The sequence below is a fragment of the Dipteris shenzhenensis genome, chromosome 19 (genome assembly GCF_047967505.1).
Source record: "Dipteris shenzhenensis isolate YYH24624 ecotype China chromosome 19, Dip_SZ_1.0, whole genome shotgun sequence".
NCBI lineage: Eukaryota > Viridiplantae > Streptophyta > Polypodiopsida > Gleicheniales > Dipteridaceae > Dipteris > Dipteris shenzhenensis.
In genome coordinates, this window is record NC_141614.1 from 55,009,663 (window position 1) to 55,153,841 (window position 144,179).

At 44.8% G+C, this 144,179-nt stretch overlaps 1 protein-coding gene across 4 annotated transcripts; it reads right to left on the minus strand.

Moving 5' to 3' along the window:
* Nucleotides 1–11,709: 11,709 nt before the first annotated feature.
* On the minus strand, nucleotides 11,710–106,092 carry LOC147890655 (Acyl-CoA N-acyltransferases (NAT) superfamily protein). Of its 4 annotated transcripts, none has more exons than XM_087390793.1 (5): nucleotides 105,601–106,090; nucleotides 67,386–67,541; nucleotides 56,155–56,259; nucleotides 41,838–41,958; nucleotides 11,710–11,928 (listed from the first exon to the last, which is right to left on the minus strand). In XM_087390793.1, the coding sequence occupies exons 1-5, from the start codon at nucleotides 105,949–105,951 to the stop codon at nucleotides 11,819–11,821; spliced, it is 843 nt and encodes a 280-aa protein (XP_087246919.1). In that variant the 5' UTR covers nucleotides 105,952–106,090; the 3' UTR covers nucleotides 11,710–11,818. The 4 variants fall into 4 exon arrangements, with proteins under 4 accessions (XP_087246919.1, XP_087246918.1, XP_087246920.1 ...); XM_087390792.1 differs by lacking the exon at nucleotides 11,710–11,928 and adding an exon at nucleotides 11,935–12,234 and having other exon boundaries at nucleotides 105,601–106,086; XM_087390794.1 differs by lacking the exons at nucleotides 11,710–11,928; nucleotides 56,155–56,259 and adding an exon at nucleotides 11,935–12,234 and having other exon boundaries at nucleotides 105,601–106,092.
* Between the last annotated feature and the right edge of the window lie 38,087 nt (nucleotides 106,093–144,179).

Below are 144,179 nucleotides of genomic sequence, written 5' to 3' on the forward strand. Positions count from 1 at the left end.
CACGGATGATATGTAGCAAGCAATCTGTCCTTCATCTGATCATTTAGGCTGAGTTTGGGGCATCCCCAATGTAGCTAGATGCAGCATTCCAGACTCTCACTTATCTCTACCGTGTACCATAGGGCAACACAGGCTACCTTGGTTGGCATTAGCATCTTCTATGGCACTAGCAACTCAAGGTGATCAAAGATGCTAGTATGTACACACATGCAAATGGTTTGAGAGATTGGGTTTCCATATAGATAGGCTGCCACCCTTCCAGTACAGCACTGATGCTCCGCTTGCCTCGTTTTTGAGCAACGAGCTCAACCTGATCATCCGAGAGGATCTCCTCAAGCTACACACAACTTGGCTAGCATAGACAACCGGGGTTACTGTGGCACTTCTTAGGCGTCGAGTAGGGGCTAGGAGGGCACGACAGACTACTCATCCATATAACAAACAACAATCCATTACAAGCTTCTTACCTACGTTGCCTAGTCCATCATTGGATGTACCTTGACATTCTCTTATGTACTCCATTGTATTATATTGGATCAGATTGCATCTCCACATGAGGGTGATGATGTCAAGATGGCTATATGACTATGATGACATGTATGATGATATCAATGACTATGTCTACACAGTTTTCTAGCATGGGTTAGGATGCTCACTTAGTAGCTCCACCCTTCTGCTCATTGTATCAGCTTTTTTATAAGTCTCATAGACCCATGGGTCTTTAGCAAACTTTAATCAACTTTCTTTCTTCTTTCTTTCTTTCTCTCTCGGGGCACGACTTTGGTCCACTCTCACATTTGATCTAATTCCATGACTAGGTTTGCATGGGTTCTATCTAATTGAGATGCAATGACACAAAGAGACACTATCACAACATATCAAAAAGTAGTAGGAGGTGATTGCGCCACAAGAGCCTAAGGTATATGGAGCACAACAACATATCATGGACTTCTATGCATTTGAGCCCACTCCAGGACATAGTGGGGTGGAAGAGGAGGAGCTTGATGACATGAGGGTAGTGTGAGTTAGCATGAGAGACAACATGACGCTATCGAGCGAGGGATGCAAAGACCACAAACAATGCAGAGAGTGACTAACCATGCATGATCGAGGTTCCGACGATCTTGGATCTCCCTAGATGAGATTATGATAGATGAGGCATCACTCTTGACATAGCCCATCACATACTGCGGTCAAGGAGATCATGTCCTTCACCATGCAAGAGACAACTCAATGGATGAGTATCTAGGATCCTTTTGTAGCCCACGAGAGAGCCACCATGGCACTAGGTTTTGGTTTTGAGTTTTAGTTTTCAGTTTTGAGTTTGACCTCTTGAGCTCTTTAGCTTAGCATAGCACTCAACAAGGGCCATAGTGCACCCTCTACTTCAGCCCATAGAGGCTTGTATGAGTTCCTTCTTTTGATATACTTTGTCCCATAGGCTCGTGAGGCCTTTCGAGGATGCTAATCTCTCTCTCTCTCTCTCTCTCTCTCTCTCTCTCTCTCTCTCTCCACTGTTCCATGAGTGCACATGATTAGATGACTACAACAGATGTAGATCCCAGCTATTATGATATGGGGGGTGATGAGCTTGTATGAGTCGGTCAGAGGGAGAGTACGTGCTCCTGGAGGCTTGTCAGACTAGATCGAGAGTACGATACGGGTGAAGTAGGGATGCCCCCTCTCACCAACTTTATTTGGGCTATATATTGATGAGATCACGACCTTCATTGATTGCTCGGGAGGCGAGGATCACGGTGGCTGGCTGACCTGATGATACAAATATATTGTATGCAGATCATATAGTCCTATCCTCTTCATCAATAGGGTTGCATAAACACTTAGATGCCCTAGAGGTGTTCTATAGAGAGAGGGAGCTGACGGTTTTAACCTTGGTAAAATCAAGGTTATATCTCCCGGCCAACAGTTCATCGACATAGTTTCACCTACAGAGGAGAGCCACTAGAGATTTTATAGTGTTACACTCTTCACAAGACCAGTCTTTACGATGATCCATGCATCTAGGGCATCACATGAGGGCAGGGGGCTCTCACCCGACTTGAGCAACAATGTTTTCAAGCGCATTTTTAGGACCCCCCGACAAAAGGATGGCTATTTGATATATTAGTGAGGCCTATAGCATGTACGCGGCACCCTTCTGGGGATGTGATTTGACAGGATTGAGTGGCAGCACTTTGAGAAACTATAGGTGATCATGGGGTCCAAGATGATTCGGAGCAAGCCCACAGCCCCCCACCAAATCATATAGGCAGAGTTCGCCATGACACCGCTTGAGATCGATGCCATCTTCCAAGAGGATACCTATCTCCACACAGTCTAGGCCTTTACCTAGAAAGAGGCTACCAAGAAGCAGAGTTTACCATGACACTGCTTGAGATCAATGCCATCTTCCAGGAAGTTACCTATCTCCACACAGGGTCTCAGCCTTACCTAGAGAGAGGATACTGAGAGTGGTGCTAGAGTCATCTCTGCACTGGTTGAGAGTGGTGCCAGCATGGTCTGGTATGCACACATCTCACAATGGTTTGATAGACAAGCATTCAGATGAATCGTCTCCCCCCCTTCCAATATAGCTTGGATGCCCCTGATCCTCTTGTCTCAGAGGATGAGATCAACCGTATCATACGGTTAGACCTGCTTCAGCTCTATATGTCATGAACATGGGGAGGGGGCCAGGATTTCCCCACCAAGGGCATATTTTATCGTGACCACTTCTTGAGAGTGTCATAAGACGAAGTGATCATCATGCCCCGGTATTTAGAGGGCAAGCGTGTTGAGAGTTCACGCTCAACATGATGTGATCATGTGTGCATAGCACCATCATGTGATCATATGTGCATAGCACTAACCTTATAGAGTGCTATAAAGGAAAGGGTTAGATCCCCTAACCCTAACTTTTAATGGGTTTGTATATATTCTATTTTTTCAACTAAGACTAGTGTACAGTTAGTTATTTGTGGTGTGCTCTCTAGCTGTGCCCTCTCTCCTCATCTCCACTCTTCTCCTCTCCCCTCTTCATATTTTGTCATGGTATCAGAGCTCCCTTGCCTTCCGCTGAGGCATTGCGATTCTTGAGAGAGATTGTGAGATTGAGAGTTCTCGAGTGTTCTTGTAAGAGTTCACTTCCGTAGAGAATTTCTATTCATTGGAAGGATTTCCGTCCATTCAACTCCATTGTGAGAGTTCTTTGATTGAAAGCGAGAGAGAGTGATCTTCTTCAAAGATTTTGTGAGAGAGATAGGAAGTGTCTTCTTCTTGCTTGTGAGAAACATCTACTGTGTGTTCTGTCCTTTGAGAGAGTTTAAAGGTTCTCTAAGGTTCAAATTGATGACGAGTTTCCTATAAGGTTTTCTGAGATCTAGACTAGCTTTCTCCATAGAGCAGCTGACGAAGGCCGGCTTCAACACAATCCATAGAGCAACTGACGAAGGCCGACTTCAACACAACAAGGTTCAGCCATCTTCAAGTGAAATCTCTATGAGCAACACCTTCATAGCACTTGAGGTCTAGCCGACCTCCTACAACAAGCATGGCTTTTAGGATTGTAGCAACGCTACGACAGCCATTGCTTTTGAAGCTTCACAAGCATGTCAGCGCATGTCACTGAGATAGAGAGTTTGAAGGACATCCGCAATGCTTGTGTTACCATCTGACTATCGACCTTTGTCTTTTGTTGCCTCCGAATCCTCACCTTGCTCCTCAAGTCTGTTCAGCAGTGAAGTCTGTGACCCCTGCAATCCCATCTGTGCCCCAACCATGACACCTTCCTCACACCTTTGTTTAAAAGCCTGAAAATCCACTACTCGTTGGTTGTAGCAAAGATGAACAACCAACGAGCCTAATCTACGCTCCAAGACATTGCAAGAGGCTCCTTCAACTTCAGCAAACGACTCAGTCGGCTCCATCATGACTTCGGCCCCCTATAGTAGCTACAGCTACTTCATCGACATGCAGCGTCTCCAACCGTCCAACAGCACCATTAAGACTTTGTTAGGAAACCGTGGATCCCGCTACGGAGACGCCGAAGGAAAGTTCTATAGAGGCAGCCCAACCTTCATCGCGATGCTCATAGGAGCTCCAATGACTACAGCCACCCACCGAAAGATTTCGACGAAATCTTCTGTAGATTCCGGTGGCCAATTCTCCGACCATGGCCTTCTCCTTATCTTCAAGGAGTTCACTCAAGCACACCATAGGGCTTGGTCAAGGACCAACCATGTGGCACCCTTATCTCCAAGTGCCACATCATCTCATCTGACACCTCAGCAACTACAATGTTAGTAGCTCTGTGAGGTTGCCAAGTCACTTGCCACATCATCAATGCCACATCATCTACCACATCACATGTGCCACATCATCTACCATGTCATTTGCCATGTCACCTGTGCCATGTCATCATTCTCACGTCATCTGCTGACATCATCATTTGTGCCACCTCAATAGTGCCACCTCAGCAGTGCTACCTCAGCTGTCCAGTCAGCACTGACCTCTGTAGGCACACACAGTGCTCCACAATCACTGCATGTGACCACTCCTGCCACCTCAGCACAGGCTCCACTGGTACACCTCTTGCTAGGCACAGTGCCACACAATGACACATCATCATTGAGCACCATTTGCACTCCTTTTGCCCCTCCAGCTAGATCAAGTCGTATCTCTTGATCCAGGAAAAATTTGAGGGCGCTCCAAAAAGAAACGTCGCAAAACCACTTCCTTCACGCACATTTGCCTCTACATCGATGCATCTGACCCAGCACTTAAAAAGAACAAAAGAAAAGGAATTATTTGATGTTCTTTCATCAATCGACAATTGGTATAGATCTAGATCAAAGTAGACTAGATCGCCATCAAGGGGATGCTTTGAATTTTCCCAAGTTGCCAATCTAAGCCATGCCCAAAATTCCCAACTAGTACTTACTCGGAGTCAGTCCATACGCGCACATACGGTTTCACATCATTACATTACCTGACACCTTACGTTCATCAGTTCAGTGAGTAGACTTCAGAGAGTACAAAGGCATTGTAGATTGTTTCAGTGGACAGATAGCACTTGATTTCACACACACATGCTACCATTGTAAAGCCTATTTGGTTATCTCATGGCATCGTGCACATCATTTTAGCCTTGTAGAGCCTCTTGGCTATTCTCGGCATCATTGCCACAAGCCTTGTAATACAGATCAGATTTTATATATTGCAGTTCTATCTTCACCGACGGTTCAGAGATTTCACCTGGCACAGTTAGTGTATTTGCAGTTGATTCATACAGAGATTTTCACGACACTTTTAAGTACATTTATTGCACCATTTCTACAATTAGCAACCTCAATCTGGAGGCATCTGCTAAGTTAGACAACTCCAATTATGGTACATGGAAATACCAAATAGAGACCATTCTTGTACTTCAAGACAGATGGGAGTATGTCTATGGGTCTACACCTAGACCATTGGACGATCCAGCCACAAGTAGCTCTACTCCATCTGTTGTCACAGCACCAGCAACGGGATCTACAATGGCATCTATAGCTACACAAACAGTTTTCGCACCAGTAGCAGATCCTGCCATTGCCCGAGCTCAGGCAGAATGAGATAAGAAAGACAAGTATTCCTATCATCTGATCAAGTAGAATGTGCAAGATGTCATGCTAGAACTCTCAACACAGTTAAGACTTCAAAAGAAGCATGGGATATGTTCGCACCTCTGTACAAGTCCAAGAACACATCCAGGATTCTCACATTGAGAAACCAGATCAACCAGAGTTTCTGCAACAGCAATGAAACCGGTCATGCTTATGTACTCTGCATAAAAGACTACAACAATCAACTTGCAGCAGCAGGAGAGACTATGAACCCCGCAGAAATGGTTCAAGTCATTCTGAATGGACTAGGAGAGGGATACGAGAATCTAGTCCAGAGTATTGCCATCCAACGACAAATTCTGACACTGGAAGAACTTCAGTCAATTCTACTTGGTGAAGAACTCAAAATTCAGCCAATTCAAGCACGTAAAGCTCATTCGAATGGTCAAGCATTCACAGCTTCAGACAGAAGCAGAGAAAAAGGCAGAGGCAGAGGTAGATCATACCAAAAAAGTGGTCATCATCAGTAACAACATCATCAACAAAATCAGAATCAGCATCAGCATCATCCTCAGCAACATCAAAATCAGCAAAGAGGAAATCATTCCAACGAGAAAGATTTCAAGGAAGAGGGAATGCATCCACCAATGTGTCAAATATTCAGTGCAACTACTATCACAAGTTTGGACACTATGAAAGAGATTGCCACAAGAAGCAGTACGACCAAGGCGGTCAATCAAGCAGTAATCGAGGGAATTCCCGAGGCAGAGGAAATCATTGTGGTGGACATTCTAGTCACAGTCATTTTGCAAATGAACATGGAAATATGTTTCTTGCAAGTGAGAAATTGCATTAGACTGATACAGTGTACTCAGACAAGTGTACTCAGACATTGACAGTGTACTCAGACATTGATTACAATCCCAAAGAGGATTTTAGCTATCAAGTCGACCAAGTGGAATAGGATCCTTGGTATATCGACAGCGGTGCATCATCTCACTTGACAAATCATCAGGAATGGTTCACATAAATGAAGCCATTAGAACGTCAGAAAAATGTCTACACAGCAGACAATACACCGAATCCGGTTCAAGGGACAGGTGTTATCCCTATGAACAATTTCACTGGTACGAAAGGATTGGTGAAAGATGTGCTCTATGTTTCGAAGCTCAGCAAGAACCTTTTGTCAGTAGGTCAAATGACGGAACAAAATTACAAAGTCATCTTCGACGGTGATGAATGCACTATCAGAGATAAATCCAAAAGATCTCAACTAGTAGCAAAAGGGGTCAAGGAAGGACGCTTATACATAATGCTAGCTATAGTACCAGATAAGCATGCCATGTCAACTTAACCGCCATAGATGCCACTATCTGCAAAATGGCACAAGAGATAGTCATGTCAACTTCAAGTACTTGTTAGATCTCAGGAATCAGAATATGACAATTGGGATTTCGAAGCTACAGTTTCTTGGAAAGGTTTGTGAAGCATGCTGTTTCGACAAACAAAAGCGAACCAACTTTGGCAGAAGTACCTCTCGTGCACAAGGTATTCTTGATTTGATACATACAGATGTATGGGGTTATGCCCAGACCTGCAACATCAATGGTTCACTTTACTACTTGACTTTCATTCGATGACTACAGCAGATATTGTTGGGTCTACTTTCTGAAAGAGAAATCTGAAGTGTTTTCCAGATTTCAAGAATTCAAAGCCATGGTAGAAAACCAGACAGGCAGAAAGATCAAGGTCATGAGATTAGATAGAGAAGGTGAATACATGTCTTCGGCATTCATGAACTTTTGCAGAAGTCATGGCATTCGAAGATAATTCACATATGCAGATACTCCTCAGCAAAATGCAAGAGCTGAAAGAAAGAATGGGACTTTAGCAGACAGTGCTAGAGCAATGCTTGTGAAAAGCATCTTCCGAATCAATATTGGGCAGAAGCAATAGCTACAGCAAACTACTTGCTTAATCGGCTTCCTACCAAACCGATACAAGGTATGACTCCTTATGAAGCATTCACTGGACACAAGCCACACATTGGGCATCTCCGCATATTTAGTTGCATAGCATATGCCCACATACATGATGATCATCGTAGGAAATTGGATGCGAAGTCATGCAAGTGCGTCATGGTTGGCTACAGTGAAGAAAGCAAAGCATACAAATTATATGATCCCATCAACTGCAAAGTCATTATCTCCAGAGATGTAATCTTTGATGAGGAATCAGAATGGAAAACCTCACCTAGACAAGAGATAGAAGCATCGACTTCACAGTCATCTACAGAATAGGTTGATGAAGAAGAGCAAGAATTGACAGCAACACCCTAAGCAGAGCCACAACAGCTCAGACGGTCTACTAGGGAAAGCAGACCTCCAACCAAATTGACATATGCTCAAAAAGGCAAAGCAATTCAGGTTGAAACCACCAATTATGCTCTTATGACTACCATCATGGCTACAGAAGAGCCAGTGTACTTCGAAGATGCAGTAGACAAGCCAGAATGGCAAACTGCTATGAATGAAGAAATGGATGCTTTGTATAAGAATAATACTTGGGAATTATGCGACCTTCCACCAGGAAAGAAGGCCATAGCAAACAAATGGGTATACAAAGTGAAGTATAATCCATATGGAAGTATTCAAAGATACAAAGCCAGACTAGTTGCAAAAGGATTTGCACAGCAATATGGTCAAGACTATGATCAGACTTATGCTCCAGTAGCAAAGATGGATTCCATACGGTTCTTGATATCCCTAGCGACACTCAGCAAATGGAATGTGTATCAGCTTGATGTCAAGAATGCATTTCTCAATGGTTATCTAGACGAGGAAGTCTACATGCAACAACTAGCAGGTTATGTTGAACTAGGAAAGGAGAATAAGGTTTGCCATCTCAAGAAAAGTCTCTACAGCTTAAAGCAAGTACCCAGAAGTTGGTACAGTGGACAAGTATTTTGCTGATCTAGGATACATGAAATCTAATGCAGATCACACTCTCTACTACAAAGTTCAAGGGAAAGACATTACTATTGCACTTTTGTACGTAGATGATCTGATTGTGACAAGAAGCAAGGATAGCTTTATCAGAAAATTGAAACAAGACTTATCTGCAGAGTTCGACATGAAAGATCTTGGACTCATGCACTATTGTCTTGGAATTGAGTTCTGGAGAGATTCAGATAGCACATTCATGAGTCAACTCAAGTATGTTGACATTCTCCTGAAGAAGTTTCATTGAAGAAGTTTCATATGGCAGATTGCAAGATTGCAACCACTCCCATGGAACAGAGTTTGAAACTTACTAAAGATTCAGAAAAGCCTACAGTCAATGACAAGTACTACAAGCAACTCATCGGATCTCTTATATATCTGACAATCACACAACCAGATATTTGTTGCAGTAAGCTCACTAGCACAGTTTATGGCAAATCCAAAACAGTCTCACTGAAATGCAGCCAAAAGAGTATGAGATACATCAGAGATACAAGACAGTTTGGGAGAGAATACAGAGGAAGTCATCAAAGTGTGATGCTAGAGCAAGAACTATTCCAACAATTATCATTTTTACAATGAGTGTAAAAGTTTCCTCATAGTGCCATATTCTTTTGCATAACCTTTGGCAACAAGTCTAGCTTTATACTTGTCGATTGTATCACCTTGATTCTATTTTACTCTAAAAACCCAATTGCACTCCACTGGACTTTTTCTTAACTAAAAGATCTAATAATGACCAAGTCTAATTCTTAATGAGAGCATTATATTCTTCATCCATGGCATGCTACCATTTAGGTACTTGAACTACTTTGAAAGACTCGGGTTCATGTATATCCAATACTTCTGTCATGAATGCAACATTAGTTTTGTAAGTCCATCTTTTTGGCTCTTTTATTTCGCAAGAAGATCTTGTAATATTTGCAATTCAACTTCCCGACATGTTAGTAGGAAATGACAATGGTGGTTGCACCTAAATCAAACCACCAAGTATTTCAACTTGATGATTTCTTTCAATTGTTTTTACTATATTGGCACATTGAAAAATAAGATCTTTGTGCTGAATTTCTTTCAATTGTTTTCTCTATAGCGGCATATTGAAAAATAAGATCTTTGTGCTGAATTTGCTCGTAAGGGTCATCCGAATAATGTTCATTATTATAATGAGCAAATTATCTATTTTGATCACCTTGATTTTAATGTTGATCGCCACGCCTATTATCTATATCCCATTCCTTCATGTTTCGAATGACCTAATATCCCACAATAATGACAATTGCATATCTTTCTAGGACTATAGTTTTGAATACCTCCCCTTTCAAAGTCTCCTCTTCCCTTGGGATTCCGTGTTTGCCTCTAACTGAGCTTATTGATAATTATTGAAATGCCTACCAATTTATCTCCTCTAGTTTGATTCTTAAATAATACCAAGGTAGCGTAAATTATCTCCTCTGGTTTGATTCTTAAATATGCCTAAATTTTTCATTTTTCTCTATGAAATTCCTCTAGCAAGAATGTTTATCATGGTGTTTAGTATGAGCGTTCAACCTTGTCTTAATTGTTCTTAGATAAGCATGTTTGACAATCCTTGAAGTTGAATACTGACTTCTAATATTGAATAAAGATTTTTTAATACACCTCAATGTGGCGATCTTCTTGAATAGATACTTAGTCAAAGAAGCTTCTTGAATCTTTGATGTTGAATGTCATTTTGAATCCATCCAACTTCAATTTGATTTTGATGAAGAAAGAAGTTTTGAATATGCTCTTTATGCTAAATAAATTGAAAGCTTGCATAACTATGAAATTTGAACTATTTTGGTGTCGAAACAAAGAAAATCAACCCAATTCAATGTTGATTCGTAAAAATTATTAGCAAGGCTTGTATATACTTGAAGAAACTTGTCAAGACTCGATGAAATCGGCCCCAAGTTCAATTCAAAGCTTGAGAAAAGAGGCTTGAGGAAATCGATCCAAGTTTCATTTCATCTCTAGATGGAGAGGCTCGAAAATTTTATAAACTTGAAGAACCTTGAAGAGGCTTTATCAAATTGACCCAAGTTTGATTTGGTTTGTGTTGGAAGAGGTATTGGTGTAGAGGCCAATAAATTACTCCTTATCCTCTATTAAAATAAGCCACCTAGAGGAATCAAATTGGCAAATCACCACAATAGATAGGATAGGCACATGGCATGATTTAGTGAAGAGGGTAAGATGCCACATGTTTTAATCTTATTCATCTTCTCCAAGTCATCCTTGTGACTATGTGGAATTGTGTACATCAATTATTGAGCCAAAGATACTTAAAAATGAACCAAAACTCAATCTTTTAGGAGTTTGTGACCTCATGGAGTGTTGGATTCAATATAGAGCTTTGCAAAGCCTTCAAAGGCTTATGAAATGCAAAATTTGAGCTAAATACAACTATAAAAATCCCATTTGAGATGAAAAAGAAAGCTTTACACTTTGTACTTAATGTTTTAAGCTTCTCACACTTTCCAAGCTTGCAGCAATGAGTGCAATTTTCAAGACAACGATAAATTGTATGACTCTTCCACACTTGAAATCCAAAAATTTTATGTTGCCCATCAAATGAAACCTTAAAAAGCTCAAAGAGCGCTTCTCCTCCACGTGTGGATACTCGGGCAACTTTTTGAGGTGCAATGAGGCCTTTATTCACTTCCCAAAGCTCACAAAGGAGCTCACACACTTCAAATTTGAGCTGAACAACAAACAAGTGGGTTTCACATATGAAGTGAACCATTTGGAGATGGTCCAATTGTATAGATATTGAGTCTAGAGCTCAAGCAGAACTTTAAACAGAACTTGTGTATAGAGAGAAGAATTCATAGTAAAAGACTTCAACATATATGCAAGAACTTACATCAAAGATGATAAAGTCCATATTATACATTATGCGAATGCAGACAACATTTCTTTGCAGATGTTGATCTTGGGCTCTAAGCCTTACCTTTCCTATAACGAATCCATGTGGGCATTGAAAGGGAGCCTGACATCCGTATAAGCTTCAATGAAGATACCTCAAATTGGAAGAGAGCTACTAGTCCTATGTCCCATCCTTCAGATCTATCATCTCTTAGAAATGGGCTCAAGATCTTGTTTCCCATGGACTCGACTTAGAGTGGGTTTCTCTTATGAAGAAAAAATCTATAATTTCTATTGTCGTGGCTTGTTCCAGCTACGAGTCTCATGAGTTTAGATTGGTTTAAGTGATCTCATAGAGAAGAGAGAAGTACAACGCTCATCAAGTAGTTTATTGCAAAGGCAAGATTTCCCTTCGGTGGATTTCATTATGAAGCAATGACCTGAGGACAATAAATAAACATACAACTACAAGATGTCATCACAAAGCAAATCCATGTTCCTAGATAAATATAAAGAAAAACAATATATTTAATTACAACCACTTGAACCGGGTGGGATGCTCATTAGGAGTTAGCACGTCTATGTAGATTTTGCAAGGTCAAGCCACAATAGGTGGCGTCGTGAACGACCCATTAATCTTGCCTCTGATGCCTTTTCTTCCGTTTCTATCATGAATCCACTTTTCTCATACAATCTTCTTGCGCTTTCATTTTCTACTATCACATGCGTGTATAGGTCACTAATACCTGTGGAAAAAGTCGAGCATACTCACATCTTGATCACAAAAGAAGGCAGGATTCTCTCTCTCTCTCTCTCTCTCTCTCTCTCTCTCTCTCTCCCCGCCACGATCTATGCCTGATCTGTTGCTAATTTGTCATGCTGAATTGTGGCTATCTGTTGCTGCTTCCCTGTTGCGCCACTCAGGCTACCGTTGCGCCACCACTAAGGATGCGGCTGCAATCTGTTGCTGCACCGTCTCTGATAGGAGCATTTGATGTGCTTATTCTGCTGGTTTCCACATGGACTAACACTACACTAGCACACCTAAATCGAACTGGAGCTGCTGGAGCTGATTCGAACTGAAGTTTTGAAACTATGCACCTATCACAGCAAACCCTATTTGACATTTGTGGATGCTGCTCAGACCACAGTGAAGAGTTGATATCTGTTTGGCAGGCCGAGATCCTTAGTGGAGTTGGTAGCTACTGCGCCAAACGTACTGCTGATAGATTTGGTGAATAGGTTGGGAGAATCTTTACTCCTACGACGTCCCTATGAGCATTCTGTCCCCCCATCCCACTTTCTACAGATCCTCGAACCGGAAGATATGGGAAGTAATGGTTAAATTGTAGAATGAAAATACCCTGCTAATCAAAGAGGTCGTTTAGTCGAAAGACATCATGAATAAGCTATCCCAGAAGATGCTAGCAATGGAAAGAAGAATGGAAATTGGCTATGCCAAGGTAGGCAACATGAAGCAGAATGCTAGACCAAACTGTGCCAGGTGGATAGATCAAATGCAGGCCCCACAAATGACAAACCCATAAAATATCGACACCATTGATGATTTGGTCAACAACAAATTGGATGAAATACCCTTCGCGCTGAGAGAATAAAACAAGCAGCAGGACAAGGCCCTCAACCTTCGAATCATGGGGTAGAAGACCACGAGGATGATGATATGGAAAATGTCCTCACCCACGTCTTCCAAAAGACAATGTACATCTCAGCAGTTAAATGGCAAGAGTAGGAAGAAAAGGAGACAAGCCAAGACAAATAATTGTAAAATTTCAGGACGCATAGTCCTGCTTTGAAGTGTTGAACCATAAGCATCACCTCAAGGGGCACTCATTATGGATAATACAAGGATCCAATACTCCTAAAAGCTCAAGGAACTTCCGGTAATCGCATACATGAAGGATGGGAAAGCTCTCATCAAGGAGGCGAACCGGGAGGAAGCACAAATAGGAACTCGGGACCCTTAGAATCAAAATATGGAACGTGGGAGGATGGATCTTCGCCAAGGTCATCGCACTAGAAGAGGAAATATCAGGAATAGATGTACTTACTACTTTTGGAGACATGGGAGCATAAAGGAAATGAAACTTCAGAAATGCAGGCCTTCCTGAAAACATCAATTTGGAACACCGCAAGACACATAGACGGGCCCCCAGTCACAGCTTATAGGCATGCACTGCTAGACATGGGCAGAATACATGATCTTGTCATCTACAATGGCCACGGAGCAGGGTCCAACGTAGTTGACTACCTCATGGGGTCTCCTGCCTTCAATTCACATCTTACTAACTTTCTGTCTCACCCCCACCTCCAGGAGCAGATAACAATTATTCGTTCTTTAGTATCTCCACTCCACTGCCCACACCACATACTACGCTATCACTTGCACACACCACCTACCATGACATACACTTTGACCACACACTCAAGCCCGCATACTCCGCTCACCTCGCCGACCTGCTTAGAGACATACATCACATACCGTTCTTAGAGGATCGAGCTGGCCTTGATCACACGATCCCTCCATGAGCCAGCCCTACACACTACTCGATCTACGCACCCTCCTAGTCTCAGTTCGGTCGGTATCCTACAATAGCTAGTATGACGAGGAGTGTAAGGCTTTAGGTTGACCACTCCGACTCAAAACCAAGCATCACCTTCTAGGAGAGACAGAGACAATACGTGAGTATCACCACCTAGTCGCCAGAAGAAGCAGGCCTTCACACGCCAGAATAATGAGGAAATACTAAGCATTTTGTTCAGTAACAACTCCAAAGACTTCTGGCGGAGGTTCCTCGAACGGAGAGTCTCATCCCCTCTCATGGACACCAAAACATGGCACTCCTACACGCTTCAATAGTACAAGACGCTACCACCAGGCCCTTCCCTATGCCCCAATCCACACGGGCCCGAGATGGGAAGATGCCTCAAAACCCTTGGTTTGACGACAAGTGCAAAGAGGCGCAAGCCCACCTCACACAAGAGGAGCCCTGGGTCCGTAGACACCATCTGAGGCTCACCGGATCTTCGGATGGCTGACCCACCACAAGAGACGAGCCTTCCTCACGCACAGGACGGATGAGATCATCGGATCATTTCGAGGCGGGGACCCAACCAATGGATGGGGGCTTCTCTCGCAAGGGAAGCTACCCGTTCCCATCACTGATCCGGGAGTGTGGCACACCTGTGCATGCTCCTTATATGATGCAGGCACCACTTGACATGTCCTCTATGCCCAGACCCACTACCTGTCACTTATTTACCACACAAAATGTACGAGTGCGCTTTGCCGGCTACACAACCGGAAGGCATAGGACCATGAGGGCCTACAGACTGAGCATTTTGCACATGGGCACGAGGTCTTAGCCACAGATGTTCAACCATGCTGTATCCCATGGCTTCTCACCAGCTTGGAGCACCACTCCTATTGTACCGATACACAAGGCAGGAGACCCCATGGACACTGGGAACTACCGCACCCTCATATGATTGGCCACACACTGGCCAAGATTTATGGATCGGTACTAGAGAGGGAGATCAGCAGTCATAGAGAGGCACAGGGACAGCGGGCACGAGGTAGGTAGGAGTCAGGAGGCAACACTGTACACTAGATCACACCCTAATCCAAAACCCTAATTCTGTTCTAGCTTGTATTTTTGCAGCCATCTCAGCCTTGCTCTTTTTCGTGCCAACCCTATTCATTTTCGCCTCTATCCTGCAGCCATTTTCCCTCCTTTGTGCCTATTCAGCTCCACCATAGCTTGCCTCTCCATAGCCGTCTGCTTTTGTGCTCATTTCGCCTCCTTTTCCCTGCTGTCTGCACCCGTTTTGAGCACCTCCTCCTGCCATCTTGTTGCTGCTGCATAGCCGCCCTGTAGCAGCACACTTCTGGCTACCTTTTCCAACTTTTCGAGGTGTTTACGACGCAGTTCCAGCCCTGCCAATGCTGCGTTTCGGAACATTTTCCAAGGGTTGTGTGCATTTCAGAGCACACTAGGCTAGCACGTGTGAAATTTCAAGCTATTTCAAAGCATCTTCAGTCACGTTCTTAGGGTTTCCAGGCCCGCTGCATCGGAGCTGTTCAGTCACACTTGTACATTATTGAGTGATTTGGAGGCCTCCCTGACCTATTTTGGAGCAGCTGCTTGCATTTGCCAGCTGTTTTAGGGTTGCTGTTGCAGAGCCGCCTCCTTCACACTCATTTTTGGGGCTGCTCTTTGCCTCTCATTCATCCCGGGGCTGCTCTAGGTCACTGCTTTGCATTTTGGAGCAGTCCTTTGCCTCTCTTTAGCCTCCTTCTTGAATATCGGCCTTGCTGTCCGCTTCCATCAAGCTCTTTGCCATCATGACTTCATTGTCCTCCAGCTCTTTGCTCGTGGAGAAATTCAAAGGGGAAGGTTTTCCCACATGGCAAATCAAGATGCAGCTGCTTCTTATGCTCGAAAGTGTTAGGGATGTTGTTGAGGATGATGAGTGAGTTGCTTGATCAGAAACACCAAAGGATTTGGAAACAACGGAATGCAAAGGCCATTGCCCTCATTGGTCTTTGCTTGGCCGACCTCTCATCCATCATGTGGACTTCAAGTCAACAGCTATGGAGATTTGGGATCCCCTTGAGACATTGTTTGGTAATAAAATCACCAACTCTTAAGTCTTTCTAAGGCTCATGTTTTATGATTTGAAAATGGGAGAGAGTGATGAGTTGAGTGATCATCTAGCAAGGTTTCAATCTCTTGTTCAACAACTTTCAAGTTTGAACAGCCCACCTGATGATCGAGATAAGATGGCTGCCCTTATGAAGAGTATGCATGGAATATACCGCTTTAAGCAAACTCTTTAAGTCCTTCGCCTTGCCACCACTAGGTTTGATGATATGGTGCCACTACTCATTGAGAAGGACCTGCACAATAAGGAAGCCTCTCCTGGTGTTCAAGCATTTGCTTCCACCAGCAAATGGAAGATCAACAAGAACATTATTGCAGGTTTTGCAGGAGGAAAGGACACATTGAAGCTCATTGCTTCAAGAAGAAGGAACATGAACAAGAGAAGCACCATGCCAATCTCCTTGCTGAAGAACAAGCTGAACTTAAAGAGCCCCCAGAGGAGATACATGCAGCTACAACAGAGGTTCACGGCTTCTCTCTTGAGGATGAGGACCCTTACGACCAGGGTATGGCTTTCTAGGCCCCCTATGCTATGTGTGTTTGTGTCGAGCCAATAAAGATTCTCAGCCTTGAGTTGTCCCTCTAAATTGAATGTATTTGGAGTAAGAGGTACTCCGCCCTGGGTTGTTCCCCAAAAATGAATGTATTGTCTTTTACTTTGGTTTGATGGTATTGACCACCTAGTTTATGTAAAGGGGGGGTGAGGAGTGATGGTTTTCCCTTGCCAATCGCAAGCTGACTAAGAAGCCACTATCGCACGGGAGGTGTTGGATAGTTGGACTTGCTCTTTGCAGTATTGTGGTGGAGGGGGGATTGGTCTACTCTTTGTGTGTTGGGTCTCATACTCTTTGCTCTGAAGGGGGGTGTTCGAGATATCATAGCCAAAGAGTGTGATGATGTGATGTGTTGGTGTGTAGTACTAGGAGTTCTAGTACTAGTTCATGTGTGGCGAGTCATGTGTGAGTACCACGTGTCACTCTAGGAGTTATCCCATATACACTTGGTACATGTGTGTGTGTATGCTCAGTCTATATAAGGCTTGTACTTCACTTATCATGATATACTTGATGAATGAATGAAAGCCTTAATGGATTCTACTATTTCTTCTCTCTCTCTCTCTCTCTCTCACACACACACACACACCATGTTTTCTAACAAGATCTCCTCCAACTCCACACATTTCGGACGTGGGGAGGGGACCAGGAGTTCCCCACCAAGATCTAGTTTTATCGCAACCATTTTTTGAGAGTGTCGGAGGAGGGATTCATCATTAGACCCCAGTATCTTGAGGACAAAGGAGTCTCACATGCACTGAGAATTGCCATTGGAAGATGCGGTTTCCTCCCATCAACTAAGGATTGAGGCAGGGAGAGCTGCAGGTATACCAAGAGAGTAAAGGATTTGCATGCTATGTACGCTGGGGGCGGTTGAGACAAAGGAGCATTTTCTCTATATTTGCCCAGCCTAATATGAGATACGAGGACGCTACCATTGTCTCTACTTGTAGGGGAGTGCAAGGGAGGTGTTCCAAGTTTACCTTGCTCAAATTCTTTGATCTAAAATTGGATAGAGGAGAATCCATCTCTTCACATTTGAACTCCATGAAGAGCATATTGACTCATGTATCTGGCATCAAGTTTAATCTTGATGATGACATTGTAATTGCTATCTTACTCAGAAGCCTAATTGAGGAATATGGCACTATTGTCACTACCCTCACCGATATACCAGAGATTAGTTTGGTGGAAACTCTTGGAAGAGGAAAGGAAAATCAAACAGAGGAATGACTACAAAGAACATGGGGCATATTTGGCCAAAAGCAACTTCAAGGGCAAGAGCAAGATGAAATGCAACTTTTGTGGAAAACCTGGACATTTTGAGAAAGAGTGCCATGCAAAGAAGAAATGTTCAGCAAACCTTGTGGAAGAAGCAAAGACAGAAGAAGAAGAAGAACCAAAGCATGTTAAAGCTCTCACTGCTTTCACCACCCAAGTCAATCTTGACAAGGGTGATGACCCATATGTTTTCTAAGTTGTTTGTGTGTGTAGTCAATAATGGTTCTCTACCATGGATAGTCCATCCTTAAATGATTGTTAGTCCTTTGTTTGAGATTTTACCTTGTTGGACCCATGGGTATTTCCTAGTCATTGTCCAATCCTCCAGTTGTAAACCAAGAGTCCTAGGAGTGAGTCACAGGTTGGAGCTATGTGTTGCCACATGATGGTGGGCAAGCCATGGAGCATCCCATGTACTACTACTGAGGGATGAGGTCATCAATTTGTGGGGGGGAATGAAGGACAAATTGATGTAATGGGGTGTACCTAGGGGTACAAGGGTTGTGTGTTGGTTAGTGTGACCAAGTTTGGTAGTAGAAGGTTCCATTAGGTGTGATTAAGAGATTCATGGGCTGGATTGAGAGATCAGTGGAGTGATTTGTGGATCTGGAGATGCTGTCCTTTGGGGCACATGCATTGTATCAGTTGCCCTTATAAGGGCCTCTCCTCTCTTGAATAAACACTCTCTTTGCTTCATGTATTGATCTCTTGATGTTGTTCCATCAGCTGCTACTAGTAGCCTGGTCTACAGTTTCACCACCTCAGCTGGCCCTAACCTCTGCTTACACAGCAGTTCTTCTAGCTTCTCTTTTCATGGATCTCACTTCCAGCTCATGCAGCAATCTCCATCTCTTCAAGCATGCTTTGTTGCCCATGTGGCACACTTGGCTTTCAAAACAGCCCTACAGAGGCTACCCTTTACATCCGCAAGAGTGGGACAGATTTGCTGATTTTAGTACTTTGTGTGGATGACATGATTGTGACTGGGACACATGCGGAGCAATTGCAGCTTTTAAGCTTGGACTTGCAGAAGTCATTTGCTATGGCTGGTCTTGGTCTTTTGCATTACTGTCTGGGCATTCAATTTGCTAGCAGTGAGGCCCCGGGGCATTTTGATGTTACCATCCAAGTATATTGGACAGCTTTTGCAGCATTTTCAGTTTGAGGATTGCAAGCCAGTATCCACACCATTAGAGCCTGGTTTTCATTTCTCTTCTGAGGATGGCAGTGGTGTATGTGATGTCACTCTCTATCAGCAGCAGGCAGTTGGTTGTTTGATTTCCTTAAGCCATACAAGACCTGATCTTCAGTATGTTGTCTCATAGTTGACCAGATATATGCACAGCCCCTCTACGCACCATTGGCACCCCATGAAGCATGTCTTCAGGTATCTCAAAGGCACTCACCATTTGGGCCTCCTTTATGAGACTGATTCTTCATTTGTTATGCATGGATTCACTGATAGCGATTGGGCTAGTTGTTCGAACACCTGTGTGTCACATAGTGGCAATTGTTTCATGCTTGGTACTTCATGCATCTCTTGGTTCAGCAAGAAGCACACTGCAATTGGTCCTTCTAGCTGTGAGGCTGAGTACAAAGCAGCTTTTATAGCTACAGTGGAGTGTGTTTGGCTCCGGAAGTTACTTGCAGATCTGCATGCATGTCAGACCGCCCCTACCATCATCTTTAATGATAGTCAAAGTGCTTTGGCTATTATACGGAATCCCATTTTCCATGCTCACACAAAGCATATTGAGGTTCACTATCACTATGTCAGAGAGAGATTATCAGCAAGTGATATTGAGTTGTCTTATGTTCCCACTGAACACAACTTGGCAGATCTTTTCACGAAGGCTCTACCTCGACCTAAGTTTAAAGCTTTTTGGCAACCTTTAAACTTAGTACCTCTTGTAACCTGATCTATTATACTCTGTACAGTCATAGATTGCTATATCCCTACAGGATGAACATGTGCAACCATGACATTAGATATTCAGGTATTCTGAGCCGTGTCCATAATACTTCAGCCCATACCATGGAGGGGGGTTTGTAGGCCATCTATGGGCTATTCATAGGTGCCACTCATTCCTTGGTATGTGCCTTGTATGCCTAGTTACAGTCAGTCAGGTCAGTTGGTACTGTTAGTACATGTACCACTTAGGACAGTTAGGACACTTAGTCCAATTAGGACATTAAGACCTAGGGTTTTGTTATGTTGGCTCTCTCTTGAGCCTCCACTCAAGTTTTTGTAGCAATTCATTACAGCATCTCGTTTTTTGTCTTCTCTCCTTCATTTTGAGCTTCCATTGCTTGCCATAGCCTACACCTAGCGCGCCCTTTGCTCAAGCCCAGTGAGGCTTGTATGAGTCTATTTTTTTACGCACTATGAATAATAGGCCCGCGAGGGCTCTCGTGGACGTTAGTACATCTCTCTCTCTCTCTCTCTCTCTCTCTCTCTCTCTCTCTATGGATTTGGGGTATGACGAGGAGATCATATGGGCCGTCATGGCACTTTACGAGAGAGTCTCAGGTAGAGTCCGGGTAGGGTCGAGGTGGACAGAGGAGATCATGAGCACTATTGGGGTCAAACAAGGGTGTCCTTTATCACCCACCTTGTTTGGCCACTACATTGATGAGCTTGAGACAATTATGTAGACACTGGGGGGAAATTGAAGCTCTCTAGCTGGCACGCTGATCCGGATATTTCTATATGCAGATGACGTGGCACTTTTGTTTTCATCAACAAATGGCCTCCAGAGATACCTTGATGCACTACAGTCCTTTGTGAGTCCCCTGATTTGAAGGTCAACCTTGGTAAAACCAAGGTCATGATCTTCAATACATCTCGAGCCGTTATGCACCATGAGCAGTTCACATTTGACGGGTCGCTTGTTGAGATTGTTTCGTCATATACATGCCTTGGGGTTATCTTCTCTAGACCTATCTTCACTATGAGACCCACGATGCAGGCCCACCTGACTAGGGGATACACTTCATTGGGCAGATTAGAGAGACAATGCTTCCGCTAACACTTTCAGGATCCGCAGACCAAGGGATTGCTGTTTGACTCCTTGATCCGTCCAGAGGGGATGTACGGTAGCCCTTGTTGGCAGCCGGATCTGTCAGATATAGAGTGGGCCCATGTGGAGCAACTACAGGTTCTCATGCTATCACGGATGATCCGCGGTAAGCCGTCCGTCCCTCATCAGATTATTCAAGCTGAGTTTGGGTCATCCCCACTACAATTGGATGCAATATTTCAGGTTATCATCCACCTATACCGGGACAGGGGGTACAGGGATTGCACTTCTGGGCGCAGCAGATTACCATGGCTAGCATTCTCCTCTTCTATGGCACTATCGGCAGCAGCAGGTGACTAGAGATGTTGGTATGCACGCACAGAGAGATGGTTTGAGTGACTGGGGTCAACTAGGTCATCCGCGAGGATCTTTTCCAGCTACACACATTCCGGACCTAGTTGGGACTGAGCGAGCTTCTAGTGAAGCTCAGCTTCTATAGGGATCATTGTTTACATACCACTAAGGAGGGTTTCGTTAACCTACCAGGATGTATATAGATCCACTTACTCCACTCACTAAGGATCTCTATTGGGCAGTTTCAGGTCTCTTCACATAGACTGCGCATTGAGAGTGGCAGGACAGAGGGTCTACCTCAGGAGAGGCGCATATGCACATTATGTGGCATACGGGAGGTCGAGTCGGAGGAGCATTTCATTTCAAGTTCCCAGTTTACTAAGAGATATGTGGACGCTTCTACTGCCTCTTTAGAGACAATTCTGGGGTGTTTTCCCGATTTCTTTCCTATCCAGACCAAAGATGCTTGGCGGCTTTCATCCATGATGCAATCAGGCAACGCAAGCGTCTACTTCGATCACGAAGACAGGAGCAAACCTCCTCCTTGCTAGACCCTTCTCAAAGCTCAATCATGGAGTTCTTCCAGCCAGAGCATGTGGACCCCCATACTATGAGGCTCCAACATGACCAAGATCCAAAGCCAACGACACGACAGCTCAGACAGAGGGTTGACGCATAGAATACACTTGGGGATATCCCCTCTCTGTTCAGAGTCGGGCCTTGACCAACAGGGGTCATTGTAGCCCTTGTTAGGCATAGAGCTATGACCAGGAGACGACACAGGACCACGCCCACGAGCAACCGATAGCACTCTATCGCCGACATCATGCTTCCGCTCTCTCATCCACCTAGATGATGATGATGATGATGATGATGATGTGTAGTCAATCACTCTAACATGACTATGTAGTACTTAGCACTAGCTTTTTGCATTTTTCATTGGTCTAGATGCTCGTTTAGTAGCTCCACCCTCACAGTTTGGTTGTATCAGGATTCTCACAGTCGCATAGACCCATCAGTCTTTCGAACACTTTAATAAACTTTCTTTCTTTCTTTCTCTCTCTCTCTCTCTCCCCGAAATGTTAACACGAGGCTATGCAAAAGCCCTTGAAAGTGCAATGACCATTTACATGGCAGGATCACCACCCAAAAAGGTTCTGACACACCTTAGTAAAATTTGTATGGCCTTGATGAAGAAAGTAGATAGCCACGAGACCACCGACATGAAATTGATGGCAGAGAAAGCACATATTGACAAGACACTCAATGAAGTCAAGAAACAAGGGGGCGTATGCAAGATGAATGGAGAAAGGAGAGAAACAAGAAGGATGAGTGGGAGAAGGAGAAGGTAGCGTGGGAAATTGAAAAGACCAGCCTCAATGACAAAATGGAAGCTATGGGAGCAGAATTACAGCAACTAAGAGACACGCAAGGAGCACCAGAAGGGGCATACAAGGCAATGGAAGAACTCAAATTTGAGAATGAGAAGCTCAAGAAGGAGATGGCAGCCTTGCAAACAACCATACAAGGAAAGCATGCTGAATTTACACAACAAATCACCAAAGGGAACATAGATATGTTAGAATGGAAGAATGTGGTTAAGACAAGTGCAGCAGCCCCCAAGAAAGAGATCATCTCCGAAGCTCTAGAGGAAGAAAAGAGAAGGAGCAGTAAGACTTTGAATGCCTTGGTTAGAGGCCTAACAGTCAGAGATACCCCTATGTCGGATGCCAAAACCTTGTTCACCAAGATGGGAGTCAACCTCACATGCGAGATTGCATGGAGAGTTGGCAAAGATGAGGCACCAACAAGACCCTTTATAATGAAACTCCAAACAGCAATGTACAGGTCCACCCTCGAGCATGGGGGAAACCTTGAAAGGGACAATTGGATGAGGACCTCACATTGCTACAGTAGGAGCATCGAAGAGAGGGAATTGTGCGTGTTATGGCAAGAGACGTAGGTAAATGGGCTGCCTACAGAGAACTATGACATCACAGAGCTTTCTAGACAAGGGGACACCCCTCCTTGGTGACTTTAATGCACGTACAACAAGCAGGTTGGCTTGCTAGATTTCGATGATGATTACCTCATTGTACCAGAGACGGATGCAGCAGAGTTGGGGATTGTGGTCAACAAATGCAGATACACCAGTGATAGCTTATAGGAGGCATCTACTCGAGTTGGGGGCTATCCACGACTTGATCATATATAATGGTCTCCGAAGATGGCCATCATCTGGTGGGCTCACTCGTTTCCCACATGGCTGGGGAGAAGCATAGTGGACTACCTACTGGGCCCACCAACCTTCGCCCTATGGATACACGATTTTATTGTACCTCCTCCACTCAGTCCCGACCACTCAGTCCCGACCACTCATACCTTGCTTTCTATATCTCGACCGCCATGCTAGTCATGAGGAGGACCCCCCCGCCACCCACTCATGTTTAGATCCATTTTGATCGCGCTCTTGATCCGATGTACGTGAGCCACTTGGCCTCAGAGCTTCCAGTCTTACTTGGAGATGATATGGACCTCCTCGTCCATGCCTCGGATACCCTTGTCTCAGTGATACAGGATGTTGCTGCCACGTCCTTTCCCACGACTCGATTTGCACGTGTCCCAGATAGGAAGATGCCCCAAAACCATTGGTTTGACAACAAGTGCAGAGAGATGAGAGCCCACCTCACACGTGAGCGAGCACTGGGACATTTGACTTTGCCAGAGGCACAACAGATCTCACACCGAGTGACATGACATAAGAAGCGGGCTTTCCTCATACACAAGATGAATGAGGTGATCGGATCCTTTCGTGGAGGAGATCCTACTACGGGCTTGGGGCTCCTGTCGGATGGGAAACCGCCCATCCCCATCATAGATCCAACAGTTTGGCGCACACATGCATCCTCCCTCTATGATGTCCCGAGGCAGGCACCACCTGATACACCACGTGTCAATTGTTTACTGCACAGAATGTATGAGCTGCCCTTCTTTGGCTTCATAACCGCACGTCACCAGATCATGACGGAGTACGCACTGAGCACTTTGCACATGGACAAGAGGTCTTGACCCCGGTTCTAGTACAACTGTTCAACCATGCCGTATGCCATGGCTTCCTGTCTACCTGGAGCACCACCACCATAGTACCAATACACAAGGCAGGTGATCCCATGGACACTGGGAACTACCGCACTCTTATGATTGGCCACACTCTGGCTAAGATATATGGGTCAGTACTAGAGAGGAAGATCAACCGCCACATAGAGGGTCACGCGCAACGGGCTCTTAGGCAAGCAAGCTTGTCGGAGACAGCACTCCACTCTGGATCACATCTTCACCTTGAGGGCTATCATTGAGGAGGCGAAGTCAAGTCATCAGAAAGTCTACACTTGCTTCGTAGACTTTCGTAAGGCATTTGACACTGTCCCACGCTCTTGCCTGATCAGCAGGTTATAGGAGCTACAACTCCAAGAGATCATTATCTAGGGGGTTATGAGTTTATATGAGTCTGTCAAAGGGAAAGTACCTGCCCCAAGAGGTCTATCAGACTAGGTGGAGAGCACTATCGAAGTGGAGGAAGGCTGCCCCCTCTCACCGACTCTCTTCGGACTCTATATTGATGAGATCACTTCCTCCGTAGATTGCCTCGGTGGAGAGGGTTCACTTCTGGCTGACCTCATGGTGCAAATATTGTTGTACGCAGATGACATAGTCCTCATATCATCCTCAACAAAGGGATTGCGCAAACATCTAGAGGCTCTGCAGATGTATTGCACAGAGAGACTTGAGAGTTAACCTTGGAAAAACCAAGGTTATGATCTTCAACACCTGGCGACGAGCAGTGTCCCGTCGCCATAGTTTCACATACCGACACGAGCCAGTGGAGATAGTGCAGTCTTACACATATTTGGGGGTAGTGTTCACCGGTCACGATGATCCATGCAGGTACGGCATGACTCACACGAGGACAGGGTGCTCTGACACGACTAGAGAGGCGATGCTTCTAGGCACACTTTCAGGACCCTCCGACGAAAGGTTGGCTTTTTGACATGCTGGTGAGACCGACTGCCATGTGTGCAGCACCTTTCTAGGGGAGTGACATTTCAATGACAGAGTGGAAGAGATTTGAGAGGCTACAGGTGATTATAGAATCCAGGATGATTCGGAGCAAGCCCTCAGTCCCCCATTAGATTATACAGGCACAGTTCACCATGACCCCTCTACAGGTTGATGCCATCTCTCAGACATTGACTTTCCTCCATAGAGTCTAGGCCTTAACCCAGCAGAGATTACCAAGGCTAGCATTGGAATCTTCCACGCGACTCGCAGAGAGCGGTGTTGATACAACATGGTACGCACGGGTATCCACATGGTTTGGTAGTCACGGCATTCAAATGGACACACTTCCCCCCTTTCAGTAAAGCATGGATGCACCACCCAAGATGATCCCACGAGATGAGATCAACCGTATCATACAGTTGGACCTCCTCTAGCTCCATACAGCAAGGGCTTGGGGGGGAGAGGAGCTCCCCACCAAGATCCAATTTAGCATGACCACTTCCTGAGGGTCTCGGAGCATGGTCTCGTCATCAGACCTCAGTACCTTGACGATAGGAGAGTCTCACATGCATTAAGGATCGCCATCGGCCAGTCGTGAGTCTTGTCACATCAGCTGAGGATTAAGGCAAGGAGAGCTGCAGGCATACCTAGAGAGCAGAGGATCTGCACATTATGTTGGATGGAGGGGATCGAGATAGAGGAGCACTTATGTGTCTGCCCAATCTACTATGAGATCTGAGGGTGATATCATTGCCTCTTTCAGGAGGGGCATGGCGTTGGTCCACTTACATGGTTGATCCATTTTCCCGATCAGGTTTGTGTTGGACCCTATCTGATTGAGATGCAAGGACAAACAGATATACTAATGCGATAGAGCAGAGAGCGGCAGGGATTGATGCCACAGGTCACCGAGATCGACAGAGCACAGACAGATTTCTATGCATCTGAGTCAAGGTGAGGCTAAGGGAGAGGAGCTTGATGAGATGAGAGCATCATGGATTAGCAGTGATAGTCCTCTACCACGATATCGCTAGACAAGAGAGACGCACTTCACATGCAACACGTCCCTGTCTCCTCCTCCTCCTCCTCTCTCTCTCTCTCTCTCTCTCTCTCTCTCTCTCTCTCTCTCTCTCTGTGTCTCTCTCTCTCGCTCTCTCCTCCCCCCCTCTCTCTCTGTTCCTCGCTCTCTCTCTCTCTCGCTCTCTCCTCCCCCCCTCTCTCTCTCTGTTCCTCGCTCTCTCTCTCTCTCTCTCTCTCTCCCTCCCTCCCTCGCTCTCTATCTTTATCTCTCTCTACAAAGATCGAGGAGACCACGCCCTCCACCGCATCCAGAGATAGCTTGACAAACACAGATACAAGAGCTCCTCACATCCCATCAGAGAGCCACCAGGTTACCATGATATATGGAACCTGGCCATGTACAAGGAGCATTAGCTCTACGCACCTGATACTCTCTTGATATTTTGCTACTCTACTATTTTGTTCACTAGCTTAGGACTTTAGCTTTTAGCAAGGCCTTAGTGAGCCCTTTGCTTCAGCTCTTAGTGGCTTGTATGAGTTACCTTTTGGTTTTGCACTTTGTCTCATAGGCCCGCGAGGCCTCCTGCAAACGTTAATACATCTCTCTCTCTCTCTCTCTCTCTCTCTCTCTCTCTCTCTCTCTCCATGCTGCGCCCACCTCCCCGCCATGCTGCTTCTCCCCTCCATGTTGCCTCTCCACGTCACGCTGCTCCTCCACGCCTCTCTACTCCCCGCCATGCTGTCTCCGCCTAGCTCCGCCCTGCTCGCCGTGAGCTGCTTGCTGCTCGCTGCGCCCACCTCCCCGCCACGCTTATGCTTGCTGCCTACGTTGCTACGCCCACCTCCCCGCCACACTTGCTGCATTTCCCCCCCCCCCCCTCCCCCATGCTGCTGCTGTCGCGGGCGTCATCCAGGCTGCACCACCCAGGTTGGTGCTCCGAGAGCCATCCAGGCTGCACCTCTCCATCATAGGAGCCGTCCACCATCGAAGGAGCCTCCAGGCTGCTGCTGCGGGAGCCCCCCCCCCCTCTCAATTGTTGTAGGACTGCTGTCGGGATACAAGGGGCAGCTTAGCCCTGGAGCTTCAAGGCAGCCCCGCGGGCTGCTCAGCCTCGCCATAAGGGGACCCTGAAAGCAGCTGTGTGTAATGAAGGTGGGAAAAGGACGGGTTTTATGTGGGAAATAGGTGGGAAAATAGGAAGGGAATTGTGGGGAATGAGGGGGACTATATAAGTCAACCCCAAAAGATTTGTAAGGTACGTATTGATTTGACATCTAATCTACATCACTTCTGCTCCTCCTCTCTTGTGCACTTCCTCTACCTAGTTCACTCTACCCTCCCCCCCCCCATTTCACTCATTCTCACCCTGCCCTCCGTGGCCTTCCTCTCCTTCCCCGTTCCCCCTTCACTACATTGGTATCAGAGCCCAAGCTCCTGGCACCTCTCAAGCAAGCCACATATTGAAGAAAACGAAGCATTATCAGTTCAGCCTGCTACTACCCCCCTCACGTTTCCGTTACCTGTGTCATCTTCTCTCTCCTCCATCCCTTGAGATTCTACTGCCCACACCCACCACTCAATTCTCTTCGCCGATTCCCTTCTCTACATTGCGCTTCTGCTGTCCACGCCCACCACTCGACTCCTCCCCGTCATCTTTTCTTGTGGTCTCGTAACCGCTACAGGTCAACACCGCGAGCCTGCCTGGTGGTCTCCACACAAGGGTCTTCTCAGCGAAAAGATTGACCTGTAAAGAGGGACGTCGACGACAAACAGATTTGTGGGCGTCGAATCTCTATTTGCGGCCCTGCGTTCGCTAAGCCACCACGCAGCAAGAAGGAGCGACCACCGTCCGCCACATCACCTCCCTCGCTGGCCGCCGTTGCACCTCCCTCTGCCGTCGCGCCTCTCTTCGCCGCCGTTTCCTTAATCGCACCTTAGATTGATTTTTTTTAATCTTTATTTTCCTAAGGTTACTAGAAGGTAAGGCAACCGGGTTGGTTTGGGTTGGTTGGAATCTCACCTAACCACAGGTAGGTCCGCCTACCTAGGTTAGGTCACTCTAACCTAGTGTCCTAACTGTCCTAGCTGCCCTATTGGCCTTAGTTGAGACTACCCTAGGTGTCTTAGTTGTCCTAAGCTTCCCCAAAAAAAAAAAAAAAAAACCTCTTTTAGGGTACTCCTACAACCCTATTCTGGGCCTTTCTTAGCCACCTTCATGGCTCATTTTGAGCCCCGTTTCCAGCCTCTTCACCGAGCTTTCTTCGAACCTCTTCAACGACTGCATTTGAGCCTCTTTACTGACACCTCTCCAGCCTCTACATCGAGCCTTCGACACTTGGCACATTTTCCTCGTGTCACTCATGGCACCCAGGCATGCACCCCAGTCGGATGAGTCATCTCAGCATGGTGACGATGTTGCTCAGCAGGAGCAGATGCCGTTCACAGAGGGTGCATCTCCTTCACAGCCAGTTTCTGCTATGCCTACCGACACATAGTTTCTAGATGCATTGGCCTCGATGCTTCAGGGGGCTTTTCAACAGATGGGTCAGCAGTTGGGGCAGCAGCTCACCACTGCTATGGCTATGCACGATACAGCTATCACCCAGATGGGTCAGCACATTGGGCAGCAGATCACTACTGCCATCACTATGCATGATAAGGGCAAGCAGCCCGCACCCCAGCACGGGGATCAGTCGGATAGCCAAGGTGATTTTTCTGACCCGCGCAGGGGGTTTATGGCTGATGCCCGTCGCACTTATGATTCTGGTTCTATGCATGCACCCCAGCATGAGTATTATGTTGATATGGGTGATGCCTTGCCCGTGCCGCCGAGCACTTCATTGTTTGATTCCAGGCCGCCATTTGGCTCGCAGATTTCATTGGCTGACTAATGCACCAGCCACCTTCCAGGCACTCATGAACAAGATTTTACACCCCCTTCTTTTCAAATGTGTGCTGGTATTTTTTGATGATATTCTCATTTACAGTAAGGATGCACAGGAACACATAGGCCATGTCCGACAAGTGCTAGAAATCTTGAGGATGCATCAGCTTTATGCCAAGGCCAGCAAGTGCACATTTATGGCAGATGAGGTTGAATATCTTGGACATGTTGTAAGTAGGCATGGAATCAGGGTAGACCCAACTAAGGTGAAATGCATTAAGGAGTGGCCGCAACCACATAATACCACGCAGCTCAGGGGTTTTTTGGGTCTTGCTTCTTTTTACAGGAGGTTCATCAGACACTTTGCCAGAAGGGCTGCCCCTCTCACTGATTTGCTGAAAAAGGATGCCTTCCAATGGTCAGAAGCAGCACAACTCAGTTTTGAGAATCTCAAGGATGCCCTTAGTAATGCACCTGTATTGGTGTGCCCTGATTTCTCACGGTCTTTCATTGTTGAGACGGATGCCAGTGGCAAAGGTTTAGGGGCTGTCCTAAGACAGGAGCATGGGGTGATTGCTTTTAAGAGCAGGAAGTTTAATGCCAGGGAAATGAATTATCATGTCTACGATCAAGAGATGCTGGCAATCTTGCATGCTTTTGCAAAATGGCACCACTACCTGTACGGTAGCAAGATTAAGGTCAAAACGGATCACAGGACACTCAAGTACTTTTTAACGCAGCCTAATTTATCCATGAAGCAGAAGAGATGGTTGGCTGCAGTTCAGTCCTATGACTTTGACATTGAGTATAGAAAAGAAAAAGAGAATGTGGTTGCTGATGCCTTGTCCAGGATGTGGTCATGCAAACTGTCTGCCATTTCCACACTTCATCAGGAGTGGATACTTGGGATTCAGGAGGAATACATGCAAAATTCTGATGCAGCCCCTATCTTTGTGGAGTTACAGAGTCCGTCCAGCCAAGAACATGTTCGATTTCAGCTCCGCAATGGACTGTTATGGTGCAAGGATAGAATTTATCTTGTACCAGACTCCAAGTACAGGTTGTTGGTCTTACAAGAAATGCACTCATCTCCTATGTCAGGGCATACGGGTATCACCAAAACATATGAGAAGGTCAAAGAAAGCTTTATGTGGGATGGCTTGTGGCGAGATGTGGTTAAGTATGTCAGTGAATGTTTGCCCTGCCAACAAAATAAAGTGGACAGCCGGTTACCCGCAGGCCTTCTGCAACCGCTACCCATTCCTGAAGGCAAATGGACTCACATTGCCATGGATTTCATTACACGCTTGCCTTCTACAAATAAGGGTTGGGATAGCATATTCGTAGTGGTTGACAGGATGACCAAGCAGGCCCATTTCATACCGACTAGGACTCGGTACTCCGCTTCACAGGTTGCCTGGCAATTCATTGAGAATGTGTTCAAGCACCATGGTTTTCCTCAAGAGATTGTCAGTGACAGGGATGCTAAGTTTATGGGTCACTTTTGGCAGGAGTCATTCATTGCAGTAGGTACTTCCCTTGAGCCTAGTACTGCTTATCATCCCCAAACGGATGGACAATTAGAGAGGGTGAACAAATGGCTGGAGGAATATTTAAGGCATTACTGTCATGACACACAGAAGTCTTGGGACAAATGGTTAGCATTGGCTGAATTTTGTTACAACAGCACCAAACACCTCTCTATCGGCATGAGTCCATTCGAGGCAATGTATGGATGCAAAGTGGGAATGCCTTCTAAGGTTGCAGACTTGGCTGTGAAAAATCAGCAAGCAAGAAATGACTTGGAGAGTATGGATGCCCTTCTGCAGTTGGCTAAGAAGAATATGCAGGATGCCCAAGCCAAGCAGAAGAAGTATGCGAATGAACAAAGAGGTACTTATCTTTTGAAGAAGGGGATTATGTGCATTTACGTCTCCATAAGAATCGATATGCCTTGCTGAAAGGTAATACCAACACAAAGCTTGCCCACAGGTATTATGGTCCCTACAAAATCATCCGCAGAGTTGGGAAGGTAGCATATCAGTTGGAACTACCCATGACCTCCAGGATCCATAATGTTTTCCATGTATCCTTGCTGAAACCACATGTAGGACAGCATGTCCAGGTTCTTCCTCAGTTGCCGCCTATGGATGAAGAGGGCCACATCATTTATGTGCCAGAGCAAATCAAAGGCTTCAGAGATCATGTGCTCAGGAACAAGGCTTACATAGAATACCTCATCAAATGGAAAGGTTTATCTGAAGATGAGAATTATTGGCAACCCAAGAGCATTGTGCAGGACTACCCCTACCTCCTACAAAGCTGATCGGGTTCTGCTGTATTTTTCCATTTTAGGCAGCCTCATGGAAATTTTGAGGGCAAAATTCTTTGGGAAGGGATGGCTGTAATGAAGGTGGGAAAAGGATGGGTTTTATATGGGAAATAGGTGGGAAAATAGGAAGGGAATTGTGGGGAATGAGGGGGACTATATAAGTCAACCCCAAAAGATTTGTAAGGTACGTATTGATTTGACATCTAATCTACATCACTTCTGCTCCTCCTCTCCTGTGCACTTCCTCTACCTAGTTCACACTACCCTCCCCCCCCCCTTTTCACTCATTCTCACCCTGCCCTCCGTGGCCTTCCTCTCCTTCCCCGTTCCCCCTTCACTACACTGTGCGCTGCTTGTGAAGCAGCCTTGAGCTGCTAGGCATCAAAGCTGACCTTGGTGGCCAGCCCCCTCAATACCTCAAGGCCCGCCTACCACCTCTCAAGCCTTCGCAATCTGCACCGTACCTTACCTGCAACAAGATTAGCAGACAGGACCAAGAAAGGCTGCAATATGGGGACAAAGGAGAGCTCACCAGACCAGAAAACAAGAGGAGATAAGGACCGGAAGTATAGCCTCATCTGGACGAAAGCAAAGAAAATAGAAGACCCGAGCGCCAAGGCCTGCATATCAACACTCAAGGAAATACGTAAGATGCAAGACACAGAAATTGAAGGCCTACGCAAGAAGCTGAGAGAGGCTAGAGAAGAGGAGCTTTCAAACCTCCGAGCCCAAATGCAAGATGAAATGAAGAAATGGCAAGAGGAGATGCAAAACAAATAGACATGTGAGAAAGGTAAAATGATGCAGGACATGACTCGTGCTCTAGATGAAAAAACAGTAATTTGACCTCAAAAATTAAGACACTGGGAACTCATGTTGCTGCCCTCCAAAGTGAGAATGACAAACTGAAGGCAAGTGCACATTGGGAAGAAGGGGAGTTTCAGCCACCTCTTAACGAGGACCTGAACACCATTAAAGAACAACTGCAGCAGCTCACAAATGCAAGGGGGACATCAGAGGAAGGATGCAAGACCATTGAGATGCTGAAATCAGAGAATGAACGACTAAAAAAGGAAATGGCAGAAAGCAAATATGCTTGCAGGGAACGATGTACTAAAGAAAGACACAACACAAAAGAAAAGGGAGATCATTTCTGAAACAATTGAGGAAGAAAAACGACGGGACAGCAAGAGTTTAAATGTGCTGGTCAGAGGCCTAACAATAGGTGATAGCCCCATGGCAAACACCAAAATCCTCTTTGACAAAATGGGAGTAAACCTCACTTGTGAATCAGCCTCGAAAGTGGGTAAAACAAATGCACCAACGAGGCCTTTGGTGGTAAAGCTGCAAACAGCCACAGATAGATCCACCCTTATGAGTACACGGCCAGCACTGAAGGGGACTAGGATCTTTCTAGATGAAGATCTCACACTCCTACAGCAGGAGCACAGAAGGGAAGGAATGGTACGGGTGATGGCTGCAAGGCAAGAGGGGAAATGGGTAGTTTACAGAGATGGTAGGGTGATCATTCGAGAGAGGGTAGAAAAAGAAGCACGAGATGCACCAGGAGGAGAAGGGGACAGCACATGACGGTGTCTGAATGATGGGGCGAGTATGCAAAACAAATTGAGGATGGCAGTGTGGAATTGTAATGGCACCCTATGGTCCGACCCAGAGGGGTTCTTGGAGACATACCATAACAGAGATGTGATCTTCTATACTGAGACACATGATAGCCCAGAGAGAGGGGTACCCACAGTGATAGGATACACATGGGTGTCTGCCCACCCACAGGAGGGAACTGAGGAGGGATAGTGGGGTACGAGGATCCGTAGGTGTGGCTGTCCTTTTCAGATCACACATGAGGCCACTCCGCTCTATGATACGAAGGGAGGAGCATGCACGACACATGTGGATCAGGATAGAGTTACCAGACACACAGCCAACCTTCATTGCAGTATGCTATTATGCACGAGAGGTCACCACTGATGGGCACAGCCCATATGAGACTATTCACGATGATATCACAGAGTTCTCGAGACATGGGGACACTCTCCTCCTTGGTGACTTCAATGCACAAATTGGGAACAGACGGGTGGGCCTGTTAGATTTCGATGAGGATTCCCTCATAGTACCGGAGATGGATGCAGCAAAGCTGGTCGTGAGGCAGTCGGCAGATACAGATGCACCAATGACAGCGTATGGGAGACATTTACTCGAGCTGGGTGCTATACATGACTTGATCATATATAGTGATCTTCGCAGATGGCCATCATCTAGCGGACTCACCTGTTTCCCACATGGAGGGAGGAGTAGTACGGTAGACTACCTACTCGGTCCACTAGCATTGGCCCCACGGATACATGATTTTATGGTGCCACCTCCTCCACTTGGAGCTGACCACTCATATCTCACTTTCTGTATATCGGTCGCCACGCCAGCCATGAGGAGGGCCCCTCCACCACCCGATCGTGTTCATATTTATTTTGACCATGCTCTTGACCCGGTGTACGTGAGCCACCTGGCTTCTGAGCTTCTAGTACTACTTGGCGATGGGATGAACCTCGCGCATGCATCAGACACTCTTATATCGGTGATACATGATGTTGCAGCGAGATCCTTCCCCACGACACGATCTGCACGTGTCCCAGATGGGAGGATGCCCCAAAATCCCTCGTTTGATGATGAGTGCAGAGAGATGAGAGCCCACCTTACACGTGAGATAGCACTGGGACATGTGACTTCACCAGAGGCACAACGGATCTCACACCGAGTGACACGGCGTAAGAAACGGGCTTTCCTCATGCACAGGATGGATGAGGTGATCAGCTCCTTTCACGGAGGAGATCCTACTATGGGATGGGAACTCTTATCAGAAGGAAAGTCACCCATTCCCATCATAGATCCCACAGTCTGGCACACATATGCTTGCTCCCTATATGATGTCCCAGGTCAGCACCACCTCATATGTCCTCTATGCCCAGGCCCACCACATGCCATTTGTTTACTCCGCAGAATGTACGCGCTTCCCTTCTCCAGCTTCATAACCGACGATCACCAGCTCATGAGGGATTACGCACTGAGCATTTTGCGCATGGGCAAGAGATCCTACTAACCCTAATATTAGCACAGTTGTTCAACCATGCCGTATGCCATGGCTTCCCACCACCATAGTACCAATACACAAGGTAGGTGATCCCATGGACACTGGGAACTACCGTACTCTTATGATTGGCCATACTTTGGCTAAGATATATGGATCGGTACTAGAGAGGAAGATCAGCATCCACATAGAGGGTCACGGACAGCAGGCACTTGGGCAGGCAGGATTTCGAAGACAGCACTCCAGCCTGGATCACATTTTCACCCTGAGGGCTATTATTGAGGAGGCGAAGTCGAGGCATCAAAAAGTCTACACTTGCTTCGTAGACTTTCGTAAGGCATTTGACACTGTCCCACGCTCTCGCCTGATCAGGAGGTTACAGAAGCTACAGCTTCCAGTCATCATGGGGGGTCATGAGTCTACATGAGTCTGTCAGAGGGAGGATACACGCCCTAGGAGGCTTATCAGACTGGATTGAGAGCACCATCGGAGTAAAGCAAGGCTGCCCCCTATCACCAACTCTCTTCGGGCTCTATATTGACGAGATCACTTCTTTTGTTGATCGACTAGGCGGAGAGGGTTCGCTCCTGGCTGACATGATGGTGCAAATACTATTGTATGCCAATGACATAGTCCTCATATCATCTTCAGCAAAGGGGCTGCAGAAACATCTAGAGGCTCTGGAGATGTTCTGCAGGGAGAGAGACTTGACAGTTAACCTTGGTGGAGACTACCGAGGCTAGCATTAGAGTCCTTCAAGCGACTAGCAGAGAGGATACGGCATGGTACGCACAGATATCCACATGGTTTGGTAGTCACAGCATTTAGATGGACAAACTTCCTCCCTTTCAGTATAGTCTGGACACACCACCCGAGATGATCCCACGAGATGAGATCAACCGTATCATACGATTGGACCTCCTCCAGCTCCATACATCTAAGGCTTGGGGGGAAGAGGAGCTCTCCACCAAGATCCAATTCTACCATGATCACTTCGTGAGGATCTCAGAGCATGGTCTTGTCATCAGACCTCAGTATCTTGAGGACAGGAGAATTTCACATGCACTGAGGATCATCATTGATCAATTATACGAGTCTCATCACATCAGCTACGGATTGAGGCAGGGAGAGCTACAGGCATACCTAGAGAGCAGAGGACTTGCACACTATGCCTGATGGGGGAGATCGAGACGGAGGAGGAACATTTTCTATGTGTTTGCCCAGTCTACTATGAGATCCGAGGATGATATCATTGCCTCTCTCAGGAGGGACATGGCTTTGACCCACTCACATGGCTAATACATTCTCACGATTAGGTCTGTGTTGGGCTCTACCTGCTTGAGATGCGCCAACAAAGAGACACACTGATGCGACAGGCCAAAGAGTAGCATGGGCTAATGACACAGGTCACCATCGACAAATCACAGACTTTTATGCATCCGAGTCAGTTGCCAACGTAGCCGAGGGAGAGGAGCTTGATGAGATGAGAGCATCATGGATCAGCAATAGGAGTGCCCACCACAATGTGGCTAGACGAGGGACACACACTCCACGTGCGACACGGAGAGAGCCTAGAGTACGCACGATCGAGGTCCGGTCTATCTCATCCCTTCTTAGAGGCGACCGCCAAAGGCGAGGCATCACCCTTGACGTAGCCCACCGGATCCATTGATCGAAGAGACCACGCCCTCCCCCACGTCGCGAGACAGCTCGACAGACAGATACGAGAGCTTCTCACATCTCATCAGAGTGCCACCAAGTTACCTGGATATATGGAACCTGAGCATGTACTAGGAGTGCTAGCCCTGAACGTCTGACACGCTTTTGTTACTTTTCTACTCTAGTATTTTGTTCACTAGCTAAGCATGTTAGCGTTTTAGCTTTTGCTTTCAATTTTCAGCTTTTAGTCCTCAGCAAGGGTCTTAGTGAACCCTTTGCTTCAGCCCTCAGTGGCTTGTATGAGGTACTTCTTGGATTCACACTTTGTCTCATAGGCCCCCGAGGCCTCTTGCATATGTTAATCTCTCTCTCTCTCTCTCTCTCTCTCTCTCTCTAGTTTAGGATTTAGGGTTAAATCTAAATCTAAAGACCCTCAGTCTTAAACTAATGTAATGAAGGCCTTTTTGATATAGGACTACAACTTAGATGTGTGCTAAAAGAAACTCGAGCTGAGTTGCCATGTGCACTCCTCGACCCTCTCTAGTTTATCCAGATGATGTAAGGATTTTGTTTTGTACTTTGTACTTTGTCCCATAAGCCCGTGAGGCTTTCTGCGGACGTTAATCTCTCTCTCTCTCTCTCTCTCTCTCTCTCTCTCTCTCTCTCCCCCTCTCCGCACACAAAAGCTGACCGGGCATAGTGTCGCATCACAGACTTCTATTTTGTAGAAACGGTTGGTTGGCCCGTTTTGAGACCACCACCGTTATGCTCATTGTATCAGTTATCTTTAGTCTCATAGACCTTCACGGTCTCCCGAAGACTTTAATAAACTTTCTTTCTTTCTATACATTTGAGTTAGCTCCACACCACAATGGAGTAGAGGAGGAGCTAGCTGATATGAGGGCAGCTTGGATCAGCGCAGAGAGCCGACACGGTGCCACCGAGAGAGGGACGCAAAGACCATGCGCGAGACAGAGAGTGCCCAGAGCACATTCTATTGTGTTCTGACCCATCACAGCTTTCCTCAATGGGGACCGACAGAGATAAAGGGTCACTATGGACACAGCCCAGAGAGTTCAGAGATCAAGGAAACTGTCCCCTGCCACAGGCGAGACAACTCGACAGACATAGATACGGGATATTTTTACAACTCACTAGAGAGCCATCACTATGCCGGGTTTCGGTTTCTAAGTCCTAGCCTCGTGACTGGCTTGATTCAGTTTGTACTTGATTTTTATGATCATTATGATTTTGCTAGTAAAGATTAGTACTACTCTCCAAGGGCCCTGGCGTGCTCTTTGCTCCAGCCCACTGAGGCTTGTATAAGTCTACGTTTTTGTGCACTTTGTGTTGAAGAAGTGAAAGGAAAGCATGAAGCTGAACACAACAGAGAATGCTTATAGAATGAAGAAGGGTGAGGTCCATATGTAGGCACCTCTACATGAGCCACCAAGCTCCAAAATCATCTCCTCAATCAACTCCTAGAATCTCTCAATCAGTCTATGTGGCATCTACCACCACCTAACAGTGCTTATGGGCACCTAACTGTGCCTCTAGCACACACACACATATAACGCAAGGTGTGCCTGGGGCATACACCTTGAGATATCCCAATAAACCCCCCCTCAAAGAAATGCCTCAAGCTATGTCAAGGATACATCTAGTCACATAGTGTCTCAAACCATGTCATGGTGGTCAAGGATAAATCTATGGCTAGGATCTCATGCTAACAAGGCTTCCCAAGGGTGTGAAGTCAAACAAAGGGATACATAAGACCCCCCAATGGTTATATCCCCTGCATGTACATGCACACAATGTCTGCAGGAGGTACCATGGAGCTAAACACATACACATGGCCTACATCATATGGTGACCAGAGGTGTTTACAAAGAACACAACAGTTTATTCCATTCATTTTGGAGGACTATCCAGGCAGAGTACCTTAACTCAACATAAAAGAGAGATATGGAGCATATGTGGAGCTGGTTCAAAAAGCATAATCACCATAGGAGGCCTCATCTTGTGGAGGCACATCAACTGAAAGTAAATTGGCAGTTTCTGGTTTTGTAGTTGCTTCCTTTTTGGCCTTACAAAACTTTTCATGGTGATTGTTTTTGCCACAATATTTGCAAGGATTAATCTTGAAGCAATCTTTTGAGAGGTGATTGGTCTTCCCACAATGTTTGCAAGGTGGAAACTTGCCCATTTGAGTTTTTATGGCATAGGCTGTGTCATTGCCTCTCCGGAGTTCCTTGTGCCTTTCTTCTTCTTGAAGGGCAGTAATAAGACCTTCAAAGATTTTTCAATGTGGTGACAACATGATCCTAATCTTCATGCATACTTTTGAGCAATACTATCATTGCATCGTCCGTAGTGATTGGAGAGTTGATAGAAGCAAGTTGAGTCATGAGACTCTGCATATGATTGACATGGGCAGCCAAGAAAGTGCCACTAGCCATCTTCAATTCAAAGAAAGCAATCTTAAGTGACAATTTTGAGATGTGAGAGCTAGCACCAAAAAGAATATCAAGCTTTTGCCAAGCTTCAGAAGGAGACTCCATATCAGAAATGTGATGAATATAGTCATCTCCTAAGCCAAGAGCAATAATGCCATAGTCTTTCTCCTCTCTAGCAGGATCTCGTGCCGGGCGTGTAGGAGCTGAGGATTCTCCAGCATTAGAGGCTGTTGAAGAAGAAGTTGAAGCAGGTTTAACAAGCCCCCAAAGGTTTTCCCTCATCAATGCAAACTTAATTTTCATCTGCCATGTGTGAAAGCCTTTACCATTGAACTTATCAGAAGGTAGCCATGAGAGGGTCTAACCCAAAATGGGCAGTGTCTACTCTCTTACAAGGGTAGAAAAAACTGAAAAGCTTCAAAGTACAAGCATTTGGTGTGGAAAAGACTTGTAACCAAATTCCATAATAAAAATCATAGTGGAAATGATACTTCAACTTGCATGCTTCATAGAGGTGGCTAAATGAAAGTATTCCAAGAAAATCCAGGTATAGCAACCTAAAAGAAAGTTGTAGCCACAATTGTACTGATGCTATTCAACACTTTAAAATATCAAAAATGCCAAAGTAGCATCTAATGTAGCACCAAATTCACAACACTGTCAAAACTGTCCAAAACAGAGGCCTGATCTTGAAGGGCTTGTATCTCACTCTTCAAGGCAAAGAAAAGAGGGCTTTTTAGGTAGAAATAAAGCTGGTATACCAGAGAAGAGCCACTGAAGAGGAAAGTCGAAATGCCGCATCACGTCACCATAGCCAAGAGCTTGATTGTCGACTGGTTTTTTCACGTTTTCTCCCTCCTTGGTGGACCATTTCACTTCAAATTTGGACAGGGGCTAGCTCATGTTGTTGTGCAAGCGTGGCTCAGAGGAATTTCGAAATGGTTGCTCCAACAAGTCGTATTGCACGAAATGGCGTCAAAAAGAAAGCGGCTGTTGGGCGGGTCTGAGGGCACCATTCCCTAATTGCTCTGACGTGGAAGGTCGCCTATATGAAGGGTCTCTCCAGCCTGAAGGACTCTAGAAGAGGTCACCTGTAGGAGGAGAACTCAGCCCTCCAAGTGGTTGGGCAGAAAGGGGCAAAATGGAGAGGAAGGTTGGGAAGAAGAAGAAGATGATGATGATGATGATGACATGGCATAAATGGGCTCAAGGAGGATCATAGTGCTCTGATACCATGTTGAAGAAGTGAAAGGAAAGCATGAAGCTGAACACGAAACAAGAGAATGCTTATAAAATGAAGAAGGGTGAGGTCCATATGTAGGCACCTCTACATGAGCCACCAAGCTCCACAATCATCTCCTCAATCAACTCCTAGAATCTCTCAATCAGTCTATGTGGCATCTACCACCACCTAACAGTGCTTATGGGCACCTAACTGTGCCTCTAGCACACACACACATATAACCCAAGGTGTGCCTGGGACATACACCTTGAGATATCCCAATACTTTGTCCCATAGGCCCGCAAGGCCTCCCACAGATGTTAATACTTATTTATTTCTTTCTTTTCTCTCTCTCTCGCTACATAATGGCCAAGCCAAAGATCATGAGGGCTTTATACAGAGTACATTGCACAAGGTATTAGTACACAAGCCCTAATCTTGACAAAGCTATTCAATGAAGCCGTTAGCACTGGTTTTCCCTGCACTTGGACCCTCAAGGATATTATTCCAATTCACAAGGCAGAGTTCCAAAAACCGGTGCAAACAGCTTCATTCACAAGAAGCCCTTTGTTCCACATCAAACAATGCACACCAAGTTTGGAGCATTACCTCTGCACTACAATGGAAAAATGGTGCAAAGTTATTAAATGTCACAAAGTTAAGCTACAATCAACAAGCTTTAGGTTTGTGCATGCCATTACCTATGTCAAAATACCCACGAAACAAATATCAATGTATATTATCATAGAAATGCATGATAAAAGATCTCACAACGATATCTTTACACCACAGGACTACTTAAGGTAATGTACAATAGAGATGAAATTTTTTCCCATAATGATTATTCGAGACCAATCTTAGAGCTATTTGCAATATGTTGAATGCAACATCTTGTGGTAAACTTATTTATTTACTTCAATTCGCTGGTAACAACATACCACACTTGGCAAGATAGAGACGTTTAAGCTATTAGTGCCTTTGTCTGGAAGCAAAGAAGAAAAGGAGCATGTTGTATACAATGTCGGTGATACTGTTCTTCCAAGGATTAAGAAAAGAAGACTAAAATGTGGGAAAATGGCACATAGATTATGGACACTTAACTTAAAACTAATGACTTTGCCCACACATTAGAATTACCCAACCAATGGGGAACACACCATTCTTTTGACAGCAAAAGGAACTTCCCAGCACATTTAGTATAGATGATAGCTTCAGTTATACTCAATGAAGAATAGCAACTTGAAGTCAAATATATTGATGACCATCACAAGGCGTAGTTTTTTAGAAACTTCTCAAAACTCGTTAGCTAATCAAACCTTAAGTGAGATCAGTTGCAGCCTAAGCAAGAGGGACAATATAAAAACTAATTTGTGTATATCTTAATTCTTGTATAGGACAAACTCAAGCAAAGTTTAATGGATATGATTATATATTTCGATTATTCGTCACTACTGTATATAACTTAGAAGTAAAGCAAGAACCATCATGTAGAGTGGTTTGCACCCAACCTCATGTTATCATGCAAGCCTTGTGTTAATGTTTGTGCAAATCTTGTTCTTGCTTTTATTAGCTAGCAATTTGCAATTTGAAATACCTAGGTTTAGAAAACATATGTGGGTAGAAAGAAAATGATAATAAATGTGTGGACCCAAACGTCGACATTCGTTACCACCGCTAGAATTATGCTAGCAAATGGAAATAGAATAAGAAATGGTAACTTACCTTGCAATCTTGCCAAGTTTTTTGTGTGCTTGATTAAAGCTTCACCGATTCCCCTCCTTCGTAGCTCTTTTGCCACACAAACATTACTTAGATAGCCTCTGCAATGTTGCGCTTCATTACCCTATCATGCAAATTGGCACAATCAGAGATCTTCCATCAAGAAATTGGGACCTTTTTAACCTAGCTTTCCGTTCTTATTTTCTTTGTATAGAGCATAAGACCATGGATGTGCAACCTAACAAGCTTAAACATTCTTGTGAAATAAAACTGGTATGTCAAGAACACGATCAAGGTTTACAAAGAAGAAACTAAACTCATCCACCCATAGGTAGGCTCTTACATGGCTTGGCCTTTTCTTGACATATTAAAGTAGCCTACACGAATTCACTATTGAGCCTGTTTTCTATTTTTCCCATATGATGGTTGGTCTCCCTGATGAAAGTGGGAGCAACAATGAAGCAAGAGAGCAGAGAGCAAAACATTGAACTGGAATAGATAAGATTAGTAGACCACAAGTGAGGAGGTGCTTTTGTCCAAGTGACAAAACCACACTAATCCACTAACTTTGATTAGGGGGAAAAACCTCTAGTGAGGGAAAAGTGCCCCTCACTCACTTATGGATTACATTGGTCACTACCTAGAATATGCCAATAATTCTAACACCCCCCTACAGTGCCAATGTGATGATGTACAAGGAAGTGATCAATCACCAAAAGGAGATAAATTCAGGGCACTACGAAATGCCTCAAACTTATCACGTGGAAGTGCTTTGGTGAAGATGTCTCCAATATTGTCATGTGTTGACACATAGATCATACTATCTCCCCTGCATACAACTTCTCTCTGACATAATGATAATGAACCTCAATGTGCTTCATGTGAGCATCAAACCCCAGATTCTTTGCCACTGCTATAGCACTCTGACTATCAATAAGAATTGGAGAAGGACCCTCCAATAAGAGATGAAGATCAGCAAACAAACAACGCAGCCAAACACATTCAACTGTCGCTGTGAAAGCTGCCCTGTACTCAACTTCATATCAGGAAGTAGCCACAGTAGATTGTTTCTTGCTCAGCCAAGAAATGCAAGCTTTGCCCAAAAAGAAACAAGTACCACTTGTGGACTGCCTAGTGTCATAGTCTCCAGCCCAATCTGAGTCACTTTAAGAATGCATCGGCAAGTCACCCCCCCTGGGAAACATCAAGCCATAAGACTTTGTGTCTTGCAAGTAACGTAAGATGCATCTTATAGCTTGCCAATGTGTAATCTTTGGGCTGTGCATATACCTAGTCACCTGAGATACTACTTACTGAATATCGGGCCATGTATTGCACAAATAAATGAGGCATCCAACAGCCTGGCTGTAAAGTGTGGCATCCACTGATCACCTGCATCATACATAGTAAGCTTCATCCCTAGCTCCATGGGAGTGGTTGTAGGCTTACAATCTTGCATGTTGAACCTATCCAAGAGCTTTTGTACATACTTGGATTGAGACATAGCAATGCCACGCTTGTCTTGTGTGAACTGGATCCCCAAATAGAAATTTAATATGCCCAAATCTGTCATGTCAAATTCAGCTTTCAATTAAGCCTTGAAATCTACAATTATTTCCTCATTTGACCCTGTGAGCAGCATGTCATCTACATAAAGAATGATGACCAAAATATGCCCCCCAACCTTCTTGATATAGAGGGTGCTTTCTGTGGGACTATTGTGTAACCCCTTACTTGCCAGGAAGGCATCAATCTTGGCATACCATGCACGTGGGGCTTGTTTCAGCCCATATAAAGCTTTATTCAGCTTGCAAACCTGAAGTGCATTGCCAAAAAGTTCAAAGCCAAGAGGTTGTTTGACATAAACGTCTTCCTGCAAGTCCCCATTAAGGAAAGTTGTTTTTATGTCCAACTGATGGACATTCAAAACAAAAGTTGCAGCCGTGGCAATAACAGATCTGATAGTGGTCATCCGGGATGTAGGAGAAAAAGTCTCCTCATAATCTATGCCCTTTTTTTGAGCATAGCCTTTGGCAACCAGCCGTGCCTTGTACCTTTCAATAGACCCATCTGGCTTCCTTTTAACATTGAAAACCCATTTGGTACCAATGGCATGTTTTCCTTGTGGTAAATCCACAACATCCCAAGACTGATTTTTCTCAATGGACTACAATTCATTGTGCATGGCATTCATCCAGTGCACATTATCGTTGGCTTCTTCAAAAGTGCCAGGTTCTTCTTCATCAAGAAGAATACCTGCATAAGCTCTCTCAACAGAATGAGCCCCCCCTACATGTCTTACTACACTACGAGTCCTTCCAAGCAAAGGTGCCTCAAGTCTACTCCCTGAGAGTCTGTAGCAACCAATTCGGAAATGTTTTGGCTGCATGTATCTCTTGAATCTCTTGCCTAACAACATCATCCACTGCCTGAGGAGGAACAAAATCAGCATGTGGCTGAATCGGGGCATGTGGAGCAGGTAGAGGTTGCTGTAAATTCTGATTTTCAGCATGAGCATCAGCTGGGGAACCGAAAGCTATAGGAAGCAACCCCTCAAAAACATCATCTGAAGAAGCTGGAATAGTGAATTCAGCATGTGTATGAGCTGAATTCTCTGAAAAAATGACATCTCTACTCACAAAATCTTGCGTGTGGCAGGATTGTAGAGACGATAGCCCTTGATTTGTGCACTATACCCAACAAAGATACACTTTAGTGCCTTATCTGCAACTTATGTTCATAGGGAGTGATTGTCTTCAAAGCCTTTGTGGGAGCCCAATTCAAAACATAATTGGCACACATGAGGCCTTCGAGCCAAAATCTGTGAGGCAACTTCTTGCTAGTGAGCATGCATCTATCCATCTCCATGAGAGTTCTATTTTTCCGCTCAGCTTTGCCATTTTGCTGAGGGGTAAGCCTCACTATAAGCTGATGTGTGATGCCTTTCGCCTTCAAAAATGCCTCAAATTCATGAGACATATACTCCCCCCCTCTGTCAGTGCGAAGTGTCTGTACCTTGAGTCCTTTCTCATTTTCAACCATGGCCACAAAGTGTTTGAAATGAATAAAAACATCAGATATTTTCTTCAAGCCATAGACCCGAGTGTAGTCATCTATTAATGTGACATAATACAGATAACCACCAAAAGCAAGTGTCCTCATGGGACTGCAAACATCACTATGTATGAGCTATTATTTGTGAGTAGCTCGTACTACACCATCCTTTTTAAAGGAAAATCTATGCATCTTACCAAGGATGCATCCCTCACACGCATGAGGAGGAGGTGACTCCAAAGGAGGCAATGCATCAACCATAGCATGCTTCTGAAGTGTCATCCAGCTGCCATAGCTCATGTGCCCATATCTGGCATGCCATTACTCCGCATTCTGCATAGCAGCAGTGGGACTGCTTACTGCAAGTGCAATATCGGATCTTTTCTCATAAATATCAAGCTGAAAAAGACCTCAATATAAAGTGGCAAACAACATCAAAGCATAATCATTCTCTTTGTCTCGGACTGCACACTTAGCATCATCAAAGATAACCTGAAATCCTCCTCGATTGAGAGAGGACACTGAAAGTAAATTCTTCTTCATACTAGGCACATAAAGAACATCAGTGATTCTGAAATCTGTGCCATCCGTGGAGGGAAGTATAATATCACCCACTCCACACACTAAATAAGAAGAATTGTTTGCACATGTCATCTCCTTTTTAGCGGCTGGGTGCATGCAGAGATGCAAAAAGACTCTTCCTTGAGGTGATGTGCTTGGATGCACCACTATCAAAAAACCATGTGTTCAATGTCTCATTGACACTGAAAGAGCATGCATCCTTCAAAGGGTCATAGCTGTAAGTTAAGAAAGCATATGAGTCATCCTCAAGAGTGGCTATAGTATCTGGACCAGCCAATGGAAAATCTGAAATGCAAGACAAAAAGGTCCTCTTCCACAAAGTTGCCTGTAACATCCCCTCCATGTGCATTAGGAGCTGATGCATCTAAGACACGAATCCTTTTTCTTCTCCTTTGCTATTCTCTTCTTGCATTCACCAATGTAGTGACCTGGCTTCTTGCAGTAGTGGCAAATGTCATTCCTCTTTGGCTTCTCTGCATCACCTTTAGCCTTATGAGAGGGCTGTCCGGAATTAGCTTTATGCTGATGTGTGGGCTGATTTCCATGTTGCTTTTGCTGCCCTTTCCCTTTGGGCCTGAACTTTGAAAGCATGGCATGCTCGCCAGCCCGTGTGGCCTCTTTGCAGATGCAAGGAAGCTTGTATTCCCGATCGAGGAGACTCTTATAAAATTTCTTTCTTTCTTTCTCCTTGATCAAGGACATGTGCTTTGGATAGCTTGATAACCATCTTGAAGTTGTTGTGGAATTGAGCATGACTCCTCCTTAGTTCATCAACCTCTTTATGAACATCAACATCAGTCTTCTTGGGAGACATTATGTGCTTCAAAAGGATTGGTAGGCTATTGAAAGAGAGGGATAACTTGAGAGAAAAAGGGGCGGAAGGAGTGGACTATGCGGGAATTGAGAAGGCTCAGTAATGTGGACTCTTCTTTTCAAAGCTCAACCTCTAATACCGATGATGTGCACCCTGACCTCACTATTTACTTAAAGAAGCTCTTTCTGACTCAAAACAATAGAATAGACCTTGAGTGGACTTGAAATGCGTTACTCTAGAAAGAGAGAAGGAGGGGACAATTCCTCAATACGAGCTAGGAGATCACAATGGTATCAACGAGTTAAAGAAAGAAGAAGATTGTGTACACAAATATCCACTGCAGCAGCAGGAAGTCACAACTCTTTCTGAACCCCTCTATTGAGGTGAGAGGTGATTGATATGGGCTCCTCAAGGTGAGTAGGAGCCTCCTCCATTGTCAGCTACCACCTGTCTCACCAAACCCTAGATTGTAGCAGTCTGAGTTTGGTGGATTCGAGAAGGTCCCTGCGCCATCTACCAAATCCCTATGGTGAGGATGTGAGTCCGTGCATACCAGCCTCGCTCGTCTCCCTCTGCCACCAACCTCATGGAGGAATCGAGAGCCAACCATGGCAACCTCTGTCTCCCTGATGCAAACTCGGCCTGAATGATATGATGTGGTACAGATGGTTTCCCTCGGATCATTCATGAGAGCATAAGGATCTGCAGGCGCTCCACCCGTGTCCACTCTATCTCTGACATGTCAGGTCCCCAACAAGGGCTGCCATACATACCGGCTGGTCAGACAAGGAGTCGAAGAGAAGATCCTTGGTCCAAGGGTCTTGGAAGTGGGAGTGGAAGCACTGTCTCTCTAGTCGAGCCAATGAGGCGTATCCCCTGCTCAGTCTGGCCTGCATCGCTGGTCTCATCGTGAAGATCGGGCTGGAGAAGATGAGCCCCAAGTAAGCGTATGAGGATACGATCTCAACTGGCCTTATCTCTGCGGTACAGGATGACCGACGCAGCTGCATAGATCTTGGACATCACATGTCCAATCATGATAGTCCTGTAGTTACTCGGGTCCATGGGATCCCCTGCCTTGTGGATGGGGGTGATGGTGTTGAGTGTCCAAGTGCAAGGGAAGCCAAGGCAAACAACGTCATTGAATAGCTTTGCTAGGATCGGGGCTAACGTGTCGATCCCATATGCGATAAACTCAGTGCATAGCCCCTCGTGGTCCTTAGCTTGTGCAGTTTCAATGTCGTGTCCTTGACTCCCCCTCTGGTGAAACGTGCAAGTGGTGGGGCGAGGTGTGTGTATGAGATCTAGAGTAGGTTGGTATGGGACATCATAAAGATGGCGTGCATACGTGTGCCAAACTCTCGTGTCAGTGAGGGGTGATGGAGACCTACGCTCAAGGAATCTCCACCAAATTTCCTTAGAGTTGTTGCTGTACAAGATGTTCAACAGCTCCTCATTTCGACGAAGAAATGCCTGCTTCTTCCGACGTACGAGACGTCGATACTTGCGTACCGTGTCTGGTGTGTTCGGGAGGTGACACCTGGTTTCAAGTCGGAGTTGTCGGCGATAAGCCTTGCACTCCGCATCTTACCAATTGTTGCAAGGTACTAAACCAAGAGGTGGTGGTCTAGTGGACCGTGTGGTGTTGGGAAAGACTTGGAGGGCAGCCTGGTGGAGTGTGCGACTAATCAAGGCAACACGGTCCTCTATGAGTGGTATGTGATCGATGTAGGTTAGGAGTCTATTTAGGCGTCCAGAGTAGGCAGGGGAGAGGCTGTGATCAAAGTGTATGTCATGGTAGGTGTCGTGCTTCATATGTGGTGTGTGTGGTGTGGCTAAGCGTGAGGTGGCGATAGTGAAGAATAGGTATGTGTGATCAGCTCCTGGAGGGAGTGGTACTACACTGAAGTCGATGATACGTGAGGTGAAGGTAGGGGATCCCATGATGTAACCTACTACACTAGTGCCCCCCCCATGTGGGAAGCAAGTAAAACCACCTGAGGAGGGCCATAGGTCAAGCCCATTGTAGATGATGAGATCGTGCATCTTGCCCAGGTCCAGGAGCGCGTGTCCATATGGTATAACAAGCCCATGTCGGTCCGATGAGATCCTAGTCATACCTGCTCCGTCTAGGTCCATGTCTGGTAGCATGATAGAGTCGTCTTGGAAGTCCAAGAGTGGTGCCTGGCGCGTGCTTGTCCTAGCGTTGAAGTCCCCAACAATAAGAACTTCCCTGCGAGCTGAAAGGTCTAGGATATCATGATGTAAGGGTGCATATGGCGATGTCTCACCCTCCTCTCGCGCAACTCTGGCGAAGTGGGATGTGTCTGGAGGGAAGTAGCATATTGCTATGAAAAGGTCATGAATGGCTGTGCGTCAGATCTAGATCCACATGAATCGCGAGTGTGTGTCCTTCCTCTCATTGGAGATGGCTCCAACGAGGGAAGACCTGTACAATACTGCGACCCCACCTGATCCTCAAACTCCTCTTGTATCCCTCGTCTCATCCCTGAAGGCTAACTCCCATGTGTAGCCACTGACTATCAGTAGTGGACACTCTGGGCTCTAGTGTGTCTCCGTGTAAAATACTATGTCTCGTCCTGTGTAAGATTCCGAGAAGTTCCCTGAGTCTGACCATAAGGTACCATTATAGTTCCAAATGGTGCAGGCTAGGGTCTCGAAAACCTGAGTCTCATAGGCCCCGTCCCCCTAGGGGCACGTGTGGGAGCCCGATGGGTGCCTGTCAACAACCTACGATCTCAGACCACGGCCCATTTTCCCTCCTTGCAGGCAACATCCACTGCTGGAGAAGAACTCATCGCTCCTCAATCTGTAGTGGTGTCAAATCCTCATCCATGGACAGGGTGGGATGCTCTCATAGAGCAGCTCGACGTCAGAGTGTCGCTAGTCCAACATGTGAATCTTTGAAGCGGATGACTAGGGGCTGCTCTCGATCGGGGTCTCTCCCAACACGCCATGCTCCCTCTATGCCATGGTCGGGGACCCCCATGGTGGTGGTCACAAAGGTGATCGCCTCCTCCATGGACGTCGTCGTGGTGCTGGTGCTGTCTCGCATGATCCCTCGTATCCGGATGTTGAGGGCCTTCGAAGCCCTCTGCTGCTCTTGTATGGCGGCTGAAACGGTTGCCTTTGCGGGCTCCCGTTTCGCCACAACCACCCATCTAGTCGTCTCTGCTATAGCCGACTGTATCGTGGCTATCTGTGCCTCCGTCTCTGTGACCGAGGTCCCTCCAGGCGCTGCTCTCAGGGTCCCGAGCTCCTCTCAAAGCTGTGTGATCTAGTGTTTGAGCCCCTGGATAAGGGTGCCCTGCTTGTGTATAATGCGGGCCTGCTCCTGGGTGTATCGGGCCTGCTCTTGAGTGTAATGTGTCAGATCTGCCTGACGGGCCCGGATGCTATGTATCTCAGCCAATAGGGAGTCCCAAGCATCTAGTGGGGGCCTAAGATATCTTGGTCCAGGTGGGAACCGGATCTCGAGAGGGGTTGGAATGAAGGTGGGCTGCTAAGGTTGTACTGAGGGTGGGGACAACGTGATCTGGGCGGGGGAGTGGTGTGTAGGAGTAGCGAGGCCAGACGAGGTGATGAAGGGTGGCTGACTGAGAGGTAGAGAGGATACGAGGGAGAAGTACTATGGAGCCGTGGTTGATGGGGCTAGTGATGGGGCTACTGGGGAGGAGGCCTGTGATGATGATGCAGGAGAGGGGGAGGGGAGAGGTGGCGTAGATGATGAGGCGAATGCGGATGATGGTGGCGAAATGGTGGTGGTAATCATAGAGGTCGAGGCTGTGGTGAGCGGCATGGGCTTCGGGTGGGCCCCTTTCTTCTGGGCTGCAATGCTGTCCACTATCAAACCGCTCCAGTTGCTGCGTTTGTTTAAGTCCTCCAAGTTGAGTTGCTTTTGTGCTTTTCCCTTGTCACCGTTCCCCTTCCCCATCTCCTCGTGTATGTATATTTGGGCCGAAGGGTCTCCCGCATAAGTGAGTCCCCTGTCCTCATCCCCCTTTGTCCTTCATTATGGGGGAGAGAAGGCAGCGGGTGGAGGGGCTGCAAGCGGGGAGGCAGCAGCGGGCGAAGGAGCTGCAGGCGGGGGAGGGGTTGCAGGAGGGCAGAGCTGCAGGCGGGTGGGGGGAGCAGCAAGAGCGGAGGGTCAGAAGAGGCAGCTGGCGGGGGAGGTAGCGGGCAGGAGAGGCAGCTGTAGGGAGGCTAGGTGGGTAGGGAGGGAGCTGTAAGCAGCGAGGCTAGGCGTGTAGGGAGGGAGGCTAGGCAGGTAGGGAGGGAGGAAGCAAGTGAGGGCAGGGCAGCGAGCGGGTGAGGGCAGGGCGGGTGAGGGCGGAGCAAAGCGGGTGAGGGCGGAGCAGGTGAGGGCGGAGCGGAGGGCAGCGCGGGAGGGGCAGCGGGGCAGAGCGGGAGGGGCAAAGAGAGAGAGAGAGAGAGAGAGGAGGGGGGTGGGGGGAGGGAGGGAGAGAGATGGCTTCAAGAATGGGTGAATTTGGCTAGCAAATGTCCCAACAAAGTGCTTGGAGCATAGCCCAAGCTACCAATGGAGGACTACCTCAGGTAGTAATTTTGCAGGAGCCCAGTACCCTCAAGGAACCTTAGGCTCCCACCTATCCAAATGTTTCAAGGTGGATATACCCTTCAATTTACAAGCCTTTGATTACTCCCTTAATGCATAAGTTAGAGCAATGGGCCAAGAAGCTCACTCTCTATTTTCAATCCCAACCATTCACTGAAAAAGAGAAGCTCTATCTTGCATCCATCAAGGTCACTAAAGATGCATTGCATTGCTTTGCTAAGATATGGTCCAAAGTAGGGTCCAAAAAGGACGACCCCACCCCATCAACACACAGGATGAGTTGGTCCAAGCCATGGAGAAACAATTTATTCCTCTTCGGTACAAAGAGAAGATGCTCCACACATGCCAGTTCTTCACACAAAAGCCAGGCCAAACTGTTTCACAATACAGAGGCCTTCCATCAGTTCATGCTGAAGGCCAAAGTAGAGGAAAATGACGACAATATCAACATCATGTATATTGGGGGACTTCTTCATATCAAACAGGAGGTGGATCTCTTCAGCCCTCAAACATTGATCCAAATTTTCCTTGTTGCTGAGAGAGTTGAGAGAAAGAAATCCCATACATCTCAAGGGTTCAACAAGTCATCTCCACCCAAACCTCCTGACAAGTCCAAGCAAAAAAGTCAGCAACATCAGCATCAGAAGGGAGCTAAGAAGTGGCTTCCATCAGAGAAGTATGCCAAGTAGAAATCTAAGAAGCATTGCAACTACTGTGATAAGCATGGTCAAACAGAGAAAGAAAGCAGAAGAGCCTCATGGTAAGAGCTTTCTCCCCCAAGATGTTGGCACTCACAACCCTCAAAAGGAATCCTTGTTTAAAAATTTGATCAATGCCAGGCCTGTCAAGAAACTCCAGCTGCCTACTCAAGCTCATCCATATCCATACGCTCTCTTGTGGATGAAGAAAGGTCGGTCTTTGAAAGTTACTAAACAATGTCTTGTGAAGTTTGCTATTGGTGCTCTCCAGGATCAAGTCCTTGGTGATGTAGTACCCATGGATACAAGTTGGTGAAAGATGGGAGGACATTCTCCTTCCAACCCAGCCACAGCAAGCCCCAAAATCTACTCATTTCTGCAAAACAATGTGTTGCATTCATCAAGAAGGCACAGACATTCCATATCTTGCTGCCCTATCAGACATCTCCTTCAGCCTCTTCTTCAGAAATGAGTTCTCCCTCAATCTCCCCCGCAAGTATGGCTACAACCTCTGCTGCAATCATGGCTCCAACAAATGTTGCAGCTGCTCCAGCCTCTGTTCTAGCTTTCCAACATCTATTACAGCTGCTTCTCCATCTGAGATACTCCCAGCTAATCTTGTACCTGTTGTAACTTTTGTACCTACAGCTACTCTGCTGCTCTATTTGCTGCTGCTTCTATATATGCTCCTGCAACATCCTCTGCTCCATCTACTGCAGCAACACCCTCTGTTCCCTTTGCTGCTGCTTCTAAATCTGCTGTTACGTCTGCTGCTATTCTATATGCTGCAACCTGTGTTGCTGCTGCTATTCCAGCCCCTGCAACATAAGCTACTGTTCACTTTGCTGCTGCTGCTGCTACTACTGATCCACATCGCACACGTGCTCCTGCTGCATCAGCACCCTCTCCCTCAACATCAATTCCAGAAGCAGTCCACATGTTGATGAAGAAATTCCCTTTGATTTGGCAACCTCCAAGTGGCCTCCCTCCGACCAGGTCAGTGGAGCATGTCATTGATTTGGTTCCAGGCTCTTCTGTTCCAAATAAACCTCTCCACAAGAGAAGCCAAACTGCAAGAACTCTTGGACCTTGGATATATCAAGCCTTCCTCTTCTCCATGTGCCTCTACAATCATCTTGGTTCCCAAGTCTGATGGTTCTTATAGATTTTGCATTGACTACGGAGCTCTGAACAAGATCACTTTAAAGAAAAGGTATCTTGTCCCAAGGATTGATGATTTATTGGACTAACTACAAGGACAAGGTTTTTCACGGCACCTTTATCATGGCTCCGCTCACGGCACTTCCTCTAGGTACTAGCCCTGCTCGCCAGTGGTTACAGCTCCAATTCGCCTTCAAGGGCTTAGGATCCACATCAGACTTCTTTTCTGAGACTTTCCTTTACCGTTGTTGTAGTTCCGTCCTTTCGCTTATGAAGCCGCCAAGGCTTCCAATCCTCCGTCCTGTGGAGGGCTCTCAAACCGCTCCTCCTGATCCAGCACGATCGACACCAGCTCCCACTCGTGATCAGAGAGTAGAGCACTTATACTACGAGGAAAAATGGGACAACAAAGTGATGGCCATATCCTTTGATTGTATCTCCTTCCCATTTTGAAGGACCTCCTACTTAAGAGCTTGCAGCTTAATGATGTACTCCCACATGTTGTAGACTTTGCAGGGTTGAGCACATTCATCTACACTTTCAAGGAGACGCACTTCATGGGTGATACCCTATTATAGAGAGATACTAACTGCTCCCAAATTCCTTTGGCCAGGGTCATATGCTTCACATGATTGATCACCTAAGGGGTAAAGTTGAGAAAGATGAAGAAAAATACTCCGGCATTGACACAATCCCACAACTGTGCCAAGGTTTCCCGCTCCTTTCGGTCCATGATGCCAAGGTCCTCCTCCCCCGGATCTGACCTGACAACTCCTTCTAATATGAAATCAGCCAAGTCATATGACTGCAATACCAATTCCATCATTACCCTCCATACATCATAGTTATTTTCGTCCAACTAATAGTGTAGTGAGAAAGTAGGAAGAATGAGGATCTTCATCGGCTTCTCAGCCATCTGTACACAGTTGCCATCTTGCGGTGCAGGAAAAAGGGGAGAGGGGGGGAAGGAAGGGGGAGGGGGAGGGGGGTAGCTTGCTCTTGTGAAAGGGGGGTGGTTGGGAATGAAAAGAAGAGGCTGCACACTTTGCAAGGTGGCTGTCTTTCAGCCCTCTTTCAACGGTGCCTCCTTCAGGCTCCTTTCCTTGTCCTGAACAGTTCACATCTCCCAGATCAGCAATAAACACCTTCAGCCTTGAGTGCTCTCTCTTTCACCAAGGCTTTAGGCTACATTGGGCTCTGATACCCTATCAGAGTATGCAGCGGAAGTATGCGTGTGGAACAGAGATGCAGAAATGTGAGTAGAGAAGATGCTGCAATTAGAGAGAGAATGTTCTGCACAACAAATCGCAATGGACTGCAAGAAACAAGTGCTGGAAAAACTCTGCTCTTTACTGCTGAGAAAACCAGAACTGGACGACACAATCCAAGAGCTGAACTGCGTTCTGGAATACTCCTGAAATCTGTGCTTCTAGATCACTGCAAACTGAAGTAAAAACTACACCTTAGAATAAATGGAGTACAAGGGCACAAATGGCCCAATTAATAGGAGGGCGGGGGAGGCTACCCTGACCTGGTGTGGATAGGGGTAATAAAACCTTCCTTCTCAACACCAAGGTGAGGATCATGCTCTCAACCCAATCCGATAGGCGTCTTGGGCAGATGTGAATTTAACCTGTGAATCTCCAATATTGTCGAGGCTATTGCAATTCCACATCAGGGGATTGAATGCCATATGAATTCAGTAACATCATGATGACTGATCTCTTCAAGAAGAGATCACCTGCCAATCTTGCCATCTTTACTTGTGTTAGAGCATTGTTCTAGGTTGGCTGGTCTGCTAACCCGCATGACCCTGGTCAGGTCGGTCGACACGACCCTTTGATTGGGTGGTTGGCTGGCCTGACTAGCCCCAACCAGCTGGCAATAGCCAGCCCTAAATAGCCTTTTACCAGGCCCTAACCAGACCATAAACCAGCCCTGTTTCCAGCCCCTAAACATGCCCCCAATCCTTGCCTCGATGCCCCCAACTAACTGCATATTTAACAGGAAGAATCTAGCAATATCCTTGGGCGGGCACACCTACAAATCAGCTCTCAGTCCCTATAGCACAAACAAGAGATGTCCAAAACTCTTAACACTCTTAGCCTCTCACAAGCGAAAGTGGTCGTGGCTTGGGGTCCTCTGCTACTGCTTGAAGCGCTCAGTCATGAAAGGGAGAAGAAGCCGCCCTTTGAAGTCTAGAGGGTACCTGCATACGATGGCTTTCTCGGTATGATGCGCAGGATGTCATTGTTGTATCCAAAAATTAATTGGCATTGAGCACTTCTCCATTGTTCAGCAGTGCTATAGCGTTCTCCTTAAACCAAGCTTTCAAATCATGAATAACAGAGAGTTGTTCAAAGGGCAGGCCATGCATGCAGTGAAATTGACTAGAACCTTCAATCCCACCTTCTAGTCAAACAGATGGGACAGGAGAGTGATAGAAATGGCCAGAGGATTGAGAGGGAAGCTACGTCATTGTCAACCTCATTCTCTCTCCCAACATTGCATGTTATTATGATGGTTATTATGCAGTGGATTAGGGTATAAGAGAATCTACACAAGGATTTCTTTTTTAAAGGACAAGGTCCTATATCAGGGTTATCAAATAGACAACCAACAATTTCCTTGTCTAAAGAGAAGAAGAACATAGAACTTTGACCAGAGTAGCATATGAAGCTATGTGGCTCAGAAGACTATTGTGAAGACAATCTACTTGTCATACTACAGCATTGGCAACGAATCTAGTATACCATTTCCAAACCAATGTATATGAACGTTTCATCAAAGGTTGGCTTTGAGCTGACCAAGGTCAATGGTCGGCATTGACCAAGTCGGCCAGGCTGACCTATCAGCCTATAAAAAGACATCCTTTGGCCCTCATTCTTCATCCACTCCTCAGGCCTTCAAGCCTTCAGAGCTGCAGAGTCAGGCCTACCCGCCGCAGCAAACCAGCAGGGTAGCCTCAGCCTCTTTAGGGATCTAGTGAGGATTCACCTCCTCTAGGTAGTCTAGTCTTCCAGTTTTGCAGTGAGGGACTCAACCCCTTCATACAGTTGTATTCAGCCCTTTGAGCATTCACAGCTGTATCTATTTCCTCTTCGGAGGTCCACTACATTCTCTCCCTCTGATTCTCTCACTCACATCCACAGCTCACTTTGTGTATTGAGTGCATCATCTTGCAGTGCAGTTAGTATTGAGCAAGAGAGAGAGTGAGGATAGTCTATCTCCCGCTACAACAAGTTTGTGTACAGTTAGTAACATTGTCTGACAAGCTCAAAGATATTTACAATATTGTATGGCACCATTTTAAAAAAACCCAATGAATGTCAAGACACGATAAGGTGCATTGAGTATCTTTCGTACACAATTTTTTATGAAAACATCTTAAAGAGAATCATGGGGTGAGCTAACCTTGGGGCGACTTCCACAAAGTTCATCCGGCAATTTTACAGTTTGATTGAGATCAACCGCGCCCACCACGAGCTGGTCTTTGGTTCCATCCGTTTGCTCATTGACCTGAGATCACAACACAATTAGGACTTGTGAACTAATGAAACAAATGTGTCTATTATTCTACTCTTATGCTTACTTGCCATTATAAAACAAAGATTGTAGACTCTAAAATAAATTTGGTTACTATTGCCTTGAAACACAACCATTTCTCTTCGGTGCTCTGGCCAATGTGTGGCCGATTGTGGAGTCGACGCAATGCAACTCGCAGATTTTATGTGGTGATGTGGTGGGCCTGGGTAAGGAGGACATATCGATTGGTGCTTGGATCGGGACATTGTAGAGTGACGTTGTGTGTGTATGCCAGATACCCGGATTTGTGAATGGGGGTAGGTAGCTTCCCCTAGGAGAGAAGCCCTTATGCAATGGTGGAGTCTCCTTTTCAAAAAGATTGGATCATCTCATCCATCCTACGTGAGAGGAAAGCCCCCCTCTTTCAGCATGTCAAACAGTGTGAGATCCGCTGTACTCTGAGCGTCGTCAGGTGTCCCAAACCTTGCTCAACTATGAAGTGAGATCTCATCTCTCAGCACTCAGTCATAACATGGGTTCTAGGGCATATTCCCAATTGGGGGGCATGATGTGGATCGGGTCAGAGGGAATGATTTGTCAACGACATCCTAAACCACTGAGACAAGAGTGTCTCAGACATTGGTAAGATCTGCATCATCTCCATGGAAGGTCGATAGCCCATGAGACAAGTAGCTCATATATACTGCATCAAGGGCATGATCAAAATGTGTCTAGATATGGCTGGGGGCAAGAGGGTCCCATTCTATGACTGGCACAGTGATAGAGATGCTGAAAGCCAGATAGGAATGGTTTGTGCCAAGTGGGGGAGGAGGGAGAGTGACATCATGTACCTGTGACACAAAGGTTGGGGAGCCCATCAAGTAGTCCACTGTACTTGTTCTCCCTCCATGTGGGAAACAAGTGAGCCATCTTGATAGCAGCCATCTCTAGGGACCGTTATAGATGATCAAGTCGTGCACTTCCACCATCTCCAATAAAATGTCACCTGCAGCTTGTCCCTTGTGAAGCATCCTCTATGTGCCTCACTATCCCAAGCTCTGTAGGGTCCGTCTCTGGTACTCTAAGGGTGTCCGATCTGATATCAAGGAGGCCAACCTGTTTGTCCCCCATAAGTGCATTAAAGTCGCCTAGAAGGAGGCTCTCCCCTACCTAGAGAACTCTGTGATATCATCGTGCATCCTCTCATACGGACGGTGACACTCTCTGGTGACCTTGTGCGCATAAGATGATGTACCTAGGGGAAAGTAGCATACAACAATGAAAATCGTATGCACACCAAGTGGCCAAATACGTATCCGCATGTGCTTGCATGCTCCTCCATCCGGATCATAAATATGAGTGGCCTCAAGTGTAATCTGAAAGGTACAGCAACACCTCCAGAGCCTGGTATCCCAGTGTCCCTCCTCAACTCCTTGAAGGACGACTCCTAGGTATACCCTGTCATAACAAGTAGTCCTCTCTCTGGACTCTCACATGTCTCAGTGTAGAAGATGATGTCTCTATCACTGTATGTCTCTAAGTCAGACCAAAGGGTGCCATTACAATTCCAAACAGCCATACTCAGTCTGTTTCATGTTCCTGTCTCGTAGGCCCAACACTGTCATGTGCTATATGCATCTCTCTCTGCCCTTTCTGCCTTCTCCCGTATGATTACGTTGCCATATCTGTATGCAGCCCATTTTCCCTCTTGCCTTGCTGCCATCACTCAGACCATCACCTCTCTTCGATGTCCTTGCTGCAAAAGTGTGCAGTCATCATCAAGATATGTTCCGGTCCCTTTTAAGGTTGCTCTCATACTCATGTAGGTGGATCTATCCGTGAAAGTCCAGAATTTCACCAACATAGGTCGCACCGGTGTGTCAGCCCTGCCCACTCTCCAGGCTGCCTCAAAGGTAAGATTGACCCCATCTTAGTAATCAATGCTTTGGCATCCACCATCGCCATATCTCCCACTGCTAGGCCTCTAACAAGAACATTCAGGGCTTTACTACTCCTTGTCTTCTCTTCCTCCAGGGCATCAGAAATGAATTCCTTTTTTGAGGCTGATGTGCCCTTCTTGATGACCTCTTTCCATTCATTCATTGCTGCCTTCCCCCCTACGTTAAATTGTTGAGAGATTTCCCTTGTATCGCATGACCTGTAGGCCAGCCATCTCTTTCTTGAGTTTCTCATTCTCCATTTTGAGTATGTTCAGCTCCTCATTAAAAGGTGGCTGAATCTCTCCTTCTTTGAGTTGAGTGTGAATCTTCAGTATTTCAGTTTCTTCTTTGAGCTTGGCGACCTGAGTTTCCAGCTCCTTTATCAATAATGCATGATGGCTGGTTTGGGCATCCACCACTTGGCCCATCTCTTCCTACATCTCACCTAATTGAATCCCCATTTGTATTTGCGTTTCTGTTTTCCATTTGTCCATTTCCTCATCCATAGAGGCACATAGTCCCCCCGTGATTGCATCAACATCCATCTCTCTACTTTCCCCTGATTTATTTTTGCAAGTTCTCAACGTCAGTCTCTAATCTTCTGAGTGCTCATCCAAATTGCACTGTATTTCCTTTCTTTTTTCCCTCAGTTTTCTGTACGGTGAGCTGTCCATACTGGACACACAATTCTGCAATTCTATTCTGGGTTTGAATGCAAGTTATCATGCACTTGCCATGGGCTGTTTTTTGAGCTAATATCACATTGTGAAGTAGTTCAGCAGACAGCTACAAGGCAGGGAGACCTGAGTTTTTGTAGCAGTTTTTTTTAGCAGATTTGGCACCCCTCTCTGGGATTTAAATTTCAAATTTTGATGGCGGGAGCATGTCTATCAGCTGTTATTTCTTGGTACTCATTCGCAGCAGTCCTGGGGCCCTTTCATTTGCAATCTATTTGTTTGTTTGCTGTTTGCAGGTCGTCTGTGTGTGCAGGCCAACCTACAGCAGCAGCAACAGTCGATATGCAGGTCCTTTTGCAGATCCGGGGCTCAGGGACAGTCACGATTTGTGGCGCAGCAGCTGGGACTGTGTTGGAGTTGATTAGGGCACCCAGGGTACCTGGGTAGCAGGTCACTTCAGGGCCTAGCAGGTCACAACAAAAGATTCTCATAAATCAATCCTCTGCCTTAACACATTAATTGCAACCGAATATATATAGTAATTAGTGCTAATGATACTTATCTTGTGACATCAGTACAGTCCAAGAGTACTTGCAGCGCTTTTGGAGGCTTTCCCTGTTTGTGCAGGACGTATCTGAAAAGGGAAAGCTGCTGCGTTTCATCCATGGGTTAAGTCCTTCTCTTGCTACAAATGCAAAGGCACATAACCCTCAAACAATTGAGCATGCAGCCCAATTGGCAGAGGTATTTGAGCCCAAATATGCCAGCACATATAAGATGACAGCGGGCAGCGCATATGGGAACGCAAATGAGGCTAAGAAGAAGCCTAAAGTGACTGATTGGAATGAAAGAAAATCAGCAGCAGCACCATTTCGGAGGTTTCCCACAGTTACAGGCAGCAAGATGCCATATGCTAAGCCATACAGGTCATTTGATGCTAAGCCAAGAGCTAAGCCAAGTGTTGGGATTGAAAATTCAGAATTTAAACAACACACTAGGGCTATTATGGACAACAGAAAGAGGGCAAACTTATGCTTTAAGTGTGGTGAGAAGTGGACTCCTAAGCATCAGGAAGTTTGCAAAATCCATAACAGTGGTACTGCAAAACTCAGCATGATTATTGAGATATCAGATGATGACCATTTGATGGATGCTTTTGAGACTTTGGATGCCACTCATGATGATTCAGAGGGTGCACAAATCATGGAAGAAGCTCCAGATGTTGGAGCCACGAAGGGGCCTGATTTCCCCTTTGATCCCAGTGGTGCTAATGACCATAATATGCACGGTATACAGTCCGATGACACTCAGCCCACATGTAACACATGAGGCCGTCGGTCTAAAGTCTTTCATGTGGAGCATCAGGTTGCTATGCCTTTTCTTGCACGAGAGGATGCAAATGGTAATGCTCCTGTGGACGAGGAGGAGATCTGTTGGGATGCGCAGCAAACAATTTATGCTATCTGTTCTCATGCATTGATGGGTGCCAAAAGTGCTGAAACTATCAGATTGAAAGGACAAATTAATGGCAGGACTGTTCACATGCTTGTGGACAGCGGTAGCACTCGTAGTTTCATCAATTCTAAGACCTTACAGAAGGTGGGACTGATTGCTACTAAGATTGATCATGGGCTGAAAGTAGAGGTGGCAAATGGACAGCATTTGGTCAGTAAATTTTGTTGCCAAGATGCAAGGATCGAGCTCTCTGAGGATTATGAATTTGTTGGGGATCTCTTGGCATTGGATATGGGCCCAATAGATGCTGTCCTGGGCTGCAATTGGCTGAAATCTTTGGGTAAAATCAGCATGGATTTAAATGCCCTATCACTCATCTTTGTCCACAAGGGTAGAACTGTAGCATTGCATGGCATTGCCACTCCTAAATTGCAGGTCATTTCAGCAAGGCAGTTAGCCAGAGAGCTCAGGAAGGAGCATGCCCTCTACGCATTGAATGTGTCAGTATCTCAGAGGGGTAGCATTCCCCATGTTGAGGATTGTGATATGCAGCAGTTGCTATCGGAGTTTGCTGATGTATTTGTTGATATGCCATCCCAATTGCCTCCCAAGAGGGATGTGGATCATGCCATTGTTCTAGAACCTGGCAGTTAAGTCCATAAACAAAGCCCCATATTGTCTCTCTAAGGTTGAGCGGGAGGAAGTGGCAGTACAGGTGCGGGAATTGCTTGAGAAGAACTTCATCCCTCATAGCACTTCTCCTTTTGCCTCTCCGGTGCTTCTGGTGAAGAAGAAGGATGGATCATACCGCATGTGCATTGATTACAGGGATCTAAATAAGGCCACTATCAAGAACAGGTTTCCAATCCCCAAGATAGATGACCTGTTGGATGAGCTCAAGGGTGCTCAGTTTTTCACAAAGATAGATTTGAGGTTTGGTTACCATCAAATCAGGGTGAAAGAAGGAGATGAGCACAAGACGGCCATCCGCACAGAACGGGGCTTGTATGAATTCAACGTGATGCCTTTTGGATTGACTAATGCACCCGCCACCTTCCAGGCACTAATGAACAAGATATTGCAGCCACTTCTTTTCAGATGCGTGTTGGTTTTCTTTGATGATATCCTCATTTACAGCAAGGATAGACAAGAGCACATTAAGCATGTGAAGCAAATGCTAGAAAATTTGAGGATGCATCAGCTTTATGCAAAGGCCAGCAAATGCACTTTTATGGCAAAGGAGGTTGAGTACCTGGGGCATATTGTGAGTAGACGTGGCATTTGGGTGGATCCTGCAAAAGTGAAATGCATCAAAGATTGGCCACATCCACAAAATCCCACCCAGTTGAGAGGATTTTTAGGTCTTGCTTCCTTTTACAAGCGCTTCATTCACAAATTTGCCAAGAGGGCAGCTCCTCGTACTGACCTCTTGAAGAAGGATGCTTTTGGGTGGTCAAAGGAAGCACAACACAACTTTGAAGACCTGAAATTTGCTCTCACTCATGCACCTGTCTTGGTATGCCCTGATTTTTCACGTCCTTTCATTGTGGAGGCAGATGCCAGTGGCAAAGGATTGGGAACACGGGGTAATAGCCTTTGAAAGCAGGAAGTTTGATGCTAGAGAACTAAATTTCCATGTTTATGATCAGGAGATGCTGGCTATCTTGCATGCTTTCAAGAAATTACCACTATCTGTACGGAAGTAAAATTAACGTGAAAACTGATCATAGGACACTCAGATTCTTCCTCACCCAGCCAAATTTGTCATATAAGCAGAAGAGGTGGTTGGCTGCAGTCCAATCCTATGATTTTGACATTAAGTACGGAAAAGGGAAGGAAAATGTGGTTGCAAATGCCTTGTCCAGGATGTGGGCTTGCAATTTGTCTGCTATCTCTACCATATATCAGGAGTGGATTCATGGCATTCAGGAAGAGTATCTGCAGAATTCTAAAGCAGCTCCCCATATTTTCAGATTTGCAGAAGCCTTCTAGTCACGGCCATCCGAATTTCAAATTGCATAATGGGCTGTTGTGGTGCCAAGACAGGATTTATTTAGTGCTAGACTTACAATACCACCAGCTGGTTTTGCAAGAAATGCACTCCTCTCCCATGGCTGGACATGCAGGTATCACTAAAACATATGAAAGAATCAAGCAGAGCTTTACCTGGGAAGGCATGTGGAGAGATGTGGTTAAATATGTGGTTGAATGCTTGCCTTGCCAACAGAATAAAGTGGACAGCAAGTTACCCACAGGCCTCTTGCAACCATTACCCATTCCAGAGGGCAAATGGACGCACATAGCAATGGATTTCATCATAGGATTGCCTTCTACAGAGAGGGGATAGGACAGCATCTTTGTTGTCGTGGATAGAATGACAAAACAGACCCATTTCATACCCACTAAGACCCGGTATTCAGCATCGCAGGTTGCTTGGCAATTCATTGAACATGTCTTTAAGCATCATGGTTTCCCTTAGGAAATTGTCAATGACAGAGACGCAAAGTTTATGCGTCACTTTTGGCAGGAGATATCTACAGCAGTGGGTACTTTACTCACGCCTAGCACTACTTACCATCCTGAGACTAATGGACAGTCAGAAAGGGTGAACAAATGGGTGGAGGAATATTTGAGGCATTTTTGCCATGATACTCAGAAGTCTTGGGATAAATGGTTGTCACTTGCTGAATTTTGCTACAACAGTACCAAGCATCTCTCCATTGGCATGAGCCCGTTTGAGGCAATGTACGGATGCAAGGTCGGGATGCCTTCTTCAATTCGTGACATGGCTGTGAAAAATCAGCAAGCACAGAATGACTTGGAGAGGATGGATGCCCTTCTGAAGTTGGCAAAAAGGAATATGTAGGATGCCCAAGCCAAGCAAAAGAAATATGCGGATGAACGTAGGAGATATTTGTCTTTCAAAGAGGGAGATTATGTGCATTTGCGTCTCCATAAGAACCGTTATGCCTCGCTGAAAGGTAATACCAACACAAAGCTTGCTCATAGGTATTACGGTCTTTACAGGATCATCCGCAAGGTTGGAGAGGTAGCATATCAGTTGGAGCTACCCAGTACCTCCAAGATCCATGATGTTTTCCATGTATCTTTGCTGAAACCACATGTTGGACAGCATGTCCATGTTCTTCCAGAGTTGCCACCTATGGATTAAGAGGGCCACATCCTCTATGTCCTGGAGCGCGCATCGTGGGTTTCAGAGACCATTTACTCCGAACAAGGCCTACGTAGAGTATCTTATCAAGCGGCGGGGACTCCCTGAGGATGAAAATTCATGGCAGCCAGAAATCATTGTCCAAGACCACCCCTATCTCATACTGGATTGATTAGTACTTGCTGTTTGCTGCTCTTTTGGACAGCCATGCTGTGAAATTTTAAGGGCAAAATTCTATGGGAAGGGATGGCTGTAATGAAGGGGAAAAAGGGCCAAGTTAGAGGTCCTTTAGGTGGAAAACGTGAAGGGACTATATAAGTCTCCATCCACTCCCTACTACGGACTTTTTGATGTAACATCTAATCCTATCTACTACCTCCTTCCTCCTACGTGCTGCCTACTCTCTCTCCCAATCTCTCTCTCTCTCTCTCTCTCTCTCTCTCTCTCTTATTACCTTGAGAGTCCTCATGGATGAGTACAGATTGAGAGGACGCACTTTATTTTGTAACATAAATCCCACATGTTGGTCTACATACATGTCCATAGAGACTCATGCTCAGCCTTATATTAGCACACCTATCCCCCTTCTATATCGCAGAAACATAGCCAGGTTTCGTACCAAATCTCATACATTTGCAATTGACAAGGGAGCTTGGATGCATCAGCCCAAACATGCTAGAGTCTATACCCTTTGTGACATGTAGACAGTTGAGACGGAGGCACATGTGGCTCTACAATGCCCCCAATATGCACATATCAGGGAGGACTGCCAGCAGATACAGGAGGACTCCGCTGAGCTGACATCAGTTCTCTCTACTGCCTCTCCGGCAGCATTGGGATCTTTTGTCACTCATCTTTTTACCTGGCGTCAGGAACTCATAGACTCCTGACCCCTCTCCTTGAGGAGACTCTATTTTACATTGTATTGAGACAGGTCCCATGGGTCATTTTTGGACCCCCGAGGACGTTAATAGACTCTACTTCTACTTCTACTTCTCTCTCGCTACCCCCTTTCCTCTCCCTCTTCCCCTCTCTCTCTCTCTCCCTTCTGCTCCTCTATCCCCCTTTCTCCAAATCTGTCCCTACCTCTTTTCTACATCGTCGACCCACATCTTAATGGCAGACATCATTTATGTGATTTCTAGGTCAACATATCTGACCTCAGTAACACACGAAGATGTCACCAAGAACAGCTCTTCGATTACCACATTAGCTTTGGCTTTTGTGTCACTCTCTGAATCTGAGTTGGACTCCTTCCTCTTGTTTTTCTGATCCGCCTTCTTCTTTCTGCAATCCTTCGCAAAATGACCTGGCGTGTCACAATAGAAGCACTTCTTCTTCTTCTGCTTCCTCTTAGAAATGTCCTCGTCATCAAAGTCATCCTTCTTGGACTCGCCACAGTTAGGCTTGCCCTTCCCTTTGCCAGCGTAATCCTTCGCCAGCAATGCCTTGTCGTCTTTGTCGTTGTTGTAGAGCTTCTCGCTAGCTTCTTCCTGTAGCAGTAATGGACCCAACACCTCAAAAGTCAGAGGTTTGGTTTCTCTGTCCTGTTGTCATCGTCATAACATAGCTTTTGAAACTCCGAGGTAGCCTCCTCAGTACCATCAAGGCCAAATGGCACGAGTCCACCTTCTGACCAACTGATGCCAATTGATCCCTCACCATCTTGACCTTCGTCAAGTGGTCATGTACCAAATCTCCCTCATGCATATCTAGGTTGTAGAGCCAATGCTAAAGAAGCAAGATCCAGGATTTGTTGTCTGTCTCGTATAGATCCTTCAGAATGACCCACGCCTCTACTGACATCTCGGCCATCTGGATGTGAGGAAGCACAGAGTCTGCCATAGTCCCTATGATCAATGCCAGGGCATGGGCATCTCTATCTTCCCAAGCTTCGAGCTCCTCTCCATCTACTGGCATGAGTATCTTCCCATGTTTGTCCACCATAGCCTCCGGCTTCGCCTCCACTCCCGTTTTCAATTTCCACAGCTTCCGAGCCACTAAATGACTCCAGATCTTCACCTTCTAGATTGGGTAATTTGACCCATCCAGTTTCCTAGACTCTCCAAAGTTAGGGATGGTGAAAGAAAGAAATCTAGGGAAGGAGGAAGCGAGAGCAGGGGCTGAAGAGGATGAAGAGATCGACATCTCTACTACTAAACCACACAGCAAAATCGAACAAACTCCACTTTCAGTAGACCAGAACTTTGAACGCACTTGACTGAACCTAAGTCACCCTCCTTCTCGCAAGGGCACTGTCCTCCAACCGTGGAAGTCGATTCCCAAGAGCTTCTGAATCAGGGTCGTCCTTCAACAAGGTCCCTGCCTTCACACTCCCACACCTGTGAGCCTCCTACATGGGCTCTGATACCATGTTAGAAATCGACCAACAGAGGCTACGCACAGCAGAAGACTGATAGAATATCCAAGGAGCTCACACACAGTGTGTGTGGGAGTGTGGAATCACAGACTTCTTAACTTAATGTGCATCAGATAGATGTGCAGACTCATCAATAGACAATGAACCAGTCAGATATAGAAACCACCAAAATAATATATTTCCATCCAAAGCTATGGACACAATACAAAAGAGATAGATCCAGAGTCCCACCAATGGTGTGGTCCTCTGATCTTACCATAAGGTCCTTCTCCTATCTGCCGGCTATCTCTAGACTCGAGCCCGCATGCTCCACCATGAGCATCTGTAGACTTTATGTCCAGAATGATCCTCTCCACCTTACTGCCTGTGTATCAGCCTAGCTGGGCAGCACCTTGAGCTAGGTCTGCAGCTTCCTCAGCCTTCTCCAGAATAAGCTCCAAGTGCTGGTCTTTGCTGCTCCTGCTGCTCCTACTTGCTGCTCCAGAGAATGTAGAATGAGGGCCTGGAGGCCCTCCTTTTATAGCCCCCAAGGGGCCGTCATAAAAACCAACCAGCCAGCAGCATCCTGGCCGACCTGGTTGGCTGGTCCAACCAGCCCTATAAAAAGGCCTTTGCCAGGCCCTTTTGGGCTGCTGCTTCTGACCATTGTAGGAGCCTCTTGCAGGCCCTTTGCCTGCCCAATGCCCCTGCCTTTTGCAGCCCTCTGCAGGCTCCCTTTGGCCCGCCATGTTGCACCATATCCAGGGCCTCTGCAGCCCTACAAGAGGCTGCCACGCAGCGAATAAGGGCTGCCTCCTGCCCTATGCCTCTAGGCCTGGGCAGACACATGGCGATCATCCTACCCTAGACTATCCTCGCAGGGCACGGCCTCACCCACAATACAGGCCCTCACTAAACCTACCCTAGCCTCACTCTGGGGGAGCACACCCACAAGCACTGGCCCTCTCTCACTAAGGTGACATCAGGAGATCATGACCTCCAACAACAGCAGAGCCGTTAATATTCATTCACAAAAAGACCAATGCAATTGGCATAGTTAATGACAAGAAGTGCGTATGAGGATTCTTTCATGTAGGCAAATCAGCTCAACTAAATATTCATTGGCTGATTCACAACGCTGCACATCATATAAACTTTAAATAATCTTATCGGTCTCTTTTGAAGGCACTTAAGGCTGTCAATTTCTTTCCAGATACTGTCATGGGGGTCTCTTTTGAAGGCGGTTAAGGCTGAAAATTTCTTTCCAGATACTGTCATGGGGATACAATTTTTTATAAAAAGGCAATCACTCTCCTTACTACTAAAAGAACTCGTATTTGTAGGGTTCACAGCAATATAATTTACATGAATCCGGTTATATATTTAAACTCATCATCTTGTCTTCACTTTCATAAGTTCATAATTGTACATGCCCAAGCCAAAAGTTATAAAATAACCTCAATTGATTACTTATATATGCATGACATTCTCGTCAGAACAAATGCTCGCTTGCATACCTTGCAGAGTGACAGCAGCTCATCATTGATGTCTGGAACATCTAAGAGAGAAACTGTTGCTAAAACTGGAAAGACATTTCCATATCCCAATCGTTTCCCCTCAATCTTCTCCTTCAAGGCCTCAAATTCCAGCTTTGCCATGAGTTTGCAGTGCTCCTGACACAGTTGACACACATGAGTTATCAATATTAGAAGATATCCAAACTGAAACCAATATGAATGCTCAGCTCGGACTCTCTATCCATACATAAATGAATAACTATAATCCTGATTAAACAAGAATACATGGATGAAATAATGCGTGCTTAGAAGTTCTTAGCTTCTATTATCCGCCTTATTTTACATTTTATCCTGATATTGCCCTTGGATATCCATCCACACAATTCAGTGCAACTGTCAGTGCTTCTATGCTACATGAAAGTCAGCAGATGTTCAGGATATTTTGAGTAAACTTTCCATTGAACATAAAATGCAGGTACTCACACAGGTGCTACATGAGGCAGGGATGGAGAACCCGTCTTCACTATTTACTCAGGATTCAGCATCAACATTTCTTTAACAGTTCATGTGACTCATTCGTTTAATGTTTAAAGTTGTCGTGCATATCAGATAGTTGGACAATGATCTTCTATTCTAGATATTCTAATCTCCATAATGCTTGTTTAATATCACAGGCCCTTTCATTCTTTCAACAACTTCATAATGCTATCGTTTTATTACAGAGAGTCCTCTGACTTGGGAACTGTGGACAGCCACTCCACTGAATTAGCTAGCACTTACATCTTTGAGACAGATATGCACAATGATTGCAAGTGTCAAGATGCTGGAGAAACTATGTATGCACCAAACATTAGACTGATACCTTGATAGAACCACAGGATCTAGCTATCTAGTAGCCTAAACCTTAGGCGGAAAACTATTGCCAAACATCCAGGTCTACTCATAGAAGATGTGTGCACAAAAGTATAAGTATACATTGCACCAAAAGGGGCCAATCTATTAGAAAATGGATGCACCAACACCTGCATCTTCTGCTGCTCTCCATGACAGCTGCTCAAGCTCTGCACAAGCAACATCCAGGTTCACTCATAGAAGACCTGTGCACAAATATAAGTCAAAGTAGACACTCAAAACTGAAATATACACAGCCAAAAATCCCATATGTATACTACACCAAAATGGACTGATCTATTCGAAAATGGAAGCACCCTCCTAAGTGCCAATACATGCAGCTTCTGCTGCTTTCTATGCACCTCTGAGGGCTGCTCTAGCTGCTCGCCAATCTCTGCTTCTCTTTCTCTGTCTGCCGCATGCTCTTGAGCTTCAATGGCTTCTCTCTAGCTCCAGTGGTTGAGAGGAATGAGGCCATAAGGCCCCTTTATATAGCGTAGGGGGGTAGTCTTCCCCTCCAATGCTGATTTGGCTGACCAGCAGGCCAACTGGGGCCCACTTTGAGACACCCGACCTGATCCTAGAGACCAATCAACATGCCCACATGGCAGCCTCTTTTACACCCATAGTTCCTATATAAGTGTCAATGTCACATTCTTCAATGCAGAAATGCACATGTGTGTAGATGATATAAAAATTAAGAAGTATTGGCCCTCCAAATGGGGTGGAAGGAGTGCCCACGTGAGTGTATTTTTGCTGGACTCTTCTCTATATGCTCCACACAAGCCACAAACCATATGCATGCAAATGCCCATACACACACATCATGAATGACACGAGAGGGTGCAACCCTCATGCCTCTTGGAATCACATCCCTTGGGCATACCCCATTATTCTACCCTTAGCCTATGACTCTTTATGCCTACCATTGATTAATGCATTGATTAATGCAATACCCATGCACAATGCTACCCATTCCTAACCATCCTAGGACCTAATGCACACGTGCTTATTTTATTATATTCAATTGGCCAATTTACAATGTTACAACCATAGGGTAATCCCCAGATTCCCTAGAATGATCCACTAGGATCTAATACAAATAACCATGTCATGACATGCCCTCTTGCTTAGAAAAGCAGATGTCCTCATCTATGTGCCTTCAAATAATCTTCAACAAGTGCGGGACAGTCCTTCAAGTGATCTTTCATAGGATATCCTTTAAACTTTACCAAATATCAAGATCTCTGTCTATTCCTGGTACTCCTGACCTCATGGAATAGTATTCGTTCCGGAACAAGTAATTCTACCCCGTCTTCAAGTTCTGGTTCTTCTTCTTCAATAGGCCTCACCTTTAAATGGCTTCAAGATGCTAACATGGAAACCATTCTTCATCCTCCAGCTGGTAGGCAATGTCAACCTGTATGATGTTGGAGTTCCTTCCGGATGTATAACCTCTGAAACCTGGAAAGATCCATAATATTTTACTGCTAGCTTTACAAACTTGGTATTCCCTCGGATTGTCTTTATACGCCTTTTGTCAATCTTTAAAAGAACCCAATCTCCCTTTTCATAATGTACATCCTTTCGCTTCTTATTCGCAGACTTCTTGTAAACTTCTTGAGCTCGCTGAATATGTGATTTAACCTGTGTAAGTACTTCCAGCAAACGGATCAGCAGCCAAAACCTATCTCCTAAATGTGCAACAGGTGTGGGAAGGACTTGGCCATAGATGATCTCAAATGGTGCCTTGCAGGTAGCAGAATGGGTTGAGTTGTTATATGCAAACTCTAATAGAGGTAAATATAATTCCCATAAGGTAGGATTGTCATGGACATAACTACGTAACAATTGAATAATAGCTTGGTTAGCTATTTCACTTTGTCCATCAGTCGATGGGTGATATGTAGTGGAGAATTGCAATTTAGTGCCTAAGTCCTCAAAACTAGCTTGCCAGAATTGGCTTTGGAACTTGGGATCATTATCTGATGTAATGGACTTAGGTAATCCATGTATACCTTTGTAAGACTAGAATAAGTCCAATCATACAAATTTAGATTTTTTGTTGTTCTAAAGATAAAAAATCTACAAAGAATATAAAAGAGAAAATGAAAGAGAAGAAAAAAGAGGTAAACAAAAACTTTTATGAAAAACAAAAGGAAGACATACTTAGCAAGCAAAGCAACACTTATGTCGTCATCAGTGCCCAAGCATAAGTAGCTATATTGGGTTTCTAAAGACTCGCGGAGTCTCTTGGGCAAACCTAGTGCTTACTAAAGTACGGTTTTGATGGCAGTGATTTTCTTCTTACATGGAATGAAATGGGCTTGTTTACTAAGTCTATCTATAACAGTAAGGATTTGCTCATTTTGTGTCCTTGTCTTTGAAAATCCTGACACAAAATCCATAGTAATATACTCCCATCTTTCACTAGGTATGGGTAATGGCTGAAGTAATCCTGGTGTCTTACCATCATCACTCTTAACTTTTTGACAAGTTAAGCACTGTTGGACTAAAGTACTTACGTCCTTTCTCAATCCTGACCAATAGAAATATCTTTCAATTCTATCAATGGTTCCTCTAATACCTCTATGTCCAGAATAGGGACTACTATGCATCTCTTCAAAAACTAGGGATCTAAAAGTGGAGGGTACACAGATGAAACGTCCTCTAAGAAGATACTCATCATGAATTGCATATTCCCCTAAGGAATCACCTAGTAACGCCGCATAATAGATAGTCCCAAATTCTTTATCACCTTTGTAGGCATCCTTCATTGCACTAAGAGATTCTTCTCTCACTACGGAGACATAGTTTACACTAGGTCTACGACTTAGTGCATCTGCAACTACGTTCTCCTTACCAAGTTGATATTCGAACTCAGGTTGTCCAAATCCTTGGAGATATTCTACCCACTTGATTTGCTGAGGTGAAACTATTGGTTGAGAAAACAAATGTTTAATACTCTGATGATCTGTCTTAACTTTGAAGTTGGACCCATAAAGATAATGTCTCCATAACTTCAAAGCATGAACTATGGCTAATAGTTCCTTCTCATATGCGCTATACTTTAATTCAGCACTTTGAAGTTTTCGACTTTCAAAGGCTATCGGATGTCCCTCTTGTGTTAGTACAGCTCCAATGGATGTACCACTAGCATCTGTACATATAACAAAGAAAGGCTTATCAAAATCCGGCAAAACTAACACAGGGCTAGTCATTAAAGCAACCTTCAAATTCTCAAAGGCACTCGAATGTCTGTCACTCCAATGATACATTGATTGCTTCTTAAGTAAATCAGTAAGTGGTGATGCAATCTTAGAGAAATTCAAGATGAATCTCCTATAATAGCTACATAAACCAAGGAAAGATCTTAGCTCATGTACATTCGTAGGAACAAGCCATTCCTTTATAGCTTTCACCTTGGTTGCATCAACCTGAATCCCATGTTCATTGATGACATGGCCTAAATATTCTATTTCCCTCTTAAAGAACTCACTCTTTTTATTATTTAGGAAGAGTTGGTTCTCTCAAAGCAATTCCATCACTTGTGCAAGATGTTGCTTGTGTTCTTCTTCAATTTGGCTAAAAATTAGAATATCATCAAAGAACACAACTCCAAACTTGCCAATGTATGGTCGAAGAAGTCTTCTCATTAGCCTACAAAAGGTAGCAGGCGCATTAGTCAACCCAAAGGACATAATTACAAATTCATAATGTCATGTTTGTGTTCTAAAGGCAGTCTTATGCACATCTTCTTCCTATTAGATTCTCACTGTGACCACCTGTGAGCCCCCGATTTGAGGGGACAAAGGGCAATGAGAGATAGAAGGGCTGGGAGAGAGACTCAGGCCAGAACCAGAGGGAGGAGAGCATGGCAGATATAGGCGACCAGCACACGGGCTGGTCGCAGCCTGCAACAGCAGGTAAAAGGGGGCTTTAGGCCTCACATGGAGGCTCCTGCAGCAGCGCAGACTGGCTGCACAGGGCACCCTTATATAGGGGCCTGTGGCAGGCCAAGTCGGCCCAACCAGGGCCATCCCTGGTCAGTTTTATGGCGCCCATGAAGTCGGCCACCAGACAGGGTACCGACCCTGCTGGTCGGTCATCTGAAGGGGCCTGGGAAGTGCCTATAAAAGGCCCACTTCTCCATTGATCCCAGCATCCAGTGCACTACAGAAAGCCTTCTCCAAGGCAGCGTTCAGCACTCAGATCTAGGAGAGTTTGTGAGAGAGAGTTCATCAGTTTGCTCCAGCACCCTGCTGTGATTTGTACTGCTCCCTTGGAGCCATTTTCTTCCCACCATCCGGTGGATGAATATTCTCTCTCTCTCCATCTATTCCGTCTATATTTCTGAGTGTGTGTTTGTTGCATCTATGATCATCTATCTAAGTTGAGTGTGTGAGAGTTGGAGAGATCTTGGGTAGAGGATTAAGTGATTCATTACCTCCTATTTTCTAACATGGTATCAGAGCCATAGGCACTCAACTCTTCTTCATCAAAGCACTCTCTGAAGGAAGGAGTCCCTTGGCAGAAAGGCCATTCTGTTTTCAGCTCAAGCTAGCACGGGAGGTCAGTACATCTTTTTTGCTTCAGTTTTTCAGTTTGCTATTCACCGAGATGGATCAGCGTTCAGAAGCCTCTACACCCACTGCTCGTCCTTCCTCCTCCTCCAGTCATCTTCCTTCTTCATTCATTCCCAATTTTGGTGAAGCTGGAAAGCTCGATGGGACGAACTATCCAATTTGGAAAGTCAAGATCCGAAGTCATCTGGTGGCATGGAAGCTATGGAAGATAGTGATTGGGACCGAGATGAAGCCAGAGGACATTGTGGACAAAAGAGGTGATGTTCTATTTGAAGCAGATGCGGATGAACTCAGTGCATGGGAGGAGAGGGATGCTCAAGCCTTAGCAATGCTAATTGGCACGACAGCAGATGCTGTGATTCCTCATATCCAGTTGGCAGAGACATCTTCAGAGGCATGGTCCATACTAAGGGAGCTGTATGAAACCGATAATACAGCCCGTATCATTACTCTTCAACATCAACTTTATAATCTTGATATGAATGAGGGTGATAGTGTGCATGACCATCTGACAAAGGTGAAAGTCGTGCGGGACCAGCTTGCAACGGTTGGTCAGAAGGTGGATTCGAGTCAATTGGCGTTGCTCACACTCCACAAGTTGCCACAGAGTTTCAAAAGTTTTGTGACTACAATCACTGCGGGTCAACGGACTAAGCCAATCACCTTTGAGGAGCTTGGCCCACTCCTGCTTCAGGAGGAGGCTCGAGAGAAACTCTTTATGTAAACCGATGAGAAGGCATTAGTGGCCAAAGACAAGCCTAGAAAAGGCAAGCCAAAGGAGTTCAAGAAGTCAGAGGACGCTGACCGAAAGAAGAAAATGAAGTTCTTTTACTGTATAAATCTTGGCCACTCCGCCAAAGAATGCCAAAAGAAGAAGGCGGATCAGAAGCAGAAGAGAGAAGCCAGGAACAAAGAAGAGCCTGAGAATGATTCTGCCAATGTGACAACTGGACAGTTGTTTTTAATCAGTGAACATTGTTCAGCTTATGCAATCAGTGAAGGAAAAGAGGGTTGGTATGTTGACAACAGTGCTTCAAAGCACATGTCTAACAGAAAGACTTGGTTCAAAACCATGGAAAGTACACACCCGGATTCCAAAGTTTCTGTCGGGGATAGCCGGACATGTCCTGTGAAGGGCATTGGTAGCATTCCTTTCATTACGACCTCAGGTGAGGTGAAGGATATATCTGGAGTACTTTATGTACCCAACCTTTGCAAGAAGTTACTGTCTGTAAGTTAGATGGACAAGAACATGTCAGTTCTCTTTGAAGACGGCACAGTCACTGTAAAATCCAAAGCAAATGGACAGATGGTGGCCCAAGGAGTTGAAGAAAATGGACTGTACTGCCTCAGTGCAATGTTGGTTCATGAAGACAACCAAAAGTCCAAACTTTGGCATGAGCGCTTCGGTCACGTCAGCTATGGAACCTTGGCTGAAATGTCAAAATCGAAGATGGTGGATGGACTTCCACCTATTACAGGCAATGATGGTGTCTGTAGGGCTTGTCTAGAAGGCAAGCAGCACAGAGACAAGTTCCCACAAGAGGCCTCGTTTCGGGCCAACAAACCACTTGAGTTGGTTCATGCCGACATTTGTGGCCCAATGTCTACAGCATCGTGGGCAGGATCCAGGTACTCACTTCTCTTTGTGGATGATTTCAGTAGAATGACCTGGGTGTATTGTTTATACCTAGATGAATCCAGGAACATTCCCAAACTCATCCTCTAAAAACACAACATAGTGCAGTTTCAATCTCATGATAGTCACTCACAAGGTTGAAAACCATAAACTCCATCATGCATAACAGGGACTAGCTACTATGACATCCCCACTGACGTCATCAGCGCCCAACAGTGGGTGTAGACCATAGTATAAAAATATGCTCTCACACATACAAATCCACACACCCACACATACTTGAGCATCCATTTATACAAAGTCCTCGTACTGAGTTTCTGTCGGCACTCCGGAGGTGAAGGGCAGACTCAGCCATGATGAAGGCTAGCACTAAAGGAGAAGGCTAATCAAAAGGTAGTCCAAAATCTCTTCATTCAAGCTACAACTGCTTGTGAAGTCTAAACATTTTCATTTTAGTCTCTCCCCAACGAGCATCTAAATCTAAATCTAGCTAATAGGGCAACGCACCATGTAAGATAGAAAGAATTATCACAATACCAGCAGGCCGCAACTTGGACGAAAACTTCACAAGGTGAAATCTGCATGTCCGCTAATACGGCAGAAGCATATACCTAGATGAATACAGGAACAAACTCATCCTCTAAAAACACAACATAGTGCAGTTTTAATCTCATGATAGTCACTCACAAGGTTGAAAACCATAAACTCCATCATGCATAGCAAGGACTAGCTACTATGACATCCCCACTGACGTCATCAGCGCCCAACAGTGAGTGTAGACCATAGTATAAAAATATGCTCTCACACATACAAATCCACACACCCACACATACTTGAGCATCCATTTATACAAAGTCTTTGTACTGAGTTTCTGTCGGCACTCCGGAGGTGAAGGGCAGACTCAACCATGATGAAGGCTAGCACTAAAGGAGAAGGCTAATCAAAAGGTAGTCCAAAATCTCTTCATTCAAGCTACAACTGCTTGTGAAGTCTAAACATTTTCATTTTAGTCTCTCCCCAACGAGCATCTAAATCTAAATCTAGCTAAAAAGTCACAGGCTTTTGAGAAGTTCAAGGACTGGAAGGCCAGATTTGAAAAGGAGACAGGGGAGGATGTCAAGACGTTCCGTACAGACAGGGGGGGAGAATTCACCTCAAATGAGTTCAACACATTTTGTCGCAAGCATGGGATCAAGCGACAACTCACCACAACACATACTTCTCAGCAAAACGGGTAGCCGAGAGGAAGCATAGAACCACCACATAGACAGGGCTTGCTATGCTCCGAGGGAGGAACCTTTCTAAAGCCTATTGGAGTGAAGCTATCCATACAGTCGTACACATTCTCAACAAGACCAAGACGAAGGCCCTCCACGACAAGACTCCATATGAGGCATTTTATGGTAAGAAGCCCTCTATCACTCATCTTCGCATTTTTTGTTCTAAGGCATGGGTGCATGTGCACAAGGAAGACAGGACCAAGCTTGATTCTTGGAGCAGAAAATGTATCTTTGTTGGGTATAGCGAAGAATCGAAGGCCTATCGACTCTTCGACCCAATAAAGAAGCAGATCCTTATCAGTCGGGATGTCGTCTTCGAGGAAAAGGAACCTTAACCCTAGTAGGAGCCTCAGATTGAGGAGGAAGAGATTATTCGACCCCCGAACCCACCCCGCCCTAGGTTGAACATCCAAGAGGTGGCGAAGTCGGAAGCTGATGTTTCACAAGGTACTAAGGAAGAGCAGGCTGTTCCAGAAGCAGTTCCTGTTCCTCCTCCCACTGAGAAGCAGAAGAGGTTGCCCCGATGGTACCTAAGAACATTGGAAGACTCTCGGGTCACCGAAATACCTGAGAGTAGTAGTTCCGGATTGCATCGGTCCCAACGTCTTCAAAAGACCCCATCCGTGAATTTTGCATTGGTGGCTCAGCTTGAAGAGCCAAGGACCTTCGAGGAGGCAAAGGACAATCCAGAATGGCAGGCTGCCATGCAAGCAAAGATGGATGCTATCCTGAAGAACAATACCTAGGACTTAGTGGCCAGGCCCCCGCGACGGAAAGTTATCGGCACTAAGTGGGTATACAAACTTAAATACAAATTAGACGGCAGCTTGGATAAGTACAAAGCAAGGTTAGTGGTCAAAGGTTTTGCTCAAACTGAAGGCATGGATTTTGATGAAACTTTTGCTCCCACAACTCGCATGGTTACTATCCGGACAGTGATTGCCCTTGCTGCCCAATTCCAGTGGCCTAGTTTTCAAACGGACGTGAAGTCCGCATTCCTTAATGGAACCCTAGAGGAGGAGGTATATGTAGAGCAGCCCCCGGGCTTTCAAGATCCAGGGTCCCCATTAAAGGTCTGCAGGTTGAAGAAGGCGTTATACGGGCTGAAACAAGCTCCCAGAGCTTGGTACCAAAGGATTGATGTATTCTTTCAGAAGATAGGGCTAAGTCGGAGCCCTTCTGAGGCAAACCTCTACTTGTTCATTGAGAAGGGGTTGCGATTGGTACTCATCCTCTATGTTGATGATCTTATCTTGACAGGTGACCATGTCAAGAAGATTTCTCAGGTCAAGGAGCTACTCATGTCTGAGTTTGAGATGACTGACCTTGGGTTATTACACTACTTCCTTGGGATAGAAGTAAAGCAGGCTATCAACAACAGGGTATTGCTTCTTACTTGCATCTCGTGCCATCTCTTGGCTGAGTAAGAAGCAACCCACAGTGGCCCTTTCATCTACAAAGGCATAGTACAGAGCCGCGTGTACAGCAGCTTGTGAGACACTATGGTTGAGGTGGATTCTGGAGGACATGGACGTGTGTCAAGAGAGCGCAACAGTGCTGATGTGCGACAATCAGAGTTGCATAGCCATTGCCAAGAATCCAGTGTACCATGTGCGGACCAAGCACATTGAAGTTCATTACCACTTTGTTCGAGAACTCATCATCGACGACGTGATCGAGCTCATGTACTGCCCGACCGCCGACAACTTGTCCGACCTCTTCACGAAGGCACTCCCTCAAGACAGATGGCGCACCTCATCAGACGTATGGGGATTGGCCCACAGTTGTAACATTGAGGGGGGGTGTTAGATTCTCATTGTGCCCACCTGTGAGCCGAGCCCCCGATTTGAGGGGACAAGGGGCAGTGAGAGATAGGAGGGCTAGGAGAGAGACTCAGGCCGGAACCAGAGGGAGGAGAGCATGGCAGATATAGGCAACCAGCACACGGGCTGGTCGCAGCCTGCAACAGCAGGTAAAAGGGGGCTTTAGGCCTCACATGGAGGCTCCTGCAGCAGCGCAGACTGGCTGCACAGGGTACCCTTATATAGGGGCCTGTGGCAGGCCAAGTCGGCCCAACCAGGGCCACCGACCAAGGCCAACCCTGGTCAGTTTTATGGGGCCCATGAAGTCAGCCACCAGACAGGGTACCAACCCTGCTGGTCGGTCATCTGAAGGGGCCTGGGAAGTGCCTATAAAAGGCCCACTTCTCCATTGATCCCAGCATCCAATGCACTACAGAAAGCCTTCTCCAAGGCAGCGTTCAGCACTCAGATCTGGGAGAGTTTGTGAGAGAGAGTTCATCAGTTTGCTCCAGCACCCTGCTGTGATTTGTACTGCTCCCTTGGAGCCATTTTCTTCCCACCATCCGGTGGATGAATATACTCTCTCCATCTATTCCGTCTATATTTCTGAGTGTGTGTTTGTTGCATCTGTGATCATCTATCTGAGTTGAGTGTGTGAGAGTTGGAGAGATCTTGGGTGGAGGATTGAGTGATTCATCACCTCCTATTTTCTAACACTTCCCTCATCCTAACTTGATGATATCTCAACTTTAAATCCAATTTGCTAAATACCTTGGCACCTTTCAAGGAGTCTAACAAGTCATCAACTCTAGGTATAGGAAACCTATTCTTAATTGTCAACTTGTAAGGGCTCTATAATCAATACACATAATAAAGGTTCCATCCTTCTTTTTCACTAGAAGGACTGGAGCCCCAAAAGGCAAACTACTTGGCCTGATTAGACCTTTCTCTAGCAAGTCCGCAACTTGTTTTTTTACCTCCTCTAGCTCTACCTTATTCATTCGATAGGGAGCTCTACATGGAGGAGAGGACCCTGGGATCAACTCAATAGTATGATCATCAGGTCCAGAGATAGGCAACTCATGCCAATTATCACTAGCAAATCGATCATCGAATTGCTTAAGGAACTCTAAATGTTGACGTTCCTAATTACTATGTTCGGGCTTTACTTCCCTAACATATATCACACTGCAACTCACTCCCTTACGTAATTCTCTTTTAGCTCTAGTATGAGATATGAGTGGAATATGGGAAATATCTCGCTCACCTTTTAAAGTGATCCTCATACCTTGGTGCTCAAAGGTACAAGTATGTTTCCTTACATCCATAGATAGTTGGAAATCATACCTCCAAGACTTGCCTAGGATCATGTCGACTTCTTGCAAAGGAGCAACAAGAAAGTCTCTACGATCATCATACTTTTGGATCTTGAAGGGCAAGTTCTTGACTTTAGAAGTACATTGCTCTTCATTACCTCTAAACGCACCACTAATACTCATATCCCTCAATGGCCATTTCTTAGCTTTGACTATGTTAGCCAACCTATCTGAGATAATATCATAATTACTACCATCATCCATGAGGACAATGATACGCTGACCCCCAACATATCCATGTAACTTAAATAAATCGTGTCGACCAAAGGTGTAATGCAAACTAGCATTATTTCTTTTTTTATTATTTTCATTATTTTTACAAGAAGGCTCACCCTCTTGCTTAGGATGAGAAGTCCTAGTTACATTGGTCTTACCCATCTTCTTCTTTAACTCCGGACAATCATAGAATCTATGATCTGTCGCCTTTTTGCACCCAAAACATTTTCTTTCCTTAAACAATCTATCCCTTTCTTGAGGAGACATGAATGGAAGTTTCACACGTCCTCCTAGAGTAGGTTTCCCTGTTGGTTTGCTATTAATTGTTCATACTCCCGCTCGCCTAGGAAAACGTCATCCATTTCGTTAAGAGTTAGCTAATCGAGCAAAGGATCTACTTTGTGAAGTTGACGCCTCATATGTTACTTCTCTCCTTCTAGGATTGACTTTCCTTTCCGCTGCCTCGGCCAATCTAATGGCGTCCTTTAATTTATTCGGACTTAGGAGTTCCAACTCATGTCGGATATTGGGTCTAAGACCCGAGAGATACTTATATAATTTATCCTCTTCCGTCTTCGTTGTGAACTCTAGAGATAAATGCCAAAATTTTGTAGTGTATTTGCTCACTGTCTCCCTATCAAATTGTCATAGTTTCTCCCATTTAAACATTTAGTCCTCCTTATACTTAAGCGGGAGAAACGTCGTCTTTAATTCTTCCAAGAATTTAGACCACTCCTTGATTGGATTACTTTCCGATTGGCGTACGGACCACCAAAGTAACGCATCCTTCTCCAAATGTAGAGTAGCTAGTGCTAACTTCCCATCTTCCGTACGATCAAATTGTACAAAGTACAATTGGAAATGTCTAATCCAATCGAGGAGTTTGTTAGAAATGACCCAACAGAGGGTACACGCAGCGGAAATAATGCCCAGGCGCTCACACAGTGTGCGGTGTGGGTGTGGAATCACAAACTTCTTTACTTATGTGCATTCAATAGGTGTGCAGACTCATCAATAGACAATGAACCAAACTAGATAGAGAAACCACCAAATAATATATTTCCCTCCACAACTATGGACACAATACAAGAGAGACAGATCCAGAGTCCCACCAATGGTGTGGTCCTCTGATCTTACCACAAAGTCCTTCCCCTATCTGCTGGCTATCTCTAGACTAGAGTCCGCGTGCTCCACCTCAAGCGTAAGTAAACTTTCCGTCTAGGATGATCCTCTCCACCTTACTGTCTGGGAACCAGCCTAGGTGGGCAGCTTCCTGGCTAAGTCTGCAGCCCTGCTAGCACCTCTCTATCCTCCTGAATGTAGGTCCAGAGGGTGGCTACCTGCTGCTCCTTTCTGCTCTAGATCTGCTGCTGCAAGTGATGATGAAATGAGGCCTGAATGGCCTCCTTATATAGGCCCCAAGGGGGGGCTGATAAAAACCGACCAGCCTGGTACAGACTGGCCGACCAGACTGACCGACCAGTCTGTGGCTGGTCCAGCCCTATAAGGCACACAACCCAGGCCTTTTATGGCCCAAACTTCCAGGGCTTTTGGCCCTCTTTTCAAGGCATATCTCCAGCCTATAAAAGGCCTGTTTCCTGCCCACTGAAAGTCACTTTTCCTGCTGCAGATCTGGGCCTGCACACCCTGCCATATCTGCGCCTCTGCAAACAGTGCGCCTCCATGTCCTAGATCCTTCGCAATTTGTCCCAGACTATCTTCTCTTGTGAGGTGCTGCCCATGTGGCAGCCCCCTCTCTCTTTCTTCTCCGGGCATCTTCTGCCCTAGGTCTCCCTCCCCCATGCTCTCCTCATATGGGGGCTTACAGATGGGGAGGTGACCTTTCCAACACCCCCTCTCACCGACACATCTCAGCCCAATGCCAACACGTCGATGAAGATGCTCCAGTAACTCCCTGGTCGTAGTCCTCTGGAACCTTTCGGTGTCGAAATCTTTTCCTGGCTTTTCATCTAGTGGCTCATGCTCCACCAGGTCCGCTTCCGCTTCCGCTTCCGCTTCCGCACACCATCCTGGTACACAGGTCCATCTCTGGTAGCACCTCCTGGTACCACCTCCTTCAGTCACATTCCCGCCTCTGAACTCGAGCAATCCAGCTGTCGCGATCTTCCAATCGTCCCCCTCATAATGAGTGAACAACCTGGAGTCTTCCAGGCACCATGCTCTGAGGGTCTGTTTCAACCCGTCCTTCCTTTGGCAAGGTCTGCAACCAATGAATATTTCCAGATAACCTGGACCATGAACTCTCGCTGAGTTCTCAAGCAGGTACTCTTCTGGCTTCAGTACTCTTTGTCCATCACCTTCTAGCAATCTGCGTCCGAGATTTGAAGAAGCACCAATACTTCCCCTTCTGCCTTCGAAGAAGGCCAATTCCTTCCAATCTCTTATCACCTGAGACAAATGAAGAGCAGAATCTCTCCACAGCATGCTATAAAGGCTCAAATGCAGAATATAAAATACATACCAGACTGTTGTACTGCCTGAATGTTCGCTCTGAAAGCAAACCCTGTACCTCAATGAGGCACCCGCCAAGATCCTGTGTAATCCTGTACTGTCCCCTTCTGAAGTCCAGCATCCATCTGACCATGAGACCCTAGGGCTTTCTATGGAATTCACCCTCGTGTCAGTGTCAACAGCTACACACCTGGAAGGTACCAAGCGCTCCATACTGTCCTTCACCTTCACAAAGGCATCTGACTCCTCGTCGACCCAACTCTCTATGTCAGACATCCTTACTGTGATTTCGGGATCAACATACCTGACCTCGATAACACTCGGTGATGTCACCAGGAACAATTCTTCGATTACCACATTTGCTTTGGCCTTTCCCTCTGAATCTGAGTCAGACTCCTGTTTGTTTTTCAGATCCGCCTTTTTCTTTCTGCAGTCCTTTGCAAAATGTCCGGGCATATCACAATAGAAACACTTCTTCTTGTGCTTCCTCTTCGAAGTCCCCTCGTCGTCAGAGTCATCTTTATTGGACTTGCCACTGTTGGGCTTGCCCTTTCCCTTACCCGCGGAATCCTTCACCAGCATCGCCTTGTCGTCTTTGTCCTCGTTGTAGAGCTTCTCCCGAGCTTCCTCCTGTAGCAGTAATGGACACAACTCCTCAAATGTCAGAGGTTTGGTCCTCTGTCCTGCTGTCACAGCTGTAACAAAGCTCTTGAAACTCCGAGGCAATCTCCTCAGTACCATCAAGGCCAGATGGCATGAGTCTGTCTTCTGACCAATTACTGCCAGCTGATCCCGCACCACCTTGACCTTCGTCAAATGGCTATGTACCGTATCGCCTTCTTCCATATCAAGATTGTAGAGTTGATGCTGAAGAAGCACGATCCGAGAGGTATTATCTGTCTCGTACAGATCCTTCAGTGTGGCCCACGCCTCTACTGACGTCTCGGCCAGTTGGATATGCGGAAGAACAGAGTCCGCCGTAGTCCCTATGATTATTACCAGGGCATGGGCATCTCTTTCTTCCCAAGCTTCAAGCTCCTCTCTGTCTACTGCCATGAGTACCTTCCCTTTACTGTCCACCATGTCTTCCGGCTTCGACTCCTCTCCCGTGGTCAGCTTCCACAACTTCCGAGCCACTAAATGACTCCGGATCTTCACTTTCCAGATCGGGTAATTAGTCCCGTCCAGGTTCCCCAACTCTCCAAAGTTAGGGATAGTGAAAGAGAGAAAACTGGAGGAGGAGGAAGGGATAGCAGGGGCTGAAGAGGCTATCGACATCTCTGCTGTATATACCACTCAGCAAAGTCAACCAAACTCAATTTCAGTAAACCAGAACTCTGAACGCACCTAACTGAACCTGAGTCACCCTCCTTCTCGCAAGGGCACAATCCTCCAGTCGTGGAAGTCGATTCCCTAGAGCTTCTGAATCAGGGTCGTCCTTCAGCAAGGTCCCTGCCTTCAGGCTCCCACACCAGTGAGCCTCCTACTTGGGCTCTGATACCATGTTAGAAATGACCCAACAGAGGGTACACGCAGCGGAAATAATGCCCAGGCGCTCACACAGTGTGCGGTGTGGGTGTGGAATCACAAACTTCTTTACTTACGTGCATTCAATAGGTGTGCAGACTCATCAATAGACAATGAACCAAACTAGATAGAGAAACCACCAAATAATATATTTCCAGCCACAACTATGGACACAATACAAGAGAGACAGATCCAGAGTCCCACCAATGGTGTGGTCCTCTGATCTTACCACAAAGTCCTTCCCCTATCTGCTGGCTATCTCTAGACTAGAGTCCGCGTGCTCCACCTCGAGCGTAAGTAAACTTTCCGTCTAGGATGATCCTCTCCACCTTACTGTCTGGGAACCAGCCTAGGTGGGCAGCTTCCTGGCTAAGTCTGCAGCCCTGCTAGCACCTCTCTATCCTCCTGAATGTAGGTCCAGAGGGTGGCTACCTGCTGCTCCTTTCTGCTCTGGATCTGCTGCTGCAAGTGATGATGAAATGAGGCCTGAATGGCCTCCTTATATAGGCCCCAAGGGGGGGCTGATAAAAACCGACCAGCCTGGTACAGACTGGCCGACCAGTCTGTGGCTGGTCCAGCCCTATAAGGCACACAACCCAGGCCTTTTATGGCCCAAACTTCCAGGGCTTTTGGCCCTCTTTTCAAGGCATATCTCCAGCCTATAAAAGGCCTGTTTCCTGCCCACTGAAAGTCACTTTTCCTGCTGCAGATCTGGGCCTGCACACCCTGCCATATCTGCGCCTCTGCAAACAGTGCGCCTCCATGTCCTAGATCCTTCGCAATCTGTCCCAGACTATCTTCTCTTGTGAGGTGCTGCCCATGTGGCAGCCCCCTCTCTCTTTCTTCTCTGGGCATCTTCTGCCCTAGGTCTCCCTCCCCCATGCTCTCCTCATATGGGGGCTTACAGATGGGGAGGTGACCTTTCCAACAGAGTTTCTCCGGATGCCTAGCCCCATCATACTTTGGAAACTCAAGCCGCTCTTTAGGATCAAACCTTCTTTTCTTAGTCTTTTCTAAAGGGTCTACTTGATCCTCAAATAATTTTCTTTTTAAGGGCATTTCCCTTTGAATTGTTTCACTTATGACTGCCAACAATCCTTGAAGAAATTCTTGGATTGTGTTGTCCAGGTAGTGTGGTGGTGATGGTGTCCTTGGTGGAGGTTTGGTAGGTGGCTAAGGGTTATCGGATGATGGATCAAATAAGTTTTGGTGGATGGTGTTGTTCCTATGAGGTTTAATGTGAGTTCAGGAACGTTATCAGGTGTGAATTCTTGATTATCTCCCATGTTTGGAAATACAAAGTGGAACTAATCAAGTTTTCAATTAAGCTTCGTGATGAGCTAAGAGTGTGTGAAATGAATTAAAGTGTGATGGAAAAAGGAATTTAAATGTGAGCTAAAAAGAATAGTGGTACTTCCCCTCGCTCGTTTGATGAAACGGGCAGCCCACTCCACAATCTTGCTGCGACTCTTCGGTGCTTCCACGACCCTCGAAATGTACAAGGGCCCCTCCTCCTTCTCTTTCTCTTTTTTTTTTAATTTAAAATATAAATTTTTGAATGACAGTGTAAGGGGGAAAAGGAGACAAGGAGAGATGAGAGGAAATATAATGGGGGCAATTTCCTAGAGGAGAGCGTGGGGGGGGGGTTTCGAATTGCTATATATATTAAAAGTAAGAGAGGGGGATAAATAATGAATGATGGGGGGGGGGGGTCGAATTGCAAGGGAAAGATGAGTGATGATGAAAGGGGGGAAAACTAATGCGGCTAAGGCGGCAGGGAAAAGGGCGGCTAAGGCAGCTGGGTGCAAAGCGGGTTAGCAGGTGGGCTGACATGTGGCAACGTGCAGAAGGGGACACAGGCGACTGGGGTGCAGGGTGCAGACGGCGGCCATGGCGGCCTGATGCTAGCTGGAGGCAGCAGAGCCGTGCCACAATTCTGCAGAGCTGGCAGTCCGCAAGGCGGCTAGGAGAGGTGGCGGCTGCACGCGGCTCCCAAGCGTGGGCCGCGGCAGAGATTGTGGCGCCGCCCACCACACGCCACGCGGACGTGGAAGCCCAAGGCCTACACAAGGCCTTGGCCCTTATACTAGGCTCCCCGCGTCTAGGACTACGTCCGACGGGGGTAGTTAATGCGGCCGCGGACTGCACAGGGGCCTGAAGGCCCGTGATTGGCGACGCGGGGCCGGTTCCCCAAAAAAAAGAAATTTGCCCTATCGATTTTACCAACGAAATTGCCTATCGCCAAAAAGAAAGCGACTTTCAGAGAGGGAAAGGAAGCCCCCTAGTGATTTCTTGATGGGTGAATCTTGATTCTCTTCGATGACTTCACGTCGATGTCACCGACTGTTGCAACTTCCATGCAACGGCCTCTCACAGTCAGAGGATCTTGGCTCTGATACCACTTGTCACGTTCTTCAATGCAGAAATGCACATGTGTGTAGATGATATAAAATTTAAGAAGTATTGGCCCTCCAAATGGGTAGGAAGGAGTGCCCACGTGAGTGTATTTTTGCTAGACTCTTCTCTATATGCTCCACACAAGCCACAAACCATATGCATGCAAATGACCATACACACACACCATGAATGACACAAGAGGGTGCAACCCTCATGCCTCTTGGAATCACATCCCTTGGGCATACCCCATTATTCTACCCTTAGCCTATGACTCTTTATGCCTACCATTGATTAATGCAATACCCATGCACAATGCTACCCTTTCCTAACCATCCTAGGACCTAATGCATACGTGCTTATTTTATTATATTCAATTGGCCAATTTACAATGTTACAACCATAGGGTAATCGCCAAATTCCCTAGAATGATCCACTAGGATCTAATACAAATAATCATGTCATGACAGTCAAGCACTTGGGTCCGTCTCCCATAGGGGCTCACAGGTTGAGCAATGATCTTCTACTTTAACTACTCCTCTCAATGACACACTGGGCCTTCACTGACCACCCAGTCAAAGAACTGCCCCATCTTATCATAAACATGTGAACGCATCATCATATTCAATTCCAAGCTCCCGCACTGTTGGAGTTTGGTAGGTCACCTCCACATTTGTGAGCCGTCAAATGGGGAGAGCATGGGGAGGTGCACCAAGCAGGTCTCAGAGATGCCATTGGGGCAAAGTGAGAGGGTCTGCAGGCCTGCCACATGGGCAGCATGCAGGCTGCCATAAGGGCAGCATATGGAGCACCACCAGGCTGCAACAAGCAGTGAAAGACTGTGCAGCATCTGAACGTGTTTGGAGCAGAGATGGTGACTGGAGCAGTACAAAACAGAGGCGCAATAGTCTGGACTGACAAGTGGCAACAGTGCAACTGTTCCTTGGATGGTGTGGAGCTGGCCAGGTGTCCAGAGCTGGTCGGCAAGCAGCAGAAGGGTGCACGGCAGCCAGCAGCAACAGGCGCAGCAATGGGAGCTCCAGGAACAGGTCAGGGCAAATCAACCAATCGGTTTGACAACAGACTGGGACTGCCGGTTCAAAAGCAGGTGCAGCATAAGGCCAGTCAATCTGCAAAAGAAACCACAGACTGGGTCTGCCCAGTCTGTGGGTAAGCTGGGTAGATCTGCAGGGCCTCCAGCCTATAAAAGGGCCCTACATTCTTTATTCCACATTGCCAAGCCTCTAGTACCTCAACTTGGGCAGCCACCACTGCGTCCAGAACTACAGCAAGAGGTCTTCAGCATTGACTGCCTACGCAGCAGCAAGGAAGGACACAGTCACGGGTGTCTTGTGCCTCACCATTGGGCTGCCTACACAGCAGCAAGGACGTCAAGGTTCAACAGAGCTAACTTTGCCTTACGATAGGCTGTGCAAGGGAGCAGCAGGAAGGTGTGTTTGTGGGGTACCATCACGAAGCCCATAGAAGCTTGAGGAGAGTGATGCAGGCTGAAGTGTTTTGAAGGTGCCACAATGAGGTAGGAGAACAGATTTTGGGAGCCACATGGGTCCACATCTAGGCAGCACCTTGCTGATAGATGGTGGCACACTGTGACCATATTTTGATATAATTTGGTCCATCCTTGGACAAGAATGTATTACTGCTTCTACTTGCTCTCTGTAGCATGTCTGTTTGTAGTCTGCACCTCTATCTCGCTCAAGGAAGAGATGGCTGTTAGTAAACGGACGGAATGAATCACTCAAACCTCCAGCCAAGATCTCTCCCACTCTTCTTGACACTCAACTCAGATAACTGATCACAGATGCAATAAACACTCACTCAGAGATAACTTAAACAGAGAGAGAGAGAATATATTCATCCACCGGATGGTGGACAGAAAACTGGCTCCAGGGGAGCAATACAAAACTCAGCCAAGTGCTGAGGAGAAATGATGGAACTCTCTCTGTCAGACTAGACCAACTCTGAGTGCACAGCACAGCCTATGACCGAGGCTTTCTGTCCTGCACTGGATGATGGAATGAAGGAGTGAGTGGGCCTTTTATAGGCACTGCCCAGGCCCTCTGGTTTGGCCGACCAGCAGGGTCGGTCCCCTGACTGGTGGCCGACCAGACTGTTCTGGAAATCCGACCAGGGTCGGCCCTGGTCGGTAGCCCTGGTTGGGCAGACTGGCCCTGCCACAGGCCCCTATAAAAGGGTGCCCTGTGCAGCCAGTCCATGGGACTGTTGATGCTTCCAGGGAGGCACAGGGCCCCCCCCTAATTCTCTGCTGTTTGCAGACAGCAACCAGCCCGTGTGCTGGTTGCCTATGATGTTTGCCTGGGTCTCTCTTTCCCATCCTTCCTACCTCTCACTGCCCCTTGTCCCCACAAAACGGGGGCTCACAGGTGGGCACAGTGAGTCTCTAACACCCCCCCTCAATGTCACAACTGTGGGCCAATCCCCATGCATTTGATGAGGTGCTCCATCTGTTCTCGAGGGAGTGCCTTCGTGAAGAGGTCGGACAAGTTGTCGGCGGTCGGGCAGTAGATAAGATCGATCACGTCGTTGATGATGAGCTCTCGAACAAAATGGTAATGAACTTCAATGTGCTTGGTCCGCGCATGGTACACTGGATTCTTGGCAATAGCTATGCAACTCTGATTGTCGCACATCAGCACTGTCGCATCCTCCTGACACACGTCCATGTCCTCCAGAATCCACCTCAGCCACAATGTCTCACAAGCTGCTGTACACGCGGCTCTGTACTCTGCCTCTGTAGATGAAAGGGCCACTGTGGGTTGCTTCTTACTTAGCCAAGAAATGGCACCAGATGCAAGTAAGAAACAATATCCTGTTGTTGATCTTCTGGTGTCAGCATCACCTGCCCAATCACTGTCACAGAACCCGCCTAGTTCAATACCTTTGGTGTAGGTGATCCCATAGGTGCAAGTACCCTTCAGATACCTCAGCACCCGTAAACCTGCATCCCAATGACTCTTCCTGGGAGAAGCAGAGAACTAGCATAATAGCCCAACTGCAGAACAAATATCAGGGCGAGTATTGGTAAGGTAAAGCAAACTTCCTACCAATCGTCGATACAAGGGAGTATCTGAAGGAATAGGAAGTGAGTGAGAGCAAGAGAGATTTAGAGAGCAGGAAGCTTGGAAGCTGAAGACGTAGTTGCAATAGAATAGAGCGTGAGAGTACAACTCAAAAGTGAGAAAAGATAAGGTTTTGTCCTAGTGACAAAACCTTAGTAGTCACTAACCATAGTTAGTGAACTAACTGCGGTTAGGGGGAAAAACCTCTTAAGGAGGGAAAAGTGCCCCTAACTAGCTTATTATATTTTTTTTGCCGAAAAAACAGTGCTAATTATATTACTTCGAGAACAAGATACAAAAGGTCAGCTTGTAGCTGACGGGCTGCGTTCACAAATCGGACACAGCCCTAAAAGGTAACAGAATAAATCATACTCTCACGGAGGGATAAGACGAGTGTGAATGAACAGCCATCGGGGTGGTGAGTAGTGCCACCAAAGGCCCTGCGAAGTCTGCTCGAAGAAGAGGCCCTGTGTGTCCCAAGCCCGGAGGAAGCGTCTCCGCTTCTCCTAACCGGCCCGTGAATCTCCCTGAATCTGGTCCCACTGGCCTCTGAGGGTATGAATAATCTCGCTCCAAATCTCCGTCATGATCTGGGCAGTCGATAAGGAGGTGCCACCGAGGATCTGCGCGTAGCGCGAGGTCCAGATGTGCCACCCTGCAATGCTGCTAATAATCTCCCAGACTGGCTGTCTCTCCCGAACTCCTGTATCAGCCTCTGCTAGGTGCTGCGGGATACCCTCGAGCGGCCCCCACGTCCCCTGTGTGATAAGGAAAGTGGGGTCCTGCTGGCATGCCTCGAATAAGTGATGAAGACCAAGTGCGGTGCTGCACCAACAAAACGCGCCCCAAGTGATCAATCCTAGCTCTGGTGCTGCGCGAGTAAGAATCCCGAAAGTCCACCTCCACACTTCCTGGGCGCGAGTGCAGCTCCACAGGCAGTGTTTTGGTGACTCCTCATCCTCATGGCAAATCTGGTAGCATCCGTCCTGGCCTATTTGCCGCAACCAGCTCCCCACTGGAAGACCTTTGTGGGCAAGAAGCCACATGAAGTATGAGATCTTCCGCGGCCGCCAGCTCTCCCACAAGGCCTTCCAGAATGCCTGCAAAAAGAACCTGGAAATACCCTGTGCATACCAGCTGGGCCGCTGGGTGGGGGGGCGGCTCTGCATCCTCCCAAGAACTCGCCTGCCCAGAGTCGTGCTGTAGGCGAAGAAGGAAGTCGGCCCCTGTCCTGTCACAATCTCTGGCCACCACCACTCTCCTGGGTCCCAATCAAGCTCTGACAAGGCCCGCCCCTCCCAGAGCCAGAGACGCCAAAGCTGCATCTGGTCTTGCTCGATGCTAGGATCGGTACGCCAGACCTTCCCCAAAAGGCCTACGACCCGAACCCTCTGCCATGGGAGTAGGGGGTCGATGAGCGCATCCTCTCTCCTGAGTCGTCCATCCCCAAAAACCGCGAAGAAGGAGATAGAGGAGTCATCCATACGTCCTGCGATCACCAGTGGGATGCCACGGGGGGTGAACTGTCCCAGCCAGCGGGCGTCACCAGGCATGAGGGCCTGAGGCTCAGGTGGAACCAACCAATCAGCTGGGATCGCGCCGTCGATCTCCGTGCGTCTCGCCTGGGCTCCACGTGCACCTCCAGCTGCGTCTGCAAGATCAGCCGTCTCCAGATGTCTGTACGTATCCCTCCAAACTCGAAGGGACCGGGCTGGCCCCCTCATCCAGCCATCCCACCTGATATGTGATCTCTCCCCCAACTAGCTTATTATATTACATTGGTCACTGCTGAATTATATCTATAATTCTAACACCCCCCTCCAGTGCCAATGTCATGTACAAGGCTGATCAATCACCAAACGGATATAAGTTCAGAGGGCACTGCGAAATGCCTCAAACTTTTCACGTGGTAGTGCTTTGGTGAAAATATCTGCAACGTTGTCATGTGTGGACACAAAGATCATACTGATCTCTCCTGCATGCAACTTCTCTCTGACGTAGTGATAGTGAACCTCAATGTGCTTCGTGCGAGCGATTCTTTGCCACTGCAATGGCACTCTGACTATCAGTGAGAATTGGAGAAGGACCCTCCAAAGACAGATGAAGATCAGCAAATAAACGTCTCAGCCAGACACATTCAACTGTTGCTGTGAAAGCTGCCCTGTACTCAGCTTCACATGATGAGGTAGCCACTGTAGATTGTTTCTTGCTCAGCCATGAAATGCAAGACTTACCCAAAAAGAAACAATTGCCACTAGTGGACTGCCTAGTGTCATAATCACCAGCCCAATCTGAATCACTGTAGGCATGCATCTGCAAGTCACCCCCCCTGGGAAATAGTAAGCCAAAAGATTTTGTGCCCTGCAAATAACGGAAGATGCGCTTAACTGCCTGCCAATGCATAGTTTTTGGGCTGTGCATGTACCTGCTCACCTGAGATACTGCAAACTAAATATCAGGTCTAGTGTTGCAGAGATATATGAGGCATCCAACAGCTTGACTGTAAAGTGTGGCATCAACTGATTCTCCTGCATCATGCATTGTGAGTTTCAGCCCCGGCTCCATAGGAGTGGCTATGGGCTTACACTCTTGCATGTTAAATCTGTCCAAGAGTTTCTGTACATACTTGGACTGAGACATAACAGTGCCACGTCTCTCATGAGAGAACTGGATCCCCAAATAAAAGTGAAGCAGCCCCAAATCTGACATGTCAAAGTTGGTCTGCAAATCAGCTTTGAAATCTGCAATTTTTTCTTCATTGGACCCTGTGAGCAGTAAGTCATCGACATAAAGAAGGATGACTAATATTTCCCCCCCATCCATCTTGATGTAGAGGGTGCTCTCAGTAGGACTATTGTGCAGCCCCTTGCTGGTCAAAAAGGCATGTATCTTAGCATACCATGCACGAGGGGCCTGTTTCAGCCCATATAAAGCTTTATTGAGTTTGCATACTTGAAGTGCATTTGCTGTAATTTCAAAGCCCGGAGGTGGTTTGACATACACCTCTTCCAGCAAGTCCCCATTTAAGAAGGCTGTTTTTATGTCCAACTGATGAACATTCCACTCAAAATGTGCAGCCATTGCAATTACTGATCGGATGGTGGTCATCCGGGATGTAGGAGCAAATGTCTCCTCATAATCTATGCCCTTTTTCTGAGCATAGCCCTTAGCAACCAGCCTGGCCTTATATCTGTCAATGGAGCCATCTGGCTTCCGTTTGACTTTAAATACCCATCGTGTGCCAATAGCATGTTTACCCTGTGGCAAGTCCACAACATCCCAAGTCTGATTTTTTGCAATGGACTGCAACTCATCGTGCATGGCATTCATCCAATGCACATTACCTTTTGCCTCTTCAAATGTGGCAGGCTCCTCTTCATCAAGGAGAGTACCTGCATATGCTGATTCCACTGAATTAGCACCTTCCATGTGTCTTGCTGCACTGCAAGTCCTGCCAGGTAACGGAGCATCAAGTTTACTCTCCCTGAGAGTCTGTAACAGCCAGTTTGGGACTGTTTTTGCTGCATGTATGTCTGCAATTTCTTGCTGCACCACCTGTTCCACTGCCTGTGGAGGAGGCAAGACATCCTGTGGCAGAACTGAAGCATTTGAAGGTTGCTGTAAATTCTGATTTGGATCAGAAAAATCAGCAGGGGAACCCAAAGCAATGGGTAGCAACCCTTGAAAGACATCCTCTGAAGATGAAGGCATTTGAAATTCAGCCTGAGTGTGAGCTGAATTTTCAGAAAATATCACATCTCTACTTACAATGATTTTGCGTGTAGCAGGATTGTAGAGACGATACCCCTTGCTTTCTGCACTGTATCCAACAAATATGCATTTGATGGCTTTATCTGACAATTTGTGCCTAAATTCAACTGGCACATGTGCATAGGCAAGGCATCCAAAGACTCGGAAGTGATCCACTGAAGGCTTCCTGTCATTCCAGACCTCAAAAGGAGTTTTTGTTTTTAAAGCCTTAGTGGGAGCCCTGTTCAAAATGTAATTGGCACACATCAAACCCTCTAGCCAAAATTTATGAGGCATGTGTTTGCTTTTCAGCATACATCTGTCCATCTCCATGAGGGTTCTATTTTTCCTCTCAGCTTTGCCATTTTGCTGAGGGGTCAGCTTAACTGTGAGCTGATGCACAATACCCTTTTGCTTGAGAAAAGCATCAAATTCTGCAGATAGGTATTCCCCACCTCTATCCGTGCGTAATGTCTGTATCCTAAGACCGGTTTCATTTTCAACCATGGCTGAAAAATGTTTAAACACCGTGAACACTTCAGATTTCTTTTTCAGCCCATAAACCCAAGTAAAATTGGAGTAGTCATCAATAAATGTGACAAAGTAGAGATGACCACCCAATGACGGAGTCCTCATGGGACCACATACATCACTGTGTATTAGCTGCAATTTGCGAACAGCTTTAACTGAACCATCCTTCTTGAAGGGGAATCTATGCATCTTACCTAAAATGCACCCTTCACAGGCATGTGGAGGAGGTATCTCAAGAGGTGGCAATGCATCAACCATTGAAAATTTCTAAAGTGTCATTAAGCTGTTGTAATGCATGTGGCCATATCTGGCATGCCATAATTCTGCATTTTGCATGGCAGCTGTAGGAGTAGAAACTGCCAGAGCATGGGCTGCTCTTTTCTCAAAAATATCAAGCTGAAAAAGCCCACGCAGCAGAGTACCAGATAACATTAAGGCATAGTTAGCTTCCCTGTCTCGGACAGCACATTTGTCATCCTCAAAGATGACCTGAAATCCCCCTCTGTTAAGAGTGGACACTGAAAGGAGATTTTTGGTTATGCCAGGCACATATAAGACATCAGAAAGTCTGAAAATTGAGCCATCAATTGCAGTGAGCTCAACTTCTCCTGTGCCACATACTGAATATGAGGAGTTGTTGGCACAAGTGACTTTCTTACCAACAGGAGGTGGATGCAAGGAAGTAAAAAGACACTTCCTAGAAGTGATGTGCTTGGATGCACCGCTATCAAAATACCATGTGTTCAGTGTTTCATTAACACTGAAAGCAGATGCATCTGTAGAAGAGTCAAAGCTGCAAGTCAAAAAAGCATATGTATCATCACTGCAAGAGGCTGTACTATTCCAAGCATCTGGAACAACCAACCTAGAATCTGAAATGCAAGATAAAAAGGCATAATCTTGACCAACAAAGTTGGCTGTAGCATCCCCACTGTCAGATGCACAAGGGGCTGAATCTGAAACAGCCATTCCTGAGCTGTTTTTCTTTTCTTTTGCAATCCTTTTCCTGCATTCTGCTATGTGATGACCTGGCTTTTTGCAGTAGTGACAAAAACCCTTCTTTTTGGGCTTACTTGCATCACTTTTAGCCTTTTGTGAAGGCTGTCCTGACCCACTGGAAGGCTGATTTGCTGCTGTCTTTGCCTGTCCTTTTGTTTTTGATTTAAATTTTGAGAGCATGGCTTGTTCACCTGCACGTGAAGCCAAATTTTTCCTGGTCTGCTCTTCCTGAAGCAGAAGTCCTATCAACTCATGAAAAGTGAGAGGATTTGCACCCCCCCTCAATGATAAATTCAGCGAAGTGTGAAAGCTGAGATAAGACTCAGGAAGAGAATTCAGAGTGGTTGTAATCATCTCTGAATCAGGAATAATTTCATCTATGTTTAACAACTGCTCTCTGAGATCTTGTAGCTTTGTGAGGTGGACTGACATGGAGTCACCCTCCTCCATATGTGTATTGCTCAACTCTCTTTTTAAGAAAGATACCCTGGCATCATTCCGTGCTGCATACATGCTTTCCAAAATATCCCATGCTGCCCTGGAGGTCTTACACGACCGGATATGCGGAATGATTGATCTTTTCACTGAAAGAGAGATGCATGACAAGGCTAAGGCATCCCGTGAATCCCATCTCTTCTGCTCTGGAGTATTGACTGTAGCTGCACCAACAACTTGTCCTGCAGCTGCACCCTGTGCACGACCTCTTCCACCTCCTTGCTGAGGAGGGGTAGCAGGTGCAATATCTGCTGGTCGGATTTCATCCCCATTGACATAATCCCATAAATTGCGAGAAATCAGAATATTACGTACCATGAAACTCCAGAGGGAGTAGTTGGTACCATCCAATTTGTCTTCCTGTGAAAGACCACCGAACTGGAACTCATTCTGATTTTGATGGGCCATATCTGAGAAAGAGATTGAAGCAGATACAAAGCTGAATTCCCTTACTGGGAATAAAATGCACAACTCCCAAAAACACAGCCAAGCACGGGCTGTATATGCAACTTAGATTTCTGTACTTCAGCTGTCAGAAATCTGTCCAAGCATCAAACACTCTCCAAAATCTGCCAAAAGTGTTCCAAACACTCCAAGAAAGGCAGTATGTATTGAATACTCCAAAAAATGCTCTCTCAACACAAAAGCCCCAATTTGTGGCTAGAAATTGCAGCCAGAAAGGGGCAAAATTACTAAAAGCCCCAAATCTGCAATTTTTAAACAAAAGCCCCAAATTTCAGACTAGATCTGCAATTTTGCTCCAGATGTAGCTCCAAAATTGCACAATGATTGCAATGTCTGCAATATGCAAAATGCCCCAAATGTACTCCCAAACAACTGAACCAAACTATGGTTTTCTGCAAGATGTGCCTGCCAAAGAACACCTGTGGCTGAAGGCAACCTGTGTAAATCTGCAAGTACAGATCTGAAAATGCAGAAATGCACACAAATCTGTGAAGAGTGCAGGTGGTACGGTACAGTACTAACTGTACGGTGGTACGGTACAGTACGGACTGTACGGTACAGTTTGTACGGTCAGTACGACAAGATTGTCCAAGTGCTCCTGCTCAAGTACGGCGATGTACGGATGGCGATGTACGGACGGCGATGTGCGGCGCTGTACGGAATCATGCGCAGGTACGATGACCTGCACTGTGCTGTACGGCGATCTGTACGGAGCAACGACGATCTGTACGGCAATCTGTATGGGAGCAGTACGGATGTTTTACGGGAGCTTTACGGAGGTATTACGGGAGCTGTACGACACTGTGCGTCAGGATTCCGTACAGTCGTACGAACTGTACGGACAGGTTGGAGCAGACTAAAGCTTGAGGCTAAGCGCTGGAACTGAAGGGAGCAATGAGCTCAAAGCTCTTGAACCTGCTCTGATACCAAATGAAGGAATAGGAAGTGAGTGAGAGCAAGAGAGATTTAGAGAGCAGGAAGCTTGGAAGCTGAAGACGTAGTTGCAATAGAATAGAGCGTGAGAGTACAACTCAAAAGTGAGAAAAGATAAGGTTTTGTCCTAGTGACAAAACCTTATAGTCACTAACCATAGTTAGTGAACTAACTGCGGTTCGGGGGAAAAACCTCTTAAGGAGGGAAAAGTGCCCCTAACTAGCTTATTATATTACATTGGTCACTGCTGAATTATATCTATAATTCTAACAGTATCAACCAACTGAGATGTGTCGTGAACACTTAGCTTGAGCCCGACCTCCATAGGAGTTAATGCTGTTCTGCAATCCTCCATCTGAAATCTCTTCAGAATTTCTCTGCTATATTTCTCCTGTGAAATGAAGATCCTGTCTTTGGCCTGCTTTACTTCAATCCCAAGGAAGTAATGTAATAACCCAAGGTCAGTCATCTCAAACTCAGACATGAGTAGCTCCTTAACCTGTGAAATCTTCTTAACATGATCACCTATCAAGATAAGATCATCAACATAAAGGATGAGTACCAGTCGCAATCCCCTCTCAATGAACAAGTAAAGGTTTGCCTCGGAAGGACTCCGACCGAGCCCTATCTTCTGAAAGAATATAACAATCCTTTGGTACCAAGCTCTGGGGGCCTGTTTCAGCCCGTATAACGCCTTCTTCAATCTGCAGACCTTTAATGGCTCTTCCTGGGAGAAGCAGAGAACTAGCATAATAGCCCAACTGCATAACAAATATCAAGGCGAGTATTGGTAAGGTAAAGCAAACTTCCTACCAATCGTCAATACAAGGGAGTATCAACCAGCTGAGATGTGTCGTGAACACTTAGCTTGAGCCCGACCTCCATGGGAATTAATGCTGTTCTGCAATCCTCCATCTGAAATCTCTTCAGAATTTCTCTGCTATATTTCTCCTGTGAAATGAAGATCCTGTCTTTGGCCTGCTTTACTTCAATCCCAAGGAAGTAATGTAATAACCCAAGGTAAGTCATCTCAAACTCAGACATGAGTAGCTCCTTAACCTGTGAAATCTTCTTAACATGATCACCTGTCAAGATAAGATCATCAACATAAAGGATGAGTACCAGTCGCAATCCCTTCTCAATGAACAAGTGAAGGTTTGCCTCGGAAGGACTCCGACTGAGCCCTATCTTCTGAAAGAATATATCAATCCTTTGGTACCAAGCTCTAGGGGCCTGTTTCAGCCCGTATAACGCCTTCTTCAATCTGCAGACCTTTAATGGGGACCCTGGTTCTTGAAAGCCCGGTGGCTGCTCCACGTATACCTCCTCCTCCAGGGTTCCATTAAGGAATGCGGACTTCACATCCATTTGAAAAATAGGCCACTGGAATTGGGCAGCAAGGGCAATCACTGTCCGGATAGTAACCATGCGGGCTGTGGGAGCGAAAGTTTCATCAAAATCCATGCCTGCAGTTTGAGCAAAACCTTTCACCACTAACCTTGCTTTATACTTATCCAAGCTGCCGTCGGATTTGTATTTAAGTTTGTATACCCAATTAGTGCCGATGACTTTCCGTCGCAGGGGCCTGGCCACTAAGTCCCATGTATTGTTCTTCAGGATAGCATCCATCTCTGCCTTCATGGCAGCTTGCCATTCTGGATTGTTCTTCGCCTCCTCGAAGGTCCTTGGCTCATCAAGCTGAGCCACCAAAGCAAAATTCACGGATGGGGCCTTTTGAAGACGTTGAGACCGACGCAATCCAGAACTGCTACTCTCAGGTAATGCGGTGACCCGAGACTCTTCCAATGTCCGTAGGTACCATTGGGGCAATCTTTTCTGCTTCTCTGGGAGAGGAGGAACGGGAACTTCTTCTGGAACATCCTGCTCTTCCTGAGTATCTTGTGGAACATCAGCTTCTGATTTTGCCACCTCTTGGATGGTCAACCTGGGACAGGGTGGGTTTGGGGGTTGAACAATCTCCTTCTCCTCAATCTGAGGCTCCTCCTGGGGTTCAGGTTCCTTTTCCGCGAAGACAACATCCTGACTGATAAGTATTTGCTTCTTTACTGGGTCGAAGAGGCGGTAGGCCTTGGATTCTTCACTATACCCAACAAAGATACATTGTCTGCTCCGGGAATCAAGCTTGGTCCTGTCTTCCTTGTGCACATGCACCCATGCGTTAGAACCAAAAATGCGAAGATGAGTGATAGAGGGCTTCTTACCATAAAATGCCTCATATGGAGTCTTGTCCTTGACGGCCTTCGTCTTGGTCCGGTTGAGAATGTGTACGGCTGTATTGATAGCTTCACTCCAATAGGCTTTAGAAAGATTCCTCCCTCGGAGCATAGCAAGCCCTATCTCTGTGGTGGTTCTATGCTTCCTCTCAGCTACCCCATTTTGCTGAGAAGTATGTGCCGTGGTGAGTTGTCGCTTGATCCCATGCTTGCGACAAAATGTGTTGAACTCACTTGAGGTGAATTCTCCCCCCCTGTCTGCGCGGAATGTCTTGACATCCTCCCCTGTCTCCTTTTCAACTCTGGCCTTCCAGTCTTTGAATTTCTCGAAAGCCTGAGACTTTTTAGCCAAACAATATACCCAGGTCATTCTACTGAAATCATCCACAAAGAGAAGTGGAGTACCTGGATCCTGCCCACGATGCTATAGACATTGGACCACAAATGTCGGCGTGAACCAACTCAAGTGGTTTGCTGGCCCGAAACGAGGCCTCTTGTGGGAACTTATCCCTGTGCTACTTGCCTTCTAGACAAGCCCTACAGACATCATCCTTGCATGTAATTGGTGGAAGTCCATCCACCATCTTCGACTTTGACATTTCAGCCAAGATTCCATAGCTGACATGACCGAAGCGCTCATGCCAAAGTTTGGACTTTCCGTTGTCTTCATGAACCAACATTGCACTGAGACGGTACAGTCCATTCTCTTCAACGCCTTGAGCCACCATCTGCCCATTTCCTTTGGATGTCACGGTGACCTTGCCATCTTGAAAGAGAACTGCCATGTTGTTTTTGTCGATCTGACTTACAGACAGTAAATTCTTGCAAAGGTCGGGTACATAAAGTACTCCAGAGATGTCCTCCTCACCCGCCGTTGTAATGAAAGGAATGCTACCGATGCCCTTCACAGGACATGTCCGGCTATCCCCGAAAAGAAACTTTGGAATCCGGGTGTGTACTTTCCATGGTTTTGAACCAAGTCCTTTTGTTGGACATGTGCTTGGAAGCACCGCTGTCAACATACCAACCCTCTTTACCTTCACTGACTGCATATGCTGAACAATGTTCACTGAGTAAAAATAACTGTCCAGTCGTCACATTGGCAGAATCACTCTTAGGCTCTTCTTTGTTCTTGGCTTCTCTCTTCCGCTTTTGATCCGCCTTCTTCTTTCGGCATTCTTTGGCGGAGTGGCCAAGCTTTTCACAGTAGAAGCACTTCATTTTCTTCTTGCGTTCAGCGTCCTCTGATTTCTTGGAATCCTTTGGCTTGCCTTTTCCAGGCTTGTCTTTGGCAACCAATGCCTTCTCGTCGGTTTGCGTAAAGAGTTTCTCTCGAGCCTCCTCCTGAAGCAGGAGTGGACCAAGCTCCTCAAAGGTGATTGGCTTAGTCCGTTGACCCGCAGTGACCGTAGTCACAAAACTTTTGAAACTCCGTGGCAACTTGTGGAGTGTGAGCAACGCCAATTGACTCGTGTCCACCTTCTGACCAACCGCTGCGAGCTGGTCCCGCACAACTTTAACCTTTATCAGATGATCATGCACACTATCACCCTCATTCATATCAAGATTATAAAGCTGATGCTGAAGTGTAATGATACGAGCTGTATTATCGGTTTCATACAGCTCCTTCAGTATGGCCCACGCCTCTGAAGACGTCTCTGCCAACTCGATATGAGGAATCACAGCATCTGTTGTCGTGCTTATAAGCATTGCTAAGGCTTGAGCATCCCTCTCCTCCCATGCACAGAGTTCATCCGCATCTGCTTCAGCTAAAACTTCACCTCTTTTGTCCACAAGGTCCTCCAACTTTTCTTCGGTCCCATTCACAATCTTCCACAACCTCCGGGCCAACAGATGGCTTCGGATCTTGACTTTCCAGATTGGAAAGTTCGTTCCATCGAGCTTTCCAGCTTCACCGAAGTTAGGGATAAATGAAGAAGGAAGATGACTGGAGAAGGAGGAAGGACGAGCAATGGATGTAGAGGCTTCTGAACGCTAATCCATCTCGGTGAATGGCAGAACTGAATAACTGAAACAGAAATAAATGAACTGACCTTCTGTACTAGCCTGAGCTGAAAACAGAGTTGCCTTACTGCCAAGGAACTCCTTCCTTCAGAGAGTGCTTTGATGAGGAAGAGTCGAGAGCCTATGGCTCTGATACCATGTTAGTAAACGGAGGGAATGAATCACTCAAACCTCCAGCCAAGATCTCCTGGTGGCCGACCAGACTGTTCTGGAAATCCGACCAGGGTCGGCCCTGGTCGGTAGCCCTGGTTGGGCAGACTGGCCCTGCCACAGGTGTTGGGATATCTCAAGGTGTATGCCTCAGGCACACCTTATGTTTCTATGTGTGAGTGCTAGAGGCACAGTTAGGTGCCCACAAGCACAGTTAGGTGGTGGAAAAGCCACATAGGATGATTGAGTGAATCTAGGAGCAGATTGAGGAGATGATTGTGGAGCTTTGAGGTCATCAGTGATGTCAGTGACCTTGTATGAGGTGCCTACTTAAGGACCTCTTTCTTCTTCATTCTATAAGCAAGTATTCTGAGTTTGTGTCCACTCTACTCTTTCTTTTCAGTATTCCAACATGGTATCAGAGCCCTTTGATCCCCCTTGAGCCCATTTCTGCCACATCATCATCTTCTTCTTCATCTTCTTCTTCTCCATTTTCCTCTTTCTTCCCAAAATCTTTGAGAGCTTGGTTCTCCATCTACAAACAGCCATTGCCCAAACCCTCTGAGCTGGAAACTCCTCTAGTATGGGCGAACTTCCACCTGCAAGCAATTGAAGAAAAAACGTCTGTGGTGGCTGCCATTCTCCAAACAGCGAATTTCTTCTGTTGCTCAATACTCCCTGCATACTCCGCCATTGCCTGAGCCCTCTTAGGAATAGATGGGCGACCTCAAGACAAAGATTTTGAGCCATTTTTCAGGTCATTTGGTTCAGTAACGAGGGAGAAATCGTCAAAACTCAGTTTCAGCCTGTAGCAACTCTCCCGGGCAAAAGTGCGCACCATTTCGTCCAACCTCTGTGCTGGACCTTCTCTGGTATATGAGCTTTCTTTTGCTTCAGAAAGCCCTCTTTTCCTTGCTTTGAAGAGTGAGCTACAAGCCCTCCAAGTTCAGCTTTTCAGTTTTGACAGTTTTGGACAAGTTTTTGAAGATGATGCTACATAAAATGCTACTCTAGCATTTCTGGTTTTTTGAAGCTTTCAATAACTTCAGTACAAGTGTGGATTCAGTTTTGTTTTGACTTGCTAGACCTAGTTTTGATTGGAAAATGTTTATTTCATCCACTTCTATGAAGCATGTAAGAAGAAGCATCATTGTTTAAAATCTAGTCACTACTATTTGCTACATTAAGTGCTCATATTTTGGAAGTCTTTCACTTATTTTTGCCTTGTAAGAGAGATAGACACTGCCCAATATCTGGGTTAGACCCTCTCATGGCTACCATATATAATCTTGAGAAGTTCAATGGAAAGGGGTTCCATACATGGCAAATGAAGGTAAAATTTGCATTAATGCGGGAGAACTTATGGGGACTTGTCAAATCTACTCCTACCGCTTCTTCTACGGCCTCAAATGCTGGGGAATCTTCAGCTCCGACACGACCGGCAAGAGATCCAGCAAGAGAAGAAAAAGCATATGGTATAATTGCTTTAGCTTTGGGTGATGATTACATACATCATATATCTGACTTGGAGTCTCCATCGGAAGCATGGCAGAAGCTAGATTTGATTTTTGGTGCAAGCTCTCATATTTCTAAACTATCACTTAAAATCTCTTTCTTTGAATTAAAGATGGCAAGTGATACTACTTTAGCTGCCCATGTCAACTATATGCGGAGTCTTATGACTCAGTTAGCTTCTATCAACTCTCCTATCACCCCTGATGATGCTATGGCAGTACTACTTAAGAGTATGCCTGAAAGCTTTGATCACATTGTAAGCACTTTGAAGAATCTTCCCAATCCAAACCTTGAAGGCATTATCTCAGCTCTCCAAGAAGAAGAAAGACACATGGAGTTAAGGAAAGGCAATGACACTGCTTATGTTATGAAATTCCAGAAGGGCAAGTACTCTCCTTGCAATCACTGTGGAAAGACAAATCACCTTTCAAAGGACTGCTTCAAAGTTAATCCATGTAAGCACTGTGGCAAAAACAACCATAGTGAGAAGTTCTGCAGAACCAAAGCAAAGACAGAAAATGCAAATCTACTTACAGTTAATGAGCCTCCACAAGATGAGGCATCCTTTGAAGATTATGCATTTTAAATTATCTCTATGTATGCTCCAGATCACTCTTTTTATGTCAAGGTACTCAGCCTGGATAGTCCTCCAAAATGAATGAAAATAAATTATTGTGTGTTGTGTTTTGTGAACACCTCTGGTCACCTTATGATGTAGGCCATGTGTATGTTTGTTCCATGGTACCTCCTACAGACATTGTGTGCATGTACATGTAGGAGAGATAACCATTGGAAGGTCTGTTTGTATCCCTTTCTGTTTACCTTACACCCAAGGGAACCCTTGCTAGCATGAGAACCTAGCCATAGATTTATCCTTGTCCACCATGAGATGGCATGAGAAACTATGAGACTAGATGTATCCTTGACATAGCCTGAGGCATTTCCTTGAGGGGGGGTTTGTTGGGATATCTCAAGGTGTATGCCTCAGGCACACCTTATGTTTCTATGTGTGAGTGCTAGAGGCACAGTTAGGTGCCCACAAGCACAGTTAGGTGGTGGAAAAGCCACATAGGATGATTGAGTGAATCTAGGAGCAGATTGAGGAGATGATTGTGGAGCTTTGAGGTCATCAGTGATGTCAGTGACCTTGTATGAGGTGCCTACTTAAGGACCTCTTTCTTCTTCATTCTATAAGCAAGTATTCTGAGTTTGTGTCCACTCTACTCTTTCTTTTCAGTATTCCAACAACAGGCCCCTATAAAAGGGTGCCCTGTGCAGCCAGTCCATGGGACTGTTGATGCTTCCAGGGAGGCACAAGGCCCCCCCCTAATTCTCTGCTGTTTGCAGACAGCAACCAGCCCGTGTGCTGGTTGCCTATGATGTCTGCCTGGGTCTCTCTTTCCCATCCTTCCTACCTCTCACTGCCCCTTGTCCCCACAAAACGGGGGCTCACAGGTGGGCACAGTGAGTCTCTAACAATGGCTGCCCTACAAATGACAATACAAGGGAAGCATGAGGAGTTCTCCAAGCAGATAGATAAGGGGAAGGCTGAAATGAAAGAATGGAGATAAGTGGTCAATGAGGGCAAAGCAGCTCCAACAGAGAAAGAGTTTATTTCTGATGCTTAGAAGAAGAAAAGAGAAGAAATAGTAAAGCACTAGATGTCCTCGTTAGAGGTCTAGCAGTTGGGGACACCACCATGGCAGATGCTGAAGCTTTGATCACTAAGATGGGGGTCAATCTCACCTTCGAGGCAGCTTGGAGGGTAGGAAAGGATGATGCACCAACATTGTGAGATTTCGAACACTAGCAGACCGGTCTACCTTCATGAGCATGAGGGCAGCTCTGAAGGGGACTAGAATATACTTGGATGATGATCTAACGCTCTTACAGCAAGAGCACAGAAGGGAGGGGATGATCCGTGTGCTAGCTGCGAGGCAGGAAGGAAATGGGTTGTATATCAAGATGGTAAGGTAATCATTTGAGAAAGGGTAGAGGGAGGTGGAGGAGATACGGATAGTGCATCACGGTGTCGGGCCTCTGAGACAGAGACACAGGGCAGATTAAATATGGCTGTTTGGAACTGTAATGGCACCGATCGACATGGCTTTTCAGAGACATATACAGATAGAGACATTATTTTCTATGCCGAGACAGATGAGAGCCCAGAGAGACTGCTGCCCACAGTGACAGGATACACCTAGGAGTCAACTCATAGGAGAGAATTGAGCATGCACGTCATATTGGACACGAGTCCAGCTGCCAAATGCTCAACCGATCTTCATTGCAGTGTGCTACTTCCCCCAAGACACATCATCATATGCCCATGAGGTCACTACAGAGGGACACAGCCCATTTGAGACGATACATGATGACATCACAGAGTTCTCCAGGCAGGGAGACACCCTCCTTCTGGGGGGCTTCAATGCAAGTATAGGAGATAGACAAGTGGGCCTACTAGATTTTGCATACGAGAGAGATCCCCACATGGTTCCGGAGCTAGATGCAGCAAAGCTCGGGATCCTGAGACATTCTGCAGATGCCTTACGACACCCTCCTTCTGGGGGGCTTCAATGCAAGTATAGGAGATAGACAAGTGGGCCTACTAGATTTTGCATACGAGAGAGATCCCCACATGGTTCCGGAGCTAGATGCAGCAAAGCTCGGGATCCTGAGACATTCTGCAGATGCCTTACATGTGACAGCATACGGGCGACATTTACTTGAGTTGGGAGCGTCCACAACCTCATCATCTACAATGGCATTCAGTGATTGCCATCATCAGGGGGGTTCACTTGTTTCCTATATGGCAGTTGGACAAGCCCAGTGGATTAACTATTGGGCCCATTAGCCTTTGCTTTGCAGATACATGACCTCAGCCTTTGCTTTGCAGATACATGACCTCGCAGTGCCCCCTCCCCCACTCGGAGATGATCACTCATATCTGGCCTTCCGTATCTCTGCTACTACGCCAGTCAAAATTTCTGCTTTGCTTATTGACAGCACTTCTGTTCATAACAAGGACTACTCCCCTTGACCATAAACATCCACGGCGGCCGCCTGTGAAGCTGAGATGCAAAGCCCTCCACTGCTGCCTACTACTGCAGGGAACCACACCTCCGAGCTTCTCCCTCAAAGGAGATGGTGCTGGCATCTGGCATCTGCTACTGAAAACATATGCTTCTAGATTAGAAGAAAGTCCACTGCCTATCCTACCAGCCCTCTGCAACTCCTAGCAAAGTTTCAGATACAAGGGTCAAAGCCCTTGTAGCAGCGACACCTGGCTAGACCCCCAGCAGCCCTGTTTGGGACCCAGCTGAGAGTGCCAGCACCAGCCCTTGAAGGCTGGTCTGGTTACCCGATCAGCATGGTCGGCTGGTCAGCCAGGTCGGTTTGGTCAGGTCAGTCAAACTGACTAGCCTATTCGGCCAAATCGGCCAGGGGCTAGTCCTATATAAAGGCAGTCCAGCCCCCATGTGGGGCATTCAGTGAGCCAGCTTTCAGTAGTATAGCTCCCTCTCCCACAATCGCAGTTAGAGGAGTTTTCATGCGCAGTTTTGTATGCCGATTTGGCAAGCATCCACAACCATAGTCAGGGCATTTATGCCATCATTCCTAAGGCTTTTAATAGTATTTACTTCATCTTTCGCACTACATCACATCGTACTTTTCCAAAGTCGTCTCCAAAATTTTTTCTCGCTAAAATTAAAAATTAAAAACAAGGCCTCTCCAATTGCTTGTACCTGACTGAATCATTTGCCAGTATACATGTCAAATCTAGAGCTACATTTCTTCGATACAAATTATCAGCAAACAGATAAAAGTTTACCTCACCTCGATCCTATAGGTCTGACCAAACTTGTAAAATGTGCGGACACGGAGGTTGCAGGCGGCCAGCAGGTGTGCATCAGACGATGCTTGAAATACAGAAACGGAAACAGCTTCCCCCAAGACAGACAGGTTGCCATCCGTCAATGAGGATGTCTCCAAATTGAGAGAATGACGCAGAGAACCAGGCCCAATTTGTCTTAATCTAATAGTCTGCAAGATTGGAGCGAGAGCCAAGGGGCCGAGTGTGCAATTTAAGTGAAGTGTCTCCGAGAGGTAAGATGAAGAAAGGGATGCATTTGGATGTTGGATAAGTGAAGATGCAGCACAAGGCAACTGTAGTGGTAGTTGAAGCATGATAACAAGATGTTGTTGATGCCTTTTTGCTTGGAGCCTTTTTCATCACCCTTTATGATTTAGCTTTCCAGCTCTCACATCCAGGGGCCTGGCCTAGTGGTTGAACGTGTGTATGAGTGTGCACTGTGTGTGTGTACAATCCCCAACTAGCGCCTGTGCCCCACTCATCCAAGGTGCATGCCCTTCGAGTGAGGTTTGAGATAACTCTCATTATTGGGACCATCTGACCACCGTGGACAGAAAAATGCAGCTCCAACATGGCCACCGCCACGTGCAGTGGTTCACACCACCTAGTGTCCATATTTTATAAATGTTGCAAATTCTTGATTGGTGTGATGACTGAGGCAGAACTCTCGGATGAGGTGGCGTGCGTTCGAAAAATAATTAGTGCAGCTGGCGCAAACTTTTGTTGTTCCCCCATGGAGCTAGGCAACCTCTAGGTGCCGAGAACTCTAGCTACTTTGGTCTACTTCAATTTAAAATAAGTTAAATCTTCATCAAATGGATCTTAATAGATACACAGAAATGGGATTATATGGAGCCCTTGAGGCGGTAGACATACATTTTACAATTTACTATAACAAAGAGCTACTTTATGTGGCTCTCAAACATTCGGGGAACATTCTAGAATTTAATACAACATAAGGCAAGTAGATATAAATCCCAACTAGTATAAGCTCAAGAAATGTTAAGTTGCATCATTTGACAGTGGTGTGAAAGCATTGTCATGTGACAACATTCAAGCCATTTGGCTTGTATGCTTAACATTTAGCTTGTTCAAACTAGCGGGAGGGGAAGAAGGGCTAGCCATAGGTTGAGATGAAAGCCCCAATAGCAAGGCTTTATTTTGTTTTTCTTCACGTTATCAACATTAGAAAGAACAACTCAATATTCTAAGGTTCGATGGCTCAAGCTAAGAGATTGTCCTGCTAAATAATTTCTTTTATGCACTTAGGCTAAAATAGGACCGACATCATATTGACAAAATTTTGGATGAAATGGTACTCTTTAGGCTCACCCTTACAAGGTTTTGGGGGTATTCATTCAACACTTGGGTAGGATTCTAGACTTGGATAAATTACTAGCCCAATTTGGGAATTTTTCTATTTTGTTTGAGCGGATGCTCCAAGTCTAGAATGTCTTTCATTTGAAAAGATATAGGGTTGAGAAGGGTTTCTTTAAAGTGAGCTATTCACAAATTCTTTGAATTCGCAAATCCCTTGTGCAAGATGGGCTTTTTATTTGATTTCATTGACATTTTTCGTCCCTAATTAAAGAGGATCTTCTTGGGAAGTATGTTATGGCCTCTTCTTTTGGTTTTCTTTCTCAACAAGTGGACACTAGCATCATGAAGTTAATTCCCAAGAAGGTTGAAGGACATATGTTTCTGATGCGAGGCCAATCTCAATATTGAATGTGGTGTATAAGATAAGTGTTAAGGTCTATACTTTACATATAATTCCTGTGCTGCCACCTCAATGGTCATATTTAATGGTAGTGTCTTGGGAAATTTTGATATGTTCTTTGCTATTTGCTTTGATGACAAAATCCTTTATAGCTTTGGTTTAAAGCTTCAAATCATGGCTCTATCAAGGGGTTACGAATTCCTAATGGTGAACATTTATGTCCAATTATTTGTCCCTTGCTTTTCTCCATCCATATTAGCTACTGATTGTTGACAACTTTCTTGCCATTGTGGACTGCTTTTTAGCAAATTAATGTTGTGTCCTTCATCAACTAGTGATTGATACATTTCTTCATGTTCTCTTTGCAACCCTCACGAGATGTTTGTAGCTTTGGTGAGTTAGTATTATTCTCTTCATGGAGACCTTTTGCCTTGGTTTAGCTCCACATGGTGGGGATTTTAGTCATTGGTTCCCAAACATGATTGATTCCTTTATAAACTAATGTCTAAGCTCGCTTTTTAGAGAGTTATATTGATTCATTAGTGGCAAGAGTGGTCATTTTGTCAGCTCATTTTTTAGAGTTATATTGATTCGTTATCGACAAGAGTGAAAATTTTTAATAATGTTTTGTCAGGTCATTTCTTATATACACATTAATCAATGCCACTAGGATAAAGAATCAAAGAAATATTTAGGAAGGGAAGTAGAATAAACAACATTTTCATGTGGTCCCATGGCCCTCAAATATTGTCAACAAGGCTCATGGCGAGCTTGGAATTTCTTACCTTAAATGTAAGGTTGGAATTCAAGTAGGTACTTGGGCATTGCTCTTGCGGTTCAACATCATTCAACCAATGCTTTTCCTATGAAGGCACCCAAACGATATCGACACAAACAGTTTCAATATAACTATTTTGAAGCTATGGGCTGCCAACACAGATTTGCAATTTTCATCATAAACCCACACGGAGCAGTAGTGTACTACACTTCATACATGACAAAGGTCGATCACCCCACTCTTGAAGCTATCAAACAACCTCTATAGCAAAGCTTGCAAGTAACAACACCAGTAAACGAGTGCGTCTACAAGAGTGACAACACAATCTTGAACACGCAACACATTGGTTTGCAAAAACAAGCCATGTACTCGGCATTGTCACTGCCGCTCACAAGGACATTACATAAACACAAGACCTATTGAAGAATGCACCATGCTACTCAAATGGTGTCTCCTCCTAAGCCTTGTGCAATAATTACACATTGGTCTCTCCAAGTAGCTCCCATATGCAAAGTAGATACTTCAGGTTTCCCATGCTAAAAGAGCAAAGTTTTTCCTCATTTTTCTCCAGTTATTAAGGGTTTGGATGTAATAAATCCATTTTAGAATTTGTTATTTTGTCCCTTGCTTCTACTTGCCTCATTGACACTCTATTCATACTCTGAATAGCGTGTCTTTCAAATTTCTTGTCCGTGGCAAAATTCTATGCTCAAGAAATACACAAAAGTCTTCCTTTGAGGGTTTGCTTTTATTCAAGCTTGACTGTGAGAGAGATTGAGGTCGAGAGTCCAGTCACTTTTCTTGAGTGATTAAGAGAGTTTTATTCCTTCTATTCACTTTTATTAATTCTTCTTATTTCTATTATTGTGAGAGAATTTATTCTCATTAGAGAGAGAGAGAGAGAGAGGGAGAGAGAGAGAGAGAGAGAGACTTGAGAGAGAGAGAGAGAGAGAGAGAGAGAGAGAGAGAGAGAGAGAGAGTACTATCCTACTTTGAGAAAGAAAGAAATAAATAAATAAATATTTATTTATTAACATCTGCGGGAGGCATCGTGGGCCTATGGGACAAAGAGTGTAGAAAAAGTGAACTCATTCAAGCCTTAATGGGCTGATGCAAAGGGTGCACTAGGGCCTTTGTAGAGCACTAGTTTGTGCTAACAAAATCATAATCATAATCATAACCAAAAACAAACTGAGACATGCCCTTCTCAAAGATGGGACTCGGAAGCAAATCCCGGTACAGATGGCTCTTTGATGAGGTGTGGAGATATCCTATATATGCATCTATCGAGCTATCTCACACTGCGGTGGTGGGGGATGCAGTATCCTTGATCTCTAAACTCTCTGGGCTATGTTCAAAGCGACCCCTCATCTTTGTCGATCACCTCTAAGCAGTGCTGTGATAGGTCGGAGGAGTACCCAGATCTATGCATGCATACCATGTGTTAGCCTTGTTCTCTACTAGTCGTCTGGATGACTCTAGGGCTAGCCTCAGAATCTCCAGTGAGGTAAGTCCCAAACTCTATGGATGAAAGTCACTATCTGAAATATGGCATCAACCTAGAGAGGTGTCATGGTGAACTCTACCTACACTATCTCATGGGGGACTAAGGGCTTACATTGAATCATCCTGGACCCCATCCTCACCTGTAGCCACTCAAAACTCCTCCAATATGTCCTCGGAAGATTGCATCCCTAAAAGGGTGCTGCATACATAGTAGTTGGTCGTACCCGTGTGTTGAAAAGCCAACCCTTCCTCAGGAAGTGCACTTGGAAGCACTGTCACTCTAGTCAAGCCAAACCACTACATCCCCATGTGAGCAATGCCTATGCTGCATGGGTCATCATGAAAATAGGTCCTGTGAAGACTGTTCCCACATATGTGTAGGATTGCACTAACTCCATTGGCTCGCCACGATATGTGAAGCTACGTCGTCGAAGCACTACTCGTGAGGTATTGAAGACCATAACCTTGGTCTTCCCCAGGTTGACTGCTGTTAGGTCTTTCTCTCTACAAAACACCTCTAAGGCCTCCAGATGTCTCTGCAACCCCTTCGCTAAAGATTGATATGAGGACTATATCATTAGCGTACAATAATATATGTATCAAGAGGTCGCCTAGTAATGATCCCTCACTCCCTAGGCGATCTATGGAGGAAGTGATATCATCAATGTAAAGGCTGAAGAGAGTCAGTGAAAGGAGACAGCCCTGTTTCACCCCAGTTGTGTTCTCGACCCAATCCGATAGACCGCCTGGGGCACGAACTCTACCTCTGACTGACTCATATAGGCTTATCACACTCCAGATCAGCGTCTTTGGTATTTGCATCTCCTGTAGTCTTCTGATCATGCGGGATCATGGGATAATGTCGAAGGCCTTTCGAAAGTCCATGAAACATGTGGACTTTTTGGTGTCTAGACCTTGCCTCCTTAATCATGGCCCTTAGAGTGAAAATGTGATCTAAAGGAGAGTGTTGCCTCCTAAATCCTACCTACCCTAGTGCTTTCTACTACCATGCCTCTATATGACTGCTGATCTCCCACTCTAGTATCGATCCATAGATCTTGGCCAGTGTGTGACCAATCATGAGGGTGCGATAGTTCCCAGTGTCCATGGGGTTTCCTGCTTTGTGTATCACTATTATAATGGTGGTGCTCCAAGCTAGTGGGAAGCCATGGCATGCTGCATGGTTGAACATCTGTACAAGAATCGAGGCTAAGCCCTCCTGCACATGTGTGAAATGCTCTGTTCGTAGGCCCTCATGATCTTGTGCTTTGCAATTGTGGAGCTGACGGAGTGCAACCTGCTGCTTGCACATTTTGTGTGGTAGACAAGTGACAAGTAGTGGGTTGGGGCATAAAGGACATATCCAGTGGTGCCTGCCTTGGGACATCATATAAGAAGCATGCATAGGTGTGCCATACACCTAGGTTAGTAATGGGAATGGGTGGCTTCCCCTCTAAAAGAAGTCCCCATCTTGTAGTTAGATCTCCTCCTTGAAACAATCTGATGATCTCATCTATCTTGTGTGTGAGGAAAGCTCGTCCCTTATGGCGTGTCAACCGTCTGAAGATCTACTGTGCCTCGGATGACGTCAAATAACTTAGGGCTTACTTCCATGTGAGTGGGCTCGTGTCTCTCTGCACTCATCATCAAACCAAGGGTCTAAATCATCCTCCAGTAGGGTCGGGAGCGCTCTGGCTAAGCAACTCACATATATTGGATCAAGGGCACGGTCAAAGTGGATTTGGGTATGGGTAAGTGTCCTAGGAGCTCTCCCTGTGATTGGCGTAGTAGCAAGGACATAAAAGCCTAGATATGAGTGGTCACCTCCGAGTGGGGTGGAGGGTATTGTAAGGTCATGTATCAACAATGAGACAAAGGCTAATGGTCCCAATAGGTAGTCTATTGTGCTAGTCCCACCGCCATGTAGAAAATAAGTGAATCCCCTGGATGATGGCCATCTCTGAAGGCCATTGTAGATGATGAGATAGTGGACTTATCCTAGCTCAAGTAAGTAAGAGATAGGAAGTCTACTATTCCTATACTTTAAGGGGAAGATAGAGCCTAAAGCTCCAAATGATTCTACTATAGTCTCAATAACTATATTTATGCAAAGTCAAGCCACAACAATAGGAGATGCAATGGATACCTAATTGTAGGATTTCATAAGCGCATTGGTTCCACATCACACTACCACATCATAGGCCATATCATCACATTGTCATGTCATCAAGGTCCATCACCTTGACACATTAGCATTGTCTCGTGGCACATAGTGCCACCTAGGTGCAATTACCATCTACTAGGCATACTATGCACTTTACATGTGCACATACATGCCACATCAACATTGTGCTCCATAAGCACACCTCTACATAAGCACATACTACAAGTGTACCTCACTACCACATCATCTTTTTTACTACTCTTCTTGATTTAGCCATAACTCTTGATCTAAGAAGAATTTGAGGGTCCAAAAAGGAAAAGTGTTTGCTTTTTTGAGTTTTATGTGCTCCCTACCTTATGCACAAGTTTTGACACTTGCATATAATGGGTTTGTGTGTTTACATCGGACCCATTTATTTTCACATTGAAGCCTCTTCATCGATGCATTTTACCCTAGCACATTTAAAAAAACTAAGAAGATAAATTATTTCTTGCTTTTCATCACAATGACGATTGGTGTAGCATAGATTAGCATAGCTTAGTTTATTTTAGAGGAGATTCAACTCCACAAAACCTAATTAAGCACTTGCTAACTCACCTGACTAGTTCTTATTAGAGTTAATCCTTTCACTCACATGCGGTTTCACACTCATTACATATCCTGAAACCCAATCATCCATAGGTCAATGAAAAAAGTTCATAGTATTTAGAGATGTTGGATTTGTATCAAGCGACATATTGTACCTTGTTCATTTTTCACTTCAGATGCCTACATTGCAAAATTTTATCAGCTATTTTTCTAGCATTTGTGCACATTTTTTTAGCCTTTTTGAATCTTTCTAGCCTATTCTCAACATTCATTGCCATAATAAAGCCTTATAACATATTAAATATATTGCAATTTTATCTTCACTAGTAGAGTAGATTGTAGTTGACATAGATAGGATTGCCACCACCACTTTGAGTACCTTTTTGCATCATGTCTACATCTAACAACCTCAATCTGGAAGTATCAAAGGGAGACCATGATTGTTCTACAAGATAAGTGGGAGTATGTAGGTGGGCCTACATGTAGACCATCCAGCAACCCCACAATAGATCCTACCATTGTTTGAGCACAACAAGGATGGGACAAGAAAGAGAAGTATGCCTATCACTTGATCAAGCAACACATTAAAGATATTATGATTAGATAATTGCATCCAAGACATAAAAGATAGCATGGTCTATATTCTCAACTCTTTATGATTCCAAGAACACTTCTAGAATTATGACACTCAAAAAATAGATCAATCAAAGTTTTTGCAACATCAATGAATTTGGTCATTCCTATCTACTCAAGCTTAAAGACATCAACAACAATCAACTTGTAGCCCTAAAAGAGACTATGAAGCTTGAAAGATAGTTCAAGTCATCCTCAATGAACTGGGTGATGGATATGAGAATCTAGTGCAATGTATTGCCATTCAAAGGAAAGTTCCATCCCCATTTCATCACTTGAAGAAATATAATCAATGTTACTTGGTGAGAAACTTAGGACTCAAGAAATTCATGCAAAGAAATTCCAATTGAATGAGCATGAAACCAGAAGGTAATTCTTTTCATACAAATTAACCACCTTAATCATTTGGAGAAGAAAAGCACAATCACACCACGAGAACAATAGGAGATTGGGTACAATCTCCCCCCCTAGATAAGTGGCTCACACTTCCTCATCTAGAGTATTTATGATATTTCATAAAAGCACCAAGGAGCCAAAATTATCTCTCATCCAAAAATGAGGGATTTGCTTTACATAGCCATCTTAGGGCCCAAAAATGAATTATGTCTACTAAAATATATTGCTCAAACTTGCAATAATAAAACAAATACAAAATTGGCCCATGGCCATATATAATGCGCTGTGCAACACCTCGATTGGTACCATCGCACTAACTCCAATCCTTGCTATGAGTTCCATCACCTGTACTCAAGCCGCCAATTATATTAGTTATTAACAATCGATTGAACGAATCACCAAATCAACCGATCCCAACATAACCACACTCAAAGCACAATAATCAAGCACAACACCAATAACACTAGCAATATCAGTATTAACATGGAATCACCCACAATACCGATCATCTAGCATGGCAAAGCACAAGCTAGTCAGGCATCCCCAACTAACCACACAAAGTATCGACTAGGACCCCTGCCGCGTCCGATGCGCTCCTATGGAGTACTTTGTCATAGTCTCACTCGACTAAAAATAATAATGTCCAAAGCAAGATATATCATAAATATAATTTTTGTAACATCCCTCTTGCTTGGATTGCAACTGACCTTAGTTGCGTGTTTGATTATAGGAACTAAGGAGGTCTGGAAAAGTTCGAAAGAACTGCTCAGGCATCCACTGAGCATCATCTCTTGGATGATTCTTAAATTTGAGCAAGTATTTAGTATAGACATTTCCTTTTCGGGTCGAGGTCTATTGACGATCAACAATGCATTCGGGTTCTAGAATTTCTTCTTCATCAACAATTAATGGAGCCTATTCATAGATAGGATGAATAGGTAAAGGTCCTTTGAAGGGCTTTAAGAGGCTGATATGGAAAGCATTATGTATTTTCCAATTATCAGGTAATTCAAACCTATAAGCTAGATCATTGATTTTCTGAATCACCTTGAATGGTCCATAAAAACATGGTGACATCTTGATTACTGGCCATTTCTCAACACTCCTCAATCTTCTTTTCTCAATCCGAAGAAGCATATAATCACCTTCTTTAAAAAGCATGTGTTTTTGTTTCTTATTAGCTTGTTTTGTGTACTTCTCTTGAGCGATTTCAATGGCTTCTCGAACCTCTTTGAGAATATTTTGATAGTCATGGGTAAATGCACATGCTGCCTCCACTCTATGGGTCAATCGTGTGATAGGAATAGGTAAAACCTTCCCATAGATAATCTCAAAGGGTGCTCTTCCAGTTGCAGAATGAGGAGTATTATTATAAGCAAATTGTAAGAGATGAATATATTTGTCCCAAGTCTTTGGTTGACTTCCCGCATAAGCTCTTATCATATCTAGAATAGTACGGTTTGTAACTTCAGTTTGTCCATTCGATTCTGGATGAAAAGGGATGAGAAGTCTAATTTAGTGCCTAGATTATGAAATAATGCGGTCCAGAAATTACTGCAAAACTTCGAATCTCGATCAGACACTATAATCTTTGGCAAGCCATTATGAACAAAGATATGCTTGATGAATAAATGTGCAACTTGCTGAGCTATTAAAGTCTTCTTGCATGGGATGAAATAACCTTGCTTACTAAAGCGATCTACTATTGTCCAAATCATATCATTTTGATTCGCTGTAGTAGGAAAAGCTGTTATGAAATCCATGGATATTTGTTCCCAAGGTTGCGTAGGAATAGGCAAAGGCATTAGCAATCCTGGGGCCTTTCCTTTGTAACTCTTGATCTTCTGGCAAGTGATGCATTCGGCTACAAACCTAGCCACATCTTTTCTTATAGTAGGCAAGTGATGCATTTTGGAAAGTGATGCATTCGGCTACAAACTTAGCCACATCTTTTCTTATAGCAGTCACTCCTCTATGTCCCATATATGATGGTTGGTGCATTTCCTCCATTACAATTTGTCTAAAGGGTCGAGTGATGCATAATTTCTTTTGATAAAAGAGGTATCCATCATTGCATGAATAGTCCAACATAGGATTCCAATTATTATTCTCTAATTTGTTCCATATATTGGAAAAGTGTGGATCCCCTTGATAAGAATTCTTCATACTTTCAAAAGGCTAGGTCTCTACAACAGTGATGTGATTAATACTTGGCTTTCTACTAAGAGCATTAGCAACTACATTCTCTTTTCTAGGTTGATACTGAATCATGGGCTGAAAACTCTATATAAATGATGCCCTCTTGATGTGCCTATTGGATATTAGTGCCTAAGTCAACAAATGCTTGATACTTTGCTGATCGTTTTGATAAGAAACTCAGATCCCATCAAATAATGTTTCCACATTCGTAAGGCATGTACAACAGTGGTTAATTCTTTATCATATGTACTATAATTGCATTCTGCTGGTTTTAATTTTCGGCTCTCATATGCTATTGGATGTCCATCTTGCATAAGCACGGCTCCAATTCCATATCCACTAGCATCAGTTACAACTACAAAGAATGGTCTAGAGAAATCGAGTAGTTGCAACACAGGAGCTTGTGTGAGAGCTTCTTTCAAAGCTGTAAAAGATTTATCTTGACACTCAGTCCATAAGAAATGCTTAGCTTTTCTAAGAGGCCATGTGACTATGCACTCAATCTTCTTTGGATCTACTCGAATCCCATCAAGGGATACAATGTGACCCAAATACTCTATCTGATCTTGAAAGAAACTACTCTTTTCAGGATTTATGTACAATTGATTTTCTTTCAAGAGTGAAAAGACTAGCTTTAGATGTTCCTTATGCTCCTCAATATCTTTGCTAAACACCAGAATATCATCAAAAAATACTACCACACAATCTTGGTGTTTAAGAAAGATTCGGTTCATCATTCTACTAAAAGTAGCTGGACATTAGTTAGCCCAAAAGGCATAACTAGAAACTCATAATGTCCCATCTGAGTTCTAAAGGTAGTCTTGTATATATCCTCTTCTACCATATGAACTTGATGATAGCCAGATTTAAGATCTATCTTACTGAAGACCTTGGCCCCTTTCAATTTGTCCAAAAGATCATCAATCCTAGGGACTGGATACTTGTTCTTCACTATGATTTTGTTTAGTGCATGATAGTCTATGCACATTTGATAAGTTCCATTTTTCTTTTTGACTAATAAGACACGTGCTCCATAAGGAGAACTGCTGGGTCTTATCAATCCTCTCTCTATCAGTTCCTCCACTTGCTTTTGTATTTCCTTTTGCTCTAGCTGCTTGACTCTATAAGGAGCTTTGCAAAGTGGAGTATTGCCTAGTAGGATTTCTATCCTATGATCTTTAGGTCGAGAACATGGTAGTCTAGGTGGTAAATCCTCTAAGAAACAATCAAAAAATTGAGAAAGAAACTTTTGGTGTGTAGGCTTAGTGTTTGACTGAGTAGCCGTTACTGTATTCACCAAAATAAGATATGTCTTCTCATGTTTTCTAATTGCTCTTTTGGCTTGTGTGTGGCTGAGTAAAGGACTAACCTCAGATTTCATTGAGCTTTTCAGACATATTTCTTGTCTGTCCATCTCAATCCCCATCTGATGTGAATCATAATCTATCTTAGGATTGTATTGATGCCTCCATGGCATTCCTAAGATGATGTCCACTCCCTGTAGGGGTGCGACTAGAAAGTCTCGTGTATCCTTGTAGGGTTTGATTGAGATTTCAAGATTCTTGGCTTCTCTAGTGCAATTGTATTTTGTTTTGGTAAAAACAGCTTTGACCTTATAGTTAGATGGCAAAGACTCTAGATTTAGCTTTGCTAAAGTTCTTTTCGAAATTAAATCATGTGTACTACCATCGTCATGCAAAATAACAATCTCTTTGCCATTAATGAAACCTTTCATCTTTAGAAGAGCATGAGAATTATACTTACCTCCCTCTTGCTTGGCTACTTCATCGTCAATCATGTGCACTTTTGCCGTCGAGGTCTTCTTTCTTTCGGGACACTCAATGGAAATGTGTCCCACCTTGTTGCATTTAAAACACCTTATTTCTTTCTTTGGAAAATTCCCACCGTTCGGCTTCGAAGAAGAATCTATCTTCTGTGGAGCAAAACCATTTTTAGATTTAAAGAAGGGCTTTTTATCAAATCTTTTTTTCTTATGGAAGGGTACATGCCATTCCGGATCTTTTCCTTCTTTTGGGATCCTATTCTTCCTTTCACAATTCATTGCAAGAGAAATTGCAGAGCTAACTGAGCGAGGATGAAACATGTTAATCTCGGCTCTCAACTTAGGCTTTAGACCTACCACATACTTTCTACATTGATCTCGCTCATTAATTTTCTCCAAGGATTGTAATTAGATCAATGTTTACCAAAATCTATCAGTATATGTGGAGATTGTTTCCTTATCGGACTGCGTGAAAGTATCCCACTGTTGTCTGGTTTTTGCTTTGAAGTGTGAGGGAAGAAAATCTCTCTTGATGAGCCTTTGAAAAGACTTCCAAGCGGTGGCTTGGCTTTCTCTTACAGGACCTCAGGTTTTCTATGAGGGACTTGACTCCTCCCGGGCCATTTCGGTTAGACGTCATCGGGTTGAGCTCTGCTCGTTGGATGTGGTTCCACACCGTCCTTTTACAGCTGTACATGCCTCTGTGGACACTTCTTGGGAGATTATAGCGAGCATAGCAGCCTGGCATATCTGGAGATCCAGATGCACAGAGGCTATGGAGGGTACTCAGGTTCATCCCTCGCACACATCGGCTAGTATCTGGACAGACATCGTACACACTCTGATGGCCGTATGGACGGGTATGCAGGGGGACTCCCGTGCAGCCTCAGCTAGGAGGGCTTCTTTCTTCAGGGAATGGAAGGATTCTCCTTTCTTCTCTGAATCTACTACAGGGTTGAGATGGCACTTTCAGCCTCAGCCTTGGTTTCTTTCCACCTCACTCTGAGGGGGTTTTTTATTATCCTCATGATTTCATGATGTATTCCGCTTTGAGCTTGCTCTCGCGGGTTTTTGTTCTTACTTAATAGAAGTTTTTTTCATGAAAAAAAAAAAAAAGACTTCCAAGATTTTGGTTACCTTTTACTGTGCTTAGTGATGTTCCACCAAAGTGCAGCACTCTCTACTAAATGATTTGCAGCACATTTAATCTTGTCTTTTTCAGAGAATTTCTCCCCTGAAAAATAATCATCTAGTTGACTGATCCAAGACAAGACAGTGCGTGCTTCTTTCTTTCCATCGAAATTTTAAAATGAGAAAGCTTCTCTACTTATCTTACTCTCCTTCCTCGAATTTTGTGCTCTCAATGTGGCTTTGACTGTCCTGATAATAGTATCATTGTCGGAATCATCGTCGAATGACTCATCGTCAGATGAATGTCTTTTCCTTTTCTTACCATTGATTTTTTTTTCCAATCTCTCCCTATGCTCACGCTCATCGGCCAACTATGCCTGAAGTGCGTCTAACTGCTCTTGGAGCATGGGTGGTTGTGGTTGATGCACCATGATAATGCAATAAGTACAAATAAAGCAGAGCAGAGAAAAATAAAGATACTAAGTGTATGAGAATTAAACGAATGAAAAAGTGCGATTCGAGTGTATGGTAAGAAATGGATGGCGGAAGATACTAAGTGTATGAAATATAAAGCAAAAGAAATCACTTATCTCACTCTCTGATCGGAGGTGGAAAGGACTAGAGTGGGAGATATGTGACCAATGATGTCGCTCGTAGTCGTTTATGCACACGACTGATCTCCAATTAATTGCTTGGTGATTCGTGGTTCCAATCGCTTTCTTGATTCAAGCATTCAGAATTGGCAATGGTCTTTGCCTTGTTGAGCTCTGATCACCTTGTTGAGCCTCGTATACAACTTGTTGCATTCTCCTCTTCATCTCTTTCTTTCGTTTCTTTTTTTAAAAAAAATACAAATTTATAAAGGCCTTAGAACCTTTGATGCAAAATTATAAAAAAAATAACGATACGGGCCGGCGGCTTATAGTCCCGTAAGCAATGATCACGATCAATGTAACTCCCAAAACCGGCAGCACTATTGAAGATTGCACATTATCCCATAGGAGAAATATTACCTAGAGATACTAGAGATATTATTGGCAATAGTAGGCCTCCTACTGCTAGTAGCAAGCCTATTATTGTGGTTAAGGGATATTATTGATGATAGTAGGCCTATTATTAGTGGTAATATTGCCACTATTGGTTAGTGGTAATATTTCCAGTTTCCCACTATTTTTTCCCTACAAAATACTTGCAGGAGCCGCTAACACTTTTCATTCAACAAGATTGTAGTCCATATGTCTAGTACATAGCATGCGAGAGTAAGGTGGACCACAATTGAGTCATGAGAATCTAAGAGCTTATGAGAGAGTGAGTCCTCATTGTTCTTGCAAAAGTAGTCGATTGCACCAATATCTTGCATGTTGGGGTAAGAGTTTACCACAACTACAAAACAATGAATGCGATTGTGAATATGGAGTGATGGGTGAGGTTTTCAACATTTGTTTTTCTTGAAAACTTTTACATTGGTTTCTTTTGGCAAGATTGCTCTTATACATGATGCGTGGATCACAATTGAGTCACAAGAATCTAAGAGAGCAAGATTGTGAGAGAGTGAGTGTTCTTTATCCTTGCAGAGGTAGTTGATTGACCCAATATCTTGCATGTTGGGGTAAAGGGGTTTACCATAACTCCAAGGCAATACATGCCAAGCAAAAGGCCTATGCAATGGATTCATTGGATTTCTATAGATCTAATGTTTGTGGTGAGCTCTATGAGTAAGGTGCTAGCAATGAGGTTGGATTGTAATGGCAAAGAGCTTGAGAAATCCTTTCATGAATAATTAGCACATGCTATTGTACAATGTCACTCTGAAAGAGTTCACTCAAGCCATGGTGGATTGATGAGATGAAACACATATTACTGATTAGATGGTTTGCTCAAGTTCCAATAGTACTTTTTGTATTACATCTAACTTTTTATTTTCTTTGCCTTATGTGCTTAATGCTCTTTGTGAAACGTTTGAGTGAGACTATCATGGAATAAAAGGCTTCTATAAGGCAAAGGAAAAAGCTTTGCACATAGCATTCGCCAAAATCAAATAAGTAAGATTTGGCTCTCTTGAAAGTCTTTAGAAGTTACACTTTCTTGAAACCTCTTGTGGACCGACTCTAGAGGGTTGTATTATTACCTTAGATGACATAGCTCAAACCTCTTGAGTAATCCAAACATTAGCTTAAACTCTTGAACAATCTAAACATTTTTTTCGCCATTCAAATTACAACATATACAGCATTGAAGTGATAGCTTTGGTTTAGGAGAAGGTGATTGCTTCACCATCCTAGGAAGAATGGGAACATTGAGCAAAGAAGAGAAAGTGAATTACTGAGATCATATGTGAGAAGAAGAAGAGCATTTTCACTCAAGAAGAGGGCTAGGGTAAATGAAGATGCTTGAGACATTTGGGGGATTTTTGGGAGGGAAAAAGTTATGCGAGATTAGAAGCCCACCAAGAGAGTGGGAAAGTTAAGGGAGCCCACCCAAAAAGGACATAGAGACCTCCCATGTGGGTAATTAAATCCCAAAAATGGTGGTGGGGGCCCTATTTGCTAGTTTCCTAATCTATAGGCTAAGGGGTTGCTTACATTCCATTCCTAATCTAAGAGAGTATTTTTGAGTCTAAATGTCCCCTAATGATGCAGGTTTCTAAATCAAGGTCCACAATTAAGACTTCTATAAATTGAACTTAGAAAACCTAACTATATATTCCAAGTGATTCTCACATCTTTTAAAAGTTATAAATATTATATCAAGGCTTCTTTATAAAGTTTATCGTATATAAGACCCATTCATATTGATAGATATCATAATGCAAACATGAAAATAGCTCCAATTCTTAACTAACAATCCACACAATGTACTTATCAATCTACAATATGAACAAACTAACAAAAGAAAGTTCAAAGAGCTACCAAAAAAGGCACACAAATTTCCAAAATATATTGTAAATTGAACCAATTGTGGTGATCCAACAAGGACAACTTGCCACAATTGTGGTCATCACTCATAGGAAGACAAGAGTGGTGATAAACAATCCATGACTATCGATAAGTAAAGTAAATGAACTGCTATTACTAAGACAATACGACTCAAAATCTCAAAATAGCTCCACAACAATGTGAGAGATCCCCTACAAAGATGTAAAATAAGAATCCACACAAGATAAAGACGAAATACCACACAAGATAGAGACAAAATACCACTTGAGATTCCCAAAGTGCTCCACAACAATATCATAAAGCATGAAAGGACGCATAAATCTAGCCATTAAACCTAGCTGTAAACACTAACGTAGCCCAAAGATTGACGTTGGAGAAAGTAGCTCTAAAACCCCACAAGATTCTAGACAAGGGCGGAAGCTATATATACTAAATGAATAGCCGTGAAAAGAGATTTGCCAGCAGGGACCCAAAACTTCCAAAGGACAGATGAGAGCATGTGATGAGCAGTTAAAGCTCAACGATCAAGTCTCACACTGAGTCATGACCGCTCATGCACGCAATCGCTATAAACAAACACCCAACACCGTAGATGCTTCTTCATCCACGTACACATCACACCTACACATACTTATTCACAGGCCTTGTCGTGTCCCCTTAACAACAACACGCTCATTAGTAAATTGGAAAATGTCTCTAAACGGATGGACAAGAGTGCAGTCACCAACTTCTCTGTAATTAGATTGAGTTTATTGTCCTCCTCCGTAATTCTAATAAATCATAAGACCCTTCTCCTGGGTCGTTGCCGAGGTAATGCCGAGCGGCGAGCACTAAAAGCCTTCACGTTCCCTCCTGCTTAGTTTTAGGTGTACCGAATGATTCGAATCCTCAACTCTGTCGACATACTGGGCTCTCTGTTCAATGTTTGTCCATTGTTTCGCAGCTTATCTTCTCAGCATGCATTTGTTAAAGGGCAGTTGCGGATTTTCCATGCGGTTGTTGCACTCACGCTATCAGCACCCCTTGTCAACCTAGGTAGAGCAATAGCAGATCTTCTTCTACTCTCCTACGACCAGCTCCTTGCTCCACCGCCCAGGTCTGGCACTAGCAATGCATTCTCCTTCGCCTCAGAAAATGTTTGACTGTGCAAGTGTTGAGGGCCTGGAGCGAGCTATCGCAGCCTATACACAGCTAGACAAAGAAGTGAATGGATGCATCTCTACGGAATGCTCCTCGTTTCAGCCACTCCAAGCTTCAGCGTCCCTTGCTCAGTGCAATTTGCAAACAAGTTCAGCTCTTACAGCTCTCCAACCTCACAATCCCAAGTCTAGCAGCAAAGGGATCGCTCCGGATTTGCTACAAACGGCCAAAAGTGGCGCAGTGTCTGAATCTTGTTGGACTAGCTACTTTAACTGGTCTTCGGACTCAACCAGGACCGAGTCACATTGCAATCTGGTGTTTGATCCCGCCCTTATGAAGCGTGCCAAGGAATGCCTCATTGCTGATACTACTGCACGGAAGTCCATTCTCCATGGGCATAAGGCAGGCCCGATGTGCGAAGACTCGTCCATGGCGTCCGATGCGACTTCAGGTCCTACGCGCTCTCTTTTGCACTCCCGGCTTGTAGAAGGCCAGGCTTGCGACGATAGGAACGCCCTCCTTGATACTCATCAAGTTGGCAAAAGAGGGCGGCAGACATCATCGGACGAACTACAGCAGCCCCCACTAGATTACTGCTTGCCCAAGCAAAGGAGATTGCAACGTGACACTCTGTTAATGCCTACGGTACCCCTACAAGGTCCTCACGTAAGTCGGCGAACATCTTTCGTATGTGTAAATCATTTGGTGATTGCTCGATTGATCTTCGTCCAAATTAGGCTCACTTGTGTTATCTAATTGTGCGCCAGGGGCTTGCGTCTTGCGGACCCAGTGTTAAAGAAAATCACTCTTGTTAGTCTCGTCAGGGCAGCGAAATGGAAGAACTACCCGAGGTCCAGAGGCCTGGCAATGATGCAAGGCTCTTCTCAGTATTATCTTCTGCGGTAGACGTTTTCTCAATCCGTTTTTGAGAGACCTAATTTATGCAGGCATCTGAATCTTACGAGGATTATTTGTTACAGGAGGCTAAAGCCTTCAACGTGCTTTAATTTCATTATTCAGATTTCATGGCAATCGGAAGGACTTTACATCATGGGCTCGGGACTTAGCAAACTCTGATCTAAACAGCAAGGAGTAATTCTTGTATTCAAGTTCATTGACTTACCATATCGTCAACTGTTCAGCTCACATGCTTACGCATAGGCTATTCGTACGAGGTCCGTTCCAGATCCTGGGATACGTGTGCGACGATGTTCGAACACTGAATTTTTTAGTCAAACGAAGAAGAAATGTTCAACGTTACGGTGAATTATGCGAGAGCTCGTGAACATCAAGTAAAGCGAGGTTATCAAAGCCCATTGTGCAGACTATGCAACTAGATCATAGCGCAGACAAAAGTTTCTCGTTACCTGCTAGTTCAAGAACCGCCAACTGATGGCAAAATAGTGACACTATGTCCCTGAGAAACAGCACGCCCTGAAGAATAAAAGACAGTTTACCGAGCATAAACATCTCTGCTGTGTTCTGTGCCCTGTAATTTCATTCTGTTTATTTCACGCATTACATTCCATACAGTAATGTTGCCAATCATTTCCTTTTCGTATATAATACTTTTTGTTATCGATCGTGTCCCACGGATCAGTATAGTTTCTTGACAAGAATCACACTCTAATACGTAGACGCTTAACAAACGACACAATTCATTTTAAACGCATCGAAACGTGGTCGAGTACTTATATACATATATACATGTATCAATGTATCATCAACTCACATGCCATTGCAACCAAGTCAACCACGGGAAGCATTCCAGTGTTGGGTTCTCTTATGAACATGGCTCAATATATATATAGAATAAGCATATTTGGGGAGCCACATATCATGCTACTAAATGAACCAAAGCTAAAGTCTTATGAGACAAATCACCTTGAAGTACAACTAGGTTTTCTTTGAGAATGTAACTTTTAGGTATGGCTTCCCAATTGAATTTGTTAGTGATCAGGCCATTCATTTCATGAATGATGTTTTTGAGTTGTTGACCAAAGAGTTCATGGTCATGCACTAAGTTGCCCAAACATACTAGCCTCGTAATGGATAGATGAATTCAACTAATAAAATGTTAAATTACATGGCGCAGCGGAATAGAAACTGAACAAAGAATAGAGAGTACATAGCAAATTGAAAACAAACAAAATTTTCCTTCAATATAGATGTAGTACAGATGATGGTTCTGTCTACCTGTGCGCTCCCGCGGGTAGATGTCGATCTAGATAGATACTAGGTGAAGAGCTACTAGCTGGAAGATCTGATCTGATCTGATAAAATGGACTGGGAAGGTCGCCTCTTTATAGCTATGAGGGCGATAGTCGGATCAACGTAGTCAGTGGAACCGACCAATCAACCTAGTCGGTGGAGCCGACTTATCAACCTAGTCGATGGAACTAACTAGTCGCCCATGGAATATTCAAGGAGTATTCCCTATACCCAATTGTGGGCCAGCTGGGGGCCCCTAGACCCCATCGAGAGCAAGGGGCTCCTAAACAATCAAGACAATGTGCCTCGTTGTGCTACCAGCTTACCTACCTTGCCTAGCCCATAGGCTAGACTCACATAGATCACCTTTCTACCATCAATGGTCTCATTGATAGACCTCATCTAACATGCAAGTCAAGATCCATCCAGTGTCCCGAGCTCACACATGGCTTCTCTTCATATGGGGGCCTTACAACTTGAGCACCTTAGACCATTGGTAGATACCAGGAGGGTGGAACATTGAGCATATCTAACACCCCTCCTCAATGTCCACCCGTAGGTGAACTACCTTCTCGGCCCAATGCCAAGTCTCTGAAGATGACGCTGAAGCTGATCCTTCCTGAGTGCCTTGGTGAAGATATCTGCTCCATTTTGCTTTGTTGGACAGTAGACCAATTCCACTATCCCAAATCATGCACATAGTGATACTGAATCTCTATTTGTTTTGTGCATGCATGAAACACTGGATTTTTAGCAATGGCCATGCAACTTTGATTGTCACACCTTAGCACAGTTGCCTCATCCTCTTGCACTCCCATGTGCCATAAGATCCTCCTCAGCCAAACTACTCCACATGTAGCAAAACATGCTGCCTTGTACTCAGCCTCGGTAGAGGACAATGCCACTATTGGTTGTTTCTTATTAATCCAAGAGAAGATACCTGAACCTAAAGAGAAACAATATCCAGAAACTAATTTCCTAGAATCAACATCTCCAACTCAGTCTAAGTCACAATGACCAGCCAAGGAAGTGCCCGTACCATAGATGATGCCATAATCAAGAGTGCCCTTCACATACTTGAGCCGCAACCCTACATTCCAATGATTCTCCCGGGGCTTATTGGAGAACCTGCTCAAAACACCAACAACAAAACTGATGTCTGGTCTAGTGTTGCACAAATAGATGAGACTGCCGACCAACTTCCTGTACCTCCCAATGTCTGCTGGTGGTGAGGCATCCTTCATAGACAACCTCGCATTTACCTCCATAGGTGTAGCTATCTCCTTGCACTCGGACATACCAAATGCCTTCAAGATCTCCCTTGCATATTTCTGCTGAGAGATGAAGATCTTGCCTAGCTCTTGCCAAACTTCAATCCCCAAATATTAGTGCATCAAGCCTAAGTCTATCATCTCAAACTCAGTGCTCAATGCCTTTCTAGTCTACTGGATCATGTCTTCATAGTCACCTATAATAAGGAGATCATCCACATATAGAACAATAATAGCAGATTTTCCACCTTTCCTATACACATACAAGTTAGCAGCTGAGGCACATCTTTTGAAGTTTAATTTATGAAAGAATTTGTCCATCCATTAGTACCATGCTCTTGGGGCCTGTTTCAGCTCGTATAAAGCCTTTTTAGCTTGCATACCTTATTCTCAGAATGGGGGGCCTCAAACCCTGGTGGCTGAGCCACGTACACCTCCTCCTTGAGGTCACCATTCAAGAATGCTAATTTAACATCCATTTGATAAGCTAGCCACTTTTTATGAGCAGCCACCGATAGTACTGTGTGAATAGTGGTCATTCTAGCAGTCGGAGCGAGAGATTCCTAAAAATCAAACCCTTCAACCTATGAAAATCCTTGTGCAACCAATCTGGCTTTATACTTTTCCAAAGTCCCATCAGCCTTGTACTTTACCTTCCAAACCCACTTGGTGCCAATAACCCTTCTGTTAGGTGGTCGATCTACTAGCTCCCAAGTTTCATTCTTCATGATGCTATCATATTCTACTTGCATAGCATTTTTCCAATCTTGGTCTGCAAGTGCTTCCTCCAAACTCACAGGCTCCTTTACTTCTGCAATAATCTCAACCATCAAGGCCATATTGACTATGTGAGCAGAAGCCCTCCTTTGCTCCTCGATTCTCTAAGACCACCGTGGTCCATCTGCATGCTGCTCAATAGACATAGGCATCTGGTTATCATGGTTGTAGAGCTGCCTTACCCATCACGGCAATGGCTTTTTCGACGGTGTAACAACAGGTTGGTGACTTATACCTTCATCATCTGATATTTCCTCCTCCTTTATAGCTCCTAGGACAGGTCCATAGTGAATTACCTCTTCGCTTGATGATAAGGAGGAAGAGCTCTTCTCTACCTCCACTACATGTGGCTGCTCCCTAAACACCACATCGTGGCTCGCTATGATCTTCTTTGCCTCTCAGTCATACAACTTATAGGCTTTTTTCTCATCACAATAGCCTAAGAAGATACATTTAGTGCTTTTTGGTTGTAGGTTGTTTCTCGCTTTGTCTAGTACATGTGCATAGCATTCAAACCCAAACATTCTAAAGTGGGAGACAGATGGCTTCTTACTGCTATAAGCCTCATGTGGTGTTTTACCTTTGAGTGCCTTTGTATAGCTGCGATTAAGGATGTAAACCGCAGTATTGACAACCTCAGCCCAAAAGTGGTTTGGCAGTCCAGCACCTTTTAACATACACCTCCCCATCTGCACAGTGGTCTGCATTCGGCATTTAACAATATAATTTTGCTGAGGCATATGTGATGTCGTCATTTATCACTTAATCCCTTTGCTCTTGCAAAAGTCTCCAAACTCTGTAGAAACAAACTCACCACCACCATCCAATCTGATTTTCTTTACTTTTCTCCCTCTTTCATTTTCAACAAGCTGTAGCCATTCTTTCAATTTACCAAAAGCTTGAGCCTTTTCGCAAAGAAAGTACACCCACATCTTCTTGCTATAGTCGTAATAGGAAGATCCCCCCAAGGCCTATGTAGGCATCTTACCGCACAAGTCAACATGCACTAACTCTAGAGGAGTGTTTGCTCTATTCTTGCTTTCTTGTGGGAATGCCTTTCTCTGTTGCTTGCCCATCATGCAAGCTTCACACAGTTCTTTGATTTATGCTACGCAGGTAAGTGAGCAACCATACCTTGCTTTTGCATCTCCTTCAGCACCGCAAATCTGATGTGGTTGAATATTTCGTGCAAGCCTGCTTGTGCCCACTCTAGGGGTGGCTGTAAGAGCACTTAGCTTATACAGGTTGTTCCTCCTTACTCCTATGCCAACAAGATTGCCAGCACTATCCAAAATTTTTGCTCTTGTCTTGTTGAACCTCACCTCATGGTCAAGGTCATTATGGAAGTGATTGATACAAATTTCTCTTGATTTGTGGAACATATAGCACATTAGATGGTTTCTTAACATCTTCATTTACAGAAACAAATGAAACCGTACTTGTACCCTTAATAGGGCATTTTGCGTTATTTCCAACCGTCACGATGATGGGTTCTTATAGAGGCTACATCGAACAATATAGACCCTTCTTGCAGGTCATGTGACAAGAGGCACCACTATCCAACACCCATGAATCAATGGTTGAAGCTTCTTGAACTAAGGAAAACTCTTCCTCAATGGCTAGAAATAGATCCAACTCTGCTTTCGGCTATGTTAGCTGTCTCTTTCCCCTTATCTGTCTTCTTCAGGGTACCATTCTTTTCATCTACTTTCTTGACTTGGCAATCTGCAATCACATGGCCCTTCTTCTTGCAGTAGAAGCATTCTCCCTGAAACTTCTTCTTGCCGCCCTTCTTCTTTTGTTCACCACTAGTAGAGGACTCACCTTTGGTGGAGGAACCACCTTTGCCTTTCGCAATGGTAGAGAACACAGCATCCCCATTGCCACCTCCATCTCAAGCTTTAAGCCTCAATTCCTCTTCCATAAGTAAAGCACAGAACTCCTCAAATGTCAATGGTTGGGATCTCACCTGAGTGTTAAGCGCTATTATGAGTCCATCAAACCTTGGTGGACATATCTAGAGACACTGCCGAGCTAGCTCTTCGTCACTAGTCTTTTGTATCCCAACACCAACCATTTGGTCATGCAATTTTTTGATTCGGATTATGAACGCCTCCACTGTCTCTCCTTCATTAAACTTCTCAGCTGCGAGCTGATTCTCCAGGTTCTAGATCCTTGTCTAATTCCGCATCTCATACTAACTCTTCAATATGTTCTAGGCCATAGATGCCTTAGATGTATGCTGAATCAAGGTCAAAACACTATCAATAGTGCTTGTAACCAGGGCACACAGAGCATCGGTGTTCCTACGTTTCCAAGCTCGTAGAGGTCAGCATTAGGAGGTATCATTCTCTCTGCATTTGCTGGGTCGGGGGTTTCTTGTGGTTCTGGGTAGTCCCCAGTACTATCTCCAGAAGCTCATACGAATCCAGAATAGTAGTAATTTTAAACTTCCACGGAGTGTAGTTTGTACCATCTAGCTTGCCTTCAATGAAAGCTGGTGGGCAAATCCTCAACGCTTGGATTATTGGTGCAGTTGTTGAACTCAAGCCGCTTCCCGATGCCATCACTCCATATGTTGTTGAAGCCCTCGCCTCCCTTGCCTCTCTTCTACTCTTCAAACCTTAGAGCCGCTTGGGCTCTGATACCATGTTAAATTACATGGCGTATTGGAACAGAAATTGAACAAAGAATAGAGAGTACACAGCAAACTAGAAACGAACAAAATTTTCCTTCAACACAGATGTAGTACAAATGATGGCTTTGTCCACCCGTGTGCTCCCATAGTAGAACTTAGATGGTGATCTAGACAAATACTAGGTGAAGAGCTACTAGCTGGAAGATCTGATTTGATAATGGGCTGGGAAGGTCACCTCTTTATAGCTATGAGGGTGGTAGTCAGATCAACGTAGTCAGTGGAACCGACCAGTCAACCTAGTCGGTCGAGCTAACCAGTCAACCTAGTCAGTGGAACCGACTAGTCATCCTTGGAATATTCAAATAGAATTTCCTATACCTTCGCCTCGAGGGCTCTCGCCCCCGAACCCCCACCAAGGGGGCTGCTGGCCCCCTAGGACCCCCCAACTATGGGCCACAGCTGGCCCCCAGACTCCATCGAGAGCAAGGGGCTCCCACACAATCAAGACAATGTGCCTCGTTGAGCTACTAGCTTATCTACCTTGCCTAGCCCATAGGCTAGACTCACAAGATCACCTTTCTACCATCAACGGTCTCATTGATAGACCTCATCTGACATGCAAGTCAGGATCCATCCAATAAAATGGGCTATTGTCTCTAGCATCCACAAGAGAAGAAGATCATACCAAGCCATGATGTGGTCTCTAATGAGAAGAAGATGCATAAGACACCCATTAGGGTTGTGGAAATGAGGAGAATCACTTTCCAGGGTGTGAATCCACCCGAATATGTTGATAGACAACAAGCTGTGCATACACCAAATGTGCAGGATATGGTGCCACTAGGTATTCCCACAGGTGCACATTCAAGGATAGATGAAAGATCATCTATTGGTGGCAATGATGAGCCAAATGTGGCTGATATGCAGGCAGGACAACAAGCTCAAATGCCCTTAAGAAGAACATGTAAAGTGTCTAGACCGCCTGAGAGATTTGATCTAGGGGCAGACTATGTGATGCTTTTTACTGACTGCGGGGAGCCTTCTTGCTACAAAGAGGCTATGATGCACGAGGATCAGTGCAAGTGGGAGTGTGTTATGCAATTAGAGATGAATTCACTTATGAAAAATAAGACTTGGAACTTGGTTTCTTTACCACATGGAAAGAAAGCATTGCCATGTGTATGGGTCTATAAGATGAAGGTCACATGTGATGAGTACAAGGCTTGTTTGATTGCTAAAGGGTTCAAGCAAGAGAAGAGTGTGGACTTTGATGAGATCTTCTCTCTGGTTGTGAAGATGACCACACTTAGATGTGTACTTGTACTTGTGGTAGCAGAGGTTATGGAGCTTATGCAAATGGATGTCAAAATAGCTTTCTTGCATGGGGATTTGCATGAGGAAATTTACATGGTACAACCGGAAGGATTTGAAAAAAAGGGCAAAGAGATTTTGGTTTACAAGATGAAAAAGAGTCTCTATGGCCTTAAGCAAGCGCCTAGAGAATGGTATCGTAAGTTTGATGCTTTCATTTGGTCCCAGGATTTTAGAAGAAGTGAGATTGATCACTGCCTCTACACTAAAAGGGCTAAGGATAATAGCCTGATACTCCTGGCACTTTATGTGGATGGTATGCTATTGGCTAGCAAGAACACTTATGAGCTCGATGCATTGAAGGCCAAGTTGCATGCAGCCTTTGACATGAAGGATTTGGGACTTGCAGGTCATATTCTTGGTATGTGCACCGTGCATGACCGGAGTAGGAAACTCCTTTGGCTTTCACAGAAGGAGTATGTTACAAAAGTGTTGCAACGTTTCAATATGGAGGGGGGGAAGGCAATAAGTACTCCATTGGCTCCATATGTGAAACTCAGTCATGTAGATAGTCCCAAATCATATGAGGAGAAGGCCATGATGGTTAAGGTTCCTTATGCATCAACGATTGGGAGTCTTATGTATGCCATGATAGCCACTAGACCGGACATTGAATTTGTAGTGCGAGTTGTTAGCCGGTATATGGCTAATCCAGGAAAGAGGAATTGGGAGGCAATTAAGTGCATCATGAGGTACATGAAGGATACCAAGTAGATGTGCATCTGCTTTGGCAAAGGAGAGGTGTATATACTTGGGTATACAAATTCGGACTATGCAGGGCATGTGGATAGCAGGAGATCCACTTCTGGTTATGTGTTCACCTTTGCAAGTGGTGCAGTGTCGTGGATGTCTCACACACAAAACTGTGTTGCTTTGTCTACCACAAAGACCAAGTATGTTGTAGCCATAGAGGGTTACAAGGAGGCTATATGGCTTGATCGACTAGTGGGAGATTTGGGGATTTATATAGGTGTACCTACATTGCATAGTGATTCCATGAGTGCTATTCAGCTGGCATGGAATCCGGTCTTTCATGCAAAGACCAAACACATTGAGGTCAGGTACCATTTTATCAGGGAGGTACTTGAGGACAAGCGCATAGATCTTGTCAAGGTTCATATAGATGATAACCCTGCAGATATGCTGATGAAGAGTCTACCTAGTCAGCGGTTTGAGTATTGTCCTGTATTGATGGGCATTGGATAATATATCCATTGGTTGTTCTCCCTTAAATTCACATTGGCATTTGAGTGGGAGGTTATGGGGGTTAAAGGCCACTGTACCTTAACCCCGGTTATGTACAATACTCAAACACATATATATATGGATGGCATAGAAGATTAGGGTGTTTTGCACCCACCAAGACTTGTGTGGTTCTCTCTTCTGGCTCTCTGTCTCTCTTACCTTCTTCCATTCCACTTCCATTGTTGAAATCTCTCAGTTAATACTCATAAAGATGGTGAGTATTGTGCCACCAAAAATTGATTTATTTTATTTAGCATTAGTGTTGCTCTTATAAATGTTTGATAAGAGTGTGAGTATCAAATCATGCGAGTTATTTGTGTATGGAATATTATGGGGTTTTCTAGAAAATAGGAAGAGTGAGTCATATAAGGAGGTCCATGTGTGCTCAATAATGTAAGAGAGATCACATGCCAAGCCTGCGGAAGGCATGTGGGGGGAAGTGTGGAAGAGTGTGGAATCAAGAGGAATTTGTCTAGAATTCCTATGTGGAATAAGGAGGATGTGGTGTTGAGAGATCATGCTCAACATCATATGATCATATGTGCATAGCACTAACCCAATAGAGTGCTATAAAAGAAAGGGTTAGATGCCCTAACCCTAACCCTAAAGGGGTTTGTATATATTCTACAGTTTTAACTAAATCTAGTGTACAGTTAGTCATAAGTGGTGTGCTCTCTAGCTATGCCCTCTCTCCTCATCTCCACTCTTCTCCTCTCCCCTCTTCATATTTTGTCATGGTATTAGAGCTCCCTTGCCTTTTGTTGAGGCATTGCGATTTGTGAGAGAGTGAGAGTGATTGAGAGATTGAGGTTCTTTTGAGTGTTCTTCATGCAAGTTCACTTCTGTCGAGAGAAGGAAAATGCCATTCAGTTCCATTCATGTGAGGAATTTCCATCCATATTTCTACTCATTGCTTGAGTCTTTTGAGAGATATTTCCATTCGCGTGAGAGAGAGAGATATGCTCCTTCATTTCTTGAGATAATTCTGTTTGAGAGATTTTCGAGAGAGAAAGAGTCCTACAACAAGAGAAGGTTTCTATATGAGGTTGATTAGCTCTCTAGGAGTAGCTCCAAGCGGCCTATTCAATCCAAAGACCTCCAAGCCATCTTATAGCCTAGATCTACTCCGAGGATGAGAATTCTTCTGTAGCTTTAGCAACAAAATCTTTAGCAACCAAATACTCACGTGGGACAGCCTCTCAAGCCACATCTAATGAGCTCCATCTATCGGCGGCTCACGGGAAAGTCCAGCAACTCCTCAGTACAACCAATGCCCGTAACACACTGCTGTCATAGCACCCAGTGCTCCAGCCAGCTCCTAAGCTTTGTAACAGATGAGCTCCAGCTACTGGTGGCTCATGGGAAAGCCTAGCAGCGCTCCAAACATAGTCTAGCTTCCTCCAACTTTGGATACATCCTGCAACCTTCTACGACAAGCAATGACCTCCTTCTCCAAATGGACGGATGAAAACCTCAATATGGGCCTCCCACAGCTACCATAGCTCTAACCTTTAAGCCTCTACAATAGCAAAAGCTTCCAATAGCGCTCACTGGCTCTCCTACGCTCAACTAATGAGCAACCCCCTCCACAAAATCCTCCTCTCTACATGACTGATCATCGGATGGCTCCTCCACAACCGGGATGCTTCACCCATCTCAGACGACCTCCAACGATTGCCAATATCCATGAATCTGGCGGCTCTGTAATAGCTTCAATGCCTGCTACACACTTAGCTTCAAACAAAGCAAACTACATGACACAAATGGTAGGCAGAGCGCCATAGCAGTCACCACACAGTTCTCATGTAGAGGATGTTCATCCAGACATTCCATCAATAGAATCTCACAAGATTTTGCCAAAATCTAGAAGATTCCATCCCTCCAAGTTCTTTGTCCTCAAGGTGACATGTGGTACCTCAAGGCAACCCTATCCAATTGCCACATCATTAGGCATCGCACGTGCCACATCACCACCTTGGTTGGCTACCACATCAATAGCCCCGTGAGCCTACCACGTCACCTAACCTTATCCTCTGCCACATGTACAACCTTATCTATCACGTTATTCTCCACTTGGTAGCCACGTCAACATGCCATGTCAACATGAGTCAGCACCCACATCAATAGGACACATCATCAATGCCATGTCATCAACCAAACCCTAGGTTAGTGAACCAGACCCTGGGTTAGTTAATCTGACCATGGTTGGGTTAGCATGACCTTGGGTCAAGGTCAGCACCATCCACCTCAATAATCCCCTGACAAGCGCTCTTACCTCTTGGCAAGCACACAGAGTGCACTGCATGTGAACACAGGTGCCACCTCAGCGCAAGGCTCCACAGGCACACCTACACCTCTTGCTAAGCACAATGCCACATCATCACTGCATGTGACTCACAGTGCCACATCATCACTATACATTTTCACTCTTTTTTTCCCCTCCACCTAGATCAAGCCGTATCTCTTGATCCAGGGGGAATTTGAGGGTGCTACAAAAAGATGAAACGTTCAATTTTTTGTACTCTACCCGCTTGTTACATCATGCGCACATTTTGGTGAAAGTATCACTCACTTTTGAGCCTCGCCAACAAATCTACTTCCTACACACACATCAACGCATTTGACGCGGCACATAAAAAGAGCCAAAGAAAAGAAATTATTTGATGTTCTTTCATTGATCGATGGTTGGTATAGATCTAGATGAGAGTATACTAGATTGCCATAAAGGGGACGCTTCAAATTTCCCAAATTGCCCATTTAAGCCATGCCCAAAATTCCCGACTAGTTCCCACTCAGAGTCAGTCCCTATGCTCACATACGGTTTCACATCATTACATTACCTGAAACCTGATGTTCATTAGTTCAATGAGCAGACTTCAGAGTGTTCAGAGGCATTGTCAATTGATCAGTGGGCAGATAAAACATGATTTGATTCTATACACATGCCATCATTGTAAAGCCTATTTGGCTATTTCATGGCATTGTGCACATCCTTTTAGCCTTGTAAAGCCTCTTGGCTATTCCCAGCATCATTTTGCCATGAGCCTTGTAAAATAGATCGGATTATATATTGCAGTTGTACCTTCACTGATAGTTTAGATTTCACTTGCTACAGTCAGTGTTTTGCAGTTGATTCAAACAGTAATCTTCACAACACTTTGAGTACATTTCTTGCACCATGTCTATGACTAGCAATCTCAATCTAGAGGCATTTGCTAAGCTAGACAACTCCAATTATGGCACATGGAATTACTTAATGGAGACCATTCTTGTACTTCAATACAAATGGGAGTATGTCAATGGATCTACACCTAGACCATTGGATGATCTAGCCCTAGCAGTAGTTCTACTCCACCTATTGTCACAGCACCAGCAGTGAGATCTATAGTAGGATCTCCATCTACACAAACTATTTCTGCACCTGTAGTAGATTCTACCATTGCCTAAGCACAGAAAGAATGGGATAAGAAAGATAAGTATGCATATCATCTGATCAAGTAGAATGTGCAAGATGTCACGCTAGGCCAGGATACCTCAACATAGTCAAGACATCAAAAGAAGCATGGGATATGTTCGCAGCTCTCTACAAGTCAAAGAACACTTCCAAGATTCTCACATTGAGAAACCAAATCAACCAGAGTTTTCACAATAGCATTGAAACCGGTCATGCTTACGTACTCAGGATCAAAGACTACAATAATCAACTCACAACAACAGGAGAGACTATGGATCCTACAGAAATGGTTCAAGTCATCTTGAATGGACTAGGAGAGGGATACGAGAATCTAGTCCAGAGTATCGGTCTAACGGCAAATTCTGACACTGGAAAGTCTTACTTCGTGAAGAACTCAGGACTCAAGCCATTCATGCATGCAAAGGTCATTCTAATGATCAGGCATTCACAGCTTCAAACAGAAGCAGAGGAAGAGATAGAGGTAGATAATTCCAGAGAAGTGGTCATCATCAGTAATAAAATCATGAACAAAGTTAGAATCAGCATCAATATCATCCTCAACAACATCAAAATCGGCAAAGAGGAAATCATTCCAATTGAGGAAGATTCCAAGCATGAGGGAATGCATCCACCAACCTGTCAAATATGCAGTGCAACTATTATCGTAAGTTTGGACACTATGAAAGAGATTGCTACAAGAAGCAGTACAACCAAGGCGATCAATCCAACAGTAATCAAGGGAATTTCTGCGGCAGAGGAAATCATCATGGTGACATTCTAGTCATAGTCATTTTGCAAATGAACATGGGAATATGTTTCTAACAAATGAGGAAATGCAGAAGACAGATACATTGTACCTAGACACTGATTGCAATCCAAAAGAGGATTTCAGCTTCTATCAAGTTGACCAAGCAGATCTAAAGGCCAGTACAAATGATAAGGTATAGAAACATGTCCAACCTATATGCTCAACAGTCATCATGAGTTGAACTTTGAAGATTGTCTTATGTGTGCATAGCTAAACATCTGTGTAGCATCTGCCATAGGCTCATCAAGAAGGAGCTGATCATGTAAAGGCCTAGAAACCTAAAATATAATTGAAAATGCATAAGATTTCCTTGAGGCATAAGAGGTGCCAAATGCGATGGTAGGACCGATCTTAGTCCTGGAACCAATCATTGATTTGCATTAAGTATGGACTCTATACAACAGCCATAAGTGCATGATGAAACACTGAGGTTCCCCAAGTTGTACTATGGCTAAAATTGATAATGTTCACTGCACTAGGGCAAGACTGGAATGATGTATAAGTATCCTCATGCTGAGGAATGATCTATTGATCTAAATAGGTGGTAATCACTAGGTGGTGCAATGCAATATGACTGAGCCGATGCTAGAATGTCTTAAAGACTGATGTGTTGATTTATACTGCTAATGGAAACTATGTTGAAGGATGCAATAAGCTCCATATTAGAGGTGCAAGCATCAATAATGGATGCTGGAATGAAATCATTTGAAGAGCTGAATGCACTATGGCATGTATCTCTGCATGCTGCTAGAGATGTGAGTGCCTCGCATTGAGGACTTACCTACTGAATAATTGCATGATCATAACTGAGCTCCTACTCTCTATCTGCATCTCATGTGACACTAGACGGAGTTGGATCCATGCATGAATGTGATGGCTATACATCACTAGAATCAGCCTGCACTGATGTAGATGGGATTGCCTCGTGATGAGGGCTTACCATCAAATGTGCCTCATACTGAGGACTTATCGAGGAATGTGCATGATCAAAAACTATGGGCTAATCCATGCTAACATTTGAAACATCTGCGTCTGATCTCTTAAGACCAATGAGGCTCGAGTCATTGTTGTAGATTGGTACATAACCCGTGGCAATGAATGGTCGAAGTAGGTTCTCTTTCCACTCATAGATCTCATTCGGAGTCATGACTGGTGTATCATCAACTCCATGATGTGGATAACTCCATGCTGGAGGTAGTATTGTGCTCTATGCAAGATGCTTACCCGTGTACTAATGAGAGTGTCTACCCATGAGAACACTATGTGTGAGCTACCACTATGGGGCTTATGCTGAACTATCAAAACCAAGTCATGGTGATGGAGGAACAACCATGTGCCAAGGATCAAGCCTGTAGTAAGGTGATGGTGACAACTATGTGTCAAGAGTAGCCAACAGTCTATACAAGGATGATGTATGTGTGCAGGAAGCAATGCAAGAAAATAGTCAACAAATATGACTATACATGGGTGGGATGTGTGTGCAATACTAAGCTAGTGTCAAATGTGTGATTGTGCGACTGATGATAGATCTAATGGGTCTAACACTGCTGGGAACTAATCGGGTAATGTGGCAATGGCTTACTTGGCTTGGTGGAATTGGATCTCCCCTAAGGTGGTGCTAGTCTACCGCTAGACTACACATCAAAGTGCTAAATGCAGCAAATGAATCTTTTAAGTGTTGGGTATGCTACAATGGGTCAAGAGGTGGTGCCGATGATGAGGATGCAATGATGCTAACTTATGAAATCTTAGATGTGAAATCTGAGGTGACAAGTGCATAGAGTGCAAGCTACCGATCAATTTTACTTTTTAGAGCATTGCAAAATTCCACTTGGATCAAAATTTATGGCTCCCTGAAGGATGGCCAATTTTTTATCCCAAGAGGGTAATGAAAATGATGATGTGGCATGGAGGGTCATGTGGCACTATTGGTCACATGCCATTGACAATTGTACTGGTGTGGAACTGTGTGTTGAGGTGGCACATTGGTGCACATGGGAGATCATAACCATACCTGTGAAGCACTCTGCCATGTGGTAGAGTACCTGTGAAGCACTCTGCCACATGGTAGTGTTGACTAGGAAGCTGACATGGCAATGTGAGGTCATTGCCTTGATGACATGGATGGCTTACATGGCCAAAGGTGCTGAAGTGGCACTAGACCCTTGTCTTGTGGTAAAGGCCCTCTTGGAAGGGTAAGATTGGAGCATACAAACACATTTATCATAGTGTTGGGAGACTATTCTGCAAACTCACTTGTTGTCTTCCTCCATCATATTGGTCCAGTGATGGTGTAAATTGGCTAACAATGCCCACACTTTTCCTCTAGTGAGAACCAAAATTCCACAGGATCAGTCATTAAATGATAGTTGCATGACTAGTTGATTGTTTGCCCTAGGGATGGGGGATTCAAAAGGTGATGGAGACTAGCTATGAGCATGGAGAGAGAAAGGCACTGTGGCTTTTTGTCAATGGTGGGATGGAGGTGTGTTGTTTGTAGGAGCTCATTGATACTGGCATCGAGGAAGCTATGGGGCACTCATTGCTAAGATTGTCATCTGTGGTGGAGTAGCATTACTTGGCATTGGTGCTATAGAGAGTCGGTCGTTGCTCGTCGTTCTAGGATAAGCATTTGCTAGAGTACCGTGAAGTAGGTCATTGGAGGCATGGAAGGACTCACGGAGTCACTAGCTACATGGGCATTTGATGGAGTCACGGCTAGGGTGTTGCACTATAAATCTACTTGTAGGTAGCTTGGGATCCCATTGTGGAGTTGGTGGAAGGCATTTAAGTTATTGAATTTGCTCAGTCCATAAAGGCGCTCTGTGTTGAAGAGGTTTAGATCCAAGCTCCTCATTGGAGCTTTGGAGGAGGCGATTGCTGAGCATTACTACATGGAGAAGTCATTTGCAATCGAGTTGCCTTTGGTTGGAGATGTCCATGGATCCATTTGCTAAAAGTGGCATGGCCATTTGCTATTGCTATAGTGCTAAGGTAGCACTATTGAGTTGGAGGCCTATGGATCTCATTGTTCTCGTGCTACTTGAGGTAGAGAGTGCCAATGGGAGCTTTGGACTAGGTATTGAAGTTGAGTGCCGCTTGATGGTGGAGGTTCATTGTTGTTGCAAGAGGAGGCAGCATTGATGAAGCCCCATCTGCAAGCAAAGAGGCTACTGTAGAAGGTTGTTGTAGAGGTTGAAGTCTTAACTTGCCTTAGCTAGGACTCACAAAGAAACCTCAAGAACTCTCCCTCATTCTCTCATCTCTTACATAATCCTCTCAAAGAACCTTACCATGAAAAACTCATAATGTTGGGGGATCACTCAAACTTGAGATAGAATAAGCTTAGTGAGGATGAAATGGAGAGTGAATCAAGTTTAGTGAGGATGAGCAAGATGCGTCAAATGGATGGCTCATCGCCTCGACTAAGCGAGGGCTTGTGTGCCTTGATGGAACAAGGGCTTATACTGTCTCTCAACAAAAAACTTTATCAATGGAGGATGTCTCACAAACGGAGGGCTTGACACTCATGAACTGAGTGGGAGCACCATCGTCTTTAGCTTTGGTTCAGCTCTTAGGATTCTCCTGGATCTTAATTGCATGTAGGTGGTTCAAGGTGATTGGAACCTTAGCTGGCCACCTTGGTTCTGGTTGACAAATCCCTCTGCTAGTCAACTAGGTAACTCAACATGTGTTGGGTTATTAACACGATGTGCACTAGGTTGTTAGTGCAATGTGTGCTATGTTATGTTACATTATACACTGCATTATGATTAATGCATCAGATTTCTATTTTTGGTAGTTTGGGTAATTAGCTGGAGCTTTCAATAACCATGGCCTATTCTTGGAGGTTATTAGGATTCCCAACTTACTTAGTGAGACCCAGTTTGATGATTTCCTTAGAATTCTTTCCTATGTTTATTTTATGCACACTCCCATCCCTAGGTCATTTCTTGGAGGGTCCATTCAGTGTTTATGGGTGGTTGGGGGAGGTCTAGAACGTACCATATTAGTTAATGATTAGATTCAAATCATAGAGCTTAGTTGACCATTGACCAATTAACCCAACATGAGCTGGGTTATTAACCTAGCCTGCCCTGGGTATTAGTGCAACATGTTTGCTAGGGTACGTTGGGTTAGGTTTGACCTCTAATTTGGCCAAGATTTTGTGTATAATTATGCTAGCTGATAGAATTTTTGTTAGGTGTCCAATTGTCAAGGATGTTAAAGTGTCAGCCTGGTAATGCAACAAAGTCAATGCTAACACATCATCATCTCAATGTTATTGTAGATTTCTAACCCAACATGCATTACAATGTAGTATGCACTATGTTAAGACTAATGCATTGCATCTCTCCTAGATTGCCTTGCTGTGACAAAAATTTTGGAGATTTTTGAGTTTTTGGAGCTTCTGTGTAGTGTTTGGAGTGCTTGGGGACTATTTTCTAACTACTCTACATACTAAACAACATGAAGCAACAAAAAGGAACCAAAAGTAACAAAAAACAAGCAAGTATGGAGCAAAATGGAGTGTTTATTTCTCAAAATGGATTGTTTGTCATTCCCCATACCTTGGAACTTCCACCAATCACATCACCATTCAGCTTTTTCAAAGGGATGGGACTCCATCCAAGGTTTAGCAATGATTCTATCTACTCAATCCTAGATTTGCACACCTACCAACCTCAAAAAACAAGACAAATTTCTTCTTGCCTTCCGCTCTCTCAATGTCCTCCTTGTTTTCAAATCATTCCTCTATTAAACCACCAAAACCAAGCTTTGGCAACCAAATTATTATATTATTTGAACATATAGAACTAACTCGTGAGTTGCCTGCTATGAAAAAGTGCTCAAAGCACAGTGTCCTGAACAGTGCTTTTTTTTACACCTTCCCATGCTAAGACCCCTTTCCCATTTGCCAGATGGAATCTCCAATGGGTGTAGGAGATCTCCTATCTTAATGCATTCAGCCTTATTGACCTAGCATTTTTGGCACTTCCATACATAATCTTGGACATCCTTACCTATTCCAAGCCAAAAGAATTACCTTTTCAGAAGCGCATATGTCTTATGAATTCCCAGGTGTCCAACGCTTGGACTATCATGACACTCAATAAGAATTTGGAGCCTAATGTCATTATTATCCAAGACACATACTCTACCCTTGTAGAGTAGGTAGCCATCCTCAATAGTGTACTTTTTCCACTTGAGTCCTTTGATTAGTTGGATTTCTATTTCTAATTGCTTTCCATATTTCAGAGAAGTGAGGATCAAACTCACATTTCCCCTTTAAGGACTTTAGGAAATCATTCTGAAATTAAGTAAAGCTCAATTCATTAACAATTGGCATTTGGCTAAGAGATTCTGCTACCACATTGAACTTCCCCCTTTGATATGTCAATTGTATATCAAACTCTTGCATTAATTCAGCTAGCTTTTCTACCTTTAAACTCTGGCCGATTGCAAATCCACTTAATGCTCTCTTGATCAAAGATGATCTCGAATTTGGTACCATAAAAATCTAGTGCCTCCACTTCTTCAAAGCATAAACTATAGCATACAATTCCTTCTCATATGCCAAGTAATTCCATCCAACACGATCTAACTCTTTGCTTTCAAAAGCCACTAGTCGAGCTTTTTGTAAAAGTACTACCCCAATAGCAAAATCATTGGCATCTATCTCAACCATGAACAGTTCATTGGGACCCACTACCTTTAAGACAGGAGCTGCTGCTACATCTACTTTTAATTTTTCAAAACTTCTCTTTTGAGGTTCATCCCATATTAAGGTGCTTCCCTTCCCCTTAAGCTGGCCCATCATTGAAATAGCAATTGTAATCTTGGGTGAATCTCCCATAGAATCTATAAAAACCTAAGAATATCTATAATTCTTCTAGGCTTGTAGGATGTGGCCATTCCAATATGGCCCTTACCTTTTTAGGGTCCATACAAACCCCTTCTTGGGATATTATATGTCCCAAGTACTTCACTTCTTTTGCAAAGAATTCACATTTGGAGTTTTTAGCAAAGAGTGAATTATATCTAAGTAGTTGGAACACTTTTTGCAAATGTTCCAAATGCTTTTTTCTAGTTTTACTATGTATAAGGATATCATCTAAATATACTATAGTAAATTTCCCTAAGTATGGCCTTAAGACACTATTCATAAGTGTCATGAAAGTTGCTAGAGCATTTATTAATCCAAATTTGTTTAAATTTAAATTCATAATGCCCATACCTAGTACAAAATGATGTCTTAGGGACATCCTCTTCCCTAATTCATACTTGGTGATACCCTAACCTTAAATCAATTTTAGTAAAATATTTTCCCCCTTGCAACTGATCAAAGATCTCATCAATGCAAGGCATAGGATACTTATTTTTTATGGTGATTTTATTAGTGCTCATTAATCTATGTGTAATCATAGTGCCATCCTTTTTCTTTACCAGTAAAACTGGTGCAGACCAAGGTGAGCTACTTGGTTGAATTTGGCCCTTTCTAAGGTATTCCGTTATTGTCTTTCAACCTCACATTCCTCCGTTTGACTGCGCCTATATGGGGGTTTACAAATAAGGGTAGATCTAGGAATCAAATCTATTTTATGATCTATAGGGGGTAAACCATGAGGCAAATCAGATGAAAAAACATCTTTAAATTCAAACATTAGATCATTGAAAGAAGATTTATACTTTTTAACATTATCAAAAACAAAATTACTTCCTTCAAATGTAGAAGACATAAAATCACCAATAAAAGTAAGTTCACACATATCTACCTTGCATTCTTCTTGGTGTAGTAGTCATTCCAATTCCATCAAACAAATAAGAGGAGAGTTGTACACATCATGTTCTCCTTGAATCTGGAAGACTCTACCCTTTTTTTCAAACATAATGGAGTTATTAAGATAACTCCACTGTAAGCTATGCCCAAGACTATACAACCATTCTCAACTAAGCACTACATATGTTCGCAATCGAGATGCATAATTTGGAAATCCAAGGCATCTTGATAGCCTTGAATATCCACCTCTACACCATGTATCATGGTGTCCCAAACTTTTTTATCACTGCCCTTTGCCAAAGAGATCGCATATTTATGGGCACTTGGAGACTCTCAAGTAATTTTGATTTCTTACCTAATGAGTAGTTCAAGAAATTGTGTTGCACTATCATCAACCATCACTCTTACACTTTGCCCCTTTATTTTTCCATACATCCTCATTAAGTCATGAGGACCAAAGTGAGGTGCCACACTACCAATGATAGACCACACATGTGGGTGCTATCCTCATGATAGACCTCTACTTCAGTGTACTTTTTAGTAACATTAAGCGGCAACATGTGCATCGCATGTACTTGTTTTTGTGGAGGCTATTTAGGGCTTTAGCTCTCGCTTGTTTATTTTTAGGGTAGTTCCAAGTAGCATGGTCTTTGCCGAAACATTTGAAGCAAAGATTTTCCTATTTGGCCATTTCATAATCCTCTTTCTTCAACAGAGAATAATTTTTTATTTGAGGTTTCTTCGGTGGTGCCTGAGGAACCTCCTTCTTAAAGTGCCCCTCCTTTTCAAATTGGGAAATTTGTTGAACTTAGGAACAAAACCTGTTTGTTTTGAAGTTCCAACTTTGGAGTTCCCCATTGTATCGTCATATATTTTGGCATATTTAATTGCTTCCTCAAAGGTTTTGGGAGAATTTCTTTTCACCTCAACCTTATGTCTTTGAGACCTCTCACCTCCCTCTCATGAAACCCCTTATCTTTTGGAATCCATCAATTCCTTTCAACTTAAGGAC

What these genes read in the sequence shown, in the direction of transcription:
- LOC147890655 (XM_087390792.1), bottom strand. Translation starts at nt 105,951, where the DNA reads ATGCTTCAACTACCACTACAGTTGCCTTGTGCTGCATCTTCACTTATC. An exon ending in TTTGTGGAAGTCGCCCCAAG is followed by an intron (nt 41,959 to 56,154) that starts GTTAGCTCACCC and finishes TTTGCATGATAG; the next exon opens with GGTAATGAAGCGCAACATTG. An exon ending in AAACTTGGCAAGATTGCAAG is followed by an intron (nt 12,235 to 41,837) that starts GTAAGTTACCAT and finishes CTTTTTCCACAG; the next exon opens with GTATTAGTGACCTATACACG.